The sequence below is a fragment of the Schistocerca nitens genome, chromosome 1 (assembly GCF_023898315.1).
Source record: "Schistocerca nitens isolate TAMUIC-IGC-003100 chromosome 1, iqSchNite1.1, whole genome shotgun sequence".
NCBI classification, from domain to species: domain Eukaryota; kingdom Metazoa; phylum Arthropoda; class Insecta; order Orthoptera; family Acrididae; genus Schistocerca; species Schistocerca nitens.
Window position 1 is genome coordinate 703915780 of NC_064614.1, and position 144179 is coordinate 704059958.

The window sequence follows — 144179 nt, forward strand, 5'->3', positions numbered from 1 at the left end:
ATATATATATATATATATATATATATATATATATATATATATGTGTGTGTGTGTGTGTGTGTGTGTGTGTGTGTGTGTGTGTGTGTGAGTGTGTGTGTGTGTGTGTGTGTGTGTGTGTGTGTGTGTGTGTGTGTGTGTGCATAGTGTGTTCTTTCAGACATGTTCAAAAGAACAGACACCCTGTTTGATCCAGTGGCCATATGACCAAATGTTCAACGGAGGCGAACATTTCCTCCTATGGCCACTGCATTAAACAAGGTGTCTGTTCTTTCAAATATGTCCAAGAGAACACACTGCCATTGTGTTTGCACAAATACTTGTAATGCAAACACAATGCACCTTTTGTGGTGCGTTCCAAGAACATAGTGTTATCAAGTACTGTCAATTTGCTTTTTGCTTTTTATGACAATGAGCATTATGGGAAAACAGAGTGGCTACCTCTTCAACCTCCATTTCTAAACTAAGAGCTTTCGTGTCATGTCTAACTGCATGCAAAAGTTGAGCTAAAAAGTCGTACATGGCAAACCACATGTGACTGGTTGGAGCAGTGTCAACACAGCATTACAATATTAAAATAGTTACGACAAGTACTTTGACTGAAAGATATTCTGTAATTAATTTTGAAAATTACTTTTATCTCATTACTTTTAAGGTTTGATCATTTCTGCTGAAGCACCATAATCTCTAGTCACCTTTCCTTTCATTATACATTGCACAATTTTACATATCTCATCTGACATAATTTCCATCACACGTTTCTTTACATTATTAACAATGTGGTTTACGTATAATCTTCTCAACTATCTAAATATTGAATGAAATTTTCGAATGTCATTATCACTTTCCCTCTGTTGTTAGTTACTTTTTCGTCTACCATCTTAAATGATGATATGTATTGCCTTCCCAACCTAATATTCTGTTTTTCTTTATCTTCACAATTTAGATGTTTAAATTTGTTTGCCATAACAAAAATCCCATTGTAGCTTCTCACATCCTCTTACTGATATTTCTGAATGGTCTTGTTTAATTCAGTGTACTCTGTCATATGCCTGTTATAGTTTTGTTCTGAATCTCGCTTTCTCTTTAACAGATGCTTAGTTACGTTTTTATTTTTCTTCATTTATGTATACCTATGATATCTTTGAGGTCTTTAATATAAATGCTGTTTTTTTCTATGTTCATAAAATTTCATTTTCTCCAAGCTTAATTTTATCTGTTATCACTACCTATTCATAAATAAACTTTCATAAACGTCATCTGTCTTTCTATATAATGAGTCTGTTTCCTTCTGCATTTCCATTATCTTTACTCTGCTTCTAATGAGTCTACGATCATCTGAAATTCTCAAGTGCTCTAGAACGACCACGTGCTATGCAATTTCAGTGATATTTCAAAAAATGTTAGAATTTTCATGTTTATTTCCCATCCTTATTAAGTCCAGTTTCTACTGATTTTCATCTGGAAGAACGTCTTAAAGACAAACATAATATGCAATCCTTTGAAGATTCTAGTAGCTCTACTGTATGACCTCTTATTTCTGATGGGTCAAATGGTTCAAATGGCTCTGAGCACTATGGGACTTAACATCTGTGGTCATCAGTCCCCTAGAACTTAGAACTACTTAAACCTAACTAACCTAAGGACATCACACACATCCATGCGCGAAGCAGGATTCGAACCTGCGACCGCAGCAGCCGCGCGGTTCCAGACTGAGCGCCTAGAACCGCTAGACCACCGCCGCCGGCTCTTATTTCTGATGTCATATGTGGTGAATACAGGATTGGTCAGGTGAATACTGGGTTATAAATACAAAATGAAATATGGATGGTGCAGGAGTAGGCCTAATAATGAATAAAATACTTGGAGCATGGGTAAGATACTACAAACAGCATAGTGAATGCATTATTGCAGCCAAGACAGGCACAAAGCGCATGCCTACCACAGTAGTACAAGTTTATATGCCAACTAGCTCTGCATATAGTGAAGAGATTGGAGAAATGTATGACGAGATAAAAGAAATAATTCAGATAATGAGTGGAGACGATAAATTTAATAGTCATGGGTGACAGGAATTCGATAGTAGGAAAAGGAAGAGAAGGAAAAGTAGTAGGTAAATATGGAATGAGGGTAAGGAATGAAAGAGAATTTTGCACAGAGCACAACTTAATCATCGCTAGGACTTGGGTTAGGAACTATGAAAGAACACTGTATACATGGAAGAGGCCTGGAGACACTGAAAGGTTTCAGATACATTGTATAATGGTAAGGCAGAGATATAGGAACCAGGTTTTAAATTGTAAGTGATTTCCAGGAGCAGATGTGGTCTCTGACCACAATCTATTGGTTATGAACTCCAGACTAAAACTGAAGAAACTGCAAAAAGGCGAGAATTTAAAGAGATGGTACCTGGATAAACTGAAAGAACCAGAAGTTTTAGAGAGTTTCAGAGAGAGCATCAGGGAACGATTGCCAAGAATGGGGCAAAGAAATACAGTAGAAGAAGAATGGGTAGCTTTGAGAGATGAAATAGTGAATGCAGTGGAGGATCAAGTAGGTAAAAGGACGAGGGCTAGTAGAAATCCTTGGGTAACAGAAGAGATATTGAATTTAATTGATGAAAGGAGAAAATATAAAAATGCTGTAAATGAAGCGAGCGAAAAAGAATACAAACATCTAAAAAATGAGATCAGCAGGAAGTGCAAAACGACTAAGCAGGGATGGCTAGAGGACAAATGTAAACATGTAGAGTCATATATTGCTAGGGTTAAGTTAGATACTACCTACAAGAAAATTAAAGAGACCTCTGGAGAAAGGAGAATCACTTGTATAAATATCAAGAGCTCAGTTGGGTAACCAGGTCTAAGCAAAGAAGGGAAAGCAGGAAGGTTGCAGGAGTATATAGAGCGTCTATACAAGGGCGATGTACTGGAGGACAATATTATGGAAATGGGAGAGGATGTAGATGAAGATGAAATGGGAGATATGATACTGCGTGAAGAGTTTGACAGAGCACTGAAAGACCTATGTCGAAACAAGGCCCCAAGAGTAGACAACATTCCATTAGAGCTACTGATAGCCTTATGAGAGCCAACCATGACAAAATCTACCATCTGGTGAGCAAGATGTATGAGACAGGCGAAATACCGTCAGACTTCAAGAAGAATATAGTAATTCCAATCCCAAAGAAAGCAGGTGTTGACAGGTGTGAAAAGTACCAAACTAGCAGTTTAATAAGTCACAGCTGCACATTACTCACACGAATTCTTTACAGACAAATGGAAACCTGATAGAAGCTGATCTTGGGGAAGATCAGTTTGGATTCCATAGATAGCTTAAGGAAAGACAAACGTACGTTTCTAGCATTTGTAGACTTAGAGAAAGCTTTTGACAATGTTGGCTGGAATATTCTCTTTCAAATTATGAAGGTGTCAGAGGTAAAATATAGGGAACGAAAGGCAATTTACAATTTGTACAAAAACCAGATGGCAGTTATAGTAGTTGAGTGGCATGAAAGGGAAGCAGTGATGGGGAAGGGAGTGAGACAGGGTTGTAGCCTATCCCCGATGTTATTCAATCTGTATATTGAGCAAGCAGTGAAGGAAACTAAAGAAAAATTTGAAGTAGGAATTAAAAACCGTGGAGAAGAAATAAAATAATTGAAGTTTGCCGATGACATTGTAATTCTGTCAGAGACAGCAAAGGACCTGGAAGAGCAGTTGGATGGAATGGACAGTGTCTTGAAAGGAAGATATAAGATGAATATCAACAAATGCAAAACGAGGATAATGGAATGTCGTCGAATTAAATCAGGTGATGCCAAGGGAATTAGGTTAGGAAATGAGACACTTACAGTAGTAGATGAGTTTTGCTGTTTGAGGAGCAAAATAACTGATGATGGTCGAAGTAGAGAGGATATAAAATATGTACTGGCAATGGCAAGGAAAGCGTTTCTGAAAAAAGAGAAATTGGTTAACATCGAGTATAAATTTAAGTGTCAGGAAGTCTTTTCTGAAAAGTATTTGTATGGAGTGTAGCCATGTATGGAATTGAAATTTGGGCGATAAATAGTTTAGGCAAGAAGAGAATAGAGGCTTTAGAAATGTAGTGCTACAGTAGAATGCTGAAGTTTGGATGGGTAGATCATGTAACTAATGAGGAGGTACTGAATAGAATTCGGGAGAAGAGGAATTTGTGGCACAACTTGACTAGAAGAAGAGACTGGTTGGTAGGAAATGCTCTGAGGCATCAAGGGATCACTAATTTAGTATTGTAGGGCAGTATGAAGGGTAAAAATTGTAGAGGGAGACCAATCTATGAATACACTAAGCAGATTCAGAAGGATGTAGGTTGCAGTAGACACTTGGAGATGAGGAAGCTTGCACAGTATAGAGTAGCATGGAGAGCTGCATCAAACCAGTCTCTGGTCTGAAGACCGCAACAACATGTGGTGCCAACTGTTTTACATTTTTACAACTATACTGGCAGTTTTCCAACAGTAATGCAAAATTGAAATTCATGAATTATTGTTCGAACATATCAGATCTATACTGTAGCATTTCAACAGACTATAGCTATGCACAGGTAAGTGATCCACGCCGGCTCTTGTGACCGAGCGGTTCTAGGCGCTTCAGCCCGGAACCGCGCTGCTGCTACGGTCGCAGGTTCCAATCCTGCTTCGGGCATGGATGTGTGTGATGTCCTTAGTTTAGTTAAGTTTAATTAGTTTTAAGTCTAGGGGACTGATGACCTCAGATGTTAAGACCCATAGTGCTTAGAGCTATTTGAACCATTTAAGTCAACCACGTTCTCGGACAAATTCGATTTGCAGTGGGTAATGAACTTCGAAGATATTTAAATAACCGACATTCATGGTTGAGAAGTACCAACAAAATAGAAGTAAAATTAGTTTTGACGTTGATCTTCCATAACACACGATTTCCTCGCACGTACGAATTTCTTTATATAGAGCCCGAGCGAATGCAGAGTACGATTTCAGTATAGTCAGAAATTTGTGATCGTCATTCTTCCCATGTTCCGTCGGGGCTGATGCTGGAACAAAACTGTTAGTGAGGGCATAGTTATCATTTTACTCTGTGTTGTAGTTCACGGTCATCTGCGGAGTGTAGTTGCGGATAGTAAATTTTGCCATCTATTATCTCTGAAATAACGCAGTTGCGGCAGATTGCCATCTGTGCGATCGGCATACAATACCGTGGTGCGTCTTTGGTATTCATGTGTACAAGACAATTCTTTGATTACTAGTGTCACCTTCTTGGAGTGAGGTGAACTAAATAGTGAGGTGCAAAGTTTGTGTGGACCCAAAGACTACAGAAATTTATATAATCATTGATTTTACCATCTAATGCAGTTATTAGGTTATTCAGATTCGTCTTTGAGAAGAATGGCGTTTGTGATTGTGTCAAGTTAGTAGGTTACAGTTTGAAATAAGAACTACTTGCGAGGCTCCGGCCGTGTCATGCATTTCTATGTCAAGTTACACAAGGATTCATGTTCATGAAGCCCAGCAGGCCGAGGACCGTGTGAGCCCCAAAAGAAAAAAAACAACAACTGACAGTGATAACATAAGTAAGAAATTGAAACTGGAGGAGGTGGAGGAGGAGGAAAGAACTATGAATGACACAACAATGAATAATCAGAAGAGAGCTAACTTCTCAGCTCTGTCAAATCAGAATGGAGTAAACAAGGCGTCGCTAGTCACAACAAAGCCCGGTGCTGCCAAGAAACTAGTGATTAAAAATTTTAAAGGTAACACTATTAATTTTGAGGTTATGTGTTGCGAATAGTCTAGGAAAAGAACTAGTGTATTATAGCTTCAAAGATCTGTGATCTTCAGCAGTAGCTTGTTACAAGATCTGTACGTGAGGCAACGCATCCATGAACGTATCAGGGGCAAGTTTGGGAAATTTTTAACTTTTTTTTGCAAAAATTATCAAATATTAATGACAAACTATACATCGACGTTCCTGATTTCCGAAGAATAAGAGTTTAGCAACTATATGATAGTAGTATGCGCTGTATTAATGTTTCATTTCTGATTGTGTTGTAATGCATTACGATCAAATCATTCAAGACACATACCTTGACGGCCTTTTAATTTTGTTGAAACACTCAAGGATTATCAGAAATTCGTAAAGCGACATGCTTTTTATGACGTTCTATACGAGCATTTCGCTTGATCTGAAATTCATACGGTACTTGTAATGTTGTTGGACGTCATAAAATCACCCACTAGATATGAAAGTTCGCAATTTTTGCTTAATCATGCTGGAGCGCATCCCGTTTTTAGCGGCCGTAACATGCTGTCGTTGAATAGCTTCCGAATATCTTATTTTCTTTCTGCCTCACTACCTCAGTCGTCAGAAATTGGTAATAATACCGTAGGGCGCCTTGCTTTGATACAGAGCAGTAATATTATTGTGCAGGAACACTTAACACACGAGTGTTGTTACTTGTTGTGTAAACAAAGTTTACGTTTTCGGGTTGCTGATGAGAACAAGATGCCATATGTTGAACATATGTGTTGTTAATAGTGGTTTATTCTTATTGATTGCCAATCTAAAATTACTTTCACTGATGACGAGTTATATACATTCCTTCTGAATTCTAGTGTTCATTCATTTAAAACAATACCACTTACATAACAAAAAATACTTTGCATTGAACACTGCTTATTTTGCTACTGTGATGTTATTAGTGCTCTATTCCCTTATTTCAATGTTTTTGTTGCTGGTGTGGTCTTCAGTTGAAAGACTGGGTTGGTGCAACTCTCCATTCAAGTCTATCTTTTGCAAGTTTTCATTTCTGCATAACACTGCAACATACATCTATTTGAACCTGCATACTATATTCAAGGCTTGGTCTTGCCCTCGTGATTTTTACCGCCCTCCCCTCCCCCACACACTTCTTCCATTACCCAGTTGATACTTTCTTGACACCTCAGGCTGTGTCCTACCAACAAATCCTTTCCCATTGTCAGTTTGTGCCATACATTTGTTTTTTCCCCAGAATTTGATTCAGTTCCTCCTCATTTACTATTTTCTCTATCCATACAATCTCCAGTACTTTTCTGCAGTACCACATTTGAAAAGGTTTGATTCTCTTCTTTTGAACTCCTTGCTGTCCATATTTTAAGTAGGCCTAATTCATATTTATTTAATTATAGTTACCATAAGTCATGATCTTATTTGTTACCCAAATGATAATTTTGTGACCTGTTGAGTGTGGAAAAGAACAATAAGCCAAAAAATGTCTAATACTTTTTTGTTCACTGTTTATCATTTCTGGTGGTGTGCATTGTTCAAGGTAAAAGGCACAAATTAGTTGAACAGATATTCAATATTTTTCCATTCTCCAACTTAAGCAGTTGGAAACATTAAGTTGTCATTAAAAAATACAGTTACTATTTTGTAAGCGTTTACTGAACGTAGTTTGCTCTCTCTCTCTGGAAGGGATGATACTCCTTTGCTTTTGGTGAGCATCTGTTTTCTTTTAGTGTTGCTGTGAAAATAAAAATGAAATGAAGTGGAATAAAGATGTAGTTCGATACCTGCAGATTTTTTCTTTTGGTTTTACATTTGTGACATCGCAGCATGTTGGGAGAGGAATCGAAGGCTTATTAATTAGGAACAAATGACGGCTTGTAACAATGCTATCATGTTCATTTGTTATATTTAGCAACACAGCATCTGGTGATAAGTATCAAGCAACTATAATTTTAATATCATTCATCAGGAGTGTGAAGTAATGGTAGTTATCTTTTGGTTTCAGTCAATCATATTTCTGTCCTACATGCAGCTTAACCACACATTTTGACAGACAGTGCTCTCATTCAGGTTGTAAAAGCTTGAACTCATGAGATTAGAACACTAAGAACTTTATCAGCACAATTGTGGCATTCCTAATAAAATAGAATAAGACAAATTGGACTGTGGGTCCCCTCTTACATTGGAAACATTGACTCCTGTCAGTAGCTGTTCACACTGCACATTACACCAGGCCTTGTCCTGCGGATGTGCTGTGGGATCAAAGAGTGTCAACTTGACACTATTGAAGACCAAAAGAGCTTAGCAGAACATGTGCTGGTGTAATGTGTGATGTGAGTTGGGGCAGCTACTGTGTTGGTAGACTTTTTTGTGTTTTAATCTCATGATTAATTTTTTGCAACCTTACAATGAGAACCCAGTCTATTGAAACACATTCTTAAATTATAAGTAAGACAGAAATAAGTTTGAATGCTACCAGCTATTACTGTAAAAACTATGAATTGTTGCTGCAGAGAATAAATGTTGTCTTACTAAATAACTTGCCTTGAGCTATTATGAATATAAGAACATGATACACAGCAAGGAAACATTCTAAGTAATTGCTCTTCTGTTCATCTGTGATACCTAAACTTTCTAGACTATCAGTATAGCATCATTGTTTAATATAAAACAGTTACCTGCTAATAATATGACAATTGCAATACTGCACTTTGAACCCAGTGTTTCTGAAATTTTGACGATAATGTTTGGTTCTGTTTACTATAATATAAGCTCCACAGTAATCAAATGCATCTTTGCACCCTTTGTATACTAGACACATGCTGTTGCACATCTAAACAGTATTCATTTACTGCATTGAATTGCTCAGAAAGATAATTAGTGTCATTAATTGTTATTTACCATTAGTTGGTGATGGACGTGCTGAGTAAAGCAGTGTGGGTAGATGAGCAAATGGTAGATCAGATGAGGAAGAATCCAGCAGTTGCCAGTGGATCTCTCGACAGGTTAATAAAATGAAAGTAAATGTTTCGTCGTGAAGTGTTAACTACCACGTGATAAAGTATGACACATCCAAGTGGACCACATTCATTGGATGTGTTTTATAGGTTTTGATGTTGAAGTGTAGTTTTGTTTCTGCAGCTGGAATTTTACCTTTTGTCAATATCCAGGAGAAGTTGCTGGCCTAATATGTATCACTTCAGGCAGTCAGTTATCTTCATAATCTTGGATGTTACTGAATTTAGCATATGTTATAATTCAGGAGTAAGTAAGAAACAAGAAACACACTTTTTTGTTTTCTCCAAATAAATTCCTGCCTTGAGATGCATTCCTCCAAAGATGACACTGCAAACACCATTTTGAAGATGCGAATTTTGCAAAAAAAAATTTAAAATGCTGTATCTCTGTAAAAGTTATAGATCTTTTGTTAGAGGTTTTTTACTTGAAAGATAATTGTTTTGTGATTACAATGGTATCCTCCGTTTGCACATACCTGTCAAAGTTCTTTCACTGTCTCCTTTGGATTTTTTATAGTTTATAGATTTTTTTTTTTTTCTTTTCAAAATGCCGATTCATAAAAGTTAGGTTTGTCTACTTTTAAGTTGGACAAGTTTTATTATTACTTTTTTTTTTTAACTTTCAAGGGTGATGTATGACTTAACTAAAGTTGTTTCTTACTAATTTTTTTGCTATAATGTTTATTTCTATTGTCTTCGTTGCAGTTATTTCTTTCACTTCAATTTTTGCAGATATATTTTACTCTTTCTTGTAGTTTATTGTGAATTTCTTTGCTGTGATTGTTCATTGCTGTATTGTAGTTGTTCAGTGCTAGTTTGTTTACTGAAGAGGCTTCTAAGAAATATGAGACCATCTAGTGAGTTCTGTGATTTCGCGAGGAATTTGCCAGTTTACACAGTTGCAGTGTGTTTTGTGAAAAGGACTGTTTGAAATGTCTCCTGACTGGAGCAATAGGAGAGTGAAAATGTGCTGACTATTTGCATATCCATAAAAGAATGATATGTAAGACAAACAAAAAAACAGACTTGTTCAGGCTGGGAATAAGTGGTCTCATTTGAAGACTGTTTCAAAGTGAAGATGTTTCCAGTGACGACTTTTTGTATTCTACATGTTTTGACAGAATAACAACAATGATGCTATCTGAACAAAGTGAGGCCTCCCGTGGTACAAATGATGCAGATTTTGCATCAATGGAGGAAGAATTAAAATAGTGGATCACTCAACGAAATACGTAGGTATCAGTGCTGTTAAGAAACTATGGTCACTGAAGTCGAGTCATAAGCTCTATCTGTCAAGAAAGTGCAGAGAAATTACTAAAGCTATGGTTGAAACAACTACAGCAATACTGACCACTCTCTTCAAAGTAGAAATTCCCTCTTCAGAAGAAAATGAACCAAAGCACACTTGCACATCTTGCCAGGAATTTTTCACAAATATCAATTCAGCTGTTGAATATTGCGCATCCTACAGTGAAAAGGTGCAAGTTTTAACTATTATTCCAGAGACATTTTCAAAGAAAATAATTGTGAACCACATTCCATCAGTATCAAAATACATGGTAGACAAATAAAGAAATATGAGGTCTATAAAAGGAGTCTTTGGAAGACCAGGTCCCTATTACGGTCATTCTGTAGAAGCAGCTCAGGTTCAAATAGTGCAGTCATTTTATCTGGAAGATAAATAGGTTCAAATAGTGCAGTCATTTTATCTGGAAGATAAATGGGACTGTTCTCGCCAGAATGCCAACAAAAAGACACTATAACTGTAACAATGGAAGGTCAAAAAGTTGTGAAAGTAAAGAGGTACATGACTCACAGAATTAAAGAAACTTTTGCAATTTATAAGAGCAACTATACAACTTCACATATTTGAGGATCAAAATTTTATGCACTACAACCTAAGTGGGTCGTTCCACACCCACCTAGAGATGTCTGTCTATGTGTGTTACTGCACGAATTTTGAACTTTGAGTGGTAACTTTGAAGACCTTAGTGGAGCACGTGACATGACACCTTGCTCGGGCATTTGAAGTCATTAGTAGTCTGTGCCATAAAGTGAGAGACAAGTTTGTTTCAAGATTGTGGTGACTGCCCTGGAATGGGAGGACTGTCTTTACAGACACTTGGCCTGGAAGACGTAACAGATAACTCTGCAGGAGTTACATATGTGACATGGGAGGAAAATAAACTAATTAAGAAAACTGTTGCCTTTGACAGTTCCACTTATGAACTTGGTAAATGGTCAGTGAAAGCAGTAACACACCAGCATCTGAAGAAATTGCAACAACAACACATTGCAGAAGTGAAAGGGTGTGTACAGGCCGAAGAACTATGTTTAGTGCTTCACTGCGATTTTGCTGAGAACTGGTTTGTAATTCTCCCACAAGAAGTAAAAGAGCATAATTGGAGTAATGACCAAGTTTCAATTTTTACGGGATTGACATATTTTCAAAACAAAACCACAATGTTGCAGTTATAAGTGATGACACAGGACATGCCTCAATACATGCTTTGCCAGCAATGTGCAAAATTCTTCAACTGCAAGTAGAAGCAGAGAAGATGATCATTATTACTGATGGTGCTCATAGTAATTTTAAAAATTATTACCAGCTGTTTGAATTGAGTCAATCACTTGTGCCATCTGACTGGGTATACAGTGCTACTGGTCACAGGAAGGGCCTTGTGATGGTGTAGGAGACCTGCTAAAGCCCTGTCTACAAAACATAATCTTTCCAGATCAAATACAGCTGCAATTCAGAATACTGAGGATTTTATGAGAGTCGTGGAATCTTTCACATCCACAGCCCTCATTCCTTTGCCCAAAGAGGAAATTGAAGAATTCCATGAGCAGAAAAAAGAAGAAGGGTCCAAACAACTACTCCTGTGAAAGAAATTTAGAAGACACATTTCTGGACTCAATGCGATGGGCGAAGTCATACTGCACGCACTTTAAAGAGCAAGAAAGAAGAAATTTCATTTGTTTGGCCAACACCTCAGAAACAGCAGGATAATATTCAGAGTCACAACCTGAGAAGGTGTGTGTGTGTGTGTGTGTGTGTGTGTGTGTGTGTGTCAAAGGAAGATGCTGAAGCAGCGGAAAAGGTGCTGAAGCAGCGGAATACTTTTAGTTCATTGACTGGCTAATTTCAGTACAAAACAGAGTGCACAGAAGTTGTATAAATTGAAACCTTTAGGTCTTTGGACCTTTCACAAACATGTTGGAACCATTTAAAATGCTTGAAAAATGAGTGTCTTACTCCTCTTTCAAATCTAAAATTATGTTAAATAAGACTAGGTTTTGATTTTTATGAGTCTGTTATGTGACAATGTAGTCAAAAACAAAGGTTTTATGTATGGCAAAAATTTCAATTGTTTATAAAACCTGTTCAATCTAAAAGTAAAAGCTGTCCTTTTCAGGGAATGTAGAACTATATGGTATTAATCAACAGAAAAATTAAAAATTTTATGGCTTGGCATTTTTGAAAAAAAAAAATTCCATAAATTATAAAAAAAGATGAAAATGCTATAGTAAAAGAACATTGACAGATAAGCCCAGATGGAGGATTTCTTTGTAATCATAAAGCAATTATCTTTCAAATAAAAAGAAACCAACAAAATATCTAGAACTGTTATAGAGATACAAAATTTTAAATTTTTATCCTAGATTCGCAGCTTCAACGTGGTATGCACAGGGTTACCTTTGGACGGCTGTATCTCACACCAGAAATTTTTTTGAAGAAAACAAAGAAATATATGTTCCTTACTTAGTCCTTCATTTTGACATACATTCATACATACATTCAATTACATCGAGACAATGGAGGTAAGATTTTTTCCTGGCCTGTCTGTATTGATATGGATTATGCCAATGAATGCCAGTATTAACATTGAGAATATTGTAATTAAGATTCTGTTGTTCTAGATCTTTGTGAAATATACACATTAACTATTTCTTACACTGGCATTTGAAAAATTGCCTAAACTGTTGAAGTTTTAACCCATGCAATAGTTATTTTCTCTTTTTATAATACAGTATTTCAATGATAACTCTTCTCCTGAAGAGTTCTTTTCATTTATTGTTATCATCGTCATCCAGTTCGATCACTTGATGATATGGCCTCATTCGGTCGGCATGCGACATAGTATCTGTGCAGGTTCTTCCATTTCTGCCAATCTTTTTCTTTGCATAGTCAGTTCTTTCCTGGTCTTCCAGTCCACTGCCATTTCTAAGCATTCACTCTCTCTATTATTGCACTGACCTTTGTTGTCTGTCTGATATCGACTGCTTTTTTTCTGTAGCCCAACAATGATCTTTCCTTTACTCTTTAGGTTACTCTTAGTTTTCGAACCATGAATTCATTTACTGACTGTGTCTCACAGCCATAAAATGGGAACTTCATTGGTTTCTTCAACAACATTCACAAACGCTGTGGAGGTTTTGTGTATGTTGTATAAGATTTTAATATAGGCCTGTTCTATTACTTGCTCTGTTAGAGCCTCAAACCCAGCTTGGTGACTGATTAAATTAAATGCATTTTCAAAATCTGTAAAGCAAGGCAAAGAAGTAGATGGTACTCATTTGTTCAAATAATTGTTTTGTGTAGAATGATTATATGATCAGTTGTACTAAATCCTGCTAGGTCAAGTGTAGCACTCAGTTTGGCAGTCAAAATTCTAGTACAAACTTTGTACAGTATGAGCAGGAGGCTGACAGGGCAATAGATCTGTATATCTTTAGTACTACTTTTCTTGTGTGTTAGGATTATTTTGGGTTCATACCAATGTCTTGGTGATATTCCGCTGTGCAAATGCCTTGAAAATAATTTGACTGCTTTATAGATTTCTCATCCATCACCTTTAAAATGTTCACTGAGAGTCCATCACTTCCAGGAACAGTTCCTTTTTTCGTCTTTCCTCTAGCATTTTTGACTTCTGAGGGGAGAATTTCTGGGATTTGGGAAGCAGGGCCATCCAGTTCGTCTAGGATTAAGGTATCATCATTCACATTATCGGCTACTTTAAAAATTCTTAGTACATTCAAGTATTTCTTTCTTACCTGTAATGTGACCTTGATCTGTGTCTAATGCCATTAGCTGATTCTTTCCAATCATAAGCTTCTGCTTGGCCACATTTAAACTAGATTTTTTTTTTTTTTAATGACTGGTTTTTAGTGTATCTTTTTCATACTTTTCAATGTCTTCTTTCATGTTGTTTCTCAGAGCCTTGCACACTTCTGTATATTCTGTCTTATTATCATCTTCAGTTGTTCTATTTTTTTCTATTGGCCATCAAACTTATTGTTTTATTTGTCAGCTTCTTTTTTTGGTTTTAAGATCTGAATAAGTGTCCCACTTCGTCAGCTTTTGTGATTAGCACCTTGTTACTACTTCAGCGTTACTTTTTTTTAATTCTTTCTTGAAATTCCTCATTCCTTTCTTCAAGATTTTTGAAATTTAAAATTTTTCTTCTTCCTTTAATTAGTTTCAAACTTTTATCTTTTGTAGTCAATTCAAATCTTGCTCATAATAATCAGAAACTGTGCAGTGCAGAGACATCTTTAAACTTCTGAGGCCTGTTGGTAAGACTGAAGTCTATTTAATTTTCTGCTTTACAGTTAGGACCTCTCCAAGTCTATTTGCAACTAGGATGTTTCATGTAGAACGTAGTCATAAGAGATGTTTGCATACAGTTTGCAAATTACACCAGTCTCTCACTTCCATCATTCCTTTCATCTCTTCCATATTTGCTAGTGAGTGGATCACCATCCTTTCACATTCAAACTTCAGCACTAAAGTCATCAATTACTAATTTATAAAAGCACTCTCTCCCTTTATCACGTGTTTCTTTCAGGCACTCATAGAGGGATTCTGTTTCCTCATTTGATTGGCTAGAGGTAGGTGCGTGTGCTTGAACTATTTGGATGTTATATCTTTCTGATATTTTGATGACCAAATGTGAATTCTGTTTGAAGTTCCTTCTAATGCCGCTATCTTGTGTACTACGGTTTTGTTTATAAAAACTCGACTCCATCTGGTTTCCAATTGATTCACCACAGTAATTTGAGAGATTACTTGAATGCAGTTAAGCCAACAATGCTCCAGTTAATTTTCATCTGTTTCTGTTAACTTTTCATCTGCTAGCGATGACAACTATAGGTGCAGATTTGAAAGTGGTATCTGAATTTGGGGCTAGTTTAATTCCAGATCATTTTGTCTTGCTGCCACACATCATGAATCAAAGGTAAGAAACATAATCACTTTGTTTGCTTCAGAACAGAATGGCAATCTAATTTTCCCGGCCACCCCTAATGTGGAATTCAAGACTCCTCTGGAGTGCAGACACCCCTTATGATGTTATTTGTGGTCCACCTTTGATATTTCAATTCCCCAGTGTGACCCATATCCAAGAGGCTTTCCCTGATCCGCCACATAGGGAGGTGCCTGATGGGGGACCTGCAACCCCGCAAGGGGTATTACTCACATAAAAAAACACAATTGATTTGTGTACCTATATGTGACCATAATCTGTGACCCAAAGCTACAACTAACAAGCAATTTTATATTAAGTTTTGGTATTGCAGTACACAGTTAACCACATTTCAAAGTTTTGTAAAGTGTAACGTTATCTGTTCTCTCAGTAAATATTTGTGGGCTGTGAAAGAAAGAGCTCTCTACACCACAAGAGGCCAGTGGTGTGTCCTTCATTGACAGAGTTGTTTGTGGCTCTCCAATCCATTCCACCTCCAAACTTATCCTCCTGAATAATGGCGGACACTTTCTTCATATCTGAAATTCCTTATAAAGATATTCCTTAATTTAGTCATATATGCCTGTACCCACTGAACCAGGTATTTCCTCCAGACGTATATGCTCCTATGAGGTAACATCTACAGTACCTTTCAGTGGTAGAGATGTGGATTGTTGACATTGAATTGTAACAAGTAGATGTTGGAAGTGAGCTCTTAAAAATGCCAGGATGCAACATACTTGTCATTCTTAAGGGCCATCTTGGCATTTTCAGTAAAAGCTGAGTCACTAGTTAAATGTGTATACTACCTCTTTGACTTTTTGGTAACGTTTGGCATAATATTAAAGCCACCCATAGTCAGGTGCTTCAACATGTAAGTATGAGTCCAATTGTGAGGAATATTTGGAGCTATTTCCTTGAAGTACTGAGTGTGGGTAGGAGCTTTGCAAAATACTTCTTTAACAGAGGAAATGGTACTGTTAGCTTCAGGAAAATGATTTGCGACTACCTCTGATACACAGTGTAAGCTATGGGTATAAACGAGGTGCACTGGATCATATTGGGATAGAATTCTCTCAGTGTTACTTATTATTTAAATGTTTAGGCAGCACAGTCTGTCACCAACAACAGAAATTGCTCATCTGTATCTTCTCCTGGCCGTAATATGTGTAGGGATTCCCTGACAGAGTGGGCTGCAGTATTGTGATTTTGTCTTCTCTAATTGTTTACACAGGAGTTGGTGGGATTTTCCTGGTGCTGTGGAATGTGATTTCCCTCCCTCCCCATGACATTAGCTATAAATCTGTCACAACTGTCAGTGGTCTTGTCTAGTGAAAACCAAACACAATGGTCACCAATGTCACTTTTAGTATCAGTGGCAGTGTTTTCATATACCTGTTACAAATAATTTTTGTGCAATGTTGACTCATCTGGTAAACTGCTGATACTTTCCAGGAAGCTCTTAAAAGTAGGGTTCTTTAGCATGTTCCATGGCACATTAGTAGACACGAAAGCCTCATACATGTTGAGATTAAAGCTGTCCACTTCACCACTTGTTGTAGAGGAAACTAATGTTTGAATCTTTTGTTCTTCTTCCTAGTAACGCCCATAATACGAGCTGCGGAATGTTTATGTTCAAGGAAATGTGATTTTTTTGTCATGGCTTATCTAACTTTCAGTTAGAGAGAGAGAGAGAGAGAGAGAGAGAGAGAGAGAGAGAGAAGTGTCATTTGGTCAGTGCCAAAGCATTACAGAGGTGCTCCACAAACTCCAGTGACAGATGCTACAGGAGAGGTGTTGTGCATTGCAGAGAGGTTTTCTTTTGAAATTTTGAGAGAGCACTTTCTGGGAAGAGTCCGATAACATATTTCCTCCAGCATACATTTCATGAGATGAACATGACGAGAAATTTCAGGAATTAAGAGCTAATACAGAGGTGGTGTAAAGACAAGTCATTCTTCCCCTGCGCTATTTGAGAGTTGATCAGGGAAGAGGTATCAATTAGTGGTATCAGAAGTACCCTCTGCCACACACAATCAGGTGACTTGCAGTGTATTGGTGTAGATGTAGAAAAGGAACGATTGTCGACATTGACATTACCAGCTTGTGTAAACACTTTTAACCAGAATTCATTACTCAGGCTGTTTATAAAACTTGAAAAATTTTCCACAGGAAATTTCTTCTATAGGTGGGATTTACATCCCCTTTCAACACTGGTATAGTTGGAGCTCACTGTGATCAGATATCCCTAAATTAGTTTTAATAATTTTTATCCCAGTGGCATCCACATTTGAAAATATATTGTCAATAAGTCTCTTTGTTATTCTTGGGGGTCTATTTATAAGAGAAAGCATACTGGTGCTGTGCAGTATGTTGTGCAGTACATTCAGAAATTGATCCTTGGATGCAGTTCCATTCAGAAGATTTATATTGAAACCCCACAGACAATTATTGTGGCTTCTTCAGTAAACGTAATGTCCAGCAGATACTGTGTTAATGGACATGTCTATATTCCCACTACGTGATGCATGTCCTGTTATGGTTATTACTTTAGGCTGCCCTCTACATTGTGTGCTGTAATAGCATAAAATTTGTTGGACTATTGTAAGTAGTATGGAGAGCCTCCATTGGTTTTTAGTCACGATCTATGATGTAGTTGAAAAGAATTTTTTTTCTGTGGTGATTTGTTTTATATCTGTGTGGGCATGAGAGTGGAAAGGTGCCCTACGCAATTACATTTAATGTTTGAAGATTCTCATCCTTCTGTTAGTCATTATTTCAGCAAAGTTACACGTATGGAATAAATTCCTATGAAGATAACAGTTTGCCTTAGTATTCAGCAACATCCGTTCCAAAAGCTCATTTTTTAAAAGAATGCGTGAAATTAATATTCCATCTGTACATTCAGCGACATTGTCACTGAGTTGCTGACTCTCTTGCGACATCATGTAGAGAAAATTTGCACTTGTTATATGCCACATTGTTTAGCTCATATACAGAGGACTCAGTGTCAGCAAATCAGTCAACTGGCATTGTAGAAGAATAATGGCAACATCGTACGCTTATTGTATGGCTTATAATTTTAAACAGCAACTACGCACAAGTGTGGTTTAAAAAATTTTATTTAAATCAAATGATTATCGGTTTTGGATTTATTACAAATCAATCTTCCTTGCTTTCCATAATTTTTGTTACTTATGAGAAACTGGGACACATTTTGTAAATGCTGAGCATGTGTGCTGTCATAAAATGTAGAGTGGTTTGTGTTAAAGCAGCTTGTAGAGAATTTAATGGCGCTCGTGTAGAGAATGTGCAAAAATGTGTTAACTTTGAAATGCATAACACAGTTACGTGACAAACTTATGGTACAGAAATATACACAAGTGCACAAAATCAGCAACAAGTACAAAACGAGGCCCCAGCAGGAAAGCAAGGAAATCTGTAAGAACCATATGAAGGTGGATTAGGAATAAATCCAGAGCAGTTAATAATTTGACTTCAATAAATTTTTAAACCATACTTGTGTATGGTTGCTGTTTAATGTGTAATCATATAATTTTAGTACAAACCACAGTTCTCAAAGTGCCTGCTTCCACAAGACCACAAAGTCAAAGTTAATATTTTGCATTTGGGCAAAAGAATGATGAGGATATTTTTCACAGGAAGTGGATGTATCATTTGAAGGTAAGACACAGTAAATGAAGATTCGTGTGCTGGAGTATCCTTTCATAATCATTTCAAGGAAGTCCAAAAGAAAGAGTGAAAAGTCGGTCGACATAGGATCTTTTGTTCCACCACGGCATGTCTTCTCCTAGTGCTATTAAAACACTAGTCCGTTCCGGAGTTCTGAATTCCAGCACCTTTGCAGCCACTTCATAAAGTGCAGGCCTTGCGCCATATGATTTATTTCTACTTCTAAAAGCAATGAAATGAAACATGGCATGATTTTGAGTACCTTCATACTGTTGTGGCTCCTTGGGACTTGTTCCTGAACAGTTATCTGAAGGACCCCTTATGATACATTCAGTAAATGCTTTCAGGAGAACCTACTGCTGCACACAATGCAGAAGTTAGTGCATTGAGACGATGAGGTGCATTTGGGACAAGCACAGTTTTCATTTGCTTTCTCAAAACTTTCAAAATGACTTATATTAATTTGATGTCTACCATTGGTAAAACTTAGAGCTCAGTTATTCCAGGTTATCTTTTCTTGTTACAGCACATGCATAAATGTGCTGATGACTCTAAGCAGGGGTTACTGTTGAGTTTTATTTTCCAGCTTTGCGTTTTGATTATTTATCAGCAGAATCTGTGTTTATAAAGGCAAATACAGAAGCAACGGTGATGGCTGGCATATAGATGAGATGATACTTTGATAGCCTGTTCGTCCTCTGTTTAAATTCATTTAGTGCTTTAGAAGCAACCAAGTGGATAAAATACTGCACGCAGTGTGAACATATTAGGCTAATCTTGACAGTGACAATCGAGGAGCATTTTTTCCAAAAGTTGGTGAATTCTCTGGTGCTCAAAATTTAGATTTCTGTAGTTACAAATCAAGTTTGTTGCCAGGCATGACCTGTTGAAACAGATTTGTCAAAAGATTATATTGCTGTTTGTATAGGGTGTTGAGACATATGAGTTTTTGCAAAACTTGATACTTGCTTTCAGTCAGTTGAAGCAAAAGTCAATAAATGCAAACTGTGCTTTTCTTCTGAGAGACCTGAAGGGAGAATAGCAATGTAGGACATCATTGTCAGTGAGAATGTCAGAGAGTTTTCTGCAAAAGCACTTGCCACCAGAACCAACAATAGAAATAAGTTAGTAGTTTACACAAAAACATTAACTCCTGATAATTTCTCAGTTTGAGCCAACTTTGTCAGGGAGAAGGAACATCAAAAAAGCAACAAAATGCAGGAATAATGTTTCAGTAACATACAGCATAAGGGAAAAAAGGTGACCAGACATGTACCTGTATGTGGTGCAACATTTCAAGCAACATCCAGGGTGTCCAAAGACAGACTCTCAAAAGGAAGATGTGGAGAAAAAGAATCGGTTAATACAACCACAGATTGTACAAACTTTACACAAAAGAAGTTGCATTCAACAATAAAGGAAGAAAATCCAAATGGGGCTAAAATAAGTTTTGATATACAAGAGAATTGGCCAATACCAAAGCTCTCCATATTGGTTTGTCTGTACAATTTGTGCATAATGATTGATTCCCAAGCCCAGACAAACGAAAGGGTTGCTTTTTATACTTGGCATGAAACAAAGAACAAAAAGGTTGCAGTCAAGTAGCCCTTGCTCTATTGATTTCTCCAGGAGCCAGAAAATAGTGTAAATGAAATTCATTTTCCTAACTCATGTAACAGTCAAAATAAAGATACAGTCATGATGTGCACACAAACCAAGAAAGTGGAAAATTTAATTAGCCAGTAGATAGTTTCCGTATTCATGATCACAGCTATAATCCTGAAAGAACGTTTGATAAAGTGGGTAAAGGCTACCAGGAAAAGGAAGATAGTCTTTCACCAACCAGAATATTGTCAAGTGATCTTTCACAGAACCAAAAGAAATTCTAGTCGCATGTAAAGGCTGTCAGTGGCACCAAAGTTAACGTACAGTCCGTAATGAATGAGACAGGAAACGAAATTGAGGGTGGCGAGGTGTTGAGAAACAGCTGAAATCTTCAAAATTGAACAAAGCTCCAGGGCCTGATGGAATCCCTGTCATTTTCTATGCTGAATTTATTGCTGAGTTAGCCCTTCATCTAACTATAATATTTTGTAGATCCCTTGAACAAAAACTATGCTCAGTTCTTGGAAAAGGGCCCAGGTTATACATGTCTACAAGAATGGTAGTAGAAGTGAGCCACAGAACTACTATTCATTATCCTTGACAATGATTTGTTGTAGAATCTTAGAACATATTATGAGCCCAAACATAATGAGGTATCTTGAACAGGATGACCTCTGTAATGCCCTTTTTTTACATACTGAAAGCTTTGGATCAAGGCAGTCAGGTAGATGCAGTAGTTTTTGATTTCCAAAAAGCTTTTGGCTCAATACTATACCTACTCTTATTGTCAAAAAGTGCTATCTTATGGGATATCAAGTACAATTTTTGACGAGATTGAGGGCTATTTGTTAGGGAGAACGCAGCAGTGTGTTATCTTGGATGGAGACTGATCATCAGGTGTAGAAGCAACTTCAGTACTGCCCCAGGGAAGTATGTGGAGACCCTTGCTGTACATTCTGCATATTAATGACCTTGCAGACAATATTAATAGTAAAATCAGGCTTTTTGCAAATGATACAGGTACATGCAATGAAGTACTATCTGAAAGGAGCTGCATAAACTGTCAGTCAGATCTTGATAAGATTTCAAAGTTGTACAGAAATTGGCAGCTTTGTAAAATTTTGCACTTCACAAAATGAAAACATGTAGGGTCCTATGACTATAATACCAGTGAGTCACTGTTGGAGTCGGCCAACTCATACAAATACGCGAGAGTAACACTTTGTAGGGATATGAAATGGAATGATCGAATAGTTTCAGATAAGAGTAAAGGAGGCTGTAGACCTCAGTTTATTGGAAGTATACTGGGGAAGTGCAACCAATCTACAATGGAGATTGCTTACAAATCACTCATGCAATCAGTTCCAGAATATTGCTCAAGTGTGTGGAACCCATACCAGACAGGCCTAACAGGGTATTATATTGAACATATTCGGAGAAAGGCAGCACGAATGGTTACAGGTTTGTTTGATCCATAGGTGAGTGTCGGAGAGATACTGAAGGAACTGAATTGGAAGACTCTTGAAGATAGACATAAAATATCCTGGGAAAGTCTATTAACAAAGTTTCAAGAACTGGATTTCAATGATTACTGTAGGAATCTACTATAACCTCCTACATATCGCTCAAATAGGGATCGTGAGAACAAGCTAAGAATAATTGCTGGACACACAGAGGCATTCAATCAATCATTCTTCCCACACTCCACATGTGAACAGAACAGGAAGAAACCCCAATAACTGGTACAATGGGTTGTGCCCTCTGCCTTGCACCTGTGGTGGTTTGCAGAGCATAGATGTAGGTGCTAACTTTTAAATCATTTTCTTGAAAGAAAGCCACTTGTGTTTCTTTTTTCCCTTTGGGGGGGGGGGGGGGGGGGGGAGAGATGAGGTGGTCACAGACATTCTGGGTGATCTTCCTTACATATTAAACTTTCTTCAAACTGTTTCCTTTTCTTCTTCAAGGAGGCAGCTAATAATTATGAAACCTAGGGTAGTTTCGTATACCATTATTTGTGACTGTTAGCAGTACTAAGAATTTAGCCTCCTGAGGGTACACCTGACCAGCAATTCGTTCTCGGAAGTATAAGATTTGGTTAAAGAAAGTTACAGTTGGCTCACAGCCCTCATTAAAATGGTGGATAATGTTGCAAAATCCCTGAGATTTTTCACAGATGATTCCTTTGAATGGCCTGTCACTACACTGGACATTACGGGTTCCCGGTTTGATTCCTGGCCAGGCTGGGGATTTTCTCTGCCCAGGGACTGGGTGTTGTCCTTATCATTTTATCACCATCATTCTTGACGGTAGCTAGATTGGACTGTGTAAAAATTGGGACTTAGTATGGGTGCTAATGACCACGCAATTGAGCGCCCCACAAACCAAACATCACCATACTTGACATTCATATAGAAATGCTGAAATAATGCAGAAGATGGACACATGATGCAGGAAGTGACAAGTGACCATCAACATACACAAATGAAACCTATTTTACATACATAGACTGGAGATGTAGCTATCGTTTTATTTTATGTTTGGTGGGCTAATGTTATTAATATTCAAAGTGGAGTCATTTAAAGTGAAATGACTACATAAAAAACTTGTAAGAAAGCCATATCTCCCCTCTAGGAGCCAACATGGGTTCTGAAAAAAATAACTGTGTGAAACCCAACTCCCTCTATTCACCCATGTAATCCAGAAAGAAATATATACAGGTGCCCAGATAACTTCTGTGTTCCTTGACTTCCAGAAGGTATTCAATACAGTTCCGCATTGCCATCTATTAACAAAATACGAGTGTATGGAATAGCAGACCAACTGTGTGATTGGATTGAAGAGTTTCTGGCAAACAGTACATAGCATGTCATTCTGAACAGAGAGAAGTCTTCAGACATAAAACTAACTTCATGTGTGACCCAGGAGAACATTATAGGACCATTATTTTCACAATGTGTATAAATGACCTAGTAGATAACACCTGAAGTTCTGTAAGGCTTCTCACAAATGTTTCTGTTGTATGTAGAGGAGTTCTGACACTAGAAAATTGTAGCGAAATCCAGGAACACCTGCAGATGATTGACGCTTGGTGCAGAGAGTGGCAATTGATCCTCAACATAAACAAATGTAATGTATAGTGAATACATCGGTAGAAAGACCCTTTATTGTATGATTACACAGTTGTAGAACAATCACTGGAAGCATTTACTTCCATAAAATATCCAGGAGTATGCGTATGGAGTAACTGGAAGTGGAGGTACCACATAAAATGAATTGTGAACAAATTAAATGCCAGATTGGGATTCATTGGAAGAATCATAGGAAATGTAGTCCATCAACAGTGGAAGCATCTTACAAAACTTATTTGACCAGTAATTGAAAATTGCTAATATTATGGGATCCGTACCAGATAAGACTGACAGAGGAAATATAGAAGATGCAAAGAAGAGCAGCGTATTTCATTACAGGTTCATTTAGTAAGCACAAAAACGTCACAGAGATTATCAACCAACTCCAATGGCAGGTGCTGCAAGAGAGGCATTCTGTACACTGGTATGGTATATTGTTAAAATTCAAAGACTCAACAGATGAATTGCTTTCTTTGCATCCAGCGAGAAGACCCTGAAGATAAAATTTGAAAGAGCCCAGCCCACTTGGAGGCTTGGAAGCAATCGTTCTTCCCACAAACTATTCGCGACTGGAACAGGAGAATGGGGTCTTAACAGTGGTACATGAAGTAATTTCCACCACACAAGGTGGCTTGTGGATTATAAATGTAGATGTAGGTATTGTACTGAGATTCATTCAGAAAATCAGAAGGGAATTTGTTATTCATTCATGAGAAGATAGCTTAGATAACAACTTGTATGACCATTTTTTGAATACTGTTCATCACTATAGGACATTCTCCTGGTAGGATTTATAGACAGAGCATAGAGAACTCTAAGAAGGGCATTTTGTAACGGATTTGTGTAGTAAGCATAAGAGCATTATGGAGATGCTAAACTAACTTTAGTAGTAGACTGTAGGATAGGCATTGTGTGATATGTAGATATAATTTCGTGACCTCGATTTCCAAAAAGAGCCAAGCAACTTTTTACTCTTCCCTCCTACACGTGTTGTTGTTGTTGATCTTCAGTGTAAAGACTGGTTTGATGCAACTCTCCATGTTACTCTATCCTATACAAGTATCTTCATCTCCAAATAACTACAGCAGCCTGCAGCCCATCTGAACCTGCTTACTGTATTACTCCATCTACTATTTTTACCCTCCGCACTTTCTTCCAGTACTAAAATGATGATTCCTTGATGTCTCAGAATATATCCTACCAACTGATCCCTTCTTTTAGTTAAGTATTGCGACAGATTTATTATGTCCCCCAATTTGATTCAGTATCTCCTCACAAGTTACTCTACCTACCTATCAGATTTTCAACATTCTTCTGTAGCACTACATTTCAAGAGATTCTACCTTTATTATTTTTTTCTTGTGGCATAGTTCATATCAGTTCAGACAGGCCAGGAAAAACTCTTACCTTAATAGTTTTGGATGTTAGCATATATTAAAGTGAAGAACTAAGTAAGGAACACGTGTATTTCTGTTTTCTCGAAAAAAATTTCTGCTCCAAGATACAGCCGTCCAAAGATAACCCTGTGCATACCACTTTGAAGATGCGAATTTAGGAAACAGTTCTAGATATTTTGTTGGTTTTTTTTAATTGGAAAGATAATTGCTTTATGATTACAAAGAAATCCTCCATTTAGGCTTATCTGTCAAATTTCTTTTACTGTAGCATTCTGAACCTTTCTATAATTTACTATTTTTTTTTTTTTTTTTTTTTCAAAAATGCCAAGCCATAAAATTTGGATTTTTTTTCTCTTGATTAGTACCATATAGTTCTACATTCCCTGAGAAGGAGAGCTTTTACATTTAGATTGAACAGGTTTTATAAACAATTGAAATTTTTGCCATACATAAAACCTTTGTTTTTGACTACATTGTCACATAACAGACTCATAAAAATCAAAACCTAGTCTTATTTAACATAATTTTAGATTTGAAAGAGGAGTAAGACACTCATTTTTCAAGCATTTTAAATGGTTCCAACATGTTTGTGAAAGGTCCAAAGACCTAAAGGTTTCAATTTATACAACTTCTGTGCACTCTGTTTTGTACTGAAATTAGCCAGTCAATGAACTAAAAGTATTCCGCTGCTTCAGCACCTTTTCCGCTGCTTCAGCATCTTCCTTTGACACACACACACACACACACACACACACACACACACACACACACACACACACCTTCTCAGGTTGTGACTCTGAATATTATCCTGCTGTTTCTGAGGTGTTGGCCAAACAAACGAAATTTCTTCTTTCTTGCTCTTTAAAGTGCGTGCAGTATGACTTCGCCCATCACATTGAGTCCAGAAATGTGTCTTCTAAATTTCTTTCACAGGAGTTGTTGTTTGGACCCTTCTTCTTTTTTCTGCTCATGGAATTCTTCAATTTCCTCTTTGGGCAAAGGAATGAGGGCTGTGGATGTGAAAGATTCCACGACTCTCATAAAATCCTCAGTATTCTGAATTGCAGCTGTATTTGATCTGGAAAGATTATGTTTTGTAGACAGGGCTTTAGCAGGTCTCCTACACCATCACAAGGCCCTTCCTGTGACCAGTAGCACTGTATACCCAGTCAGATGGCACAAGTGATTGACTCAATTCAAACAGCTGGTAATAATTTTTAAAATTACTATGAGCACCATCAGTAATAATGATCATCTTCTCTGCTCCTACTTGCAGTTGAAGAATTTTGCACATTGCTGGCAAAGCATGTATTGAGGCATGTCCTGTGTCATCACTTATAACTGCAACATTGTGGTTTTGTTTTGAAAATATGTCAATCCCGTAAAAATTGAAACTTGGTCATTACTCCAATTATGCTCTTTTACTTCTTGTGGGAGAATTACAAACCAGTTCTCAGCAAAATCGCAGTGAAGCACTAAACATAGTTCTTCGGCCTGTACACACCCTTTCACTTCTGCAATGTGTTGTTGTTGCAATTTCTTCAGATGCTGGTGTGTTACTGCTTTCACTGACCATTTACCAAGTTCATAAGTGGAACTGTCAAAGGCAACAGTTTTCTTAATTAGTTTATTTTCCTCCCATGTCACATATGTAACTCCTGCAGAGTTATCTGTTACGTCTTCCAGGCCAAGTGTCTGTAAAGACAGTCCTCCCATTCCAGGGCAGTCACCACAATCTTGAAACAAACTTGAAACTTCCTGGCAGATTAAAACTGTGTGCCCGAGCAGGAGAGCTTCTGTAAAGTTTGGAAGGTAGGAGACGAGGTACTGGCAGAAGTAAAGCTGTGAGTACCGGCCGTGAGTCGTGCTACGGTAGCTCAGTTGGTAGAGCACTTGCCCGCGAAAGGCAAAGGTCCCGAGTTCGAGTCTCGGTCGGGCACACAGTTTTAATCTGCCAGGAAGTTTCATATCAGCGCACACTCCGCTGCAGAGTGAAAATCTGATTCTTGAAACAAACTTGTCTCTCACTTTATGGCACAGACTACTAATGACTTCAAACGTCCGAGCAAGGTGTCATATGTCACGTGCTCCACTAAGGTCTTCAAAGTTACCACTCAAAGTTCAAAATTCGTGCATTAACACACATAGACAGACATCTCTAGGTGGGTGTGGAACGACCCACTTAGGTTGTAGTGCATAAAATTTTGATCCTCAAATATGTGAAGTTGTATAGTTGCTCTTATAAATTGCAAAAGTTTCTTTAATTCTGCGAGTCATGTACCTCTTTACTTTCACAACTTTTTGACCTTCAACTGTTACAGGATGACCATAATAGGGATGTGGTCATCCAAAGACTCCTTTTACAGACCTCACATTTCTTGACTTGTCTGCCATGTACTTCGATACTGATTGAATGTGGTTCAAAATTATTTTCTTTGAAAATGTCTCTGGAATAATAGTTAAAACTTGCACCTTTTCACTGTGGGATGCACAATATTCAACAGTTGAATTGATATTTGTGAAAAATTCCTGGCAAGAGGTCCAAGAGTGCTTTGGTTCATTTTCTTCTGAAGAGGGAGTTCCTATTTTGAAGGGTGTGGTCAGTTTTGCTGTAGTGTATTCATCCATAGCGTTAGTAATTTCCGTGCGCTTTCTTGATGCATAGAGCTTATGACTTGATTTCGCTGACCACAGTTTCTTAAAAGCACTAATACTTACCTCTTTAGTTGAGGGATTCACGGTATTTAATTTTTCCTCTGTTGATACAAAATCTGCACCATGGGAGGCCTCACCTTGTTCAGATACTATCGTTGTTATTCTGTCGAAACATGTAGAACACAAAAAAGTCGTCACTGGAAACATCTTCACTTTGAAACAGAGTCTTCAAATGAGAACACTTATTCTCAACTTGAACAAAGTCTGCCCCTTTTTTTCCCCGTTCTCGCTTATATATCATTCTTTTATGGATACACAAATAGTCAGCACATTTCACTCTCCTGTGGGCTCAGTCAGAAGACATTTCAAACAGTTCTTTTCACAAAACACATCGCAACTGTGTCAACTGGCAAACACAGAACTCACTGGATAGTCTCAGATTTCTTAGAAGCCTCTTCAATAAACAAATTAACACTGAACAACTAAAATACAGAAACCTGCAATGAACAACCACAAAAAAAAGTTGACAAGAAACTGCAACAAAGTTTAAGAAATAAATGCAACAAAGACAATAGAAATAAACATTATAACAGAGAAATTAGTAAGAAACAACTTCAGTGAAGACATACCTTGAACTTGAAAGTTAAAAAAAAATATTTTTTAAAATAAACCTGTTTAACTTAAAAGTGGGAGCTTTCCTTTACAGGGAATGTAGAACTATATGGTACTCATCAACAGAAAAACAATGTTATATAAGTCCAAATGGAGGATTTCTTTGTAATCATAAAGCGATTATCTTTTTTTTTTTTTAAATACTCCAACGAAATATCTAAAACTGTTCCAGAGATGTTTTAGAAATTTTTTCCGTAATTCGCATATTCAAAATGGTGTTGACAGTGTCATTTGTGAGGCCTGTATCTCGGGGCAGGATTTTTTTTTAAATTTATTTGCTCCTGAATTTTAACATATGCTAAATTCAATAACATCCGAGACTATGAAGGTAACCAGACTACCTGAAATGATACGGATTATGCCTTGTATGAAATGCTAAACGTCCACATTTTCACTTCACTATATGTCAGATAAATATTTTCAGAAGAGTCATAACTCTTAAATTTATATTTTTCTTCTTCAGAAACATGTTTCTTGCCTTTCCCAGTCTGCGGATTATATTATCTCTGCTTTGGTCGTCATCAGGTATTTTATTGCCCAAATACAATAGCTCATCTACTGTTTTTAGTGTTAATACCTCATTTCATAATCTAATCCCCTCAGCATCACCTGATATAGTTCGGCTACATTCCTTTACTCTTGTTTCACTGTTGTTCATATTTATCTTAATCCTCTTTTTAAGGCACTGTCTGTTCTATTGAGCTGTTCTTCCAAGTCCTTTTCTGTCTCTTAACAGAATGACAGTGTCACCAGCAAACATTAAAGTTCTTATTTCGTCTCCCAGACCTTTAATTCCTTCTCCTATTTTTTCTTGGTTTCTCTTCACTGCTACTTCAATGTAGAGACTGAATAACATCATAAATAGATTGCAACTGTGTCTCACTCTCTTCTCAACCACTGATTTCCTTTCATGCCCTTCGACTCTTATAACTGCTGTCTGGTTTCTGTTGTGCGTAACCTTTCGCACCCCGTATTTTAACCTTGCTGCTTTTAGAATTTCAAAAAGTGCTTTCCAGTCAACACTGTCCAAAGCTTTCTCTAAATCTACAAAAGTTACTGACTTAAGTTTGCCTTTCCTTAACTAATCTTCTAAGATACATTGTAAGGACAGTATTGTTTTGTATGTTCCTAAGTTTCTCTGGAACCCAAACTTATCTTCCTTGAGGGTTTTGTTTTTCTGTAAATAATTTCAGTATTTTGCAAATGTGACTTATTAAACTGATGGTATGGTAATATTCACGCCTATCAGCACCTGCTGTCTTTGGACTTGGAATTGTTACATTCTTCTTGAAATCTGAGGGTATTTCATGTGTATCATACATGTTGCACACCAGGCAGATTAGTCTTGTTGAGGATGGTTCTCCCAAGGACATCAGTTGTTTTGACGGAATGTCGTCTAGTCCAGGGGCTTTTTTTTTTTTTGGGGGGGGGGGGGGGCTGGCTTTCAATGCTCTGTCCAATTCTTCTCGCAGTGCCATATCTCCCACCTTGTCTTCCATCTACTCCCTCTTCCTTTCTATAAGAATGCCATCAGGTTGCTCTCCCTTGTATAGCACCCCTGTGTATTTCTTCCACTTTTCAGCTACCCCTTCTGTGCATAGTACTGGTTTTACATCTGAGCTTTTGATAGTCATACAGTTGGCTCTCTTTTCTCCAACGGCCTCTTTAATTTTCTTGTAGGCAGTACCTATATGAGTGTTATTGACAGTGGATGTCAAATTGATTCCATATTTTTAGGTTTCCAGAAGGCTATTGAGACTGTTCCTCACAAGCAGCTTCTGATTAATTACTTGCCTATGGAGTGTCATCTCAGTTGTGCAACTGGATTTGTAGTTTCCTGTTGGGAGGGTGACAGTTTGTAGTAATTGACAGAAAGTCATTGAGTAAAATGGAAGTAATGCCAGATGTTCCCCAAAAAAGTATTATAGGCTATTTGCTGTTCCTAATCTATATATAAATGATTTAGGAGACATTCTGAACAGTCCTCTTAGATTGTTTGCTTATGATCAGAATAAATTGCAAAACAATTTAGACAAGATATCTGTATAGCACAAAAAGGGCAGATGATGATTATAAGTAATAAGTGTGAATGTCATCCACATGAATATTAAAAAGATTCCTCTAAATTTCTGTTACAGTGTAAAACACACAAATCTGAAGGCTATAAATTCAACTAAATACTTGAGGATTACAATTACAAATAACTTAAATTGAAATGATCACATAGATAATGTTATGGGGAAAGCAAACCAAAGGCTGCAATTTATTAACAGAACATGTAGAAAATGCAGTGAAGTATTGCTGTGCAATGTGGGACCCACATATAGAATTGATAGAGGACACTGAAAAAGTTCCTTGTTTTGTATTATTGGGAAATAGGGGGGAGAGTGCTGTGGATATGATACACAAATTGGGATATCAGTCATTAAAACAAAGATGATTTTCGTCATGGCAGGATCTTCTCATGAAATTCCAGTCACCAAATTTGTTCTAAGAGTGTAAAAATATTTTGTTGGCACCCACCTTCATAGGACAGAATGATCATCATAATAAAAAAAGAAATATCAGAAATCGCATGGAAAGACATAAGTGTTTGTTTTTCTCTTGTGCTGTTTGAGAGTGAAATGGTAGAGGAAAAACCTGGAGGTCTTTGATGAACCCTCTGCCAGGCACTTAATTGTGGATTGCAGAGCAATGATGTAGATGTAGATCTGTCTTTCTCATAGCTATACATGCTTCTGTAGCCTTGCATTTGTCTTCTGGCCATTCCTGCTTAGCTAGTTTGCACTATCTGTCACTAATTTTTGGATGGATGTATTCTTTTTCGCGTACATCATTTGCTACATTTTTATATTTTCTCTTTTCATTAGTTAAGTTTAATATATCCCATGATATCCAAGGGTTTCTACTAGACCTTGTATTTTTACTTACTTGCTCCTCTGCTGTGTTCACTCCGTGAGCTTCCCATTCATCTTCTACTGTATTTATTTCCCTTGTTTCAGTTGTTCCTTAATGCCTCATTTGAAACTCTCAACAACTGCTGGTTCTTTCTACTTATTCAGGTCCTGTCTGCTTAATTCCCTATCTTTTTGTAAATTCTTCAGTTTTAATCTACAGTTCATAACTATTAAATTATAGTCAGAGTTCACATCTTGTACTACTGTGGAGGGTGTTGGCTTCACATGTATCTTGGCTACAACAATGCTGATGACATTCTCCTGCGTTACCACTGTTTGATTTTCTGTTTATAACCCTGTATTCACCTAACCATAAGTCTTGTTCCTCCTGCCACTGAACTTCACTAATTCCCATTATATCTAACTTCAGTCTATTCATCTGTATTTTTGAGTGGAGAGATATACAGATTACTATCAATTTTAAGAGGTTGTTTGGTACAAAACAGCTTTCATGTGCATGCAGACAAGAGGCAGTTAACACTTGCCCGTATACAAATGCTCCAGTTAAATAAATTTATATGAGAGACTTGAGTTGATTCAGTTGTGATTGTTTGCTAGTCAAAGATAAATGGTAGATTTGCTAGTCAAAGATAAATGGTAGATGTCTCACTGGAAGTACAAGGCTGAAATGTTTGTGGTGTACTGCCTACAAGCATAGCAATAATATGTGCTTTGTTTGTTATTTAATGCTTAATTATACCAAGACTCTCTTAATAATTATTGTATCCACCAAAGTAGCCTCTGAGGCAAAAAAATTATCAACAAATCTGTGCTTGTGTCCACTAATTGTGAATTCAATTATACATGAATTTGGGTAAAAGATGAAGGGATAGTTCTGGCGATGTGTCCCAGAATAGTAGGCCTACAGTGTGTTGAACTGCTTGGTTTCTTATCTGAAAAAAGTGAAATTGGAAATACAGAACATTTCAGATTCTCTGGCTTGGATTAATATGGTTTACAGCAGATATAATCAGAGTGACAGAAGGTAATGCTGGAATAGTTTCCAGCCGTCATGTCAATGAAATGCAAGTAATGTGATGTTAAAGTAGGGAAGATGTTTTTATGCTTCACTAGCAGGACTTTCCTTATACAATTCCTGTGTCATGGTAGCCAGTCATATAAATGTATGCCTATAGTAAGTAGACACTATATTTTGTTATTAACTCAAATAAAAAGAAACTGGCAAGAAACAGGGACAATTAAGATATTAAATTTTACTGTTCTGTTTATATTTTAGTAGTAAAAGACTTTCTGTTTATAAGACCTTTTTTCTCAATTATTATGATCATTCTGTAAAACAGTAGAAGTAGGGAAAACTTGGCGAAATAATATTCTATGATGTTAGACATTCATTTCATTGTTATTTGTTTTCAGAAAAACCAAAACTTCCAGATAATTATCAAGAAAGAACATGGGAAAAACTGAAAGAAGCTGTTATAGCAATTCAAACATCAAAATCCATACGCTATAGTCTTGAAGAGCTGTATCAGGCAGTTGAAAATATGTGCAATCACAAAATGGCATCTACTTTGTATGTTAATCTTACAGGTATGTTCTTGGATTTGTACCTATATATGTGTGTAATCTTGTACATTCATGTACATTTATTGTTAAGTTGGAAACTATTCTTACTATACAGCTCTCACAGAACAGCACGTGAAGGCAAACATCGAACAGTTCATGGCAGAATCTATGGACAGACAAATATTTTTAAAGAAGATGAATGAATGTTGGCAGTCCCATTGTCAGCAGATGATAATGGTTAGAAGTATATTCTTATACCTCGATAGGACTTATGTTTTACAGAATCCCACAATCCATTCTATATGGTAAGTGAAATTTAGAAATTGAAATTAGATTTTTAGTGATTCTTAAAAGTTAGAATTAAGGAACCCCACTCTTAAATTACAAATTAAAATAGAATAAAACTTCCAAAGTTCAGGAAACATAGGAAGAGAGTGATGCAGCTCTCCACGCTAGTCTGTCTGTGCAAGTCTTTGTGTCTCTGCATAACTACTGCAGCCTGCACCCACTAGAATCTGATTACTTTAGTGGAGCCTTGATCACTCTGTATAGTGTTTATCCCCATATTTCCCTTGATTACTGAATGAACTATTGCTCAATACCTCAGGATATGTCCTATCAACTCATCACTTCTTTTAGTGAAATTGTACCAAAAAGCTTTTTTTCTCCCAGTTCAATTTAGTCTCATTATTATTATCTCAATCTTTCTATTTGATCTTCAACATTCTTCTATAACTCCACTTTTCAAAAGCTTCTATTGTTCTCTCTTCAGCACTATTTATCATCCATATTTCACTTCCAAGTAATACTAAACACCACACAGATATTTTCAGAAAAGCTTTTCTTGCAATTTTCTGTCTTCTTTACTTTTGTCGTCATCAGACATTTGGCTGCCCAAATAGTAAAACTCATTGAGTGCTTTTAGTGTATCATTTCTTAACACAATTCCCTGAGCATCACCTGATTTATGTCGCACTCCGTAAACCTTGATTATTTTATTCATATTTATCTTATAACCCCTTTTGAAGACGCTGTCCATCCTGTACCGTAGATGTTCCTAGTTCCTTTCTCTCTCTTGACAGCATTACATTGTACTCAACAACATAGGGTATAGCCTGCAACTGTGTCTCATTATTTTCTAAATTACTGTCTCCCTTTTATGACCTTCAATTGTTAAAATTGCAGTCTGGTTTTTGCACTGGTTGCAAATATATCTCTGTGGTGGTGACAGGAAGGGCATTCAACAACTGTCTACCACTGATATTGCCAAATCTAGATTAATATGCTGACCCCATGAAGGTAAGAGACAAGGCCAGGAGAAAGTAGGAAAGATTTACAGAATGTATTTCAGGTGAAAGAACCCCACACAATCCATGGTAAATGCCTTACATTCACCACTGACTCAATGATGGATTGGCTTTCATTTTCAATGTTTATTTCTCTCTTTCATTAATATTCCTCTTTTTTTATATTGATTCCATTGGAATTATGGTGTGGCAAACTTTCTGTGTTACCCTCATGAAACCAAATTGATTACTGTGCTAAAAATATGAATTGTTCTTGACTGTGTTACATACCCCATTACAGATATTTATTTAGGTAAAATGGAAGTCAAGATGTTCACCTTTATCTTAATGCTGTGTTTTATTTAGTCAGTCAGTTGCATCATCTAGCTTCTGGTTTAGACTGCAAGAGACCTCCATCCGTTCATGTCTGCAATCATAGCTGCTACCTTTTCCAGTGACAGCTGACCAGTGTTCCCATATCATTTTTGGCGCTTGTCATCCTTTGTTACTGTTCACCTGTATCTGCTTTGTTGTATCAGCAACTGATCTTTGACACTCTCTGGCCAAGTCTCATCCACTTCAGGTGTTGCTTTTGGATAATCTTCTCAATTGGCTTTGCAGTTTGCATGAGTGACTGTGCTTCCCATCCGTCTCACTTTATCTGTTTCTCACAGTATTATGAAAAGGAAAGTTGCTTCTCACCGTATAGCAAAGATGCCAAGTCACAGACAGGCACAACAAAAAGACTGTCACAAATAAAGCTTTCGGCCAGTAAGGCCTTCGTCAAAAATACACACACACACACACACACACACACACACACACACACACACACACACACACACACACACACACACGGAAATGCAACTCAACACTCAACTGCAGTCTCAGACAACTGAAACCACGCTGCCAATGTCATTTTGTTGTGCATATCTGCGACTCAGCATCTCCGCTATATGGTGCGCAGCAACTTTCCTTTTCATAATATTGTTCCTTTCCATCCTGAATTTTCCATTGCTTGATTTTATCTGTTCCTCTATGTTCCATATATGTACATTAACTTTACAGCTGGACTCCAATGTAATTGCTCTCACTCACAATAAAAAATCCCAGATTTGGAGCAACCTATAACAACAGTACGAAAAGACTTGATTGCTACTTACACATGGAGGCACAAAAAAAAGAATTCTAGAAATATTTCAGTTTTCTGGCTGGGATGGGTAGTGGGATTAAAGAGGCGGCAAGAGGTGGGGAAGGGAGGGATAGCAGGGCAGGGGTGGGGGTAAAATCCTAATGCTGCCAGTGGCTGTCTAGAAGCTGCTATCGGTGGGAAGAATCCAGATGACACAGGCTGTGAAGCATTTGATAAAGTGAAGCACATAGTGTTTGCCAGCATGTTCAGCAACAGGCTGGTCCAGCTGTTTCATGGCCACAGTTTGCCAGTGGCCACTCCTGTATATAGACAGCTTGTTACTAGTCGTGTCCACATAGAATGCGTCACAGTGATTGAAGCTGAGTTGGTAAATGACATGGCTGCTTTCACAGGTAACCCTGCCTTTGGAGTATGAGATACCAGTGACAGGACTGGAGTAGTGGGGAAAATGTTGTGCATCTAGGTCTATTGTAGGGATATGAACCATGAGGCAAGAGGTGTGAGCGAGGATGGATTAGGGACAGACAACAGTATTGTGTAGGTTGGTGGTGGAATACCTCTATGAGAGAACGCGGAGGATATTTCTCATTTCAGGGCATATTGGAAGATAGTAGAAACCCTGGTGGAGAATGTGATCTGTTGCTAGAATCTTGGATAGTACTGAGTTAAGAGAGAAGTGCTGCTTTGCGACCAGGCAGTGGGTATGTGGAGGTTGGTAGGTGACTGATGAGGCAGGGCACAGGAAATCTGTCTGAACAAAGTTGGGAAGGTAATTTCAGTCTGCGAAGGCCTCAGTGATACCTTTGGCATAGTATTTGGGAAAGGACTGCTTGCCACTACAGATGTGATAATCAGGGGTGGCTATGCTGTATAGTAGGGACTTCTTCATGTGGAATGGGTCGCAGCTGTGGAAGTAGATGTATTGTTAGTGGTTGGTAGATCTTATGTGGGCAGAGGTACTGATGTAACATTCCTTAAGGTGGAGGTTGACATCGTGGTAGATGGCTTGTTGAGCTGAAGAAGACCAAGCAAAGTGAAAATGGAAGAAGTTGTCGAGACCTGGAGTAATTCGAATAGGGTGTCCTCACCCTCACTCCATATCATGAAGATGAAGATGTCAGTGAATCTAAACCATGTAAGGGGTTTAGCATTTGAGTTGCCATGCCGGTGCCCATTGCAACCACTGATTTGTTTGTTGGTGATGCCTTCAAAGGAGAAGTAATTGTGGGTGAGGCTTTAGTTAGTCATGGTGACCAGGGAGGAGATTGTAGGTTTGGAGTCAGGTGGACATTGGGAAAGATAGTGTTCAATAGCAGCAAGACCTTGGACATTGAGGATGTCAGTGTAGAGGAAGGTGGCATTGAAAGTGATGAGCAGGGCACCAAGTAGTGAAGAAACAGGAAGTGCAGAGTGTTGGTGGAGGAAGTGATTGACGTCTTTTGTATTGGATGATAGGTTACAGATTACAGGCTGAAGATGTTGGTCCACAAGGGCATAGATTCTCTCTTTGGCAGCAGGGTAACCAACCACAATGGGGCATCATGGGCAGTTGGGTTTGTGAGCTTAAGGAAACATGTAGAAGGTAGGAGGTTGGACTTTCCATTGTTACATTTGGAGCAACATTGAGCTTTTTTTCTTCTTCAGTGTCTCTCTTCTGTTAAGGAAGTGTTCTGTCTAATGTCATTAAACAGATTCTATACATTCTGATGAGGCTTTCCAAGATTATTCTTCCATCTTTCCATTCAAATTTAAGACAGATGAAGTACTTAAATTTGGCTAGCCGTGGTAACGGTTTTCTATTCACTGTGATGCAGTGGCTTTCACCTCATGGTGCTATATAAAATAATGTTAACCATTCATAATCATTACATGCTCTGCATACTTACTATTAGCTTCAGTTGGTGAATGTTTTGCACATGATCGTTAGCAAGTATCAATAAGCTAATCTTATAACTACATCCTGATGACTGTAAGTAAAATATTTTAGTTTGTATTTATGACAATTTACTAATATTCTGTGTTCAGCACTGTAATGAGGATGATACAGGTACACGGGAAAAGAATGAAATAAGAAAATAACAGATTGCAGTGTAGACATCTGGAGAAATAGGTGGCTGTTGCAGTTGATAAGAAACAAAGTAAACTGAGTGCTTGACCTCTTATTCACATCAAATCTATTTGAGACAGAATGCTATCTCAGTTGTGAGGGCAGGAATCAACCATGATCTGTTGAAATTGCAGTCTCAGCATTTGTCCAAGGTGATCTTGGGGGACTAAAGAATCGTTAATACAGGGCGTTCTGTTGGTGATCTGGGCCACACCATTCCAAAGCACATGTCAGATTTCTTAACAATTCTAATTCAGCAGAACAACATAAAAAAATCACAAAGTCAAGTATGGTTGTCACATCAAGGAACGTATACTGATCTGCTGGACCCTAATTCCAGTGTTTTCCTCCTGTCTTGATTGTTTTACTGAGTAAAAAATGCAAAGAAGTAAACTACATAAATCTGGATTACTTGTAGACATTAAAATGTACAAAAAAGAAGAGACTTAATAATCTCTTTTGTCACTTTTGACAAGATCTTAAAACATTGAATGCACTTTCTAAGAAAACCTATGCATACTGCAGAGTGGTTGCAAAAGTTTTTTTTTTAATGAGATATATTTATTTTTAACTGTGAAACTTTGGAGTGAGCAAATACACTTTGACAGATTCTGTTTTAACTTGGAACTGCTATGCATTTTATTTTATTTTTATTTATTTTTTTTTTAAAGAAATCATATGATGCAAGTAGTTATGTCTAAAAAAAATCCTTGGAGATTGAAGTGAGATATCTCAGAATAGAGCAATCATAAAATACATAACATTCTACAGAGTTGATTGTACACATGCTCTTCATTTTAAGGTAGCAGCTGCTTCTGGGGTCATCTAATATTCCTCTTCTCCTCCGTTCTGTATTCGAAATACATCTCATTCATTGTATGCAAATGATAGCTCAGTTCTAATCTAGACGACTTCAAGAATTTGATATAATATGTCTTGTAATTGAATGTAATTGAATGACAGAGCTCTTAGTGGTATTTTATAATGCCGTAATCATTTGCAGACCTCTATCTTAAGCCAATCATCAAAAGAAGCTGAAGTTTTACAGTTCTTGAAACAATGTAACACAAAGTATTTTTGGTGTAAATTCAAGAATTAACTGTAGAAGTCTCTTTAAGAACAGGTTATGCACTGCTGCTTCTCAGTATATTTATTAATTGATAAAATTAACCATGAGAGATATAGCTCTCTTTCAGACTAGTAGCTCAATTCACAGAATAAAACCAGGAATAAAAACAATCGTAATAAAAACTTAGTCACTCTTGCATGAACAAACATTTTTCAGTAGTTTACCAGCAACTTTAAAAAGTTTTGTTAGGAATAATGTCCAGCTTAAGAGGATGTTAAGGATTAAATGGTGACCATTGTCTACTCCATTGCCGAATTTAAAATGAGTCCTACATAATACCTAATGTCTATGTAACTTCATTGTAGTAAAGCGTTCTGTTTTACCAAGCCTTGTTAACTGTTTTCATTTTAAAGATAATTGGTTACTGTAGCTTAGGAATTAAAAGCTCACCATACAAAATATTAGATACTCTCTTAAAAGAGCACACTGGTTGCTTTGGAATGGTGCAGATGGTGCATAACAGATATCAGACTGTCACGTGACCCTACCCCATGAATGTGATTTGTGACAGTGAGGTGGTGTGTAAAGAGGTACTGTGTTCAGACATGTTGGTAGCTACACTGTTAATGAAATTAGCCCACTTGTTGGTGCATCAGTAGACTGTGCAACGTATCCACGAGAAATGGTGCACCCCTTGCTGGGGTGGGAGAAAGAGTTCAAAATGGTTCAAATGGCTCTGAGCACTATGGGACTCAACTGCGGAGGTCATTAGTCCCCTAGAACTTAGAACTAGTTAAACCTAACTAACCTAAGGACATCACAAACATCCATGCCCGAGGCAGGATTTGAACCTGCGACCGTAGCGGTCTTGCGGTTCCAGACTGCAGTGCCTTTAACCGCACGGCCACTTTGGCCGGCGGGAGAAAGAGTATCACGCCTTGTCAGTGACAAGCGATTTCAGGCCCACTGGAATTTCTGTTCATGTGGGTCCATCACAACTTGTTTCCCAGTGAACATTGCAAAGCTAAGCACATGCAGTGGACATTTGGAGTTGGGCACCTCTCAAAATATCATTGCTCTTGGTGGCATATAAAGCTGCAAGTCTTCAGTAGACCAAACAGCACAGAAACTAGACAATAGTGGACTTGAGGCATGTAGTTTGGTCCACCAAGTTGTTTTTGCCTCTTTTGAAATGATAAAAGTTATAGCCGAATGAGACCTATGACTTGCATTATGTAGAGTATATTGTTAATTCAAGGTCCATGATATTTAAAGAATATTTTTCATACTGTGGCTTGGTGTCACTCATTGAGGTTAGCGTGGAGACAAACCAGGATGTTTCTCGGTGACCAACTTTTGTCCTTTCTTCTGGATCTTCATTATGTGTCTGTTGTGGACTGTCCCATTTTCCAAAATGACAACTGACTTGTTTATGGGGCTGCAACTGTATGTTCCTGGTTTGACAGATACTTAGGCACACTATTGCATATCGAGCAGCTTGATCTTAATCCCACGTAGAATGTCTGCGACTATTTGAAGCAGCGGATGAAACATGGAAATAAACATCACCACAGTTTAATAACTTTAGAGAATCTAACCATTAATGAGTGTCTTCAGCTGGATACAGGATACCAAAAGAAACTTCCTGGCTGTTAAAAAATGTGTGCAGGGTTCGTGCTAGAACCTGGTACCTTTGCCTTTCTTGGGGAAGGCTTGTATTGACTGAGCTGTCCAAGCACAACTTGTGATCTTTTCTCACAGCTTAATGTCTTCCAGTGGCTCTTTCTACCTTCCAAACTTCACAGGATTCTGGAGAAATGGCTTAACTGTAACGTAGAGGATTTTTTTTTTTTTTTTTTTCGCAAGTGTGCTAGTCCTGCAAGGTATGCAGGAGAACATCTGTAAAGTTGGGAAGGTAGGAGAAGAGGTACTGGCAGAAGTAAAGTTGTGAGGGTGAACCTTGTGAGTCTGGACACCTGAAGAAACTAGAAGGCACTCTTCCTTGCTGAATTGACACAAGTGTCAAGGCTAAAGGCAGTGTTAAACGGTGTTAGCGTGATTCCTTCTTTGAGTGAATTGTTTATCTGGTATGCTTATTATGTACCTTAGAGTGAATACATTTAAATGTTTGTGGGAATATTTTTAATTTCTGTGTAGTTCCTGACTTAGGAGCTGTGTGAAAACCATTTGCATATCAGAATTATTTTATTTTCGAAAATAATCTGTATGCCTTGATATGTGTGTTGTCCTGTGGCCACTTGGTCAATAAAATTATTTTATTGTATTTTTTCCATCTGAAGCTCTAATGCAATATGCCTAGTTTATATCAGCATATCAATTCTTTTGTAAATATGTATTATGTATTTTAATTTTATCTGACATGTTCCTCATTTTTGAAAGTCTACTCCCTATGGATCCACAAAAAGAGTATCTGATCTGACCTATGTTAATAGTCTGTAATAATTATCTTCTATTTCTGTCCTCAGTTTAATAAAAAGTAACATGTGATGGGAAAACTTTGAATAAATTGTGTATGTGAAAATTGCATGTGGTTTCGGATACTAACAGATTGGCTGATCATTCTGTATTTTCCGAAGTAGTACATATTTGTTTTTACAGTGCCTGTCATCTAGTTACCAGCAGTTTTCATATGGTTTGACATTCTTCCTATGGCTGCTGTACGTAATACTGATAGCATTCTTCTTTTTTTTCTTTACTAGGGATATGGGCCTAGACTTGTTCCGTCAGCACATAGTCTTAAACACTCTTGTGCAAACAAGAACTGTGGAGGGCCTTCTTATGTTAATTGAGAAGGAGAGGCAAGGAGATACTGTTGATAGGACATTATTAAAATCATTGCTAAGAATGTTATCAGATCTCCAGATATATCAAGATGCTTTTGAGAGCAAGTAAGTTTCTGAATTACTAAAACATTTGCATCTCTTATACCTACTAGAATACTCTTTACTTGATGTGGGTTGTGTTTAGAAAAAAGAAATGTTGCAAGTTCAGTGGAATTAGTAACAAAGTACCAAAGTGATTGCTGGATTAGGAAATAATTTATAAAACACTTGTAGGTTCCTAGCTGCGACAGACAGATTGTATGCTGCTGAAGGGCAGAGATTAATGCAAGAGCATGATGTTCCTGAATACTTAGCTCATGTTGATCAGAGACTCAAGGAGGAGATGGAAAGACTTATACACTACCTGGACCCATCAACAAAGTAAGTTTATTAAATAACATGGTGGTACTTCAATTGGTGTGATTTTTCTTGCACGTGTTGTTTGTTTGAATACATTAATAATTTAATAAGGAAGATAAGAAGTGTTTGAAGTAGCATTTTTAATTTATTTATCAAATCCTTAGGTGGCAGCTTATACATACAGTAGAAAAGCAGTTATTATCGGAGCACTTAAGCAGTATTTTACACAAAGGACTGGATAACTTGTTAGAAGAAAACAGAGTTTCTGATTTGACATTGCTGTACAGTTTGTTTACAAGAGTGAAAAATGGTTTAGTGGAACTATGTCTGAATTTCAATACATATATCAAGGTTAGTATTAATATTTATTTTAGTTCCTAGATATTGTCACTCTCTTTCATGTGTGCTTCACGTGTTGTTAAGTAATATTTTAATGTATTATTTAATGAAACTAAAAGAAAGTATAAACTTGTCTTTGTACAGACATATTTGTATTGTACAATCTAAATCAGCTGGTTCAGTTACAATGGCAATGCCATGTAAAACAAGAGAGATATACATATTTTTTAACATATTGAAAGATAAAACATTTTTTTTTATTGTTTGCTCTTGAGGTTTGATGTAATATGTAGAGCTAAATTCTCTCAGTTAGAGCACAAAGTTGTTCTAAGGATCGTGCTCATTCTTTTTAAATTGTCTGTCATTCCATGTTGTAATCTTGTGACATCAGTATTCTGAACTTTCTATTCCTCCAAGGGGTTCAGGTTTTCGCCACTGGAATGCATCATTATCCTGTTTAAAACGAGGGAAAAATACTCTGGTTGGAGCACAAAAAAAGGTGAACGTGTTCCTCTTTAAATGATTCTGACAGGAAAGTGGGGGACGAGCTACCCAATCCTCACTCCACCTTCCTAACCAAAAATTTTGTTATGCGAACATATCTACGCTCTTTTAATGCAGAACGTTCTAAATCCCCCCAGTCTGTATTTGTAGTCCAGCCTTCATACTCAGTGTCTGCTTCTCACTGCCACTGTCTGTGTATATTGTCTACCACACTGTCTCCTCCTCCTCCTCCCCCCCCCCCTTGCCCCCCCCCCCATCCCCCCATGCCCGCCTTAGATTTGCAATACATCCCACTGCCACTGTCACCCTTCTTATTTTCTTTTTTTTTCCATTCACACTGTCACTGTCTCCACTATGCCTCAGCAGCTTAAAAATTCTGGGGTCTTAACTTATGTTTCTCCTATAACAACGTTTAAAATTTTGCTCCAAAATGCACCTTCTTGTATACCTGTGTTTTGTTTAGCTTGGTGATCTTGGAACCATAGCACTGACCGTAGAACCCTTATCATGTGTTCATTATATCAGTTAAAACTACACTTATGCCTCAGGCCAGATATTACGTGCATGATTTATTTCCATGAGTATGGTGCATGATTTATTTCCATGAGTATGGTAACTTTGAACATATGGATCTCTGTCATGGATACTGAGCTCAAAAAATGTATAAGGTTATCTGAGATCATCATCGTTTGAACACATGGTAAAAATTTCGACAATCTGCCATGAATAGAAATTATAGCAGTGGCCATTCCCACAATTTGTACTTTTTGTGCCTAAAAATCTTGATTTTTCAGGGTTTTCTCAGGAACTAATCATGTCAAAATGGTGCTTTTATAAGGTACCTAAGTTTTAATTTTACCCCTGTACTGCAGTACAGCCACAGTACGCCCATTCTTCTGATAGATATTCAAACAGTCTCTAGACCAAGGGCTATCCAAAACACTTGACCCCGTATCTCTGTGATTGATAAAACCCGAGATTTGACTGTGTGAAGAACTGCATTTTCACATGCATCTTTTTAGAACATATTGGTACTGATTTCAGAGCAAGTGCATACAAATCTTCTCATAATGAACAAGTTTGATGTGAATTGCCAATAGGCATTGTTGTCTCTTCCTGCAAAGTTCAGTGGAATGAAATTAAAAACTAATAAGTAAGCAGTTGCAGGTGACCAACCGTATTGGTCACTGCTGACTGTAGTTCCTCAGTTCTGAGACTATAATTCCTCAGGTTTGAGAGAGGATGTGCAATGTTTGAGAGAGCATGTGGATCTTCGTGATGGTAAATCAATAGGTTTTTTAAATCAAAAAAAAATTTTTTTGAGCTTGGAAAAGTTCCTAAACACGTATTCAGTATTTTCCCCCCTTCTTTCTGCTTAAACTACCATATAAAAAATTCTTTTCACTTTTCCCAGATTTTTTTGAGAATGGTTACAGAAACAAAATGTTTCATTCACTACAAAATAATAGGGGAGAGATGTATCATTCCACCATTTATAAATTAATCTCAGTGTGTATGCAATATCAAAACCTGTGTGTCCTATGTAGTGTTTGCTGATGTGTGAAATATTCCTCCCACTATTCTTCCCAGCAGGACCAATCTTGATAACAGTAATTAATTCATGAGAACTGAAAGTAATTAATTCATCAGAATTGCAGCATGCTTATATGACTTCTATTCTGTTAATACTACCAAGTCACTACACTGCTCAGTAGACAACCATTCATGTTAAATGCTAATATATTTTCTTCTATAACATTAACCAAGGAGGAAAAACACTATGTGTAAAATAACCTTACAAGACTCCTTCCAGTATGTTTAGTGAGCAAGGTTTATGAGTCCATTCACTTTTTGGCCATACAGGGGCATGTATCACGTTTTAAGGTTAGCAATGTTAAGTATGTAAATACAATTGACTTCAGATGTAGTTTCACAGTGTATAAGAAGGTTGTAACTTGGTTTTAGGTGTAATTTCTGATGTAAACAAATGCAAAGGAGTTCAAAGAGACAGAATAACAGTTATGTGCACCTAACTATTAACTAAACATAAGTGTACAACCAGAGAAACATAGTGGGTAAACGAATTTTAATTTTTGTGGGGCAGCTGCAGCATTCAAAATGCAGTCAACAAAAATGTCTTGATAAGATATTTGTATTAAGCCAGCTGAAGGTAAGTAAAAGTCTGGAATGTCTTGGCATAAATAAAGCTAAATAAAAAGTGGCTAGTTGCTTTATTTCTTCAAGTAATTTAATCTACAGTCATGAAGTTAAACCACCATTATTTTGGATAAATCAGTGTCACTTCAGTCATTCAATAAAAATCTATGTATTTGGAATCTGTGCACAACTGCTTCACTACTACGAATAGTGTGAAGATTAAGTTTTTCTGAATGTACGTATAAACTCAAAATTGCGTACACAAACCTCTATAATTAGTACTACTTTCAGATTACGTGCAATCTGAATCGTCATCAAATACTACGCTTTCACCATCTCAGACTCGCCAAGGACTTTGTAAATCATTTGCTCCAAACATTTCTCCCATTCATTGCACATTTTGAACACGAAATCAACACAAAAGCACACAAAACACATGAAAAGGAGAAAAATCGGACATCAATTAACACCTGTGAAGCAAGCGACAGTAACGAAGGTTTCATAAAACAATTTTTGTGGTGTTTCTGCTACTGCCACCTAGTGGTCATCGTAGAAACTACAAAGTCTGCCAACTTTACAGATCTTTGCAGGAATTGTAAATATATATATTCGATACAAAAAAAAAAAAAAATCGTAAACAGCATGACATAGTATGTCTGCTGCACATCCCCGTTTCCCACAGTCACTATAACATTACTTCAGCTGCACGTTAAGTGTAAATAATATTCCACATTTATGTACCCTCTAAGACACACCACAAAGGAATCATTGGAATGGGATGAAAATCAGTAGATGTGATGTACATGTACAGACAAACAAAAGATTACAGTTCCAGAAAAATTCGATAATTTGTTCAAGGGAAAGAGCTTCACAAATTGAGCCTGTCGATAACATGTTGGTCCACTTCTGGCCTTTACACAAGCAGTTATTAGGCTTGGTACTGACTAACAGTTTTTGCATGTTTCATGAGGGATATCATGTCACATTCTGTTCAATTGGTGCGTTAAGGTTGTCAGAATCCCGAGCTGGTAGGAGGGCCTTGTTCATAATGTTCTCAATTGGGGAGAAATTTGGTGACATTGCTGACTAAGGTAGGGATGACAACCAAAGGGTCCCGCTATTGAATGAAATGGCATTCCAACCATCACTTGTGGTTGTCGGGCTGTATTGTGAGCGACAGTCAGGTTGGTATCCCACTGCTGTCTGCACGTCTTCAGCCTGCAATCTCATTGATTGGAGTAGAATTGACTTCAGTTGATGAGTCCAGCTTTGAATTAAGCCCCGATGACTTGCAAATATGTGTCTGGAGGTGCACAGACAGTGGTGGGATACCAACCTGACTGTCGCCTGCCAGAGGGATGGTCTGGGATGCCACTTTTTTCATAGCAGGACCCTTTTGGTTGTCATCTGCAGCACCCTTATGGCACAGCAGTAAGTTGGCGAATTCTACATCCCATTTTGCTCCCCGTCATGGCAAGCCATCCTGCGCTTACACTTCAGCAAGATAATGCCTGTCCACACACAGTCAGGTTAGGTTGCTGGGCCTCTCGCCAGTTGAGAACATTGGGAGCATTATGAGCAAGACACCCCCCCCCCCCCCAATCCATTTCAGGATTCTGATGATCTGATGTGCCAGTTGGATAGAATTTTACAAGATATGCCCCAGGAGAACATCTAACAACTCTATCAATCAATGCCAAGTCCAATAATTGTTTACATAAGGGCAAGAGGGGGACACCAACACGTTATTGACTTGCTCAGTTTGTGAAGCTCTTTCTCTTGAATAAAGCATCAATTTTTTCTGAAATTGTAATCATTTGCTTGTCTATGTATGTACATCACATCTACAGATTTCCGTCCTATTCAGATAATTCCTTCATGGTGTGTCATTTTTTATTGATTTTAGAAAATATGGATATGAATATGACCAAAGTTGGCTAAAAGTAGCTAATTCTCTGAACTATCTTGTTATTGTACCAGTAAATAAAGGTTTTTGAAAAGCCTCTGTTAATGTTAAGTTTTCTGAGATAGGGTAAGGATTTTTTGACAATTCAAAATTCTTACATGTTGGTGAACAAAGAACCATCTCAGCTGGCAGCTACAGTTTTCTAGGAATTAATGCATTTTTTCCTTTTGTGGTTTTATTTACAATTCGTCTCAATTTTTTGTTCAAGTGACATCGGGCTGTGGTCTTGCTGTGTAACAAATTACAGGTGATGATTACTGACAAATTTACGAGATACTGAAATATAAACATCTCACTGAAATTAGCATCCCACATAGTTTCAGCTGTTAACATGCTTTTAATTTGGTTAATCCGTCCTATGTTACCACATTTTTGTCCTTTCAATGTATTCTTGTATCATGATGGCCATTAAAATAAATAAATTATTTGTCTCGATACACTGTTGAATGCAGGAGCAGGATTGGGTAAATTCACATCATATTGTTCATTCCACAAAATAAAGAGCATTTTTCCACCAGCTCCTTGTGCTTGAAAGCTTCTGTTAATCTGTTAATTGAAACACACCCCTCCTGCCCCCCCCCCCCCCCCCCGCCACCCCACCCAATACACACACAAGAAAGAAAAAAGGAACTTACAGGAAGGAGTGTACAAAGAAAACCTGAGCCAAAAGTTGATTTTAACTCTTGATTTTCTTTTAGAATTGTTTAATTAGGTAAATGTTGAACTATTGAAAGGTTTTCCAAAATGCAACGTTTTTGGTGGTGAAGACTGGTTTGATCAGCTCAGTACACTTTTGGACAAGTTGTGCAATAATCTCCCCCCCCCCCCTACCCCCACCCCAGTTTAATTCAGTACCACCTCCTCCTCTTTTATTGATCTACGTACCTAACCTTAAGCATTCTTCTCTGTCACCACATTTTAAAAGCTTTTATTCTCTTGAACTGCTTATTGTCCACATTTCACGTCCAAACAGGGCTATACTTGAGACAAATGTCTTCAGGAAAAGACTTCCTTACAGTTAAATTTCTTTTAGATATTATCAAATTCATCTTTTTCAGAAATTCTACTTTTGTTGTCATTAGTTATTTTGCTGCACAAACAGCAAAACTCATTGTCTACTTTTAGTGTCATTTCTGGATCTTAATTCTCTCATCGTGGCCTCATTTTATTAGAATACATTCCAATACCTTTGTTTTGCTTTTGTTGATGTTCATCTGACAATCACTCTTTTTTTTGCTATCTTTGCATTCAACTGATCTTCCGAGTCCTTTGCTGTCTCTGACAGAATTGCAATAGCATTGGCAAACCTCACAGGATATGCCTAAACTCAAATTTGCTTTTTAAATTTCTGATTGATTTCCTTTATTGCTTGATGTACAGACTGAATAACACAAGGGATTCGTCACTATCTTATCTCACTCTCTTCTCAACCAAAGTGTCCTTTTCATGATCCCTTTAGAATCTGAGTGTATTGTGGTCAGCATTGTCAAAAGTTTTCTCTAAATCTACAAAGGCTATGGATGTAGATTTGACTTTCTTTAACATATGTCCTAAGACAAGTCACTGGGTCAGTATTGCCTTGAATGTTGCTACATTTCTCTCAAACCCAAACTGATCTTCTCTGAGGTTGGTTTCTAGCAGTTTTCCATTCTTCTGTAAACAGTTAATATCAGTATTTTGCAATCATCACATTCTAAACTGACAGTTTACCAATATTCACATCGTTTAGTACCTGCCTTCTGTGGAATTTTAATTATTACATTTTTCTTGAAGTCTGATGGTATTGTTGATACAGCCATGTTTACATAATACTTTTCAAGATTTTTTGGTGATCACTCAATTGTATGTACAATTCTCTACTTTCTTCATTGTGTCCTAATATTCATGTTGATGTCTCAGCGGTTAATCCAGGATGGAAAAGTGATTTCCGTAATGATAGCAAATATAATCAGAAGCATGTGAGGTAATAAGCATAGTGAAATGTGGTGAAGGACTCTCTCTCTCTCTCTCTCTCTCTCTCTCTCTCTCTCTCTCTCTTTTCTTTTTCCTTCTGTTATGATTGAAGTTAAATGTGGAATAACATAGATGGCCTTCTGTAAGTGCATTACCAGTTGCAGAGGGCTTTTTAGATACTTCACAGATACGTTTAGAATTGGACAGCAGCATTGGGACAATGCAAAGATATTGAAAGCATAGTGACCATACCAGTTTTGTTTTTATGCCTGTCAACCGCTCAGCACAGTTATACAGAGTGTAATAACCTTTTTGCCTTCCATTATTTAAATTCCTTCTGTTAGGACTTCCCAGTATTGTACACAAACTTCTCAAATAAGGTAAAGTGAATAAATAAATCCACTGGTCTTGTAAATTAATCAATATGTATTATGTAGATGAAATAGTTTGAGAATGAGTAGCTTTTGCTAATGTTTATAAATATCTCTTTTTAAAAAAAGTAAAAGACTGGAAGAGATGGCGTAGATAATACTGGAAAGCCAGCAGTGGATCAGGAGAGATGCATTATCAGCAGCTGAGAAAGAGAAGAGGGCTTTGTGGTCCAATACTTCTTGATGGCCTACCCTAATGTTAGTCACCTCCCCATGCTTTCACTGTAAGCTCAAAAATGATTTTTATTTCCAAGTGTGGCTATTGAACTTGTCATGACATTTGTTGCTTGTCCTCAGCACGGAATCTTTATTTTTTGTAACTCATACTTTCAACATGTATGTTTGATAATTTTTTGGATTAAATGTGAAAATTTTGTTGCAGAAAAAGGGAAGAACAATTGTCATTGATCCAGAGAAGGACAAAACAATGGTGCAAGAACTACTCGATTTTAAGGATAAAATGGACAACATTGTGAATTATTGCTTCCAGAAAAATGAAAAGTTTGCCAACAGTCTTAAGGAAGCATTTGAACACTTCATTAATCAACGAGCAAATAAACCAGCAGAACTTATAGGTATTTACATCATGAATTGCTTAATGGCTTGTCTGTCAATTATTCATGTATTGATAAGTTAAATAGTTCATGAGGAAGCTTCTTTTTTTGTGATCAGCTAGTTGTAGCAATCTGTTAATAGTTATAATTTCTTAGTATTTATTGTTCTTTTTGATCAATTGCTCTGCTTCACCAAGCAAACTTAATTGTCCAGCAATATTGAGATATTGAAACAAAACAAATCAGATCGGGGGGGGGGGGGGGGGGGGTTAGCGGAAAAGGAAAGAAGTTAAAAGACTGGATGTGTTAGTGGAACAAAGGGCTATGTAGTGCTGGAACGAGAACAGTGAATGGGCTAGATGGGTGAGGACAATGGCTATTAAAAGTTGAGGCCAGGAGGGTTACAGGAACATAGGGTATATTTCAGGAAGAGTTCCCACCTGTGCTAAACAGAAAAGCAGCTGTTGCTGGGAAAGATCCTTATGGCACAGGCTGTGAAGCTATCATTGAAATGAAGAATGTCGTGTTGGGTGATGGGCTTAGCAACAGGGTGGTCTACTTGTTTCTTGGCCACAGTTTGTCAGTGGTCCTTCATGTGGATAGACAGCTTTTTGGTTGTCATGCCCACATAGAATGCAGTACAGTGGTTGCAGCTTAACTTGTAGATTACATGACTTGTTTCATAGGTAGCCCTGCCTTTAATAGATAGATGTTTGTGACCGGATTGGAGTAGCTGGTGGTGGGATGATGTATGGGACAGGTCTTGCATCTAAGTGTATTACAGGGATGTGAGCCATGAGGTAAGGTGTTGGGAACAGGGGATGTGTAGGGATTGGTGAGTATATTATGTAGGTTCGGTGTATGGCAGAATACCATGGGGGAATATTGTGGGAGGGATGGGAAGGATAGTGAGCAGGACATTTCTGATTGCAGGGCACGATGAGAGGCAGTAGAAACTCTGGTGGAGAATGTAATTCAGTTGCTCCAGTCCTGGATGGCATTGAGTTATGAGGGGAAAACTGCTCTGTGGCCAGACGATGAGACTGGAAAAATAAGGCATGGGAGATTTGTTTTTCTACAAGGTTGGGAGGATAATTACGATCCGTAAAGGTCTCGGTGAGACCCTCTGTGTATGTTGGAGGGACCGTTCGTCAAAGTGGAAGTATTGCTGGTGGTTAGTAGATTGGATATGGACAGAGGTACTGATATTGCCATCTTTGAGGTGGAGGTCAACATCTTGGAAGGTAGCATAATGGTTTGAGTAGGACCAGATGAAGCGAATGGGGGAGAAGGTGTTGAGATTCTGGAGGAACATGGATAGGGTGTCCACACTGTCGATCCATATCACAAAGGTGTCATCAATGAATGTGAACCAGGTGAGGGGTTTAGGATTCTGAGTGTTTAGGAAGGATTCTTCTAGATGGCCCTTAAATAGATTGGCATAGGATGGTGTCACGCAGGTGCCCATAGCCGTACCCTGGATTTGTTTATAGGTAATGCCTTCAAAGGAGAAGTAATTGCGGGTGAGGATATAGTAGGTCATGGCGACTAGGAAGGAGGTTGTTGATTTGGAATCCATCGGGCATTGGAAAGGGAGTGTTTAGTAGCGATAAGGGCATGGGCATTATGGATGTTAGTGTAAAGGGAGGTGACATCAATAGTGATGAGTAGGGCACCATGTGTTAAAGGAACAAAAATTTTGAGAGATGATGGAGGAAATGATTGGTACCATTATGCAGGAAGGTAGGTTCCAGGTAATAGACTGAAGGTGTTTGTCTATGAGAGCAGAGATTATCTGAGTGGGGATACAGTAACCAGCCACAATTGAGGTTAGTTTGCATGTTGGTGGATCTGGGGAATGATTGTGGGGCTAGGATCATGGTTATGAAACTCTGGAAAGTTAACGCAGTGATTTGGGGTCAGTGGGGGTGGTCACAGTTGAATGGAAGAGTGAACTGATTCAGGCAGGGCTCAGCATTGATCTGTACTTGAGTCTCTTTGGTAGGGTTGGTGGCAAAAAAGTGTTTCCACTGCAGAGGCTGGGAGAAGGAGAGAAGTCCTGCATCACTGAATTTGGGAGTAGGACAAAAGGTGAGGCCCTTGGAAAGGACTGATTTTTCTGTGGGGCTATGGCTTTTGGAGGAAAGGTTCATGACTGTGTTCCAGGTCCGTTTAGTTGATTTGATTTGGTTTTAACAGGGGAGCTAAAACAGCATAGGTCTAACCCGCTACTGCCCACACCGAAACTAAGTTTATTGTGTGGTATCGCTCCCTGTATATCTAGTAAAGCCAGCCAGTGCCCTCAAATAATGCAGAGTGTCCCTCTACCAGTTTTTTGTTAGACACAATTTCTTCAGGTCTAATTGTCCCGAAGATTATGTATCTTTTACTCTTCAGTGCCGTGCATTCGAAGATTAGGTGTGATGCAGTTTCTTCACCCTCATCACGATCCTACACTAAGGGTCCTCTACCGTTACACCCATTGTGTGTAGGTGTTTTTTGAAATTTCCATGGCCGGTCGTCAGTCCAGTCATGAGTTTGATCTCTTTCCTGTTCGATCCCAGGATTACAGACAGAGCTTCTTTTAAAACATGGCTTGGGCTTCATTAACCTTACCATGTTTTTGTTTATGGACCTTATTCCAATATCCTATTTGCTGTTTGGTAAGCCAGTTCTGTAGTTCTAGTTTGATCACAGCCTGGGTGATTGTCAGGACAGGTTCCAGTCCAATAATTGGAGTTGTTGCCCCCATCCTAGCCAGTCTGTCATCTTGTTCATTGCCACAGATCCCCGAGTGGCCAGGGATTCACACTAGGATTACCCTATTGTTTCCCTCTAGGTCCACCAGAGCCATGTGGCATTCTACAACAATCTTAGATCTTGTTGCAGGAGCTGCCAAAGATTTCAGGGCTGCCTGGCTGTCTGAATAGATGTAGATGCTATGATCCTTGTAGCACCTACGCATATTCTTCTCCACAAATGCCTTGATTGCAGTAATTTCGGCTTGGAATATGGAGGCCAGTTTTCCTAGAGAGATGATGCCCTGCAGTCTTGGCTGAACCCTGTACACCCCTGCCCCAATGCCTTAGTCTATTTTCGACCCATCAGTGAACCAAACGGAACCGGTCATTCAGGTTCGAATCCTGCCTCGGGCATGGGTGTGTGTGATGTCCTTAGGTTAGTTAGGTTTAAGTAGTTCTACGTTCTAGGGGACTGATGACCTCAGAAGTTAAGTCCCATAGTGCTTAGAGCCATTTTTTAGTGAACCAAACGATGTCCCCCGTACAGTGTCGAACTGTTTTTTCTCACTACTCCCTGCTTCCAATTCTTATATTGTAAGGCTTGTCGAAGCAGTTGGGAGCTATTATATAGTCAGTAGGCATTCCCCCAGCCATTCCTATATTTACCTCACTCACTATCTTAGTGTGTGATTCTGGATATCCGAATGAAAACAAGTTTTTGCCAGTTTTAAGTCTGTGTGCCCCAGCTGCTGCCTCCACCTTGACCCAAAGGTGTAGTGGAGCATGCCCAGCATGGCTTCCATTACAGCAGTTGGTGTGCTGCTAATTCCGCCTGTTACGCCTAAGGAGGCCAATCTCTGCACCTTAGCAAACTCCTTAGCTGCAACCTGCTGTTCTACCTTCTTCCACCACACTACGGCCCCGTAGGAAATCCTAGGTCTGACCACTGTGGTGTAGTACCAGTGCATACCTCTGGGGCTTAGGCCCCAGTTTTTGCCACAAGCACTTCTAATACTCACTAGAGTACTTTTTGCTTTGGAGCAGATACTCTTAATGTGAGGGGTCCCTGTTAGCTTCTCAACTAAGGTTACCTCTAGATATTTCACTATTCCCTTCACAAGTAGAATTTCATCGAAGAGCTTTAGATTCCAACTTAAGTGTTGAAAATGTCTCTTCGTAAATAGCACCACAAGAGTCTTCTTAGGATTAACCCTTAGATCCTGTTTAATGCACCGGTCTTGCACAATATCCAATCCTCCTTGTGCCATATTTATAACTTTGTCAGTAAATTTGCCAAGTATTACTATGACAAGGTCATCTGCATATCCTTGGCAGAAGCATTGTCTGGAATTTAATTCCTCAATGAGCTCGTTCACCACTAGATTCTACAATAGAGGGGACAAAACTCCTTGTGGGCAGCCTCTAGTGGTGTTAATTACCATCTTTTCATTCATCATGGTAGCTCTACCTTCCTTCTACTAAGCATGGCCCTGGTCCACCTGCATATAGTGGTCCCCAAGTGATGCACCTTTACTGCCCTTCCCATGGAATCAAAGGTCGTGTTACTGAAGGCCCCCTCGATATTCAGGAAGATGCAGAGGGCTATTTCTTGATAGTGAAGTGCTTTCTCCACCTTCCCGATGAGTTGGTGGAGAGTTGTCTCACATGATTTACCTGGTTGATATACATGTTGGTTTGAATGTTTTCTTAGCAGTTTTTCCATTGCTCTGAAAATGAAGGAGAGCAGACTGATGGGTTTCATAACCTTAGCCTTCATATGATCAGTTCTCCCTGGCTTTTGAATGAAAGCAACCTTCACTGCCCTCCAAGCATTGGGAATGATTCCTACTGCTGGCTAGCCATGAGTAACCTGTGTAGGACTCTTATGAGATTCTCTCCAGCCTGTTGCAGGAGAGCTGGAAAAATTCCATCAAGGTCAGGTGAATTGAACAGTTGGAATGTTCCCACTGCCCGTTGGATTTTATTAAAGTTCACACACTCCTTGGCCGATTCCCAGTCTCTCTTCGAGTGCCTGGGAGAACCATTGTCTCTCCAGGATCACATTCTAGTCTGTGTTGTCCGGCAGAGCATGTTGAGGAAAGCGAATTTTGAGGAGCAGTTCCAGTGTCTTATGTGCTATCTTTGTATATTCCCCATCCTCCTTCCTCAGCATACCTCCTGGATTGGTTGGTACTCTAATGAGGGTTCTGTGAAGTCTGGCTTAGCAGCTGTGCTCTCCACTTCCTCACAGAGTGACTTCCAGGATCCCTCCTCTGCTTGTCTGATTGCAAGGTTGTAGTTGACAAGGGCCCCACAATATTTTTCCCGTTGTCCTTTACGTCTCGCAATATTAAACAGTCTCTGTACCTGTTTTCTTGGCATTTCCAAGTTGTTATTCCACCAGGGCACACTCCTATTTGTGCACTTCTTGGTGATTGTGCAGTTGTCCTGATATGAGGTCATTATGGCAGAGGTAACAGCTTCTGCTACTTCCTCAAATTCTATTGTATTCCTTATCAAGGTTTTAATTTCTGATAAGCCTAAATCAAGGTCCCTGCTATATGTCTCCCAGTCTGTTTTCCCGGGATTCCTATAGGTCATGGTCTGTCTGATTCCCATTTCAATCTTGAATTTAATGTGCATGTGGTCTGATGAGGATGGCTCCAACACCACATGCCATTGTTTGACATAGCTGTCCATCATCTTGGAACTAAAGGTTATGTCAGTTACTTCTTTCCTTCTACTATACCTGAATGTAGGTTCATTGCCCCTATTCAGGACCTCCAAGTTGTTAGCTAAAAGAAATTCAAGAAGGTACTCACTCTACTGCTGGTGTCCTTGCTGCCCCAAACTAAGTTAAGGGCATTGGTGTTGCATCCCACCAGCAGTTGATCACCTTGCCGATGGCAAGTCTCTACCAGTCTCCTCACCTCCAAGGGAGGAGGAGAGCTGTCTTTGTAAGGAAGGTATGCTGAAGCCAAAACAATTTCCCTCCTGATACCTTCCTCCCATTGCTGCATTTTAATGGTTACTAAGTCCCTAGAGCAGAAATCCGTCATTGGCATGAAAGAGATGCCATTTCTTACATAGATGCATGTTCTGGAGTTTCTTATATTTCTAGCATAAATCAGCGTGCCTCCAGTGCCACCGAAGCCCAATACACCCCCTTTATATAAATAGGGTTCTTGTATCAGGGCCATATCCACATCCTGCCTCCCCAGGCAGCGACTCAGGGCAGCAGAGGCCCCTTTACTGTGCTGCAGATTAATCTGGATCTTTGGTACCCATATTGATATCTTTGCAGCCTTAAGAAGCTCCACCACTGCTGTCTTAACCAGCAGCTTCGCATCTTACCACATGGATGTCATGGAAACCTTGTCCTTGAGCCATTCCACCATGTTGGGCCCTGGGCCAGCATCCCCCCCCCCCTTCCCCCCCCCCCTCAAAAAGTCTCTTCAAAGAGGGCCATCTGTACCAATTCCTCATGCTGCGAGTTGATGGCCACCAGTGGAAAGCCTTCCTGGATAACTACCATCCTGAAAACAGAGATTGCAATGCTATTGGTCTGTTTCCCTATTTCTTGCCTCATTTTTTTTCTGGACTCGCTTATCCAGGAAGGAGGGTGTTTTTGATTCCTCCCTTCTCCGCTTGCTACCTGTCTTTGATGTAGTGGGGGTCTGTGTATCCTCTTCAACCTGAGACAGTTTCTTCCTGTGGGTCTTAGGTTCAAGTCCCTTTAATTCCCTCCACTTGTCTTTTGGATGCCATTCTTTCCCTTCCTTTTTCCTCTGTTCCCTGAGTAGTTTCCTCCTCTGGTCACCAGACAAGCCTTTGATCTAGGTCCCACTTCTGACTCAGGTCCAGACCCTGATTCAGTAGTGGAAATGCCTTCCATCGGTACTGACCCCGATGTTTGGATAACTGATGCCTCAATTTGCCCCTCAGTTTTTTTTTTCTATATTTTCTTTAGTCATGTCTATATTGGTCCCACGAGATTTGTAGAAGGTCCACACCACGAGTACCCCACGCGGTGTAATGCTACTTACTCAGGGAGGTCGCCCAGTATCCCTGAAGCTCCATTTGCAACTCATCGTCCCACCTGCCACGCACCCCTCGGCGTGGATTGCATCATACCTTGGGTTGGGTCAGGGAGTTGGGTAGGACTAGGAGTGGATAGGGAAGATGGGACATTGTGGGACACTCTTAGTTTGATCCATTGGCTGAGGCCTTTCCTGCAGTAGGTCCTCTACCTTCAGCATAGCCCTCAGCTTCACAGGGATATACAAGCCTCTCCACCCACACAGACAGTGCTTTGTCAAGGTGCTGTTCCCCGGTGAGGTCTGTTTAGTTTCTGGTTTCTTTGTGGTGATGGGAGTTTTGTGGGGTGGGGTAAATGTAGTAGGTCTGCGAGATAGGGTTTGCCAGTTACGAGGGTATGTGGGGGGAGGTTTGGAGTTTGTCGTAGAGGTGATGGACAATGGTACTCCAAGGCAGGAATAGGAAGTAAGCAGGGTGAAGAGTTTTTTGAGTTGGCGTTGTGCATGTTGCTCTAGTTCATGGAGGGAAGGTGTTTCAATGTATGTTGTGGGTCCAGGGATTTGGGATTGCATAGCAGGAGAATCTTATGGATGAAGGTTGGGACTTGATTGATATGGTTTTGCAGGACTATGTTGGCGAGGGCTAACGATTGGCAGAATCTGAACAGATGGAGGTCATTGTGGAAGGAAGGTTGGCACCCAGAGATGGTTAATTTGATGGTAAGACTATTTGGGAAGTTGGGAGGGAATTCCTTGAGCCAAGCAACAATGCAGGAAAAGTATGTGGGACTGGATTCTGGCTAGGGATAAGGAAACATTCCTGTATTGACGCAGATGGAAGGAGCAAGGATCCATTTTAGCGGAAAAAACGCAAAAATAAGTTATGAAAATAACATAAATTACATCCGAAAAAAAATTGGCAAAAATACATCAAAATACAAGAGCAAAATCATGAAAAGTTTGAAACGGTTGAAATAAGGGGAAACAAGATGAAATCACAGGGAGTACAAAGGCAAAAAGCCACTAAAATTGGCTTTAAGTCTCAGTGAGATCAAAGAAAAAATATAAATAGAAAAACATTTTTCTGTGGGTTGCAGGTCTGAGGGTGGATAAGTGTGAAGAAGAGGGATGGCAGATGTGACTGGATGAGGTGAAATTTGTAGGTGTGAACTGATGGGATAGAACATAGAAAGGGGGGGGGGGGGGTTCGTATGATGAGATAAAAGATTGTGTGACATCAGTACTACTCAACCCAACAAACCACCTTCCTAGACCTCCACATCAAAGATGGCTACATCAGTACCTCTTTCCATATCAAACCTACTAACCATCAGCAATACTTCCACTTCAACAGCTGCTGCCCGTTCCATACCATGAAGTCCCTTCCATATAACCTAGCCGCCAATGACCGCCGCGTCTGCAGTGACAAGCAGTCCCTCTCAAAATATACTGAGGGTCTCGCTGAAGCCTTTACAGACCATCATTATCCTCTCAACATTGTACAAAACAAATCTACCATGCCTTATCTTTCCAGTCGCCAACCACCACCACCACCACCACCACCACCACCACCACAAGTCTCACTGTCCAGCAACAGAGCATCATTTGCCTCATAACTCAATACCACCCAGGACTGGAGCAACTGAGTTACATTCTCCACCAGGCTTTGACTATCTCTTGGTGTGCCCCAATATGAGAAGTGTCTAGCCCACTATCCCTCCCACACCTCCCACAGTGGTATTCCGCCGTCCACTGAACCTACACAATGTACTCATCCAACCCTACACAATTCCTGCTCTCAACCCCTTACCTCATGGCTCATATCCCTGTAATAGACTTAAATGCAAAACCTGTCCCATACATCATCCCACCACCAGCTGCTCCAGTCCAGTCTGAATCATCATCTATCCATTAAAGGCAGGGCTACCTGTGAAATGAGTCATGTGATCTATGAGCTAAGCTGCAACCATTGCGCTGCATTCTATGAGGGCATGACAACCAACAAGCTGTCTATCCACATGAATGGCCACATGGACCACCATGTTGCTGAGCACGCCACCCAACACGACATTCTTCATTTCAATGACTGCTTCACAGCCTGTGGCACATGGATCCTTCCCACCAACACCAGCTTTCCTGTATTGCACAGGTGGGAACTCTCCCTGCAATATACCATAATTTCCTGTAACCCTCTTGGCCTCAACTTTTATTAGTCATTGTCGTCACTCATCTAGCCCGTTTCCATCCCAGCACTACACAGCATCTTATTCCACCAACGCACCCAGTCTTTTTACTTCTCTCTTTTTCCGTAACCTCTCCTTTCCCCTCGTCCTCCATCTAACCTCCCAACTCCACCTAGCTGCCCTAGCTCCACCTCCATCCCTGCACGTTCTCCGGCAGCACTTCACCATCCCCCACCCCTACTCTGCTGTCCCTCCCTCTCCCCCCTGCAGCCACCTCCTTACCCCCTCCCAGTTGTTCACCCTTCATGCACTGCTCCTGCTCGTAGCTTGGCTTAAGCGTCCAGAGACTGTGCTTGTGTGTGTGCGCACACGTGCGTGTGTCGTCTGTTTCTGACAAAGGGCTTGTTGGCTGAAAGCTTATTTTGTGACGGTGTTTTTGTTGTGCTTATCTGTGCATCTCCACTATATGGTGAGTAGCAACTATCTGTTTCATAATATTATCAGATTCCATCCTGTAGTTTCCATTGGTTGGCTTTATTTTTCCATTGCTCCATTGTTCAGAGAAAGAATACAAAAATATTAACTGAAAATGCTCATTACACAGCACATTGCTGTTCTCACTCAGGCATTGAGTTAACATCCACATCACAAGCTCTATATAACAGTTTATTGTTAATTTTGGATTGCCGCAAGTCCATAGATGTTTCACAGCGTCAGTTCTCCATCCATTCTGTACTGTGTACATTGCAACTTGCACAAGTAACTGTGATCGTCACTTCATCTGAAGTCAGTGTGTGGTCTCCTTCTGAGGAACCATGCTGCCTTATTGACTGTCCCCATTTCTAATTGAATTTATTTGGTTAATAATGTAAGTTGTTGCTATCACACATTATCAACACATCTATGCTTTCCAGCTGGTAGCTGCAGCTTCCACTATGTGTATATTTACCCAATGTGCTAGTTAAATGTTGAAAAACCTAAACTGGCCAATTATAACAATAATGGTGCTCTTTAACTAGCAAAAGTGTACACACACACACACACACACACATACAGATTTTCCACAATGCTGCCTCCCTCCGCAACTGCAGAAGTGTACATTTAGGGTGTGGCCACTCTTTTTATCGAAGATTTTGAGGAGTGAGCACTCGATTCAGCCGCTTTTAAGGGAACCACACCCTGCCTATCTAACCCATGTTAATTTAGGCAAGTATTTGACCCATTTCTGAAAAAACTATTTGATGCAGGACCTTAATATTTTTACTGTGTGTTACATGATGCTAATAGAGTCAACTGTACTAAAATGTACTTTATCAATTTTATAGTTTTTAAGAAATACTTTTTTAATTTATTAACATAAAATATTAAGTTTTTCTGCAGAAAATATTTTTTGTGAACTTCCTAATGGGGGAATATTAATGAATGTAGTACCAGAGGTGGCTTTTTATGTTATGAAGAGTCTCTGAATATTTCTTTCATTTATCTATGATAGTTTCTGATATAATGGGGCATATGTACCGAAAATTGTAGTTTGCGGGAAATTGACTTTAAAGAAAAAAAAACTTTTGAAATTTGTTACTTACAGTTAATTAAAACTGTCCTGCTGCATATGATGGCCCTTCTTTGGCTTCTAGCGGGTCTTCCAGCTTCTTTTTCACCTTCCTGGATGTTTGTCTTGCTTTCTTGGCCATATTAGATGCAGACCTGTCTGCATCGGCTATCCTCATTTTATCGCAATGTTGCAGGCCAGTGATCATATTTTCACCAGGATTAATTCCCAGCTTTTTCAGTACCCAACACATTCCAATATTACCACAATTGAATGTAATAACAGCATCATGAACTCCTAGTTTCATTGTATGCATGGATAAAAATACAGTTTTCGGAAGGCGGTTCCAAATTATGCTGTTGAGACATTCATTTGGGTTCTGTGTCTGCCGATGCAGACATTTCCTTACGTCAGGATGAGCCAAGTCTCTGAAAATAGGTTTAATTGCTGTGATAACAGCAGCAGGAAGATAATGCTGGTGAGAATAAGATTCTCCAGTTGACTGAGCCCTATTGTATTTGCATCACGAATTTTTTCCTGATGGACATAATCCATGACATGGCTTATCAGTAGAGGACTTAAGGAAGAATATGGCCCAAACATCTCTCTTCTTTGTTTCTCCTAATTGCCTGCCCATAGTATACCTGCAAGTTTTCTATTTCAGTTTTAGTTAACCGACCCTGTCCGGTCAACAATTTTCCATCTTCTAATAATTTTCCTCTCATATCAACAGTTAGTTTTCTCAGGCTTGTTTCCAAACGTTTTTGAACATGGCCTACACATTCTATTTCGCTAATAATGGCATCTCCATATGGCTTAGAGTTCACCACATTGTTGTATGCCTTACTGTCACCATCACCCAAATATACCGTACGCATCTTGTTCCTATGGAGCAATGAAATATTTATTGTACTCCATGAACTTCCAGACCACCACTTGTTCCTCTAAAATTAGCCACATGGTTGTGTTCTTTATGTTCATTGACTTTACAACAATTTGCAATATTTAGACATTATCTCCACATCTAACACTTTACCAGTGTCTAGACTCGTGGCAGTCACTACTCGATTCAGAGAAGTATGTCCTCTTTTCTGCCAACTTCCATCAAGTGCAACTGCAATATCCGAACATCCATCATTTTCTTCCACTGCTTCCCTAGCAGCCAGTTTCATGCTTTCCTCGCTGACCTCACATACAGATTTCTCTAATATTGCCGTCAGTTTTTCAAATTTATTTGGTGGTTGATGTAAGTTCATCACTGAACAAAATGTTCTCCCTGCAGCCATGCCCTTGCCAATGGACCGTAAGGCATAAACTAATCTAATATTGATTTCATAAGGGCCACTTGCATCTGGTTTTGAAGAACTCAATGAAATCACAACTGAGCATTTAGTTGAAATTAAATCCAAAGCAATTGCTAGGCCTTTTCTCCCACTGTCACTCTCACAAATTTTCACACTCTGTGACTCACCCCACTGTCTACAATGTACAAATTTAGAAATTACATCTGATAATATTCTCAAATTTATAATAATGTTACTGCACCCCTTGTGACCTATAGTAAATTTGTTGTAACTGTCTTGAAATGGTGAGAGCTTCTTTGTATGACATAACCTCTTGTACAGAAAGCTTTCTAAACTTGTTTCCTCTAAATTGTCTTAAAAATGCCTTTGCATTTTGTCATCTTCAATAAACACAATAAAACACACATAAACAAGCGCTGCAAACGTAAGTATAACAACTACTCGCAATCACACTGGGACAAAACTAACCGTGTTTGAAAGTGTGTTGTTTTTGAACAGCAGAAACAAAAGAATACCAACCGTTCCATTCCAAGGATAGCCAACACACTCGGGAGTAAAAAAAAGAAAAATCCCTAACGTGCAATGTAGGGACTATAAAGATCTAAAATATATGCAGAAAAGTGGGCGTGGCACATAAACACGCGTGGTAGGAAAATGCTCTTTAAATGCTTGAAAACATTTTTTTCAGCAAAATCCTTTTCAGAGTGCTTAAATAAAACCTTAATCTCTTGAAATATGATGAAAATTGATGATCGATTTTTTTCGACCTGAACCACGGTGTGGTCTCCTTAAACCAACTGTATTTTGGCAATATGTTGACAATACTTTTATAGTTTGGCCTCATGGTTTGGATTGTCTGCAAGAGTTCCTACAACATCTGAACTCCATACATGAAAACATGAAATTTACTATGGAGTTGGAGAAGAAGGGTTGCTTGTTGTTTTTAGACATCTTAGTGCAATGTAAGAGCAATGACACACTTGGTCATTCAGTATATAGAAAGCCCACTCATACAGACCTTCATTTGCAAGCTGCTAGTTGCTGCCATCCGGCACAAACAGTGGGTGTTCTGAAGATCTTGATTCACCGAGCTCATATTATCCCTTATGCCGATAGTTTGCAAATAGAACTGCAGTGCCTGTAAACTGTATTTCTGAAGAATAGGTATTCGTTCCAGCAAGTGGAGAGAGTGCTGCAGACCTATAAGTGACAGAGCAAATAAGAGGAAGAGGCCTGTAAAACGACTGCGTATTTACCATATATTTGTAGTATTTCAGCGCAAATAGGCAGAATTTAAAAAATATATAAATTAGGAGCACTCTTTCACCCTCCTGCAAAAATTCTGTCGCTGTTGAGATCTGTCAAAGTCGATCTAGAGCTGCACAAGGCAGGTGTTTACAGGATTCCGTGCAAATGTGGCAAATCTTATATAGGGGAAATGACGCATACTGTGCAGTTTCACACTGTAGAACATCAGCCGTATACACGCCTCCTTCAGCCTTGTAAGTCTGCCATCGGCGAACATTGTATTTCCACGGGTCATGTAATGAATTACAGTGAGACAAAAATTGTGGCCCACATGTCTAACTTTTGGAGCTCTGTTATTAATGAATCCGTGGAAATAGCACTGTCTGACAGTGAGTCTCTTATTAACTCTGATGGCGGTTTTCAGTTGAATTCGGCATGGAATCCAGTCATTGAAAAACTTTGTGTCCTCCCTAGCCAGCGTAGTTCTGTGATGGAACCGTGGAAAGACAATCGAATTAACATTGATGCGGTGAACTTTCAACACGGAGAGTGTGCGGCACAGCAGAATCAAATGTGCTCAAGAAGTGCAGGTGCAACACCAAGTGAATCCACCACACATGTGCTGGCAGGACCTAGAATCACCAAAATATTGTGGCATGAAGTAACAGATATCCAACAGTTCTCCCGAAATTTTGTGGAACTACGTTTAGGATGTCTGTGTGGCCTTATGTATGAGTGTGTGTACTTAACAGTGGAAAGAGCAAGAGCTTGAAAGCTAGTTTGAGTATGTTTCTGTGCACCAAGCATTTGGTCCGCTATACGTGAGGAATTTCCTTTCCCTTATTTTACATAAATTGGCAGATTGTTGAAGAGAGAGACAAATTGTTCTTTGAAGCCTGCACCAAATTTCAAGAGCCACTATTAAGGGAGAATCTAAGGGTAGTATTCGGCCCACTTCTTCCACTCTTGTAGGGACCATGAAGAGAAAAACTAGACTAATTTCAGCACTCACAGAGGCATTTAAGCAGCTCTTTGTCTGTCAATCCATTTGCGATTGGAATTAGTAGTAACCCTACTATGTGGTACCACACTAAGCACCCTCTGTCATACACTTTCCAGTGGTTTGCAGAGATTGTCTGTAAATGTAAGTAACACACAGACGTTACATGAAATAAATTGTAGTCCTTGCTTACAGCACACGTGTAGAAGTATTGTCTTTCACTTTTTGCACATTCGTTCTTACACCTTTCATTTCATGTGTGTGTATTTCGGCGGGTACCATCTTATCCAGTCCTACAAGTAATCGTGATTATGTCTTCAATACTTATCTGCTCATCAATAATGTACTTTAATCTTAAATTTCTGTAAGACTAGTGTCAACAAATAACTGGTAATATGTTATGTAGCCATTGGTCCATACACATTCACTTTCTTTCCTGGCAAGCGTAGCACTGCAAACACCGAAGGGCACGCACGTTGACAGTGCTGCCTTCTGAGCTATTGAATGTGCCCCCACGCCCTCCCCAATCTTTGATAATAAGCTGCTTGCAAAACTGTTGATGTGCGTCTCCCTTTTCCAATTTACTTCAGAAAGTTCTGAAAGTTTGCACTCCATAACCATGGAGTATATTTCTTTGTTCTGTTATTCATGGCTGGTCCATCAGTTACCTGAGTTTTCACAATTTTGCAATAAAAACTACACGAGCCAGAGAAAGGAAGTATTCACCAGACTTTTTGTTTGCTGGCTTCGGAAATATCTTTATAGCATTTCATTTTCTGTGTACAATCCCATCCACTGTTGTTATGAATCCAGAATTACCTCTCCTTTATCACATTTTAGACTTTTCTAACTGTTAGTAGTAGTACATGTTTCTCAAGCTTTGGTCAAAATACTGCTGTTCTCTTTCAATCTCTTAGCAACCATCAAAATATCAACGACATAGAAGATAATATTCTTCTGTACTTTCTCTCAGTAATATGTCAGCATTTACCTAAAATTGTCACGTGTTTTGAAGGAAAATGGAACACTTTGAATTTATAACTTTACCCCCATATATGATGGCAGTGTGTTATTGACATTTTTTGTTTAATGGTACTTAACTCACTGCTCTCAAGCTAAATATTTCCTTTAGTCTCATTTTTCTGTAGCATTAATGTCCCTGAGTGTGTCTTCTTTGTATCTTGTTGAATCTGTTTTACTTCTGCATTTTGTGCACATCCTCCTCCTCTTCATATTCTCATTCCATTCTCCCTTTGCTCTTGCAGGGCATCTTCAAAACCAGTTATTGCTGAATTAATTGTGTGCTTCCAGGTGTTCTGCTGAGTTGTTCCACTTTTATGCACAGTATTTCGATGATCAACCCAGCCGTGCAGCATGTTTCGCTGTTATTTGTAGTCACTGCCCGAACTCCAATTTGTTGTGTGGAACATGATACTGGTCTCCTCGTATTTCATTTCATGATGATGTTCAATGCAGCACTCTGTGGCAACCAGGTTGCTTGGTTATTTCAGACAGTATGTTGCTTGCCCCTCTCTTCGATTGTTGTGGTAATCTGATCCAAGTAATACATGCTACATTTGCATTCAAGTTTTTCTGATCCACGTGGCCACACTGCAAACAAACGGCCATGTGCCGATAGAAACTTGTTGGTTTCAATTTGACTGATTCTAGTGTCTTTGAAGCAAAGTTATTCACATACAGATTCTCCACAACAGCCGATAACAGACTATTGTCATGCCATCGGTTTATTCATAATATTTTATGTTGAACAGGAAATGGGTTGACATCAGAACAGCTCTCAAAAATTCTGTGAAATAATCATTAAACTTTTCTCCAAATAGTTCCAAGAAATCGGAAAGTGAAACTCTCGTGATGAGAGAGAAGCCATAATGTACCTTAGGAAGACCATATAGTTGTGGTGGCACCGCTATTCTAAGACTCGTAGGATCAACATCTGCCTATCTGTGCGCAGTGTCATTCAAAATATTGAAAATCTTATTGCAGCCCACAAACGACATTAGGACCGTAGTGTTGTGCTTGTAGGCTGGCAGAATTAGGTTCCTTGTCCTCCCACAGAGTTCTCAGTGTTACTTGTTCTTGCTTGCAGAGATTGGACATCAGCATTAGCACCTAGGTAAGTGCTCTACAGTTTTCATGACAAACCTCATCTGCTGCTTCTGGCAGGAAAGAAGATGTGACATACTCGACATAGCTGATGTAATCTGCTATTTGCAACATTTTTGGAGTTGGCATGAAGTTTAGCTCTTCATCAAGGATCGTCCCTGTATCTACATCCAAATGTGTGTTAGTGAGCTCAATGCTGAGAAAACCTGAGAGATACTGTTGCTACATCCTTATCAATCAATCCTTACTTAGTTAGTGTCACACTTGTATATAAACATGGGACACCTGCTACTACACGAAACTGTACTCCTTATACTAATATATCAAATAACTGCTTCTCAACTATAGTAACTTGGACTCATTCATTTTTTGCACTGGCAACTTCAGAAGCTTTTGATCTTCGTCTTCCTCTTCCACTTTTTTTAACTTCATATAATGATCAAGATAAAGTACATACCTCTATACTGAAATCATCACTTGCCATGACATTCTGGTTGTTTAGATTGCCTTGTACTGTTGACTGATAATTTCTGCTTATTCTTGTCAAGTAAAGACTTTCTCACTTGCTCTATATTTCTGTTCCTCAAAATATTGAGTGTGACCCAAAATTTTACCAGTTCACATGCACATCGTACCCAAACTAATTATTCATGTCTCTCCTTCCCTTTTCCCCCCACCTCCTACCCCCCTTCTCCTTTTCCACCCTCCTCTCTCCCACCCCACACCACAGCACACCCATCTGCAATATGTCCATTACGCTCTCACTAGCAGCCAGCACATGTGGTTGCATCTTAAAATTTGAGGACAACAAACTGTACAAGCCATCAAGCAACACGCTGCTGAGCAAAGAGTGGCCGTAATTTATATTTTATAAATATGTTTACCAGAAGAAAAATGCAATGCTTGTTGATTACTAGCATTGGAACACTTACTGGCATAGGTAAACAGCAAAAACTGTTCCAGATAGGTATTCCAGGCTTCCTCTCGTCAAAAGCTAGAAACATAGATGATGTCAACACAAGTGTAGCAACTGGTGATGTCACTGTTACAGCCGAATATTGTCCCATTTACCTATGTACTTCATTGGCTTTTTCTGCAGGTCAGAAACGTGTTTCTCCTGATTGTGCTGCTGTTGCTGCAGATTCAGCTGGTACTGCCATAGGTCCATGAACATTGCATCATCAATGCACTGATAAACATGCTAGGATTTCAATCCTTATCACAACAGTACTCCAAATCTCATACCTTACACTGAATATGTTCTTTGTCCATGGGAAACTCTTAAAATCAGTCACATTGTTTTTACTGGCCAAACTGTGGCATTTGAAGCTCCTAGTATTTGGTTACCTCAGATAATAAAAAGTTACTTTTGTGCTAATTACATATATGTCTCCAAAAAAATTATTGCTACAGTTCCATCTTACATTTTTCAGCCAAATTTGTGGATTCAAAGCTTCGTGCTGGCAACAAAGAATCAACTGAAGAAGAGCTGGAAAGACTGTTGGATAAAATCATGGTGTTGTTTCGTTTCATTCATGGAAAAGATGTATTTGAAGCCTTTTATAAAAAGGTGAGTGTGTTTGTGTGATTCCTGGATTTAGCAAGATAATCCAGCTTTATATAATTTTTTTTCCCTGTTAGAATCAATTATAGTCTTGCACCTCCAATAATAATGTTGAATAGAATAGAATAGAATTTATTTAGATGTTTAACATGTCTTCAATTTTGTGAAATGACTGGAGGACAAAAATTTTGAAAAAAAATGTTACTAGGTAACCTTTACAGTGCAGTGAGACATTCTTTCATGTGGAGATAAATTGGCCTTTGCATCTAATTGCGAGTTTTTACTAGAAATTGTTTGCGTGTTGGTTTATGATTGTTCTCATCAGGCCATGTTATTCAAATGTTGTCGGAAACCACAGAGATAAATTTAATCCAAAGACACATTTCAGAAATCTGAGGTCTCTCAGCTATAGAAAAAAGTATCATTGTTTTAAGTATGAAACTTGCAAGTCAACATGTATTCCCACACCCATTACAGTCTAGAAGACTTTAACCTTCACAGAGAATTGTAACAATTTTCTTCAGGACCAATGAGAGTTTTGAAGTGTGTTATACTGAGAAATTGACATTTACTGTTAGATGGTACCCGTGTAACCACTCATTTGTTGGGGCTGTCAAAAATGTCTACCAAGTTTGAAAGGTAAATTTGTAGTTGTTCCTCCACCACTGTGTTCTCGTGCATCTCTCAAGTAGTCCAACAATGAAAACAATCAATTATTGATAAAATTATTTAATTGTATAGATAAAAAATCTACTCACCAAGCAGTGGCAGAACACACACACACATAAGACTGTTTTGATAGGCAAGCTTTCGGAGCCAGTGGCTTTTTCTTCAGGCAGAAGGGTTGAAGGGGAGGGAAGAAGGGTGGAGGAAAATGACTGGAGAGATCTAGGAAAAGGGGTAGATTTTGGGAAAGTCACCCAGAATTGCGGGTCAGTGGAGACTTACCTTACAGGATGAGAAGGAAAGACTGTACGGTAAGTCTCCCATGACCCACGGTTCTCAAGTAATCCAGCTTGAATTATGTACCAAGTACCCCTTTCTCCAGACTGCACACCATATGATTATGTGCTGTTGGCATACATGAGGTGTAGTTTTCGAAAACAGGTTAGATAAATGCATTTGATGATGAATTCAGAGACCCCCTGAGGAAATATGGAATAATTGGTTCAATAGGCACGGTAGAAGAATGTTTAAATATTTTATAGAATGAGTCTAGTTACCTTCACGGTGAAACAATATATATTTTTTTTTCTTCAGTTATATTACATGACAAATAGCTTTATATTACAGTTTATGATATATGGTATAAATAAAAATGTTTTGCCCTGCAGGATTTGGCTAAACGATTACTAGTTGGGAAGTCAGCTAGTGTGGATGCGGAGAAGAGCATGCTTTCTAAACTGAAACAGGAATGCGGTGGTGGTTTTACTTCTAAACTGGAAGGAATGTTCAAAGACATGGAGCTCAGTAAGGATATCAATGTTGCTTTCAAGCAGGTATGCTTCTTTGGAAGGTTTGTGTTCTTGAATTACTCTCTCACATTAATGATGTGCCTAAATGTGCTCTTATTTGCTTGATATAAAGCAATCAAAAATTTTCTGCACACCAGTGCATAACAGCTCAATTTATATTGGCATCATTAAACTTGTAAGTTTCATCTCAGTGAGCAAAAAAGGAGATAAATTTTGTTGTTAAGTATAATTATTAAATACCTCAGTTTATTGTATAGCATATTGTGAATATATGGTGAGTGATGACTGTTCGGCAGTCAAAAACCAACACTTGACAAATTATGTTCTGTAATATATGGGATTTTTTATTAGAATTGCAAGAATTTCATTTACATTGTTTACTGAATGCTATACTAAGACAGTACTATTGAGCAAACATTTAGAATGCCAGCGTCCTGTATAGAGAACCTTTAATAGGTATTAATACTAAATTAATAATAAATTAACTACTCAGCTGTACCAAGGATATGGGAAGATATACTGTATTTACTCGAATCTAAGCTGCACTTTTTTCCTGTTTTTGTAATCCAAAAAACCGCCTGCGGCTTAGAATCGAGTGCAAAGCAAGCGGGAGTTCTGAAAAATGTTGGTAGGTGCCGCCACAACGAACTTCTGCCGTCGAATATATGTAGCGCTACACAGGCATGGTTTGTAGGCACAAAGATAAATACTGGCGCCAGAACCTCTGCGTCAGTAAATAAATTAAAAAAAAAAGGGAGGAAGATGAGCTTTTTTTCTCCGTCCCGAGTTTCGACCACTGCATTTTCATACATTATCCAACGAAGTAAATACAAACTCCGTATTGTTCATCTTCGACTGGCAAGACTGTTTGGGATGTTTGTTAATATGGCCAAGTCTACGTTCTGAAATTTTTCCTACCTGTGACAAGAGATGGTTGCTAATAGGAACTTTTATGAATTGTGAATCACATGCAGTATTGTCTTCACCATAAGAATTATATGAATATAAACATTTTGCTATGTTTTCTTTCGTGTGTGCTGCTATCTCATTTAAATCCTGCCTGCCCAATAAACTACGAAACTAGAGTGAGACAACAGCAAACGCGGAAGAATATACATATCGTGTCATGTTTATATTCGTATTAAGTGATACAGTCAAAAATGAAGCACGGCAACTGACTTGATTTTCAAATCTAAGATGACTCTAATTTCTGTGCAGAATTTGATGTACTAAAGAAGCGGCCGCAAAGATTTTCAAACGGAGAAAAATTTTCGCCTAACTCTCGTTCAGAACATGTTTATCATACGCAGTCTATTATTTGGTTCTTGTTGATCATTATCAAAGAAAGCAGCAGTGTAAGTAACAACAAATAGCAGTCTCTTGCCATTGTTTCGCTAATGAGACGATTCCTCTCTTTTTTTTTTATTGTTAGCGGCAGTAGCGCGCACAAAAGCAAGCCATGCCGCGAGCGGCGACAGTCCGTAAACACGCACTATCAGAATGCGACAAACAATGCATGACACAGTACAGTAATGCATTTTCAGCTTAGAGTGACGTAAACACCTATAACAAAGAAAACTGCACTTATCAGATCGAAGCAAAATAAGCAATAGATTCAAACCAGACGAAGCATGTAAAAAAGGAAGGCTACCCATATAAATACGGACAGAGCGCCTGACGCATAGCAATGGCTACCTGGTAAAGCTTAACTTCTAAGCTTACGACTCGAACCAAACTACTGCAGCTGTATCGTCATTCATTCGACCTAAATTGTGTCTCATATTACAATGGACCAACTTTGATTCGATTTGGAGGTGCGGCCTAAAACTTTTCTCTCCCCTTGAATTTCGAGTCTCAAATTTCAGGTGCGGCTCAGATTCGGGAAATTTTTTTTCCTTTATTTAGAGTCTCATTTTTCAGGTGCGGCTTAGATTCGAGTGCGGCTTCGATTCGAGTAAATACGGTACCCCTGCACAGGGCACCAGTTAGCAGCAGAAGCCCAAAATATGATTATCGATGGTGGGAGGTGGGGGTTGCAGTTTGACTGTTCTCTGAGGAGAGGGAGCATGCTCACTTTGAGGCCGTTCAAAGCTAATCTGAAAATTAGGGGTTGGTTAATCAACCACCATTCATCAGAGAGTTTTAGTATATTGTGTATTGTAAATAAATATGGATCATTATGTACATGTATTATGGACAAAGTCTAGATACAAATATACAAGGTCTGTTAGAAAAGTATCCCACCTTTGGCGGAGGAGGGGGGAGGGCGGGGGGAGGACTGGCTTACCTGGAGTGTTGGACACCTAATCATCCTCATAGAAGTTCCCTTGGGACTCCATACACTTTTCCCAGCAGTGCCGCCATTGTTGGAAGCATGACAAAAAAGCCTCTATTGGAATGGAGTTTAGCACAGCTGTCGTTGCTGCCATGATGTCTCCTCTTGTCTGAATTCATGTTCCTTTCAATGGCATCTTGTGTTTTGTGAACAGCTAGAAGTCACAGGCGGCCAAATCAGGAGAGTAAGAAGCCTGTTGAAGCACATGAATCTGGTTTTGTAGTACTCTTTGGTGACTGTTTGATCCTGTGGTGCATACTCATTGTGTACCACACCACAGGAGTCAGAGAAAGCAGTCAGCATCACTCTGATATCATTGCGTGCTTGGCAGGCTTTCTTTGGTCTTGGTGACGAGGAATGCTTCCACTGTGATGACTAGGATTTGGTTTCTGGGTCATACTCGTACTACAGGACTAGTCGCCAGTGATCATGGTGTTAACAAAGTCAGGGTCACTGTTTGTGGAGACCAGCATGTCCTGTGAGACTTTAACACGAAGTTGCTTTTGCTCCGCCATCAGCAGCTTTGGCAAGAATTTCACTGACAATCTCTTCATAGCCAAATATTGGGCATCAATGGAAAGTGCCAATACCCATCTCTTCCACAACTTCTCTTATAGTCACATGGCAGTCCCATACCACCACAATGTACATTTTGGCAGTGACCCGGTCATTTCGGCACATTTGTGGCAGACTGGAGCGTGGCTCGCTCTCCACCAACCAGTTGTACCACTCCGTAATCTGTGTAATGCTCATAGCACTGTCACCGAAAGGCATCTCAATCTTCGGAATGGTTTCCACCCGGCTGTTGCCCAGTTTCTAGAAAAATTTTATGCAGTAGCACTGCTCTGGGCATTCTGTCATTTTCCTTGCAGTGAAAAACACCAACGCAAGCACAACATACTATCTCACTCAACCTCTGCTTGCTAGCAACTGATGCTATTGACAGGCAGGTAAAAATTCACTTATGTGCAGGAATGTTAAAGATCAGCACATGCAAGCACACCATATTCAAGTCTGTCGCAAAAAAAAAATAAGGTCAGCTACTTTTCTAACAGATCTTGTAGTGTTTAAAAATAGATCTGTAATGATGTGCATATTATTTTCAGCATATGGGGAATTTACGTTATCCTCAACTAGCCAATATTGATTTGACTGTGAATATTCTGACTATGGGTTATTGGCCGACATACCCAGTGTTGGATGTTAACTTGCCGGTAGAGATGATACAATATCAGAATATTTTTAACAAATTTTATCTCGGTAAGCACAGTGGGCGCAAGCTACAGTGGCAGCCTACTTTAGGACACTGCGTTCTGAAAGCTTCATTCACACAGGTTTGTATATTTATCTTCAGCACTTTAACTGTCCCAGAACAATGTATGAGCTTGTTCTCTTGTAAATACTTTTTTTCCAGGGCAAGAAAGAACTGATGGTATCACTTTTCCAAGCCTTAGTCTTACTTCTCTTCAATGAATCAGATGAGCTTTCATTTGATGAGCTGAAAGTGGCAACTGGTATCGAGGTGAGATGTTCCATCTAAGTTTTTAAACTCTACTATGAAAAAAATCATATTTGTATTCTACATTACACACTACTGTACACCGTGAGAAAAAATTTCCTTGGAAGAAAAGTCCTTTACATTAACAGAAGTAATATTACTTGAAAGTTTGTATACTTTGAGCACGGTTTGTAGATATAGGCTATGAGTATGGAGCTGTCCAAAAGAATAAGTCATAGTCTGCAAATACAAACACAGATACTTTATAGAAGAATGGAGAAACTGGTAGAAGCCAAGCTCTGGGAAGATTAGTGTAGATTCCAGAGAAATGTAGGAACCCAAGAGACAATACTGACCCTATGACTTAGATTATAGGTTAAGAAAAAGCAAATGTATGTTTATAGCTTTTGTAAACTTGAAGAAAGTTTTAGACAATGTTGACTCGAATATTCTCTTTGAAATTCTGAAATGGGTAAAATACAGGGAGTGAAAGGATATTTACAACACCCAGAGAGCAGTTGTACAAGTTAAGGAGCACGAAAGGGAAGCAGTGGTTGAGAAGGGACTGTAACTGAGCAACCAGTAAAGGAAACAAAATTAAAATTTGGAGTAGGGATTAACCCTTTCACAGCTACGGGCATACATATATGCCCAGTAGGTTGAGTGCTAGACAGCTACAGTGTACATGTATGCCCAGCATGTATAATGGCCAGATGGCCAAGGGCATTCATTTAAACTTGGTATGCAGGAAGGCCTAACGGTTGGGCACGGAGGCAGGTAAACATGCACAATAGAACGACGACTTGCTGACGTCCACATTTCAACATTCCTGCCAATGCCATTGTTACCTGCTCTCCTTTGTAACGCCGGAAAGTGCTACAGCTTTCATCTGCAACTCGCTGCCATGTGGAACAGAAAACTATCTGAATTTTGCGTATCTTTGCTAGTAACTATTCATTTTAAAATTTTATATCTAGAAACTTATTGGTCCAATATTAATGAGTTTTTATAGGTTACCAGCACTTATATTTCTATTGTAAATCTCACAGTACAGAATTGTTGAATCACAAGTAAAAAGCGTTCTTATTGTTTCTCCAAACTAACTTTTTCTCAGACTAGGATAAACTTCTAACAGAAAGATCAGTTTGATTTGAAGTTCTCTTTCGTGGTTATAAAATACAGCAATCACTGTGACTCTACAGTGTGATACCATTTTTATAAAGAATATTATCGAAGAGTGGTTCTATGCGCACTGGAAAGAGTGATTAGCCGACAGTGGCTCAAACATGTAACAGTCGTAGGGCTGAGTCAGTGGTCCGCTAGCAAGGCGCACAGTACATAGTCTCCCTCAGCTGGTAGGGCAGGCTGGACGCTCAACCTTAGCAGTGCAAAAGGATTAAAGTTCAGGGAGAAGAAATAAAAACTTCAGATTTGCTGATGACGTTTTTATTCTGTCGGAGACAGCAAAGGACATGGACAGTTTCTTGAAAGGAGGATATAAGATGAACATCAACAAAAGCAAAACAAGGATAATGAAATTAGTTGAATTAAATCAGATTATGCTGAGAGAATTTGATTAGAAAGCAAAACATTTAAAGTAGTAGAAGAGAGAAGAGTTTTGCTATTTGGGCAGCAAAATAACAATGTGTTAACATCAAATATAGATTTATGTGTCAGGAAGACTTTTCTGAAAGTATTTGTATGGAGTGTAGCCATGCATGGAAGCAAAACATGGATGATGACCAGTTCAGACAAGAAGTTTTTAAACAGGTAGTAGACTTAGGGCTGTGGCTTGTAATGCTAGTTAACTATGCAGCAAAGGTTGGGGTTATGGCTCCTGTGGAGTACAGCTCTTTATGGGCTTCAAGATAACTAAATGCTGAGTGAGTGTAAGGGAGCTGTTTTGACATCCACCTGATTTTCGTATTCTGCTCCTTACAAAGAAGGGGAACTAACAGAGTGGCTGAACTTCGAAGATTTTGTTGGAAATTCAAAGCATGAGATCACTAGTTGTAGTGAATCTTTTGTACATAGTTTTAGATCAGTCTGATTTTGAAAAAGAAGTGTTACTAAAAGGACACATTCAGCAGTCCAACACATCTGCAGTTTCCGATAATGCCCATAATCTGTCTGTATGGTTAGTTGTTACCTGTGTTATAGGTTTGTCTTCAAGAAATGATTGGAAGTTTCAGGCATGTACGGAAAGAGCAATTTCTGAACAGATGACCTGGTGGTAGATTCATCGGAGTCTGGGAAATGGAAACATTACATTTTTCGTGTATCAGACTTTTCTTTCACTTGGTGGAAACAAATTCCTTCTCTGTGTAGACTCTTCATTAGATCAAAAAGATTCTGTATCATTATCAATCCCAAAGAAAAATTTTATGGACAACTCACTGCAGTTTCCTGTCTTCCATTGTGACCATATTCTCAGTTTGCAAACACTAGTATGTGTTCGTGATGCACGAATAATTGTGTTTGAAATATTACACATTTTTACAGTAGTTACACGGAATAAAATTAATTTTGAAATGTCGGAAACCTTGTATTTATTTATATGTTCCCCTTACAAATTGAGAAGGAACACTGTGAATAAAAGATAAGTTTTTCTCTTTATGGATACATAGTTAGTTTTAATAGCTATTAGTCATTGATTCAACACTCACCTCTTAAGCCATTGGAAGCAATGATAAGAGAGTACCATGTAGTGCAATGTGAGATTTCAGGGCTGTGTGCCAGACAGTTTCAGATGCAGAAACCATGCGAAAAATGTCATATTTCTAATTTTTTGAGTAACTTCAGGTCATGTGACAGCTAAAATTTTGCATACAGACATTTTTGCAGTTTTGTAACAGTGGAAAAAATACAGCATATTTCAGCATGATGGTTTCGTTGTGAGTCTTAAAAAAGAATAGGAATATACCCGAGGAAAATGGAAGCCCTCTCTACAAACAAACACTATGCACTGATACCGTACAGCAGTGTTGAATAGTGACAGGGTCTTTTTTTTTATATAATGTTACTTTGGTGTTCGCCATAGTGGAAGTGATTCTGTGGTAGCAGCATGTTTTTACAATCGAAGATGGAACAAAATGCTTCTAAATGGCAGTTTAAAACAAAAGAACATGACCAGTTGCAGAATTGACATTATGCTCCTAGCCAGTACTTTCAATCTGCTATACTTTTACCTATTTTTTGATGTTCAGCTATTTGAGGTAGTGGATAGGCCTCCATTGTTGTGATGTACATAGAATTCAGTTGCTGTCAGCCTATAGAAGTGGAACGTAAAAATTTCCATGTGATGATTGTTTTGCCAATTTCAAAGTGGGGACTCTATCTTCACTATAGTCTCTTACTGGTTTGTCAAATTTTCTTCACGATGGAAGTTGGTCTGTGTCTCCAACAGCGTCCACTTTTAAGGATTTGGGTTTCATGTCTTGTACAGTTGAATAGATGTGTGTTGTATCTGCTAGCATATTCAGTGTACTCTTGGAAATAGACCAGCAGCCATCTTTAATATCTTACACGAGAGGGAAAGTTTTGCAGTTCAGGTACACCATACTATCTAAACTGGGAATAAGACATTCAACATTTGAAGTAAGGTGAGTGTGGTGTCTTGTCCTACAACAAAACAACAATTCATTGGTTTGGGTCATTGAAGGAGACGGTATCTACGTAATGTTTGTAATGCAGTCCTCACTAAATTGTTTGAGAGAAGGAACTGGTGTAGACAACTGAAAGATATATATAAAAGTAAGTGTTCAGGAAGGTAGAAATTTTGATTATTCTGCAAATCTTTGATTGGCCTTTTTATTTTCCTCACAGTATTTTCTGTCTTAAAATAACTTTGAGTATATCTTGAACAACTCATACTGACTAGCTGCAGATAATGTGAAACAAATGTATTTCTCTCAGACTAATGCTCCTTAAGTTGACCTCAAACAATGGAAAGAAAGTCCAGGTTTTTATTAATTTCACATGAGGTTACTAACAAATGTCACTCTTACATTATTTAAGTGTTATGGTTTAGCATCAAGGCTCTGTTCTGTATACTATAATTCAGAGTAACTTTTATTTTCTTAATTTTCTTTCTCTCAGTTTACTTATTACGGATAATGATAAAATTAAAATTAGTTTAATTCACAATTGCATTTATTTGACAGATAAATGTGATGTTTAAAGGGTCCCAACTTCAATTTGTTTGTTCAGGATATTGAGCTGCGTCGGACGTTGCAGTCCCTGGCATGTGGTAAAGCACGAGTACTGCAGAAACAACCAAGAGGACGAGATGTGGAAGACACTGATAAGTTCCAGTTCAACAAGGATTTCTCCAACAAACTTTTCCGAATAAAAATCAATCAGATTCAGATGAAGGAAACTGTAAGTGAATCAGATTGTATCCATTAAATCGTTATATGTAGACCGATTATAACTATGAGTATACAAATCTTGATGATAATGCTTGTAGTGTGGGAGGGGCCTTAAAGAGGAATCACAGAAGAAAGTGTAGTAGTTTAATTTTTTACAGTATTACTACTTCAACTATTAAAGTTCTTATCTCGCCAACATAATGCGACACCATCACTTATAGATACGCACTCTTGAATTTGAAGCAGTTGGGTATAGTACACCCAAGTTTTATCTGTTACACCCTTTGTTTCTTCTAATATTCATTATTAATGTTTTATTTGCCTTGTCACAATATGCAAATTTGCTTTCAGATGAGCCAGTATAGGAAAAATGGTAAAAGTGCAGTCCTCATTGTCAAATATTTGAAAGTATCGAATAATGGATTGTGATTAAAATCTTAACACAGTTGGTACACTTCTCATAGAACATCAGAACCTATAGAACTTATTGCAGTAATCTATTCAAATATTAAGTGTAAGACAGATATTGTGGTTAGTTAGGAACAAGGGGAACCCTAATAGGCAGCCCAGAACTGAGGCAACACCATTACGAGTGTGTTGGGATAGTCATTTGAGCCAGGGTAACTTCTAAAAAATACCACAAAGTCCAGTGACAATGTTGTGACATGTTGAATAAGTGATACTATCAAAGTGCTGTCCCATACTGCCTTGTATAGACAGTTACCTGCTCACATGCGAGGAGAAGGAACTTAAAGAATAAACAAGTGATAGGTCAGGCTCCCAGCCTGTTGACAGCAACTGATACAGGAGATTAAAACTCTTGAACACAAATATATACCCTACATGATGATACCAATTTTATACTAGGACCTATGAGTTTAGAATGTAATGTAGAATACAAACACAAGTAATGTGATGGACAGCCATCTAGGTTGTAGTCAGAAACCTAAAGCGTAAGAAACTTCCACCAATCGGAGTTTTTCTGATATAGCATGATATATAAAAAAATCTACTCTCTAGTGACAACAGGACACACAAAGTTAAGAAAACGTGCAAGCTTCCAGAGCCAGTGGCTCCTTCTTCTGACAGAGGGGTTGAAGCGGAAGCAAGAGAGATGAAGGAAAAGGCCTGATGAGGTTTAGGAAATGGGGCAAATTATGGAAAATACCTCTCCAGTCCTTTTACTTCATCTCTCTTCCTTCCCCTATTGCCAGGAGGAGGAAGAATTGGCTCTGGAAGCTTGCACATTTCCATAACTTACGAGGGTCATGCAATAGGTATTGTCCCTTATTTTTTAAAAAAATCCATTAATATGTGATGCTGCAGTTGATGGGAGTACAGTTGGGCGATAGGTAAATAAAGTTACAGCCCCAGGAAATGCAGAAACAGAGCTCCATGATCAGCCACGCTCGGGATGTCCTGTCACAGCCACTGCTCCAGACGTGCTGAATCATGCGGATGCCGTTATTCATGCCGACCAGCACATCACAACCCAACAATTGGCTCTACAGTTGTCTGTCAGCATTGGAAGTGTGTGTGCAATGACAAAGACTTTCGGATATTCAAAGAGGTGCTCACGATGGGTTTCATGAATGCTCACAGCAGACCACAAGACTCAAAGAAAGGCCTTTTCATCTGAATTGTTGGAACATTTTGAGACCAATGGAGACTCCTTTCTATCACGGATCATTACAGGGGATGAAAACTGGGTGCACCACTTTGCGCTGGAAACAAAAAGGCAGTCCATGGAGTGGCATCGTCCTCATTTAACACAAAAGAAGAAATTCAAGACAACCCCTTCTGCCAAAAAAGTCGTGATGCTAGTCTCCTGGGATTGTGATGGTGTCATTCTCATTGATGTGATGCCATGAGAGTCAACCATCAATTCAGAGGCATACATGAAGACTCTAAATAAACTGAAGAACCATTTCCAACGTGTTCAATTGGATAAGAATCGAGCAGAAATCTTGCTCCAACATGATAATGCACGCCCACACACAAGTCTGAGAACCCGGGAACACATTGCCAAATTGGGTTGGACATCATTGCCTCATCCACTCTACTGCCCAGACCTGGTACCCTCAGACATCCATCTTTTTGGGCCGCTTAAAGATTCTCTATGGGGAACACACTTTGAAGAGAGTGTCAGTCATGCAATTAAAACATTGCTACGCCTACATGATGAGCTTTTACCAGCAGGGAATACGTGCTCTTCCACAACATTGACAAATGACCATAGAACATGATGGGGACTACATTGAAAAATAGGACATGGAGAAGACATGTTGATGTATATTGTCACCAAATTCTGACTCTTTAACAATAAATATCCTCATATAGATGTGGTTTTTTTCCCCATCACTTGATGAGTAGAGTTTTTTTCATCTATCCAGTTGTGTTGTATTTTCATGAGTTGAATATCTTTGTTGATAGATCAGAGCATTAGTGAGTTTGACAAGAGAAGTTGATAAATATGTGGTAGCTCTATAGTTGTGTGCACTGTGTACCACATGATGTTCCAGTCAGTAGCATCACTCTGCCACATCCTCCCATAGCGAGCACTTTGGGTTGCATGTACAACATATAGCATTGATTTTCACATTCGTTTAGGTACGCTGAGGTTGCTTAACCACTGTAGTGTTTATTATGGGGGGCATAAAGTAAACACAAGAAGTATTATGTTAAGAAGGGTCATCTACAGTTTTCCGAGCATATAAATTCTACATGAGAGAGTCAGATGCAGAAACAGTGGCCCAGTGTAGCAGTCGCCCTAGTGTTGCCATTTATCAGGGTAGGCAATGGCGCTGAACTATTGGGGTATGAGACAGAGAGCGTGCCATCTGTCTCTGCACAGAATGCATCACATAGCCACCTTCTTACATGCACACTACTATAGTGATAAGGTGATCTCAAATGGATTTAGTAGAAATAGAAAACTCAGCTTTGTTTCATGGATCATCATCAGAAAATCGCATGTGGGAAATAAATATTGGATTTTAGATCTATAAATACTAGAATGCCGTGGTGTTTTTTTTATCTGGGTAAACAAAAATTGTTATGTTTCTACTCAAGAAAGCAACGGCATTATTAAAGACAGTTTTTATTACAAGGTAATAATAATAAGAGTAACGGGAGATGTGTGTGCAAAAATTGGTGATGAGAACCTATTTTCATAGGTACAGTCAGAAAAGAAGGAAAGACGAAACTAATGAGAGTGGTATAAGTTAAATTTATTTTGGCACATCAAAAAGCATGTTATCATTGGTACAGTATAGCTGTGATAGGATAATATTCTGCAAATAAACATGAATCTCTCCAGATGGGAGAACAATTAATCAGATTGATCACATTGCCATTGAATAACAAAACAAAAACTGGTTACAAAATGTAAAGTCAGCATCAGAAAGAGGTGTGGAATGTAGCTCTGATTTTCTAGTCACCATATATTTGAGTGTTCAGTGGGAACTGAAGGTGGTTCAGAAGTTACGAATTTAACTGTGATAAGTTATTGTACAAGAAGATATAAGGCACATTTAGAATAAATTAGGCGAATCATTTTGATACCTAAATGAGCTACAGTACAAATTATGAAAACCTAAAAATATCTGGAAAGTTGCTATTCACTAAATAGCTGAGATTCTGAGTCACAGATAGGCACAATAAAAAGACTGTAACAAATGTAGCTTTTGGCCAGAAAGGCCTTTGTCAAAATTATACGACAGACGCACACATACACACCACACAAACACAACACAACACATACACATACACACGACTGCAGTCTCAGGCAACTGAGGCCACACTGCGAGCAGCATCGTACTCCGGTGCTGCTACTCCCAATGTGGCCCCAGTTGCCTGAGACTGCAGTCGTGTGTATGTGTTGTGTTTGTGTAGTGTATGTGTCTATCATCTAATTTTGACAAATGCCTTACTGGCCGAAAGCTATATTTGTTGTGCCTGTCTGCGATTTAGCATCTCTGCTGTATGGCAAGTAGCAACTTCCTTTTCATAATATTACATTCCATCCTGGATTTTCCATTGTTTGATTTAAAAAATATCTGGACTCTTACGAAGATATATTACAAAAATTACATTAAAACAAGTAAACCTAAATCGAATGTGGTTCAGTAAAGTAAGGTAAAGATAAAAAAGGAAACGCAGAAGGTGGAAGGCAAAAGGACAGAAACACAGTTGCAGTGAGAAGAGCTCTAGCTACTTTGAGAAGAGAAAAATGAGGTTTGTTAAAGCTCTAGTTGAAGAAGGACAAGAGGACTTTCATGAGCCTGTGCACCTCCTTCCCACTCTTACCAATATGACAGCTAAAGAATGTCTATTGAGGATGAAAAATTATCTGAACATCTAAAGGCCACGGATAGACCTCTTGCCTAAAATACCCACAGACTAGTACCTTGATAATCCAGAGTTTCTCGTAAGTTGAGTGAACTTCTGTGTGTCAGATACAGAAGCGAAGATTAAACCAACAAGGAAGCCTTGCGGGCTTTTCTGCCCCCTTCCGTTCCCTACATTCTTACATGATTTGGAGGTCAGTGCCCATATGTGAATTTCCTAAAATAGTAAAACGTATTTCTAAAAAAAGGAACATACATGAATATTTTGGAATACATTCTAAGCAGAGAAAATTTTGACCTCATTGACGTAATTGCCAGTAGCTTACTGAATGCATAACGAATGGGTCTGGTAATTGTGAAGTCAGTCAGCTTCTTGTTATTAACAACTTCTTTGTTACTGTTATTTAAATTACATATTAATTATAAAATGGAAATGTTAATCAATAGATATTAAATTGTAATTTTTAATAAAACATCTTTTAATTTTTAATTACTGGTTGTATGAAAGTTAATTAAAATTTGGTACAGACATGCAAAGTGCCATATTGTTAGATGAAAAAGATTTTGTACAGTAATAATACTGTTCAGTATTTATAAATAAAACCTTATTTCACTTTCTGTTCGATGTTCCTCATTCTTATAAAAAATTTGAATTAATTGTGAACACACACATTTTTCATGCGATTAATAATTAAAAATAAAAAGATATTGTCTTTATTAAAGAACTGTGATTAAATTTTCCATTTTTTAATATATATGAAATTTAAATGGATTAAAAAAAGTTGCTACTAGTGAGATTTGAACCAGTTACTTAACAATATTTTTTTTTCCCCCTGAATTTTTGGAGGGTTCTTTTTTGAAAATTAATGTCTGAGCACTTCGCTTTAAATGCTATGAGTATAAAGAAAACAGCAGATTGTCAATCTGTAAGTCCCCTTGTAAGTAATTACGTTTTTCCAGGCTTCCAAGTTTTTGCACACTCATTAGCTTATGCTGATGATATTTTAGTGATATTGTCCACTGATCTATCAACAGCAGTAGCAAGACTGAGTTAAAAGTTAATACTTTAAAAGCACAGTACATGGTGATAGAGTGAGAATTTAGAAACTATGCCTCACTCCTTAAATAATCTTTTGCACTGCTGTTGATAACCAAGGAAGCTGTGTGTTTTTATTCTGTAAAATTGTATTGCGCAAAAGTTCATGTAACAGTTTTTAGCGTGTAAATATGCGTGTAACCAATCTTATCGTTCATCAGATAGTGCCAGCAAATTAATCTGCTAACAGATGGGAAGAAATTTATGAGCAATGCAATGACAAAAAATACATGACGATAAATATAAATGGGCCAATAATTTCAAATATGAGGAACCATACTGTCAGAAACAGATCAAGTGAAGCAGAGATTAAAATTGGAATCCTGCTTGATAATACACTCCTGGAAATGGAAAAAAGAACACATTGACACCGGTGTGTCAGACCCACCATACTTGCTCCGGACACTGCGAGAGGGCTGTACAAGCAATGATCACACGCACGGCACAGCGGACACACCAGGAACCGCAGTGTTGGCCGTCGAATGGCGCTAGCTGCGCAGCATTTGTGCACCGCCGCCGTCAGTGTCAGCCAGTTTGCCGTGGCATACGGAGCTCCATCGCAGTCTTTAACACTGGTAGCATGCCGCGACAGCGTGGACGTGAACCGTATGTGCAGTTGACGGACTTTGAGCGAGGGCGTATAGTGGGCATGCGGGAGGCCGGGTGGACGTACCGCCGAATTGCTCAACACGTGGGGCGTGAGGTCTCCACAGTACATCAATGTTGTCGCCAGTGGTCGGCGGAAGGTGCACGTGCCCGTCGACCCGGGACCGGACCGCAGCGACGCACGGATGCACGCCAAGACTGTAGGATCCTACGCAGTGCCGTAGGGGACCGCACCGCCACTTCCCAGCAAATTAGGGACACTGTTGCTCCTGGGGTATCGGCGAGGACCATTCGCAACCGTCTCCATGAAGCTGGGCTACGGTCCCGCACACCGTTAGGCCGTCTTCCGCTCACGCCCCAACGTCATGCAGCCCGCCTCCAGTGGTGTCGCGACAGGCGTGAATGGAGGGACGAATGGAGACGTGTCGTCTTCAGCGATGAGAGTCGCTTCTGCCTTGGTGCCAATGATGGTCGTATGCGTGTTTGGCGCCGTGCAGGTGAGCGCCACAATCAGGACTGCATACGACCGAGGCACACAGGGCCAACACCCGGCATCATGGTGTGGGGAGCGATCTCCTACACTGGCCGTACACCACTGGTGATCGTCGAGGGGGACACTGAATAGTGCACGGTACATCCAAACCGTCATCGAACCCATCGTTCTACCATTCCTAGACCGGCAAGGGAACTTGCTGTTCCAACAGGACAATGCACGTCCGCATGTATCCCGTGCCACCCAACGTGCTCTAGAAGGTGTAAGTCAACTACCCTGGCCAGCAAGATCTCCGGATCTGTCCCCCTTTGAGCATGTTTGGGACTGGATGAAGCGTCGTCTCACGCGGTCTGCACGTCCAGCACGAACGCTGGTCCAACTGAGGCGCCAGGTGGAAATGGCATGGCAAGCCGTTCCACAGGACTACATCCAGCATCTCTACGATCGTCTCCATGGGAGAATAGCAGCCTGCATTGCTGCGAAAGGTGGATATACACTGTACTAGTGCCGACATTGTGCATGCTCTGTTGCCTGTGTCTATGTGCCTGTGGTTCTGTCAGTGTGATCATGTGATGTATCTGACCCCAGGAATGTGTCAATAAAGTTTCCCCTTCCTGGGACAATGAATTCACGGTGTTCTTATTTCAATTTCCAGGAGTGTAGATGCATGTGTTTTCTTGGCTAACTACTGAACTCTTCCTGGAGTGTGTCAACAGTGCTCAAGTTGAGAATCTAGAAGACTTGCATACTCTCTGTTGTTCTGTATCAATGTCACACTTGAGAAACATAAGAACTAAAACAGCTCTTCACTTTTGAGAGGTGGATCCTCAAGAAAACCTATGGTCTTATTAGAGACAGTGAATCTGAAGAGTGGACAGTTTTCCACCATGAAGCCGCCCAACATAGTAGAGATGGTTAAAGCAGTACCATAGAGCTGGGTTGACCAAATGGCTAGAACGAAAAAAAACTAATGGTCAAAGTTTTCTCTGGATGTGGACCAGATGGCGTAAGACGTATATGAAGATTTAGGAAGAGAGGATGGTGAAAAAGGCCTTTCAACTGCTGAATTCTGTGACAACTGGAAGAGGATTGCAGGAAATTAACTGGGGTGGAGAACCTTAATCATTGACTCATGTGGCCCCATGAGTCTGACCACTTAAGAAGAAGAAGATTTTGCTGGAACCACAGTCATGGTAAATTTTTTAATGGTGCTGCTGCCATTTGATTAATAACTATTATTTTATTGTTATATGATCAAGATTTCAACCTTAGGCCATTTTCGAGTATAAAAGCTTATTAATATGTCAAAAGATGTCAGACTGGTATGAAATAAGTCCTTGTTGAAAAAGCATATTTGGTCATATAGGCCAGATCTGTCATTAGTAAAGTGGGAATATCTCTAAAACACCTAAGTATATTGCAGATTCTCATTTCTGCTCTCTATAGCTCAGATGTGATATGAGAACACTAAACAAGTATTATTGGTTAGCAGTTTCATGTAACAGATGTGCTATGGGGTCCAGAAATGAAAGTCTTCAATATATTTATGCATTTTAGTGATGTTCTCACTTCTAATAATGTCAAATCTGGCCCATATGACCAGATATGCTGTTTTGACAAGGACTTGTACCTCATACCAGTCTGATGTATTATGACATACAAATAAGTTTTTATACTTGAAAATGGCCTAAGGCCAAAATCCAGATCATATAAGAATAAAATAAAAATTATTACTGTCAAATGGCGGCAGCATCATTCAAAAAATAATTGGCATATGTCATAGTAGCACTAAAAGTTCAGGAACTAGTTAAATGTGTATAGGCGTTCAATAGTAGTCAAATAATATGGAAAGGGATGTAGTAAGGTAATTAGAGAGACAGTGGAATAATGAAGTCCAAATGGAATAAAGTAAGGACATACATTTCATTACAGACTAAAGAGGAAAATCAGGTATAGGCTTAATTATAGAGACCTCCCTCCCTCCCCCCCCCCCTCCCAAAAAAAAAACCTATATATATATATATAGTCTCGACTCATCTCTCTCTTCCATTTTCAGTTTTCTCTTTCTTTTGCTTCTACTTCTACCTCTATCCATCCCTCTTTTTTCATGCCACTCTCTCTCACTGACCATCAGTATCTCCTCTCTCTTTGTCTCCCACTGCCATTTTCTCATTTTATTAGGCCAACTCTCTTCCTCTCCCCCCTCTCCTGTCACTGTTTCACTGCTACTATCTTTCAGCACAACATGAAGATTTAGACAACTGGTTCCTCACTTTTTTCCATCAGTGTTTTAAAGAGGAACACATTTGCCTGTTTGTTGCTCCGACAGGAGCATATTTTGGCTGGTTCCCTTCTTTTCCAAGTTACAGCAGTGTGTGCTGCTTGTATATAACGAATTTTGTTCATCAGTAAAGTTTTGACAACTAATTTATTTACTTCAGTTTTTTGGGGTTTTCGAAGGAACTGCCCAAGAACAGTTGGTTCTTTCATAAACCACTTGAGGTCTGCTGTAGACCACATCTAGTGCAAAATATCCATCCGATTTGCTCAACAAGCCTGTGATGGAGGAAGTGTGTAATATTTAAATGTTGACCCTGTACTGTACGGTTCTTACAGTAAGCCCGTTCTTCTGACAGGTACACAAGTGATCGCCAGGTCAAAAACTGTCCAAAAGACTTGACCCTTTATCTCTGTGATCAGTAGAACCCGTGATATAAGCCCTGAAAAAATGGTAATTTTTAGTGGTACCGTGTACTGTCATGCACAGACAGATATTGAGATTTGGTGATTTAGTGGGCCAGTGAAAGTGCAATAGGATACCTGAGTGTTCTTCAAACTGGAACATATGCTTGCAGCCCTTTGAACACAGTTGTTGTCTTGGAAGATAGGAGTGTGCACAGCATACTCATGATGAGGATGTAGGAGAAAGTTCAACACTTTGTGACAAAGAATGTTAAAATAAACTTCCAACTTCATGTTTATGGTAACATGAATGATTGGGACAAAGTACAGGTATGATACATGTCCCACAAAACATCACAGAACCATCTTTGGCCTGAAGTATAACCTCCATGCACAGCAGATTAAATGTTTCATTCAGCCATTGCCTTGCATCATTTGTAAAGAGGAAAAATTGTGGCTCATCAGGCCAAACTACACATCTCCAGACTGCTATTGTCCATTTTTTATGTTGTTTGGCCTGTTGATGATGTGCAGTTTTATTAACCACTGTGAGTAATGGCCATTTGTAAGGTGCCAGTCTCCAAATGTTCATTGCAGGCAGTTCCATTCACGCTGTTCTCTAAGAATCTCCTTGAGGTGGACCAGCTTTCCACTGACAGAACCAATTGCTGTTGGGTCTGAAATTGTCATTGAAAAGGTGTGAAACTTTGTCATCCCCAGTCAGTTAGGATCTTTTAACGACTTTGTTACATGGCTTGTGTGTGAATGATACACAAACAAATTGGGCAGCTTCATTCATGATCTGATCATGGGCACATCCAAATACACCATCACCTTTCTGCCATTCTGTTATGTCTCTATGTTGACCCACTATACTGCACTAATTCTATCCACCCAACTGACTCGCACATAACTCATCTGTCCTGTGACTAAGGTAAGTGAGAGTGTCATACGATTGCCTCCACTTCTACACAATCTACACCACTACAAAGTCACCAGTGTGCTGTTTCAGCCTAGCACTTTTTTTTTACATTAGTGGAATTGCTGAGACATGATACTTATCTGTAACACTTTATTCTGGAACGAAATAGAAACTTCTTTTGTCTAGGAGGCAATGGACTAAATTTTATATTTTATCAGACAGCAATGTAATTGCACAGGAAATGATGATCGTAAGCCCCTTTCAGACTCCAAGTGATCGTAGACTTGTAACATGGATAGTAAAAGTGGGTACTAACCTTAAAACAAAAAGTCTTATTATACAGGAAGTAAGTCAGAAATCTAAATTATGAGCACTTATTGAAGAATTGGGATATACATGGGATGAAATTAAACAAAATCCTCAGTATTTTAGAAAATGAAGATGATGTGGCTATACGGAAAAAGGGCAATTATTGAAGAAAGATTATTAGGCAAACACCAATAGTTGCAGGTGTGAAAAGTGAAAAGTAAATGAACATCTGAAACAGACTGAGACAACTGTTAAAAAATAGGGGAAAATTTCAAGCAAATGATAAATGTTAAATGAATTAAATAGACGGAATTGTAATGACTGAATCAATTGTAGTCAAATCATCAAAATATATAGTGACATGAAACAGCATCAGTGCTAACCATTCAGATATTCTGAACCTGCAGTGTAAGGTATATGAGAACTGAAAACCTGTGCCAGACTGAGACTCAAACCCAACAGTCTGCTTTCCACAAGCAGTAGATTTAACCATTGCGCTATCAGTGCCTGCCTCCAAACCTAATGCTAACTTTCTTTATTAATGATATTTCTACTTACGATTTCTGAACCCAACTACCAGAGGTTCTGATACAAATTATGTGACAATAGTACCACTGGGGTACAGAATCGATGGAGGACTGTATCCTACCCTGCCACAGGCGGTGTATATAAAATGAATTAAATACACCAAAATGAAATAAATGGATCATTGGGGATGAAATCAGTTGAGTTGCAATGACATGAAAGTATGTTGTTGTTGTTGTTATTGTGGTCTTCAGTCCTGAGACTGGTGTGATGCAGCTCACCATGCTAATCTATCCTGTGCAAGCTTCTTCATTTCCCAGTACCTACTGCAACCTACATCCTTCTGAATCTGCTTAGTGTATTCATCTCTTGGTCTCCCTCTACGATTTTTACCCTCCACGCTGCCCTCCAAAGCTAAATTTGTGATCCCTTGATGCCTCAGAACATGTCCTACCAACTGATCCCTTCTTCTAGTCAAGTTGTGCCACAAACTTATCTTCTCCCCAATCCTATTCAATACCTCCTCATTAGTTATGTGATCTACCCATCTAATCTTCAGCATTCTTCTGTAGCACCACATTTCGAAAGCTTCTATTGTTTTGACTTAGGACTTTCAATGTTTTGTCAAATTCTTCATGCAGTATCATATGTCCCATCTTACCTTCATCTGTGCCCTCTTTCATTGCTATAATATTGCCTTCAAGTACATTTCCCCTGTATAGATCCTCTGTATACTCCTTCCACCTTTCAGCTTTCCCTTCTTTGTGTAGTACTGGTTCTCCATCTGAGCTCTTGATATTCATACAGGTGGTTCTCTTATCTCCAGAAGCCTCTTAAACACTCCTGTAGGCAGTATCTTTCTTTCCCCTAGTGATATGTGCTTTGAAATCCCTACATTTGTCTCTTACCCATCCCTGCTTAGCCATTTTGCACTTCCTGTCCCTCTCATTTTTTAAACGTTTATATTCTCTTTCACCTGCTTCATTCACTGCGGTTTTATATTTTCTCCTTTCATCAATTAAATTCAGTATCTCCGTGTTACCCAAGTATTTCTAATAGTCCTCATCTTTTTATCTACTTGATCCTCTGCTGCCTTCACTATTTCATCTCTCAAAACTAACCATTCTACTTCTACCGTATTCCTTTCCCCTGTTCTTGTCAATCATTCTGTAATGCTGCTCCTGAAACACTCTACAACCCTCTGTTCTTTCAGTTTATTCAGTTCCCATATCCTTAAATTCCTACCATTTTGCAAATTCTTCAGTTTTAATCTACAGCTCATAACCAGTAAACTGGTCAGAGTCCACATCTGCCCCTGGAAATGTCTTACAGTTTAAAATCTGGTTCCAAAATCTCTGTCTTACGATTATATAATCAGTCTGAAACCTTCCAGTGTTTCCAGGTCTCTGTCACATGTACTACCTTCGTTCATTACTCTTAAACCAAGTGTTAGTGATGATTAAATTATGCTCTGTTCAAAATTCTACCAGGCGGCTTCATCTTTCATTCCTTTCCCCCAGTCCATATTCACCTATTTTTCCTTCTGTCCCTTTTCCTACTGTTACTGTGGTGAGTGTGGGCTTTGTGTCTGTCTTGGTTACAGTAATACATTCAGTATGCTGTTCATAGTAGATTCTTCACATTCCTATTTTCTTATTCAACATTAAACATACTCCTGCATTACCCCTGTATTATTTTGTATTTATTACCCTTTATTCAGCTGACCTGAGGTCCTGTTCCTCCTACCACTGAAACTCATTAACTCCCACTGTATCTAACTTTAACCTATCCATCTCCATTTTTAAATTTTCTAATCTACCTGCTTGATTAAGAGCTCTGACATTCCATGCTCTGATCCATAGAATGCTACTTTTGTTTCTCATAACAACATCCTCCTGGGTAGTCTCTGCTCGGGGAACTATTTTACCTCAGGAATATTTTACCCAAGAGGATGCCATCATCATTTGACCGTACAGCAGTGCTGCATTCCCTCAGGAAAAATTAAGGCTGTAGTTCCTCCCTTGCTTTCAGCTTGTGGTTGCACCTAGAAGAGGCATGCAAACCTCTCCGCCGACTGCAAGGCCCATGGTTTGTGGGGGGCATTATATAAGTACCTCTCTTAATTGCTACCTTTTTTATACATAAAATTCATTTTCTAAGATTCTAAGCTTTTTTTTCTTAATTTAATCTGGTATATCCTCCTCCTTGTATACAGTAATAAGCCAAAGAATTGTGACCACTATCTACCACTAGAATGAGTACCACTTGGTGACATTGCAAACACGTGACATGGAAAGCAAAGTATGTAAGTTGAGCAGAGAAAAATGGGAAATCATTCCAGTGATATTATGGGTTGCAAATGGGAAAATCCACTGACATACAAGAGACTTGGACGGAGGACAAATTTTTATAGCTCAGTCCCGGTAATGATATTTCTCAGAAACAGCAAAGCTAGTCAGTTGTTCCTGAGCTAATGTTGTGAGCACCTATGGAATGTGGTTGAAATCAAACAGTGGAAAATCCAGGATGGAATGTAACAATATTGTGAAAAGGGAAGTTGCTACTCACCATATAGCGGAGACACTGAGTCGCAGATAGCCACAACAAAAAGACTGTCACTAATATAGATTTCAGCCCATAAGACCTTCGTTATAATTAGACGGCAAACACACGCATACACACTCACGTAAATGCAACTCACACTCACGACTGCGGTCTCAGGCAACTGAGGCAACACTGCAAGCACAGCACCAGTGCATGATGGGAGTGGTGACTAGGTGGAGGTAAGGAGAATGCAGGGGAGGGGAGGGGGAGGGATAGTAGGGTAGGTGTGGCAGACAGTGTCATGCTGTTGGGGAGGGTGGAAGGATGAGGTGGAAAGATGGCAAGGCAGCTGTGTGCAGTCTGGAGATTAGACAGAGTGGCAGGGGGGGAGGGGGGGGGAATAGCAGAATAAGAGAGAAGTAAAAAGACTGTGTGCAATGGAGGATGGTGGCTGTGTAGTGTTGGAATGGGAACAGGGAAGGGGCTGGATGGGAGAGGACAATGACTAATGAAGGTTAAGGCCAGGAGGGTTACGGGAAAGTAGGATATATTGCAGGGAAAGTTCCCACCTGTGCAATTCAGAAAAGGTGGTGTTGGTGGGAAGGATCAATGTGGCACAGGCTGTGAAGCAGCAGCTCGGACTGTGGTTGAAAGATGATGAAACCACAAATAGACAGCAAGGTGTTGGACATCCATGAGTCATGACAAGATGTGGATGTCGGAGGTTTGTCCACTCTGTAAAGCAAGATAGGCAGCAATCAGGGCGCATCTGACAACATAGTTCATTACTGGTGTCGGCACAAGGGTTGCGGAGCATATTGGTCAGCACACATTATTGAATGTGGGGCTCCTCAGCTGACAACCCATACATGTTTTTATGTTCATCTGATGACATTGTCAGTTATGATTGCAGTGGGCACAGGATCATCAAATTTGGATTGTGTATCAGTGAAAACGCATCTTCTGGTCAAGTAAACAACGTTTATTGTTATGTTAGATTGATGATTGCTCCTAGATATGCCACCATACAAGCATATGCTAGCTCAAAACATACACTATGTGGAAGATCAGCATATTGTACATTAGTGTCCTGAGCACTTATTTTCGTACCTATGTTTTTATAATACTGTTGACTGTCTGATTTTATAGTTACATAAATAAACACTCTTTTGAAGTGATGAGCTTGCACTTCTTACTTTTTCAACTCAAAAGTGCCACAGGTTCAGGCCAGTGCAAGCAGTATTATAATAAGTGTGACTTTCACCTGGACCTCCACTTGAGCTGGGATAGTAATTGAAGGCACCACGACATCTGTGGACTATGTGAACATTACTGCAGAACACCTACCTCCCTTCAAACTGATGACTTTCGTAAAGGCAAATGGCATATTCCTGTAGGATAAATGTCCTTGTCACAAGACAAAAGACTTGCTACATTTGTTTGAGGAACTTGATAGTGAACTCGTGCTGATGTCTTAGCCACCAGATTTTCTTAATCTGAATCCAGTGTAGCGCATCTGGCATGCTGTTGAGTGCCAGCTCCATTGCTGCAAACCACTGGCCTGTAATTTACAGAAATTGTATGACATATTGTAGAGATGTGGCGCCACAAATCTCCAGAAACCTACCATTAACTAATCAGATACATGTCACATACAATGGTTGCTGTATTGGGTTTCAGAGGTGGGCCAACATGTTATTAAGCTGGTTGTTGTTTTTTGCTCACCAGCATGTACAAATTCTCATAATGTACAATTTGTACTTCATGTCTAGTGAGATCATTTCCGTGTCCATTCTCTCTTTGGTTTCTTCTGGATAATGTTTATAGAATATATTGTCCTTCTTGGCGAAAATTACTGACTTAAGATTGCTGTCATTTCTAGTGTAAAATCTGAGGTTCCTCACTAAATAATAATTTGTAGTTTTTGTGTTACTTTCGTATTAAAATCTACCATATTATTTTGTATTGGAACTTGCTGTCATTTATCAGCCTCTTTAACTCTGTGTATTGGTTATAATGATATTGAGAGAAAAGGAACTACTCAGGAAAAAATAGTAAGATTGCTCTTGACACGGAGTCATGGAAGACAGTAGAATGTGCAAGTAAAATATTTGATGATATTTTCATTAGTTACTTTTCTCAGATCTTGTCCTGTTGTCTCTTTCTGACCATGAAATCTGGGTGACTTTTATGTTTGTACCTTGAACAGCATCACTTCCTTCAACCTTACTTTCATCTCCTTCTCTCACTAAAAAGAATTGTGACAACAGTAACATGGTTGAGTTGTTTGTACATCCTACAGGGAAAAAAAAAGGTATCATCACCAGTTTGTTTCAGTATATATTCTAAGATTGGCACTATTCACAAATAATTCTAATATCCACTCAAATATTCTGAAATTGTTTACTGGAATTTTTTGAGAGGGTAGCCATCTTAGTGTAATTACTAGTGATTTAATGATAAAGGTAATGGTTTGAATAAAGGTGGTGATGGAAGTTGGAGGGTACCTAGCTGAAACTTGCTTCCAAATTTTTGGTGAAGGCTTCTTGAGAGCAATAGGCATTTATTGAGATAAGGAAAAAGAGAGCTAAGACTTACATTGATTTCCCTGCCTTGACCCTGAAAAGTCACATTTCCTCCTTCAGGCCAGAAGCCTGCAGTGGTGAGGCCGGTATTACACTATCAAATTTCTTTGTCAAAGAAATTTGATGGTGTAATAGGGAACTTTGTCAAATAACATCAAATATTTTATCAAATCTAGGACCTCGCTGTAGATTTGTTCAAAGAAGTCGCTTGTCTTCCGTTCACTGCAATGTGACATATTACCACGTGGAGCGCTAGCATCACTGCAGCGTTCTGTCATCTGTAGTGTTTTTAAGTGATGACTGGGTGTTGTGTGATGTCTTTAGGTTAGTTAGGTTTAAGTAGTTCTAAGTTCTAGGGGACTGATGACCATAGATGTTAAGTCCCATAGTGCTCAGAGCCATTTTTTGTAGTGTTTTTATAAACATTGCCAGTAAATACAATTGGTGTGTACCTACAACTACAAAATTAATAGAGATGTACGAAACTGATGAGGCGCATTACAATGTGAGGCACCCTGAATACAAAATTAATGATTGGAGATCTGACCTGACCTAGCCTAGCCTAGCCTAGCCTAGCCTAACCTAACCTAACCTAACCTAACTCTCTCCTGTAGCAAGGAATCGGAGTGTTACAGTGAGAGCCTGTCTTCTGCAGATATAGCAGTTCTTAAATGAGTATTGTGCTTTGTGATATGAGGATACACTTCACTGAGCACATCCAGAAATGTGTGCTCATCCATTCTTAAGTAATTGGTGTACGACTTGACATCCTCCACTATAAGCTCGCGTAACAAGTTTGTTGAATGATTTTATCATGTTGTTGTAAAACCCACGGCTTCACCCAGGTGTCTTCTCTTCCGCATGTGCCCACAGTGCAATTGTGGTACATGCAACTGCTGTGGTCAATAACGAGTTGTTGTTGTCAGCTATCTTGAACTTTGACGAAAAATATGATCACAGAGTAATACCCCTTTTTAGCACTACGTCAAAGATCTTTGTCAAATATATTTGACTAATATTTGATCACATCTTTGATAAAATCTTTGACAAAGAAATTTGATAGTGTAATACCAGCCTGACCTGTGTGTTGCCACCAACTAGCTGTCCTCAAAAAGACTTTCTTCACATCTCTGTAATTGATATTACTTATAATTCCTGTAATAAAATAGAATGTGGGTAATTTGCATGAGAAAGATAAAACTGTGCTGATGGAAATTGGTATTTCTGTTTTAGTACTAATGCTAAAATTTGCTGTAAATAAATGGTGAATAATATCATAAATGTAGCTTGTGTGTGATATTTACTATTTGGTAAGAAGAAACTGATCTTAAATGTTACCTTTTGCAGACTGAAGAACAGAAGGCCACAGAAGAACGTGTTTTCCAGGACAGACAATATCAGATTGATGCTGCTATTGTTAGGATAATGAAGATGCGAAAAACACTCAGCCATAATTTGCTCATCAGTGAGTTATACAATCAGCTAAAGTTCCCAGTGAAGGTAAATGCTGCCAAATAAATTACATATGTATTTTTCATAAACATGTTAAATTTTAGTTGACTGTTTACACATCAGTTTTGTAATGTGTTGCTCCCAGCTTAAAAAACTAGTAGTCTAATTATGCTGGGTTCATTGTAAGTATAAAAAAATTGCTGCAGACTCGCAATGTTTGTTTATCTAAATTATCTAGTACATAATGTGTTTTGGCAAATAATTGCAATTTTAAAGTGTGTTTTTACTGAGTAACCATTTCACAAATGTGCCACTGCTACATTCTTCAGGTAACTGTAGAAAAATTGATCAACTTGTTATACTTCGCCCAATCTCATAAAGAGTGGTTTCTTCAAACTGTGAGCATAACTATGATTTTCAATTGTACTAATATTCTTGTTCGTGAGAAAATTTATTTTAATGAGTTGCTGTCCTCTCTCTTCGTAACAGTAGATGCTGGCTGTAGAATGGAAGCACAGGTATCCCAGTTTGTAATGAAAATTTGGCACACAAATGACACGTAAACTACGCAGTATTGTTCCAAATGCTATATTTTCCTATGACCAGATTATTTAGGGTGAAGAAGAGACAGTTACCAAACACTATCATTATTACTGAAAGTATGAGACAAGCCAAGATATGAAAGATATATCAAACATAAATATGTCTTGAATGTTTCACCAGAATATGGGCAGGCTTTTAGAATAAAGAGGAGGATACTTAACGTCCACACGTAGAGACAAGAAAGCATTGGGAATTTGTATGGATAAGCTCCACTTATTAAAATATTCTCTGGATATTACAGAATCTAAAAGGAAGTGCCTCAGTTACAGACTTAGTTCAAACAACTGCACAAATTACCCAGAGATCCTAATATTTTGCACACAGTGTTCAGGCATTAAGTATTAGAGTATTTTGTGCTATTCAGTGTTTTAAGGTCTTTTTAATTTAAGAACAACACACAAATTAAATGGGCCTTATATGAATTAACAAAATTAGTACACAAAAATAGCAAATTAGGGAAATTTTGATCAAGCAGAAATTCGCTTTCCTTCCGTATAGTGAATTAATAATCTCTGGAAACTCAGAGAATAGATAAAGTTTTTAATAGGACAAAAGCAGGCAGTGGGAATGTTTTGCATGGTTAATGAAAGGACATTTTACACAAATATTTATCATAACCTCTGCAAGCCATTTTACAGTGTTTGGTTACTTTGGAAACCACTATAATTTCTTTAATTTCCTGTTCGGTTATGACTGGTGCGTGGAAATACAGTTGGTAACTCTGTATGATCTGAAATTTCTCTCTCTCTCTCTCTCTCTCTCTCTCTCTCTCTCTCTCTCTCTCTCTCTCTCTTTTCATGGTTCATGTCGTAAGTTGTATGCGGGATGAAATAGGTTGTCCTATTGTTTTTGGAACGTATGTGCTTAGAATGAAACTTCTCTTGTAGCATTTCTGTCTGGATTTTGATGAGCATCTCTGCAATTCTCTCACACTTGCTAAACAAATCTGTAACAACACATGCAGCTTGTAATTGAATTTTCTGTATTAATCCACCTGCTAAAGGCCTCAGACTATGAGCAATGCTCAAGAATTGCTCAAGTGCAATTTTATTAGCTACTTTTTTCTTGGATGATCACTTGTGAATACTTACACCCAAGGATTTTTATAGCAACCAACAGAAATCTGTGTAGTGATACCTGATAAAGAATATGAACATAATTTTCATTCTATCAGATATGTACTTGTAGGAAAATATGTACTTTTAGGACATCTCTGGGGGGTAACACACCCTGGAACAAGGTTCTTTTATCAGCTATCACTCAGGATCTGCAAGATTTTTAATGTCTTGTTCAGAAACAGCTTCAAATCTTTCTTTTTTTTTTTTTTTTTTTTTTTTTTTTTTTTTTTTTTTTTTTACAAAGTAAATTGATTTATAGACATATTATCTTTAAAAATGCCTTGTAATCAGAGTAATTGAAAAACAATACTTCTTGTCAAGAGGCCATTATCAATACACATTCATGGATCTGTTTAATTAAATTTTTCTTTCTTTCCTGTAAGTATACTGTGGTAAACAAAGATCTCACATCTTGCTGTTTCTTTTCAGCCTGCTGATCTGAAGAAACGTATTGAATCTTTAATTGATAGAGACTACATGGAGCGTGATAAGGACAATCCTAATCAGTACAATTATGTTGCATAAAATACAAAAGACTGTTTGAAACAGTAACTTGCAAGTGGATTCTCAAAAACCTGAAAACTAACTCTTAGAATGCAGTTTGTGTAAAATAAATTATGATTGCAATGGAAGTAATTCAGGTTTACAAAACTGTACATTTGCAGGAAACACGAATGTGGTTGTGTGTGTAAAAATGTGAAGATTTAAATGTATTTACTTTTTATTTTAGAAGGCCACACTTGTGGCCTGTGTGTGTGTGTGTGTGTGTGTGTGTGTGTGTGTGTGTGTACACACACATGTGAGACTTTAAATGAAGGGAAGTCGTAATGCATAAGATTTGAATAAAAACCACTGAAGAAGCTGTTTTTAAAACTTTGTTATTATTTATACAATAACACTGTATCACGGTATTCTATAATATGAGAGTTACCTTTTGTTAATTGATTGTACATTGAACTGAAACTCGTCCATATTATGTAGAGGAAGGAAAGAATGTTTCACAGATGAGTAATTGTGTGTGCTGATGGAGTATATATTTGTAGATAATGTAAAATTCCCATACACTGACACATATTTTACATTCGAATGACTGTAGCTGATAGATACCTAGGAATGTAATAATATGATTTTCACCTTTCGAAAACAAAATAAAGTCTTGTAAAATATATAACTGTAAGTGAGATTTTGTCACGTACATACATGGTCCATCTTGTTCTCAGACACAAATATAATTTGCAAAAACATTAGAGAAATATTAATCTTTATAATATATTACACAAAAAAGATACAGATATGGGTGTACACAGTTTTATCTATTTTCTCTGCTATATTTCTAACACTCCCATTGAAATTAGAAGAAGAAAAAGAACTTCAAAAATTTTTTTCTCAGATGGAAGACTTATTGAAACTGAATTATAATTTAGTGTGCAATACTTCAGCACATGTAAACATTTATTAACATTTTGCTATCACAAATCAGGATGGTCAAATAATTAACATAACTCCTGATCAATGAACTAGAGTCAAGCCATCAATTAATGGAAGGAAAAAAGGTAAACAGCTTTGGCCATATTGGGTATTTGCAAAAGTTCTATTGTATACATTTACGTACACACACGTTCTTGACATAACATCTTGCAGACCACTTACAACGTTATAGTCTTGTTCCTGCAAATTTTCTGTCATCTGCTTGCTTTCAGTTAGGTTGCCACCTTCGGTCTTTACATCATGGGAGCCAGCGAAGTTCTTCGTTGGTTCATGCAAGAGAACCATACAAACATGCAGTCATTTGACCATAGGAGTACAATAAACTTTCTTGAGGCTGAGAAGCTTATATGCACAAATCAACGTGGTTTTAGAAAGCATCGCTCGTTCGAAACTTGGCTTGCCCTTTTCTCACATTATATACTGAGAACTATGGATGTTGGGCAAAAGGCAGAGTCCATATTTCTATATTTCTGGAAAGCATTTGTCATGGTACCCCATTGCAGGCTGTTAATGAAGGTATGAGCATATGGAATAAGTTCAGGCAGATATGTGAGTGGTTTGAAGACTTCTTAAATAATGGAACCCAGTATGTTGTCCTCAATAGCGAGTGTTCATCAGAGACAAGGGTAACATTAGGAGTGCCTCAGGGAACTGTGATAGGACCACTGTTCTCTATATACATAAATGATTTGGCGGGAAGGATGGACGGCAGTCTATAGTTGTTTGTTGATGATGCTGTGGTGTACTGTAAGTTGTCAAAGTTGAGTGACTGTAGGAAGATTCGAGACAACTTGGACAAAATTTCCATTTGGTGTGATGAATGGCAGCTAGCCCTAAATGTGGAAAAATGTAAGTCAATGTGGATGATTAAATGTTTGAATACAGTATTACTAGTTTCCAGCTTGACTCAGTCAAGTCATTTAAATATCTGAGCATATCATCGCTAAGCGATAAGAGGTGGAACAAGCATGTGAAAACTGTGGTAGGGAAGACAAATAGTTGACTTCAGTTTATTGGGGAAATTTTAGGAAAGAGTGGTTCACCTGTAAAGGAGACTGCATGAAGCACGCTGGTGGGACTTATTCTGGAGTAGTCCTCGAGTGTTTGGGATCCATACCAGGTCGGATTGAAGCAAGACATCAAAGCAGTTCAGAGGAGGGCTACTAGATTTGTTACCAGTAGGTTCGAACAAAACATAAGTTTGCTTGGTGAACTCAAATGGGAATGCCTGGAGGGAAGGTGGCATTCTTTTTGGGAAACACTATTGTGAAAATTTAGAGAACCGGCATTTGAAACTGACTGCCAAATGATTCTGTTGCTGCCAACATATGTCATGCATAAGGACCACAAAGGTAAGATATGAGAAATGAGGGCTCATTTGGAAGCATGCTGACAGTTGTTTTTCCCTCGCTCTATTTGCGAGTGGAACAGGAAAGGAAGTGTCAAGTAGTGATACAGGGTACCCACTGCTATGTACTTTAAGGTGGCTTGCAGAGTATCCATCTAGATGTAGATGTAGATCTACCGTCAGTTCACTTGGCTAAATGTTGTGCCCAACTACAATTGATTTTCATTATAGTGAAAGTAAAGAAAGTTTACAAAACTAAGCTTTGGATGCAAAATAAAAGTTTACAATCTGTATGTACTGGCAGTTTTTATATATGATATGGACTTTTACTGTGGGAACTGTTTAAAAATTGAGAAATACTGAATGAGCAGTTGAGGGAGAAGTTTGGAATTACTAACAGAGACAGGAAAACAAACATATGCATCAGGGAATGGACTGTAATGGTAGATGTAATGATTATGACAGATTAAATTGAAAGGCAGCATAAATGGGCAAAGTTCTGTGATTGATTCCAAGAGATAAGAAAAGATTTGGGTGCATATAAATGTAGAATATAAAGAAGTCTGTCAGAGACTTTGAAATGTCAGTCTGATGATTATATTTTTCATAACTAAGTTCTTACAGTGTATTACCATTCAATAAGGTATACAACTTTGATTTCTTTTTACATCCCAGAGATTCCTGTCCATGGGGTCCTATAGAATATAAATAATGTACCATAGAACTGGTTCCAGACTTTGAGAGCTGAATGAATTTTGCTGTGATAAAGTCTAAGTGCATTATATTGACTGATGTTCTGTATTCCCAACGGTAACTTGTTCAGATGAGCTGCACTTGTAAAGTTTCCACCATCTCTCACAATATTTTGACCATGAGTAGCAGTCCAAATTCAATTTGGTTGGGAGTGAAATAGTGTTACAGATGGACAAGGGAAGGTTAAGTGCTGTGGTCATATGTCTTGTACCAACCCTATGTCCGTGTTTCAGTTTTAACACAACCTGATTACAATTTAATTTCACGGTTGGTGGGATGCATGTGGTTTGTATTTTCTGATGACACTTGTAGTTGTGATTACTCTTTATTAAGACAACAGCTAAAAACTAGTAATGCTACAGGTAGCACTTGCACTAGTCGTTACTTTGCATTACTATTTCACTTGTGTTCGTGCAATTCCAGAAATCGCATGCTGAAAATTACTAATATTTATACGACATTTTGTAGGTCAGTTACTGTTTCTCATCACTTGCATGTCCGCCCCCAGTAGCTGAGTGGTCAGCGCGATAGACTGTCAATCCTAAGCGCCCGGGTTCGATTCCCGGCTGGGTCGGAGATTTTCTCCGCTCAGGGACTGGGTGTTGTGTTGTCCTAATCATCATCATCATCATTATTATTTCATCCCCATCGACGCGCAAGTCGCCGAAGTGGCGTCAAATCGAAAGACTTGCACCAGGCGAGCGGTCTACCCGATGCCATTAATTAATATATCACTTGCATGCCATTGGTAATCTTGAACACTTGCGTAATTTAAATCCAATGCAGCTTCTCTGATGACTTCTTATTATTGTCTTTCCCTTGAATTCCTTAATTAGTAGTCTGCACGTTGCACTTGCAGATCTCCAGTTTTTCTCTCACATCAACATTTATCTCACTTGTAATATTCACTGTATTCAAGACCACTATGTCTCGCGTAAGGTTCTGCCTATCTCCCTCACAATGGGAATTACTAGCTCTCTTACCCATCCTTAACTCTGTATTGCCTTGAAAAATTCGTACCTACACAAATAGTAAAATATTTTTTGTGCACTACACATGTCCGCCTCTCAAAGAACTTCGTCTCCAGTAGATATAGTACCTTCACCAATTTAAGGACATGCAAATATTCATTGATTCTCTGTAACTGGTCAGTCAATTAACTTATAAAAGGGTTCATTCAGTTTTGTACAAGGTAAGATATATCACCAATAACAATACAACAAAGGGGGAAAGGAAATACATAAATGACAGTCAAATGAGAACAAGATAGGTGGAAAAAGTTAGTAAACTGCTTATTATTTCAAAACTAATCACCAAAACTGTTAATACATTCATCCCACTGTGAGACAAGACAATCAGTGCCTTCATGGAAAAATTTTGTGTTGCCTACAGAACCATGATAGTACCCAGGCATGCACCTCTTTATTTGAAGCAAATAGACAGCCATGAATACCTTTCCTCAGGGCCCCAAAACTACAGACATCGCATTAGGGGAGATCGGGGCTGCATGGAAAATTTGTAAGGGGTACCCAACGAAACTTTTGCATCAGAGTCGAAACAACCTTCGCCTGCCCACATGTGCCAAGGTTGTTTAGAGTATTATACAGAAATTTAACTGGAAGGCCCTTACACACCCTCCATATGGTCCTGATCTCTCCACATATTTTTGAAGCCCTGAAGGAAGACATTCGTGGCCCTCAGTTTGCTTCGGATGAAGAATTTGCCTTAGAGTACAGCTCTGTAGGCAACCACCAGCATTTCTTCATGAATGTGTTGGCAGCCTTGCCTCACAGTGGGATAAATGTATTAACAACAATGGCGACCTTTTTTTTTTTTAAGAAAAATAATAAAGAGTTTACTTTTTTCCATCTGTTTCATTTTCATTTGCGTCCCCCCTATCCAATACGGGTTTTTCAAAGTTCCTTGGTGTGCAAATTGATCAAAACTTGAAATGGATATCATGTATAATAGATTCTCAAACACTAGAGTTCAGCAATATTTCTTGTATGTGTAATAGCTGATTTTGTTGATGAAAGCATTCAGAAATTAGCTTACTTTGAGCACTTAGGCACTGATGTTGTATGGATTTTTTCTCCGAGGCTATTGCAGCTATAGACACAAAGTATTCATTGCTCATGATCATGTTGTATGAATATACAGTGTGCATCACAAAATATCTTGCCTGCAACTGTTTAAAAAATTGGGCGTACTAACAGCCTCACAATACATGTGCTGTATTATGAACTTATTTGTGAAGAACGAGGCAAACCTGAAAATAACACAGTATTCATAAATATAACACTAGGAATAAAAATCACCTTTGCTAGCCACAACTCAGCTGTTGCAAAGAAAGGAGAAAAGTATGCAGTCATGAAATTATTTGAGCACCTTCCGTGTGAACTAAAGATGCTGGCAAATAAAGTTTTTTTTAAAGCTGAAATAATTTCTAATTGATGACTGTTACTCCATAGCTGAATTTCTGAGAAAATAGTACCTCTGAGGGTCGCTTACATTAATGAAACTATGATGTAGAGTAAGATATAAAAAAAAATCAGTTGTGTAAATGGCCAGCATGCACCTGTTCTCACAGCGAAAGTGCATCTTACTTGTAAATCTACAGAGACATCATGGTGAGTTGTAGCTAAAAGTATCCACAGAACATGCAAAAAACTAAACTGTTAACAGCTTGGTAGGTTACACATTGGATATGTGACAATTTACAGTGGTCTGAGTAAAATTATCTCCTAAAGGAAACTCAAATCATCTGATGGCAATTAGTGCATATTTTACCAGTATTTCACATGGACTTGTTACTGCAAAAACTGAGCGACACTCAGCAAGCAAAGGAAAAATTAATGACCTGAATTGCTAGGAGAAATTGGAAAACAAACGTACGGATCAGTGAACATTAGTAGAAGACATGATTATAACTGTGATGTAAACAGAATGGAGGCGAATGTCAACATAAATTCTGACTTGTCCTAACTTTAAATTAACAATATAGGAAAAGATAGACTGCTACTTACCGTAAACAAGATGTGAAAAAAATTAAACTATATTACAATTGCATTATTAGAAACGTTGTGTTTGTATGATTTTTGGCTAATCGGACTCCCTCACTTACATTTCAATTGTAGGTGCAGGCAGCAGACATCAAGGACACCAGTGTGTGTCAAAAATAAGAAAATCCTCCTTACTTGGTTCCACTTCAGTTCAATAAAAAATACTTCATACTGATATCAAATCTTCTCTTATTTCGCAACATTTACGATACAAAACATTCGTAACCCCTCATACTCCGAACCGCACATCTTAACAGAAACTTCTACATACTAGAGAGTGAGGAACAAAGTTATGTATAAAGAAAAATGAATGAGGGTTCCTTTTTTTCGTTTGTCTGTGCCTTACTGTGCATTCATAATTAACGTCTTTGCCAATACTTTTGGTCGATCGGTGTTACATTTTTGTTTCTAATAAATTTTAACTTTACTGTATCTGGGGGGGGGGGGGGGGGGGGGGTTCACCGTGTACCTACACAATTGCCCACACACTGTACGTTGACATGGTATGGAGACGTACAGTGTTTTTTGATTGTACACGTTTACATTTGCCGATAGGGGTCGATGCACTTTATTTGAAGACTTCTCTTTTATTTAACACTTTCGCTGCGGCTGACGCTTATGAGCGTCACAACAAGCCACGAGCCAGTGCGGCTGATGCTTATAAGTGTCCGCGCTCACTGTATGATTGCTCAGTCTAGTTGCAGCGTCTAAGCTAGCATCAAAGCGTGTAAACTTTTGTTTTGTGTGGTCAGTTATCGAGCGTATATTGTTCATAATGTCAGCTAGTGAACCGACACGTGGTCCTTCCAATGTGAAAAGGAGCAGGAAAAATGTTAAATTGACAGAGGAACAGTTACTTAGTGTACTAAATGACAGTGATTTTCTGTGTAGTGAGGACAAGGCAAACCAAGGAGATCGTCATTTAGAGGCTGCAGAAGAATTGCAGAATGATGATAGCGTGGAAGCACAGCTTTCGAATCTGTTTCGTGACAGTTCCACTACTAAATTGACGACCTCTATCAGTCAATCTTAAAAATGCGCATTTGAAGCAGATATAATTTCAAATGAATCCAGTTTCCTTTTTCCTTTTTTTCCTTCATTAGAATTTGCGTTTTGGAATCCAAATTTTTCCTGAATGCAGTGGATTTGTTGCTTGTTTGAATTGTATTTTTTGTTACATCATCAACAAATCACGAACATTTGAATGACGCCTGTGACCCCTATAGGTGTCAGCCAGCAAACAGACTTTAAAACATGACCACAATTCAGTCGAAGCTTGTTTGAAGTAAAGCATCTAAGGTGTCATCATTAAGTTAGTATAGAACATGATCCTACAGATCTTAGAAGGTCCTGACGTCAGCCTGTAGCTCAGGTGTGCTTAGGAGCGTCGGCTCTGAGCAGTACCTGCCGTTTCAGTGTGTTACCGGCCTGCACTCGAGCATTATCGGCCCGCACTGGAGAGTTGCGCGCCTGCACCGATGCCGCAGCGAAAGTGTTAATGGAATGGATATGTCAGCTTACCCTATGTATGTTAGAGTTCTACAAGAAATTAAAAGATTATATACATAATATTATATATATTATTATATATATTTTTAGATATATTTTTTCCACGTGGAATGTTTCCCTCTGTTATATTCATATCATTAATATTATAGTCCATTACATATTTGAATATAGCACATGGATAATAATGCTGTTTGCTTCGGCCTCGCTGCAGGGTTTTGCACTTGTGCTCTGGCAGATTTGGCGGCTAAGAACCAGTCGCTAATGGTCAACATGTTAGTTGCTACCATCACACGTGCATGCACTCCTTTTCTTAGTGTTGGTTTCATATTTCACCTGAGTACCACGTTTTAAAGAATTGCCGTGGCATTTGTCTTCATTCTGGGTGCAGTGGGTGGGTGTTTATTGTTCAAAATCTGACGCTGTGGCAGAAGATCTCCCTTTTTATGGCCCGGGCATCATTATTAACCGTCATACTTGTATTTTCAGCAGAGAGAACCCTGACCAATGCATCCATCGACGAGGTAAGTACTGGCTCGAACAACTATAGTTCACTTATTAATGTATCAAGCATTGTGAGCCATGATATTCAGAAATTATTTCGCTGCACACGCATGTCAACGTCACCACACTTGATCATCCACTTGTTGAAAGACACACATAGCCATCCAAAACATTGTATAAATTGCTTGTCTTTAAAGTTCATTTCTCCACATGGGTTTTCGTTTACAATGCAAATTCATACAAGGATTGAGTTACATCAATATAGCTTATACCTATGGCTGACATTCCATCCATTGCTTATACAATGAACATAAATTTCTTAAGTTTTAAAATGTCACAAAATTTTCATTAAGTGGGTTCTGTTATTACAGTTTGTTTGTTTGTTCTAACTTATCCTAGTTCACATCACATATACAAATTAATTACATACACATTATTATGATACAATGCAAGAATATGATGCTTCATTTTATAGATAGGCTTTTATCACATATGGGAGCCCATTTCTTCCTTAGGTAGAGGAGGGAGAATACCATTGGAAATAGGACTAAAACAGTACGCATTTCTGGCCTAACTACGCTTGGCATCATCCCCTTTGTTTGGGAGGAAAGAAAGGCAATACTCATCTACTGGTTCAAGGATTTATGAGGAAATGATACTCGTACAGTCATGGACTAGTTTTCAAGGAACTTTTATTTCATGGAAATAATGTGTACTGACTAATCATTCATGTAGTATCGCACTGTTTCTTCTTGTGCTAGTGCTGTTTACTTCAATTCAGGTGTAGCTTAGTGTGAAATATGATATTTTAACCATCGTAGACTTATCTTTCTCGAATATCTGGAAATGTCATTATTCAAGTTTTCGTGTGACATGATAAAAATCAATTGATTTTTGTAAAATCACATGCTTAAATGTTTACGTGTACTCTGTAGCCAATAGGTACCGGTAAATGTCACGGAGATATATTGCAACAATGCATATTTTTATTTCTCATTGCCTTATGACCTTTTTATAAGTATCCTTATAACTATAAAGAGGGAAACATTCCACGTGGGAAAAACATATCTAAAAACAAAGATGATGTGACTTACCAAACGAAAGTGCTGGCAGGTCGATGGACACACAAACAACCACAAACGTACACACAAAATTCAAGCTTTCGCAACCAACGGTTGCTTCATCAGGAAAGAGGGAAAGACGAAAGGATGTGGGTTTTAAGGGAGAGGGTAAGGAGTCATTCCAATCCCGGGAGCGGAAAGACTTACCTTAGGTGGAAAAAAGGACACACACACACACACACACACACACACACACACACACAAGCTTGTGTCTACGCTTGTGTCTGTGTATGTGCGGATGGATATGTGTGTGTGTGCAAGTGTATATCTGTCCTTTTTTCCCCCTAAGGTAAGTCTTTCCGCTCCCGGGATTGGAATGACTCCTTACCCTCTTCCGTAAAACCCACATCCTTTCGTCTTTCCCTCTCCTTCCCTCTTTCGTGATGAAGCAACCGTTGGTTTGCGAAAGCTTGAATTTTGTGTGTATGTTTGTGTGTCTATCGACCTGCCAGCACTTTCGTTTGGTAAGTCACATCATCTTTGTTTTGAGATATCCTTATAACTAAATTGTTTACTCAAGGTGCAGTCCGTTTCTTCATTTGGTACCTGCTACTCCTAACATAATTCTTTTCTTCTGCGCTGTGATGATGCACTGGTCACTGAAAGAAAAAAACTTTAAACCAATTGCATTACGTAGCTTGGTGGCCACTGATATATTTGGTCATTACATCTGTCTACAGATATTTCCATACTTTGTTTAAATTCATAGACATTAGTTTATTCTGTTATCCTTTATGATTATTTACACTGCGAAGGAAATTACTTGACATTTCTTACAGTATTTTGTTGTTTCTCCTTAGCTTACATGTCTCGTGTAATTTTTCATAATGCTTCCTTTTGCTTGTAAATATGTTGTATATAGTATTTAATTAAATCTCTACGTACATATATCAATAGGTTCCTTAGTTCTTAGATAGTAGATGCAATTGCTTAGTATTTCCGTGTACTTCGTATTTAAGTTAAAGATTTGTATATATTGCATTCCTATTTGGTTGCACCTTCTGCCAGTCTGTCGTGCATGCGCGCAGGTCAATGCCTCCTCTCCTACTGACATCAGCGAGTATTGTTGAGCACAGACAGCTGTGCCAAAAGCTAATTTTGTTTATACTTTTATTTCGCATGAAGCACTGTATTACTTCTCATTCCGGTTAATTTTATGCGTACGTGTAAAAATCAAAAAAATTACTTATGGCTATAGACATTACTTTATCTTAAAATACACTCCAGAAGAAAAATTACACTTAGAATTTTGAGAACTATGTACAATTATCTTGTGATAGAAAGAAAAAAATGATACCTAGCTTCATCATTCTATAAAAGCTTTTATATCTTTGTGAGGGGGAGGACCTTGTCTCTCCCTGTTTTCTCATAGACTTATCTGTATGTCCCAGGATATGGTATTTTGGAAATTACATATGGTCCTCAACAGAATAATTGCCACTTCTTATTAAGTTTGCCAAATTTTGTTGATTTAGGGTGTGTCTGTAAGAGGACTCGTTGTCCTTCAAAAAATTGTGTAACACATTTCAGTTTCTTATTATTAATTTTCTTTCTATACTCGGCCCTCTTTTTTAGTGTAACCATGGCTTGTTTGGTTTTGTCTTGTAGTGTCATTTCTGTAGTGGATACCTTTAGTATGGGCGACTCCCACTCATTCAATTGTTTTGGCCAGAACATCAGTTCGTTTGGTGCGGAACTGGTTGAAGAATGTGGAAGGTTATTGACAACTTGCATGAGAGGAGTTACGTATTCTATCTATTGGGTGTGTTTGTGAGGGGTGTATGTCCTTGTAAACCGGTTAAACTCTTTAAAGACTCACTCTACTGGGCTTGCTTCTGGATGATAAAAGCTTACTAATATGTGCTTTATTCCCTATTAGGTCATAAATTGTTTCCACGTTTGCCCAACGAAATATGAAGCATTGTCAGTTAGTGGTAGTTTTGGTTTACCTACTCTTCTCAAATAGTCTCCCTCAATTCTTCCCTGATGTTTGTCCTGTTGCATTTTTAATGGAATACATTTTGATATGTTTTGAGAAAATACAGTGTAGTGCTACTACGTATCTTAACCTCCTTTACTTCTTGGATATGGACCAGCTTTGTCCAGGGATACTATTTCTTTGTGAGTATTGGGTGTAGCTCAGTATATTTTGACACATTAGACTGTTTTGATTTTTGACATATTGCACATTTTGTTAATACCTGTAGGACTTGCCTTCTCAAATTTGGAAAATAACAGTGTTGCAATTTTTCGATTCATTTGCCTACTCCATAATGTCCCCATACTTCACATGTGTGTCTTATAAATTTGTTGATATAATCTTCAGGAATACACACAAACACCATTGATCAGATTTTTCATGTTTCCTATGAAACAAAACGCCCTTGTACTCCTGATACCATTTACTTACCTTTCCACCTTCATCCTGCTTAAGGTTTTGTATCACTTTACTCCATCTGCAATTTTGCTGTTGTATAATTTTCATTTGCTTACAAAACTTATGGTAATCACACCGTTGTTTTGTACCTTTCATTAATGACATTCAGAGTTCTGCATCTTGCTCTGTTAATTCACCAAACTCCTGTAATCCTTGTGGTAACCTGGACAAGGCATCTAAAATAACATTCTGATTTCCTTTAACATAAATGATCTCGAAACAACTCTTGTAAATATAGACACCACCTAGCTAATCTACGGTGCAATAGCTTACATGTTAAAAGAAATTACAGTGACTGATGGTCACAATAAACTTTGATATTCTTGCCCCCACAAAAAATATTCAAACTTTTTAAATGCCCATGTTGTTGTTGTTGTTGTTGTTGTTGTAGTAGTTGTTGTGGTCTTCAGTCCTGAGACTGGTTTGATGCAGCTCTCCATACTACTCTATCCTGTGCAAGCTTCTTCATCTCCCAATACCTACTGCAGCCTACATCCTTCTGAATCTGCTTAGTGTATTCATCTCTTGGTCTCCCTCTACAATTTTTGCCCTTCACGATGCCATCCAATACTAAATTTGTGATCCCTTAATGCCTCAGAACATGTCCTACCAACTGATCCCTTCTTCTAGTCAAGTTTTGCCACAAACTTCTCTTCTCCCCAATCCTATTCAGTACTTCCTCATTAGTTATGTGATCTACCCATTGAATCTTCAGCATTCTTCTGTAGCACCACATTTTGAAAGCTTCTATTCTCTTCTTGTCCAAACTAGTTATCGTCCATGTTTCACTTCCACACATGGCTACACTCCATACATATACTTTCAGAAACAACTTCCTGACACTGAAATCTATACTCGATGTTAACAAATTTCTCTTCTTCAGAAATGTTTTCCTTGCCATTGCCAATCTACATTTTATATCCTCTCTACTTCGACCATCATCAGTTATTTTGCTCCCCAAATAGCAAAACTCCTTTACTACTTTAAGTGTCTCATTTCCTAACCTAATTCCCTCAGCATCACCTGATTTGATTCAACTACATTCCATTATCCTCATTTTGCTTTAGTTGATGTTCATCTTATATCCTCCTTTTACGACACTGTCCATTCCGTTCAACTGCTCTTCCAAGTCCTTTGCTGTCTCTGACAGAATTACAATGTCATCGGCGAACCTTAAAGTTTTTATTTCTTCTCCATGGATTTTAATACCTACTCCAAATTTTTCTTTTGTTTCCTTTACTGCTTGCTCAATATACAGATTGAACAACATCGTGGAGAGGCTACAACCCTGTCCCACTCCTTTCCCAACCACTGCTTCCCTTTCATGTCCCTCAACTCTTATAACTGCCATCTGGTTTCTGTACAAATTGTAAATAGCCTTTCGCTCCCTGTATTTTACTTCTGCCACCTTCACAATTTGAAAGAGAGTATTCCAGTCAACATTGTCAAAAGCTTTCTCTAAGTCTACAAATGCTAGAAACGTAGGTTTGCCTTTTCTTAATCTAGCTTTTAAAATAAGTCGTAGAGTCAGTATTGCCTCACGTGTTCCCATATTTCTACGGAACCCAAACTGATCTTCCCCAAGGTCAGCTTCTACCAGTTTTTCCATTCGTCTGTAAAGAATTCGCGTTAGTATTTTGCAGCCGTGACTTATTAAACTGATAGTTCGGTAATTTTCACATCTGTCAACGCCTGCTTTCTTTGGGATTGGAATTATTATATTCTTCTTGAAGTCTGTGGGTATTTCTCCTGTCTCATACATCTTGCTCACCAGATGGTAGAGTTTTGTCAGGACTGGCTCTCCCAAAGCCGTCAGTAGTTATAATGGAATGTTGTCTACTCCCGGGGCCTTGTTTCGACTCAGGTCTCTCAGTGCTCCGTCAAACTCTTCACGCAGTATCTTATCTCCCATTTCATCTTCATCTTCATCTACATCCTCTTCCATTTCCATAATATTGTCCTCAAGTACATCGCCCTTGTATAGAACCTCTATATACTCCTTCCACCTTTCCGCTTCCCCTTCTTTGCTTAGAACTGGATTTCCATCTGAGCTCTTGATATTCATACAAGTCGTTCTCTTTTCTCCAAAGGTCTCTTTAATTTTTCTGTAGACAGTATCTATCTTACCTCTAGTGAGATAAGCCTCTACATCCTTACATTTGTCCTCTAGCCATGCCTGCTTAGCCATTTTGCACTTCCTGTTGATCTCATTTTTGAGACTTTTGTATTCCTTTTTGCCTGCTTCATTTACTGCATTTTTATATTTTCTCCTTTCGTCAATTAAATTCAATATTTCTTTTGTCACTCAAGGATTTCTATTAGCTCTCATCTTTTTACGTACTTGATCCTCTGCTGCCTTCACTACTTCATCCCTCAAAGCTACCCATTCTTCTGCTACTGTATTTCTTTCCCCCATTCTTGTCAATTGTTCCCTTATGCTCTCCCTGAAACACTGTACAACCTCTGGTTTAGTCAGTTTATCCAGGTCCCATCTCCTTAAATTACCACCTTTTTGCAGTTTCTTCAGTTTACAGTTCATAACCAACAGATTGTGGTCGGAGTCAACATCTGCCCCTGGAAATGTCTTACAATTTAAAACCTGGTTCCTAAATCTCTGTCTTACCATTATATAATCTATCTGAAACCTGTCAGTATCTCCAGGCTTCTTCCATGTATACAACCTTCTTTCATGATTCTTGAACCAAGTGTTAGCTATGATTAAGTTGTGCTCTGTGCAAAATCCCACCAGTCAGCTTCCTCTTTCATTTCTTACCCCCAATCCATATTCACCTACTACATTTCCTTCTCTCCCTTTTCCTACTGCTGAATTCCAGTCACCCATGACTATTAAATTTTCGTCTCCCTTCACTGTCTGAATAATATCTCTGAGGCACGCAAGCCTCCCCACCGATGGCAAGGTCTGTGGTTCATAAATGCCCATATTACAGCTAAACTTTCCAAGTGTGACACAGAGTAAGATCTTTCTGCTTCTGATAATGTGTGACTAGCAAAACTGATGACCTTGGGCACTTCTTTACCTTCTTCTTCTCGCATCTGGAACAAGCATGTCCCCACCCTTGAGATGAGGCATCTGTGCGTAGACATGTCAGTTTGGCAATGTTTGCACTTACTAATGCCTAATTAATGTTATTAAAGTCCTCCTGACACTTATCATCCTATAACCAAGGCTTTTTTTAAAAACAAGTTGAGTAACGCATCACTGTTCATCAGTTGCTGTGGTACGAAATTACGAAAAAAGATGCTAGTCCTAAAAAAGCTTTTAGTTGTTTTTTATTCCTCGGAGCTGGACAATTGCTAATGGCATCTAGTTCTTTCGGACCAGGTAATATACCTTTTTCTAACACAAATGTCCTAAAAAATTGACTCATTTCCTACCAAAACTAGGCATTTTTTAAAAATTGGCTGTTACTCTGTAATCTGCAAATCTTTGAAGCACCTTTTCAATGAGCCTGGTATGTTCTAACCAAATGGGTGTGGCTGTCAGCATGTCATCTACATAAACAGTGACTTTGCTTAGCAATTCTGGTCCTAAAACCCTGTCCAATGGAGATATAAACACTCCTGCTCTAATGTTCAGTCCAAAAAGTAGAACACAGAATTTGTAACTTCTGCCACCACAGACAAAATTCTGTTTATTTTTGACGTTCTTTGTTGAGCTTTATTTGCCAGTAGGGCATCTTGAGATCAAGTATACTGAGATATTTTGTGCTGTAAAACTTCAGAAGCTGTTCGTCCAAGTTGTCTGGTTTTATGCATACTGGTACTATAATCTTGTTGATACCTGTAGCATCGAGAACTAATCTTACAGAACCGTCTGGTTTACTTAATGTAGGACTACAATATGGTGAAAATGAAGGTTGTATAATTCCCCATTTAATCATATGATTGATCTCTTCCCTTACTGCCTCTCATTTTGCCCATGGAATAGGATATGACATTACACAAAATGTTACATGTGAATGGACTTCAAATTTATATTCATAGTCTTTGATTACACCTGGCTCCTTATTGAAAACATTTGCATACTTAAATAACAAGTTAGAAAGTTCTTGTTGTTGCATGTCATTTAGTATCTGTGGTTCACTTAGTTTCTGCTCTACCATTTCGTAACTCACCTCAGTGTTTGCTTCTTGTTCAGTATCAAATTTGTTTGTGAAATATACAGTTGGAAAGGAATATTGTACTACTACATTTGACTCTTCATTTCGTTACTTTCATCAGGTGTTTTGACTGAATCAGTAGAAAAAATCTGATCCTTTACATAAAAGTGGCATTTACTATTACCTTTGTCAATCTGTGTTTTGTATGTTCTTAACGTGTCCATGCCAATAAGACAATTAACTATAAGTTTGTCAATTATAAGAAAATTGCACTTCATTGTAAAATGTTCAGTTTGTAATGGAATAAGTGCCTGATGTTTAACCAATTTAGTCTTACTGCCTGTAGCAGTTTGCACCTTGCAATTTTGGACAGGAAATGTTGGGAATTTGCCTATCTTGTTCAATTCACAGAAAAATGCATTTGACATTAGGTTGGTAGTTGAACTTGTATCTAAAATTAACTGTGTGTCAATATTAAATATTTTCACCTTAATGATTGCTTGTATTTGTTCTTCCTGTATATTATTTGTTGTATCTAACTCATGCTGATACAGATCATCCTTGATGTCACCTTGTTTGTCAGACCTAATGAAACCTGTTTGTAGTTTTGCTTTGCCCCCACTCCTAGAGAGGTCAATAGCCTGGGGCTTAACTATGACCGGTTGGTGTTTTCCGATGGCGTACTGTGACTGAATTCATTACCTGGAGTAATTTCAGTTAGTTGCACTGTGTGGGTACTTCGCCAGTTTGTGTCGTTGGCTGCTGTGCCGCTATTTTGCTTTCCAAGGGTTGGCTGCAGTGCAGCATAAGGCATGCATTGTTCCCACGTGTTGGCCACTGATGCGACTGACTGTTTCTGTTTTTATATATATATATATATATAAGACAGAAACATTCCACATGGGAAAAATATATTAAAAAAAGATGCTGTGACGTACCAAATGGGAAAGCGCTGGTAGATAGACACAATAAAAAACAAAAAACACACACACAAATATCAAGCTTTCGCAACCCATGGTTGCTTCATCAGGAAAGAGGGAAGGAGAGGGAAAGACGAAAGGATGTGGGTTTTAAGGGAGAGGGTAAGGAGTCATTCCAATCCCGGGAGTGGAAAGACTTACCTTAGGGGGTAAAAAGGGACAGGTATACACTCGCACACACACACATATCCATCAGCACATATACAGATACAAACAGACATATGTAAATATATATAATGTTCTAATTTACATAAAAAATAATTTATCTAGCCAGGTTGTAAAGGAAGACTTCATTGTTATAATATCAGAAATAGCAAGAAAATAGATGTGCCATTCTATAGTTTGTCAAAATCATTAGAAAAATGATCCTAATCCTACTCCTAATGATCCAACTCCCCAAGACACTATCCAAATTGAACCCTGCCTGGAACAGTTCCGTCCTCCGTCACAGTGGGACCCACCTCCTCTTCCTCAAAATCACCCTCTCCCAACCTTACAGGAATTTCTGACTTCCAGCCTTGCCTCTCAATCCTTCTTAAACACCTTAATCCTACTCCCAACATCACCACTGCTGAAGCCCAGGCTATCCGTGATCTGAAGGCTGACCGATCCATCGTCATTCTTCCGGCGGACAAGGGTTCCACGACCGTGGTACTTGATCGTCGGGAGTATGTGGCTGAGGGACTGCGTCAGCTTTCAGACAGCACCACATACAAAGTTTGCCAAGGTAATCCCATTCATGATGTCCAGGTGGAGCTTCAAGGAATCCTCAGAACCTTAGGCCCCCTGCAAAACCTTTCACCTGACTCCATCAACCTCCTGTCCCCACCGACACCCCACACCCCTACCTTCTACCTTCTTCCTAAAATTCACAAACCCAATCATCCCGGCCGCCCCATTGTAGCTGGTTACCAAGCCCCCACAGAACGGATCTCTGCCTACGTAGATCAACACCTTCAACCCATTACATGCAGTCTCCCATCCTTCAGAAAGACACCAACCAATTTCTCGAACGCCTGGAATCCTTACCCAATCTGTTACCCCCGGAAACCATCCTTGTAACCATTGATGCCACTTCCTTATACACAAATATTCCGCACATCCAGGGCCTCGCTGGGATAGAGCACTTCCTTTCACGCCAATCACCTGCCACCCTACCTAAAACCTCTTTCCTCATTACCTTAGCCAGCTTCATCCTGACCCACAACTTCTTCACTTTTGAAGGCCAGACATACCAACAATTAAAGGGAACAGCCATGGGTACCAGGATGGCCCCCTCGTACGCCAACCTATTCATGGGTCGCTTAGAGGAAGCCTTCTTGGTTACCCAGGCCTGCCAACCCAAAGTTTGGTACAGATTTATTGATGACATCTTCATGATCTGGACTCACAGTGAAGAAGAACTCCAGAATTTCCTCTCCAACCTCATCTCCTTTGGTTCCATCAGATTCACCTGTTCCTACTCCAAATCCCACACCACTTTCCTAGACGTTGACCTCCATCTGTCCAATGGCCAGCTTCACACGTCCGTCCACATCAAACCCACGAACAAGCAACAGTACCTCCATTATGACGGCTGCCACCCATTCCACATCAAACGGTCCCTTCCCTACAGCCTAGGTCTTCGTAGCAAACGAATCTGCTCCAGTCCGGAATCCCTGAACCATTACACCAACAACCTGACAACAGCTTTTGCATCCCGCAACTACCCTCCCAACCTGGTACAGAAGCAAATAACCAGAGCCACTTCCTCATCCCCTCAAACCAAGATCCTCCCACAGAAGAACCACAAAAGTGCCCCACTTGTGACAGGATACTTTCCGGGACTGGATCAGACTCTGAATGTGGCTCTCCAGCAGGGATACGACTTCCTCAAATCCTGCCCTGAAATGAGATCCATCCTTCATGAAATCCTCCCCACTCCACCAAGAGTGTCTTTCCGCCGTCCACCTAACCTCTGGCTCCTACCCTCGTAATCGCCCCCGGTGTAAAACCTGTCCCATGCACCCTCCCACCACCACCTACTCCAGTCCTGTAACCCGGAGGGTGTACACGATCAAAGGCAGAGCCACGTGTGAAAGCACCCACATGATTTACCAACTGACCTGCCTACACTGTGATGCATTCTATGTGGGAATGACCAGCAACAAACTGTCCATTCGCATGAATGGACACAGGCAGACAGTGTTGGTAGGTAATGAGAATCACCCTGTGGCTAAACATGCCTTGGTGCACGGCCAGCACATCTTGGCACAGTGTTACACCGTCCGGGTTATTTGGATACTTCCCACTAACACCAACCTATCCGAGCTCCGGGGATGGGAACTTGCTCTTCAATATATCCTCTCTTCCAGTTACCCACCAGGCCTCAATCTCCGCTAATTTCAAGTTGCCGCCACTCATACCTCACCTGTCATTCAACAACATCTTTGCCTCCGCACTTCCACCTCGACTGACATCTCTGCCCAAACTCTTTGTCTTTGAATATGTCTGCTTGTGTCTGTATATGTGTGGATGGATATGTGTGTGTGTGCGCGCGCGAGTGTATACCCGTCCTTTTTTCCCCCTAAGGTAAGTCTTTCCGCTCCCGGGATTGGAATGACTCGTTACCCTCTCCCTTAAAACCCACATCCTTTTGTCTTTCCCTCTCCTCCCCTCTTTCCTGACGAAGCAACCGTTGGATGCGAAAGCTAGAATTTTGTGTGTATGTTTGTGTTTGTTTGTGTGTCTATCGACCTGCCAGTGCTTTCGTTTGGTAAGTCACATCATCTTTGTTTTTAGATATATTTTTCCCACGTGGAATGTTATCCTCTATTATATTCATTAGATAGTTATAATGTTTTAGGCTTAAAAATGTATAATAAGTTATGCTTAGAAATAAGTAATTTACCATTAAATTTATTTAAATGCAAGTTGTATAACACATTAGCTGGTTTACCTTTTTATTCTGTTACTGAATTTTTTGAATACAGTTTTATGGGAAATTGCAGTATGAAGCATGAATGAGGAGATATCTGTCGATATATTAAGAAAGTCTATCCAGCACAACTTAGTGTATAAACTTATATATGCAGTCTTTTACTTATTATTATTGACTTTGTCTATTGCTTGTAAAAGTTCAATGACAGTAAAATTTATATTATTATTATTATTATTATTATTATTATTATTACTATTACTATTACTACTACTACTACCACCACCATCATTGCTGTGTGCTTAGATCACATTTTACTTATTGATTTACATAACTATGTTGTTGTGCCTGAGTTTCTGTTGCTCTTATTCGGCACAGGTCTTTCCTCATAGTTTAAGTCGATAGAATCAAGCACCGACAGAAAATATTCAGTGTCATTCTCTGACGTTGTGACTAACTTTTCTCTAATGTGCAATGGTAACCAGCTTTTCAAAACTTTTGACACATCTACCTGTGATATTGGGTACGTCCAGTAGTATGTCTTGTTCAAGAATTTTTCAAACTATGCACGTAGACTACCGTATTTACCACTGAAAACTTCGTGTCTGAGACTTTCTTGCTGTGCCTCAGACCAGTATTTGTCAAGGAAAGCTCGTAGAAATTGGATATAAGTGGTGCAACGTTCGGCCACCTCAGTTGCCCATAAAAGAACGTCACCTTGCGTATATCCCACAACAAATCTGATTAAAAGCACTGATAAATTCTAGTGGATTCATTCTTTTACCTTCGGTAGTGAATGTAGGAAACTGTTGTCTCAGCCCTTTGTCTGCAATAATAGTTGATAGGCATGTGGCATTTTCGGTCGTATTTATGTTATTTTTGTAGTTACCTGTAATTCCGGTTGGTTATCGTTCAGGTACCAGAGTTACGGGTATGTTTACGTTTTCCGGACTACAACTGTCACTGGTACGTGCTATGGTGCTCGTGATAATCTATGGATAAATACTGACAGGTTGTGGTTTGTTCACTGTAGCCTGTGTATTATTTACCTGCATATTTAGAGATCTGGTTTTATTTATTTAATCGTATGGCTAGGACCCCCCATCGGGCAGACTTTTCGCCGGTCTTTCAATTTGACACCACTTTGGTGACCTGCAGTCGATGAGGATGATGGGATGATGATGAGGACAGCACAACACCCAGTCCCTGGGCGGAGAAAATTCCCTGACCCAGCCAGGAATCGAACTCAGGCCCAGAGGATTGACAGTCTGTCACGCTGACAATTTTTGTAAAATCTTGTTTTGTTCTAAATCGTTCGCTGAATTTGTTCGTAGCGGACGTACGATGACACCCATTCAGATTGTTCGTTGATCCGTTCACTCAGTTTTTTTATTACAGAGGGTAGCTAAACCCTCTGACCAAACATGCTGAGCTACTGTATCGGCGACCATTCAGCTACCGGGGGCGGACAAGAGATCCGGTGATATTTTCTTCTAAAAAACTGCAGATTTTATTTTAGGTTAATGTTTACCTTGTTCACTATTTCATTTTATTTTTTTTTTCTGAATAGCCTTTTCTACTACATCTTTGTACAACTTACAATCGGTTACTAACACCTGTGCGAGTGTATTACTCTTGTCTAACATACCTGCTTCAGCTTGACCAAAGATATCACTTAGATTTACATTGATCTTCTCTCTCTCCTCCTTTATGTCAACTTCTAATGTTGTTACACTTAAAGTAAGCTCTTCTGCAGCTAGAGGTACACCTTCATAGTCGTTATTTAGTTTGTTTATGACAGTGGTTACCTTTTACTGTCTAACACAACTGGTTTTGTGTGGCTTCAATATTTGTGTTTGCGTCTGTGATGTTCTTTATCTGTTGCCCTACAAGATCATTATGGTCATCAAAAGAATCTACCTTCTGTTTTAACTCTGTAATGTTACTGTTAACTTCAGAAAGTACATCATGGTTTACTTGTTTTCTCATATCATTCAATTTTTCGTCGATTTCAGTGCGAAAATTTTTGGCTAAGTCATCTAACTTCTGTGAGACCTTGTCTTGTAAATCTTTGAATACTTGCTTTTGCTCTTGTTTCATTGTATTTAGATCTTGTGCAGTGGTGTTCAGATTGCATGTCAAATTATCAATTTTGGTATTCATATCTTGCTTTATATTACTGAAATTGGTGTTCATATTGTGTTTCTTATCATCAAATTTTGTGTTTATGTTAGATAATAACTGCCATAACAGCGCTTCATTTGTACTGCTGTGGTTGCTGTCAGCTGTACTTTCCAAGTTAATGTTTGTGTTGTGACAAAGTGGTGTTTGTAAAGTGTTGTCAAGATTCATATTGGAATCGCTCTCCAATGTTTCATCCATGGGTGGTATGTCACTCTCAGAGATGCGTGACATTGTCTCATCAATTGTAAACATTGTGTTGTCAAGGCTATTCTGCTGTAGGCATGCATGGCTCCTGAACTTCAATTGTTTGATCTCGCAGTTCTATGCTATCTTGGCTGATTGTGTTTTCACTGTTGTTATCAACAATGGACATGTAATTTTCTGCCATGCAGTATTAGTACAAAAAAATAAAAAAATCCACAAAAAACGTTAAAATTTCATTTGCTAATTATTACACTTGATAATTGTAATTTATGCAAAGTCAACAGCTGTTTTACGTCTATTGTGGTGAGCAAACTATTGGTCGCAATTCTTTATGTTTAACTGATCACGTGTACCACACTACAAAATTGCTATAAATTTTCCACCATCAAATTCAAGGAAGGGAATAATGGGAAAAGATTTCTACCTACAGCAAAACAGGTGCTACCAAGTGTAACCTTGCAAGCAACTTGCATAGCCATCCTAGCTTTCTGCACCAAACAAAACAGCTTACTATAAAAAATTTTACGTAACCAGTATCCAATTCTTATTCCTTTCCAAAATTTTCTCCTCAGTTTTTGCCTTTTTGCTACCCTTGCTACCTGTGGTGATTCATGTAAACAGAAAATAAGATTTTATGACTCAAACAATCTCATAGAAATTTCTTACTATAACAATAGTTAACAAACCCTTCTCACAACCGGTGTCCTGAAGTCCTGCCACTCAGGTCACCAGTTGTGTTACAATAATAAAAAATAACAAATATACATATGAATGGAAAGAAAAAAATTTAAAGTATATTACAATTGTGTTATTAGAAATGTGCTTGTACGATTTTTGGCTAATCGGACTTCCTCTCTAACATTTCAATTGTAGATGCATGCACCATACTTCAAGGACACCAGTGCGTGTCAAAAATAAGAAAATCATCTTTACTTGGTTCTTCCTCACTTCAATAAAAAAAAATACTTAATACTGATATCAAATCTTCTCTTATTTCACAACATGTATGATACTAAACACTCGTGGCCCGTCATACTCCGAACTGCACATCTTAGCAGAAACTTCTACATAACAGAGAGTGAGAAACAAAACATGTATAAAGAAAAATGATTTTTTTCCCTCCCTGCGCTTTACCGTGAATTCATAATTAACGTTTTTGCCAACAATTTTGGCCGATCTGTGTTTCATTTTTTGTTTTTAATAAATTTTAACTGTACCATATCTGGGGGGGGGAGGTTGTATCCACCATGTACCTACACAGAGGGAAAGGATAGTAGTGTACAGGTGGGGAGAAAGATAGTTGCTATGCAGCATCAGGAGATTGTTGGGCAAGGAGGTGGGGAAAAAAGGAGAGGAGCAGGGAAAGATGGGTGGATGCATCGTTAGAGGTCTGCAAATAAACAGAGTGGGAGACAAGTAAGGGGAGGAGAAGACAGAACAGAGGGGGTGGAAACTGATGGGTGGAGTGTGCGGGGACAGTATGTTACCATAGATTGAGAGCAGGATAATTACAGGAGTGGTAGAGGGAAGGCTCCATATGGCTCGGGTAGTGAAGCAGCCATTGAAATCAAGTGTGTTTTATTTAGCTGCGTATTGTGCCACAGGGTGGTCTACTTAGCTCTTGGTTACAGTTTTCTGGTGGTCGTTCATCTGGTGGAAAGCTCTTTGGTAGTCATACGAATATAAAAAGCTGTGCAGTGATTGCAGGAGAGCTGGTAGATGACATGGCTGCTTCCACAGGTGGCCTGGCCTCTGATGAGGTAGGATAAACCTGTGACAGGACTGGAAAAGGAAGTGCTGGGTGGATGGATTAGGCAGGTTTTGCACCTAGGTCTTCCACAGGGATATGATCTATGTGGGGAGAGGTTGTAATTGGGAGTGGCATAGGGGTGGACTAGAATATTGTGAAGGTTGGGTGGGTGACAGAATACCACTTTAGGATGGATGGGAAGTATCTTGGGTAGATGTCCCTCATTTCAGGGCACAATGCTAGGTAATCAAAGCCCTGGTGAAGGATGTGATTCAGTTGTTGCAGTTCTGGGTGGTTCTGGGTGATGAAGGGGAAACTCCTTTGTGTCTGATTTTTGGGGGGTGATTGGCATATTGGGGTTTTGAGGGGAAATGACATGGGAGATCAGTTTGCAGACTAGGTCTGATGGATAGTACCTGTCTGTGAAGGCCGTGGTGAGACCCTCAGCATACTGAGCAATGGAGTGTTTGTCACTGGAGTTACACCATCCCCAGGTAGCCAGGCTATATGGGAGGGATTTTTTGTTGCAAAAGGGATGACAGCTGTCAAAATGCAGGAACTGTTGGTGGTTGGTGGGTTTAATGTGGACAGGGGTGCAGATGGAGCCATCAGAGAGGAGGAGGTCAACATCTAGGAATGTGGCATACTGGGTTGAGGAGGACCACATAAAGTGGATGGAAGAGAAGGTGTTGAGGTTGTGAAGGAACAAATTTATGGTGTCTTGACCCTGGGTCAAGATCATGAAGATATCATCAATGAACCTGAACCAGTCTAGGGTTTTGGTGTTTTGAGAGGCTAGAGAGGTCTCCTCTAGATGGGCCATAAAAAAAGTTGGCTTCCGAGGGTGCTATGCGAGTGCCCATGGCTGTGCCGCAGATTTATTTCTATATCTTCCCTTCAAATGAGAAGTATTTGTGTATTAGGATAAAGTTAGTAAGGTGTATGATGAAAGAGGTAGTGGGTTTGGTGTCTGAAGGACGTTGGGAAAGGTAGTGTGTGCAGGGTGTCATAGGGATGAAGAGGGAAATGGATTCAGGGGAGATGTTCTGGGAAGAGTCTAAGGCTTTCAGCAGATACTATAGTTCTTGTTGCACTTGTGGGATGGGATCACTCTGGCAAAATTTATAGGTGCAGGAGTCAATTTTGGTGGAGGTCTTTTGTCAGATAGCCAGGTGACAGGGCAGGGGGGGGGGGGGGGGGGACTTGAGGTGGTATGAAGTGGAAGAGGCAAATTCAATTTTGAAATTAGGATGGTTTTGGCTGGAGGGATTGGTGGCAAAGAAGTGCTTCCATTGCATAGATCGGGAGGAGGAGAGCAGGTCTTTGATAGGTCCAGCATCATAGACCTGGCAAAAACCTACTCTCCTCCTCCCGATCTCTGCAATGGAAGCATATCTTTGCCACTAGTCCCTCCAACCGAAACCACCCTAATTTCAACCCTGAATCCTGCCTCTTCCAGTTCGTACCACCATCCAACCGTGATCCTCCCACCCCCTCCCATCTAACCACCCACTGGTCACCTTCCAGGAATTACTTACCTCCAACTTAGCCTCACCATCCTTCCCGAGGCCCCTTCCTCAGAACACCAACCTTTTAGTAGAAGAAAGACCACACACACAGACCCTCAAAACAAGTCCTGACCTAATCATCGTACCTGCAAACAAAGGTTCCACCACTGTTGTTATGAATTTCAGTGACTACCTGGCGGTAGGTCTCCACCAATTGTCTGACTCCTCCAACTATAAACTTTGCCAGTGTGATCCCATACCAGAAGTCCAACACAAACTCCAATCCTTGCTTAAAGCCTTAGGCCCTCCCAGAACATCTCCCCTGAATCCATTTCCCTCCTCACTCCTATTCAGCACTCATTGACCAACACTTTCAATCAGTTGCCTGTAATCTAGACTCCCACATTAAAGACACCAACCACTTCCATCACCATCCCTTTACCTCCTGGATCTGTACTCACTGCTGTTGACGCCACCTCCCTAAACATTAATATTCTTCACACCTATGCCCACAAACCCACTGCCTCATTCCTCATACACCTTACTAACTTATCCTAACCCACAAGTACTTCTCATTTGAAGGGAAGATATACAAACAAATCTGTGGCACAACCGTGGGCGCTCACATGGCATCCTCTGAAGCCAATCTTTTTATGGGACATCCAGAGGAGACCTGCTTGACCTCCCAAAACACCGAACCTCTGATCTAGTTCAGCTTCATTGATGATATCTTCATGATTTGGTCTCAGGACAAAACACCCTATTTTCATTCCTTCACAACCTCAACACCTTCTCTCCCATCCACTTGACATGGTCCTCCTCTACCAAGTCCGCCACCTTCCTAGATGTTGACCACCTCCTCTCTGATGGCTTCATGCACACCTCTGTCCACATTAAACCCATGAACCACCTACAGGACTTGCATTTTGACAGTTGTCAACTCTTTCACAACAAAAAATCCCTCCCATGTAGCCTGGCTACCCCAGGGACAGCGTGTCTGCAGTGACAAAAACTCCCACGCTCAGTCTGCTGTGGTTCTCACCAAGACCTTTACAGAGCAGCACTATCCACCAGTCCTTATCCGCAAACATATCTCCATGCCATTTCCTCTCATAACCCCAATCCTCCCACCACCCCCCAAAAACCAGCCACAAAGGAGTGTCCCCGTTGTCACTCAGAACCACCCTGGACTGGAACAACTGAATCTCATCCTTTGCCAGGGCTTTAATTACCTATCATGGGGCCCTGAAATGAACATCCTACCCGAGATACTTCCCACCCCTCCTAAAGTGGTGTTCCATCATCCACCCAACCTCCACAACATCCAAGTCCATCTCTATGCCACTCCCAATCCAAACCACTTGCCACAAGGATCACATCCCTGTGGAAGACCCAGGTGCAAAACCTGCCCAATCCATCCACCCAGCACTTCCTATTCCAGTGCTGTCACAGGTTTATCCTACCTCATCAGAGGCCAGGCTACCTGTGAAAGCAGCCATGTCATTTACCAGCTCTGCTGCAATCACTGCACAGCTTTTTATATTTTTATGACTACCAACCAGCTTTCCACCAGGATGAACGGCCACCGGAAAACTGTGGCCAAGAGCAAAGTAGACCACCCTGTGGCACAATACACAGCTGAACAAAACACACTTGATTTCAATGGCTGCTTCACTACCCAAGCCATCTGGAGCCTTCCCTCCACCACCAGCTTTTGTTAACTGTGCAGATGGGAATTTTTCTATAACCCATTCTCCGCTCCCATAATTATCCCAGCCTCAACCTACAGTAACATACTGTCTCCACATTCTTCACCCAACAGTTTCCAGCCCCTCTGTCCTATCATCTCCTCCCCATTCTTGTCTCCCACCCTGTTAATTTGCAGCCCTCTGACAATGCATCTGCTCACGTTTCCCCACTCCTCTCCTTTTTTATTCTTTTTTCCCCCACACCTCCCTGCCCCGCAATCTCCTGATGTTGCACCTGTTGGCAGACTGTTCCCTGCACACTCCATTCATTTTTCTTTCCATCTGTACACTACTATGCTTTATGTGAGTGTCTGACTTCACATGTCTTCTTTACAGTAAGTAGCACTCTATCTTTTCCTGCATTATTGATATTCCTACATGGAGTTCCCATTGTTTGATTTGAACTTTAAATTAAGTTATACAGTGCACAAACAGTTTGGATCCTACTTCTGGTCCTTTGGCTCCTACATTTTGTACATTGTTTTTCTGTATATCCTTGCATGTATGTTATTGATCGAGGCATTTCTTACCAGTGTAAAAATGTAAGATTGCTATTTTATGGAGCAACACTAGTTAAGCAACCAGAGTATTAGGTGGAAGCTGATGGCCTGCAATGAAACAAGCAGTCTCTTCTCGTCCACTGGAAAGATTGTGTACCGTGTTTTCTGGGATGCAAGAGAAATTCTTGCTATTAATTACCTTTCAAATAGTGAAATAATTACTGGCAAAGAGTATGCAAGTCTCTTATAACAAGCAAGCTGAAGGAGAAGAGGGAAAAAATAATTTCTTGATGACAGTGCACTGCCACTGGCTTTTGAATGGGCTTAGGAAAACAGAAGAATTCAAAGTAGTTATTGGATCATCTCTATTCGCCGTCTTTGGCACCCACCTGCTGTTATGGTTGGAAATCATTTTGAGTCAAGAGGTAATGGTAGCTGCTTCCATGATATTTTTGATAAAAGCCACACATGTTTCCTGGGTCATACTAAACGGTGCGCAACTCTGGGAGCTCAGCCATCGTAGGCTGGTTCGGGTTTGGTGTGCCTAGTATTTCTGAGTTGGGGAGTGGTTAGTGCCACCTGTCTGTTTGTTGGGTGTTTCTGCAGACACTAGCAGCTCAGCTGTAGCAGTTGAAGGAATCAAAACAGCTTGTGGGCACTAAGGTATCTTCATGCTACTTGTAACAACCGGGCTGTTTATGCATTACAAAGTGACACAGATTAGGCACCCCAATCCTGCCAATGCAGCGTTAATATGGGGCTCTTGCAGGACATTCCAAGCAATTTCTGTGTTGCCTGGCCACAGATTTATTGTTCCAAACGTGGATGGATGTAGTGCATCAGCACATTACATGAGTTCCTAATACACATAAATAATGGTCAATTTTAGCAGTGGTATCAGATGTCAAGCAGCACCTACTACAGTGAGAATGTCACCATGATATTGGGCCTCCACCTTCCCACTATCTTCTAGCACCAAGTCGTACTTCATGGACTTTGTCTATTTCTGTTGGTGAGCCACCTGCAGGCTCAGCCTAGCAACATCCAGTCTCCTGTCCTCTAGGGCATCAGGTTGAGATAGGGGCAGTACAACAGCTCACCCTTCTGCACTTATGTGAGTGATCTCCCACCATGCACCCCATCACTCAAAGGAGCGAGATCCAACACTGGAGGTTCTCATCCCCTGAAAGTATACCAGCAGCCGTACCGTGCCTAGCTGGAGTGCACGTCACTGAGCAAGCTTCTGATCGCATTCCTGGGCACACGTGTCATGGCCTATAGGCTGATAGTGGGCCATGCACCATGAACCATCCTAAGCATGTGCTGAGGGGGCATGGCCACCACACCAAGACACTGCAAATGTAGCTGCATGAGTTTTATTAAAATATTTGATTTTTAATGTTTGCTATCTGAGCTGCCACCGGCCTCCGTCCTTGCCGTGACACACCACCTGAACTTGACTGTCTACATAAGTGGCCATTCACCGCAGTTCCACTTCACCTCCCTAAAATGTAAGTTATAGGCATCCTTCAGCAGCCTCGATGCAGTGCGACAGTGGAATGTTGTGTGTTACAGGGAGCGAGGATCTTGGGTTAACTGTTCCGATTATGAGGGGTGGTATAAACTTGTACAAAAAGCCTCAGTCTCAAGGTATGCTGTGCACCAATGAGGCATGTGGCAGTTGAAGTGAACAGTCATTAGGGTCATCTCTGTGGAACCTATCACACCTCAGTTGTACATAGCTTACACTGGCAAGCATGGTTCTGTCTGAATGGACCCTTATTTCCTTGCTGCTCATGGAACCATCACACTTTATCCAGCCAACTTATAGTAGCATTGGAGTACCACTGGTGGGTTTCAATTCCCAGTCCATATAGCCCAACTTATGTAGCCAGTCCTCCTGTAACAGGCATCATTCCAATTTCTTCAGTTAATAGTAACAGAACACATTAGATCACATACTACTAGACAGAACATGTTTTTAATAGTTAGCAGAAAAAGGGGCAACTTTGAGAAAGTTTGTCATTTCTACAGTCAAAAGGTTTTAGAGTGATATGCTGGCACCTTAAAATTTATAGAGTAATTGAGAAATGGGACACTATTGGTGAGGCATCTAGTTCCCAACAACCAACAAACCTCCAGGCAGATAAATGCCTTGGAAAATCAGCCATTGAAACACAGATACACAATATCTTGTACTATAGGAAAGTAGTTGTGTCATGAAACTGTCAGGTTCAGCTAAACTGGTGGCTGTCCGACCTTTGCTTAATGTAATTCAGAAGAATAAAGACCTTCAGTTCAGCAAAAATAACTTTACTGCGAGTGCATATCTGACGACGCCCGGCATGCATGGTCTGATCAGAGTTACAAAATTTGCTTCCGGCCTCTACAGAAGGATCCTTAATCCTGGGAAAACTTCCGTAGTTATTGGAGAGAAAACAGTACTCGTCCACACTAGCCAGGAGGCATGAAACTACCAATTAACTCAAAAAACAAGGAATAATAATAATAAACAGAACGTATATAAAAGCTAGAAAACACAGCACCTCTAGAGGTTGGCGCAGAATTACACAGACATCGTGTACAGTAATTACAACAGCACAGCACTGCACTGACACACACGCGCGTGCGTGCACACACACACACACACACACACACACACACACACACACACACACACACACACACACACACACACACACACAGGCGAACTTGAATTAGCGCGCGGCAGCGTCGCTACATCAGCCCCCCAGCTGGAAGTGGAGCGTTGGCATCGAGATACCACGTCGGAAAGTGCGCCTGATGTCCAGAACAGGTCGTCCGTGTCGGAGGAGGAGGAACAGCATCAGGAGGCGGATTTTGTGTTGCATTGGGCGGCAGATGTTGAAGAGCCGGCGCCGGAGATGTGGCGTCAGTGTCTGGAACAGCGGTAGGTGGATGCCTACACAGAGGTGCTGCTAGTGGGGTGTCAGGAAAAACATACACGGGTTTAACCCAATTCAACACAACAGTCGTTTTGCCGTTCACTAGGATCTCCATTGTTTGGGCACTGCACCATAGCACTTCATATGGACGATAATCAGGAGCTTGTAGAGGCGGTTTAACGCCCTAAGTGCGGAGCATCATGTGATGACATTGTTCCAGGTCCTGTTGCCCCGAAAGTGGGCAGCTTGCCATGACGTGAGGCTTTCGGAGGGTGAAACTTTGATACATGGTTCCTCAAGCGTCGCAAGAAATACAGCTGGCCAGTAGCAACTGTCTCTATGGCATCAGCGTCTACAAAGTCACCAGGAAGGTGCAGTGTTTCTCCATAAACCAGTTCTGCCGCTGACGACCCCAGGTCTGGTTTGAAAGCTGTCCGTAAGCCTAACAAGACCACTGGTAGTGCGATTGTCCAGGTTTCTTTGTGGCACATCAGCACGGCCTTCAAACAATGGTGCCAGCATTCAATCATTCCATTGCTTGCTGGGTGATAACTTGTGGTCTTATGGTGGGTGTAACCACGAAACTTGGCCAGCTGTGAGAACAGGTCTGATTCAAATTGCCGTCCGCGATCAGTGGTAATATGTAGTAGAAGCTAATGTGTCTGCTGTGATATTATCCACCGGCACTGCCTCCAGCCAACGTGTAAAACAGTCGATCATTGTAAACAGATATCTTTGTCCATTTGAAGGGGGAAGTGGTCTGACTACATCCAAATGAACATGGGCAAAGCGGGCGGTGGTATCAGGAAAATCGCCGATCGGTGCGTGTACATGGCGGTTAATCTTGCAGCGTTGGCACTGAAGAAAAGATCAGACCCATTTGCTGCAGTCTTTTTGTATGCCTGGCCACACAAAATGTTGCAATACTAGGCAGAATGTTGGGGGTACTCCCTGGATGGTACAATCCATGTACTGTATCAAAGGATTGTCTTCTAAAAGTCAGCGTGAGAAAGGGACAAGGTCGGCCGCAAGAAACGTCACAGTATATCTGTGTAACTTCCCCCAGAACATCAACGAGTTTCAGTTGCAGTGTGGAAGCCGTATCTTTGACATATGCAAGGAGTTCTTCGTCGTCTCTATGTGCCTGTGCCAGTGCAGGAAAGTCTATGGTACTGGAAACACTGCTTATCCATGATAGGCAATCCGCAACAATGTTGTCGATCCCAGAAATATGTCTAACATCGGTAGTAAACTGGGCCACGAACTCAAGGTGATGAAATTGATGGGGGGGAGCAGTTGACACTATTCCAACGGAAGGCAAACGTGAGTGGCTTGTGGCCTGTATATATCGTGAAAGTTCACGCTTCCACTTGGGGGCAGAAATATTTCACTGCTTGCTATACCGCCAGGAGCTCACGGTCATATGTGCTCTATTTTCTCTGTGCAGTCGAAAGGTTGTGGGAATAATATGCCAGTGACTGCCATGCGTTGGCCGACCATTGTTGTAACGTGGCTCCGATCGCCGTCTTGCTCACGTCTACGACAATTGCTAATGGCGCGTCGAGCTGTGGGTGTGTGAGAAGCGCCGCGACGGCCATGCTCTTCTTTGTTGCCTCGAACGCAGAACACATGTCGTCTGTCCACTGTATCAGAGACTTGCTATTTACTTTAGGGCCTGATAATGCCGCCGTCAAAGGTTCCTGCAGCTCTGCAGCGTGGGGAAGGTGTCATCGACAAAAATTGAGCATCCCCAAAAAATGACGTAAATCTTTGATCGTAGTTGGTCGGGGTAGCTGCAAGATAGCGTCCACCTTCTCGGACAGAGGAAGAGAGCGTTCAGCAGAAATCTTATGGCCAAGAAATGTCACCTCTGACTGCCCAAAAACACACTTGTCCACGTTCAAGACGACACCATAACGCTCCAATTGCTCGAAAATCTCTCGCAGATGTTGTCGGTGTTGTTCGTGGTCAGCAGAGAACACTAACACATCGTCCAGGTAGGCGAAACATAACGGCAGCCCCTGGAGAACCGAGTCTATAAACCTTTGCCAGGTCTGAGCGGCATTGCGTAAACCGAAAGTCATAAATTTGCTTTAAAATAAACCGAAAGGCGTTATTATTGCAGTCTTTGGAATGTCGTCATTGACCACTGGAATCTGTGTATACGCTTTAGCGCAGTCCAGAACTGTGAACACCATGGCACCATGTAAAGCGTGATTATAATCCCTCAGTAACGGAACGGGATATCTGCCCGGCACAGTTCGCACGTTAAGCGCACGGTAGTCACCACATGGGCGCCAAGCTCCACCCTTCTTTGGAACAAGATGTAATGTGGAGGACCACGGGCTCTTAGATGGCCGCATTATGTCCTCACCAATCATGGCGTCAAATTCTGCCTTCGCTATCAACAATCGGTCCTGAGCGAGACGCCTAGGTCGGCATGCTACTGGGGGACCATCAGTCATTTGAATGTTATGCACTGTGTCATGTGGTATGAATCTGGAAGTGCCGGGCAGCCTGGTCAAGTTTGGATAGTTAAGCAGTAATTCAGTATACTCACCCTCCGTAGCATGGACCAACTTGGCACTGTGCATTGCAGTGTTGCGATGGAAACCCGTGACTGCTAAGCCAGTGACGCTGTCTACTAAGCATGCGTTCACGATGTCCGGCAGCAGGTGGTAGTGCGCCATGAGGTCAGCCCCGACGATCGCCTCCGTGACGTCAGCCACTGTAAAATTCCACTCATACGGACGACGTAGGCCAAGATTAAGCTCCATCGTCTGTGTGCCATATGTTGCAATGGAAGAATTGTTGGCAGCCGTCAGACGGAAGGCAGTTGGCGGCCGGCAACGATGTATGGCTGTTCGTGGTATGATACTCAGGTCCGACCCAGTGTCAATTAAAAACTTTACGCCGGAACTCCTATCGGTAACGAACAGGCACTTGGAGGATAACTGGCAGTCAGTTGCGCCTATTGTCGACCGCCAGTGGTGTTTGGGAGCAAGCATGGCGATGTGCACTTCCTTGCCTGATCGCCGAATCGTCGGTGGTACCAGCACAACGGTACCTCGCCTTGCAGAGTGGAAGTACTGCCGGAAGATCTGCTTCCCAAACGCCGCCGTCTGTATCAGCTTCTTCTATTGTTGTCGTCGTCATGTGCCAGCAGTGCACTGACCTGGGCGCACAAAAGCTCAACCTTGGCTGCGAGTGAATCACGGTCGGCCCATGCTACAGACGCGGTACTGTTTGTACTGTTGTCCAACGCCGTGACTGCACTGACCTGAGCCTGTGTTACCGCGTCCTGAATCTGGTCTGCTAGCTGCGCCACATCATCCAGTGGCATATCTGTTTGTGAGGCGATTATGGCTTTTATTTGCGGCAGCAACCTACTGCTCCATAGCGTTCTGAGCAGACTGTCTGGCACAGTAATGGTGTCAACTTTGCTGCGTAGATGTCTCGGGTATTGAGAAGGCTTCCTGTCACCAGTCCTCTTATGACACGGCCACCCGTTGAATCAACTCTGATTTTAGCCTGGCATAAGCTCCAGTCTTGGGTGGTGCTGTGATTATGTCCTGCACCTCGGCTGCATAACGTTGGTCGAGCTGGTTCACAATCAGCGCAAATTTAGTTGCTTCGACCGTTATTCCAGCGCAGCCAAAACTTACCTCTGCCTGCGTGAACCGGAGTACCGGGTTGCCGGGCCAGAATGGCGGCAAACGGACTGCAATCCTGGAGACGGCCTGCTGTTCGGTCATTATGTGCTCGTTACTTACGTAGTTCAAGCCTGCTTCGTCTTAATCACATCAGTTTCTGCTTGGATCACGTCGGGGTCACCACTTGTCGGGTTCAGCTAAACTGGTGGCTGTCCGACCTTTGCTTAATGTGATTCAGAAGAATAAAGACCTTCAGTTCAGCAACAATAACTTTATTGCGAGCGCACATCTGACGACGCCCAGCCTGCATGGACTGATCAGAGTTACAAAATTTGCTTCCGGCCTCTACAGAAGGATCCTTAATCCTGGGAAAACTTCCGTAGTTATTGGAGAGAAAACAGTACTCGTCCACACAAGCCAGGAGGCACGGAACTACCAATTAACTCAAAAAACAAGGAATAACAATAATAAAAAACAGAACGTATATAAAAGCTCGCATGGCAGTGTCGCTACAAAACAATATTAAAGATATTCTCAAAGAAATGAAAGATGAGTGGACTCAAGAAAGTGTGTTCAATGTCCAAAATATGATTAAGAAGGATAGATGGTGAACTGGTAAAATCAGATACCATTATTCTTAAGTTCAGTAGCACAATTCTGCCTAAACTTGAGGCCCTACATACCCAGCACAATGTGCTTTTTTAAATGTCAGCCTTCCAGGCATACCACATAAGCTTTAAGGGAGAGGACATTTGCAATGGTAAGGCTGCTCACGTTCATCTCCTCCAAACTGTGTTAACTGCTGAGGGAGTATACAAATACTGCAGTGTATACTTTGAAGAAACATAGATACAAGACCTTTGAGCTACATTGCGTGTCTCATATGATGATGCAAACAAAGATATGTAAATCGATGCAGCCTTCCACTTTCACTACTTCATTTGTCTCAGCTGCCAAGGAGCATATTCAGAAATCTGATGCCTCCGTGGAAATAGAGGTTAATAGTGTTAGAACTACTATGCATATTTGTAAGTGCAGTTGCAACAGTGGTGTTGTTACGAAGCCTATATCTTCCCCCAGAACATCAGAAAAGCTTGGTTGTAGATCTCAAATACTTCACTAGGCAGACTCCGGCAACAGGCCAGTGCTGTCACAGGCACAAATATTTCTCCGAAGTCTCCTCTGACGAACAAACCAAAGGAGAAGCATCACCTCAGAGTATGACAGACTGTAAACTGTCAGACTTTGCAGATCTCATTCCATCTGATGGTTGTGATGATTACACTTTGAAGACAATAAAATATGAAATTTGCCTGAGGCAACCATTTAGGCCCTGACAAGTACCCCCACTTGTACTGAACCTCCAGAAATGTCTCAGTTTAGCCAGTGAGTCAGCAGAGCATGGTATAAGAGGTGTACAGTATGACTGGCCATGCTTTTCCACCCAAATTTTGTGGAGACTAAGACAGCCCATCCTTGGACTACCTTAGTGAATTGTCTTGTAGGAATCTTTCTATCTTTTTTGCCAAGAAGCTCTCGAAGTACATGCCCCTCACAGAAGCAGTATCAGCACTGTTGGGTTTTCTGTAAATTGTAATTCCACTTCCTGTGATCCTAAGTGTTGAATCAGGAAGCTGTATTAATTGAAATATCATCCAAAAGGTATGCTACTATGATGTATTTATTTCCTAAATACCATTTATTAATTAATTAATGTTGTAATATAGTTGTGAGAAAGTGCTTATGACCTGTAGGCTTCTCCTAATATCAGTACTGGAATAAGTGAATTTTATTAACAAATATTTATTAAACAAGATTACTTGCTTCATGCCAGAATAACAGTGCTTTCCCTACATACCTCACTGCTGATGTAACAGGCGTTCTCACATCTAGCCGCAGTGCCTCTCACTGTCATCCATATGGTCCACCAGCTTCTTCAACCAGCATGGGGACTGAAATCTTACTCCCAACTGTGTGTGTTCTGTAGTATTGCTTTACTCACTGAATGCTCCGTGATATCTGCAGACATGATACAAAATTGTAAAACTGAGAAATCAGGAAATAAAATGTGGCTTGAACAGGAGGTGTTCCTTCCATCCTCAATTAAGCCTCCAATAGTCGCAATCAAGATAAACTTCATCAATAAAATGCCTCCCATACTTCAGTCAAACATCAGTGGGTTCAGGGCACATGAGGAACTGAAACTCCTTATGCAAGAACATCCCATGTGCTTGTGTTACAGGAAACACATTTTAAATTTACTTAGGCCCCTGTGCTAAAATATTATGTCCTTCACTGATGGCCTGACGAGGAAGAGCCGGGGAATGGTAGTTGTGTTTGTCAACAATACTTACCACTCCTCTGCTCTGGCCTTGGTTACTGACCTGCAACCAGCTGCAGTTGAAATCCATGTAGGTCAAATGATTGCTATATTCGCTGTGGACTTAGCACCACAAGATGCAATATATTCTGAGACCCTCACAGATCTTACAAACCAACTCTCTCGACCATTTCCCCTACTCAGAGACTTCAGTGACCATGATTTATTATGGGTCCCTAAAACCTGTTTGTCCCAGGGGTCAAGTTTTAGAGAGCTTCATGATGTCTCAGATTCTGTGTATCCTCAACATTGGCAATCCCACTCATTTCAATGCTGCTAGTGGGTCATCCTCAGTCATAGGTCTCTCAGCTCTCCAGCCCACATATATTCCTCAGTGTGAAGTTACTGATGACATTCATTCCAATGATCACCTCCCGCTCTGGATCAACCTATTAGATGGACCAATCCTTGACAGGAAGCCACCAAGATGGATGCTCAGCAGAGTAAACTGAACACTATTCAAGGTGGCTGTATCTGACACAGTGTCCAGGAATGAGTTGACCACACATGTGATCCACCATGCCACCGACTTAACCATCCACAAGTCCTCAGATCATCTTAGAAGGCAGCTTGGTGGACAGATGAGTGACGCTCAGTAATCAAGGTCAGGCATTCAGCTCTGTAATGATTTCAGTGTCACCTAATAGTAGGAAACAATCTTTTGAGCTCAATGCATAATCAAGGGGAGCAGGAAAAAGTCATGGCAAGCATTCCTGGGCTCATATCAGCTGCTCTATTTTTGCTACGAAAGTATGCGACTCATCAGGAGGATTTCCATTAAAGGTCATTGATTACCTATAGCAGCAGTCCTGAAGTGGGAGTCTCTCCAAACAATGCTTGGTCACTTTGCCCAAACAATGGCAAAACATTTCATGATGAATACTGTCTCTGCCAGCCAGTGTTCTACCACTACAGTGTGACCATGGAGAGTGCTCCAACAATTCTGAGTCATACAACTGCCCTTTGTCCATGCGGAGGCTGGATTTGGCACTGTCCGAGTCTCTTCATACTGTTTCCAGTGCAACAAATTCAGTATAGGATGCTGTAAAACTTCCTGATCTATCTAGAATGTTTTCATTAAATATGGCAGACAAGAAAATTTCCCATCTCATTGAGGGAGGTACTTTTGATACCTGTCCTCAAACCAGGTCAGGATCAAGAATGTCCCAGTAGTTAGTGGAGTATTACCTTAATGAGCTTTATATGAAAGACGGTCAACCATTGTTTCATCTGGATATTAAAGACAAAGCATCTTCTTAGCCAATCTCAGTGTGAATTCTGGAGACATCAATCCACTGTCACAACCTGACCCTGCTAAGGGCAGCTATCCTATACAGGCTTTTGTAAATGTGTTATGTGGTATAGGAATATTTTTTGACACCAATATGGCATTTGACAGTACTTGGAGGCACAATATTCTATGACAGATCCACAAATAGCGTTTCTGTGGCCATATTTTTTGATCATTCTTATCAAAATGCTCTTATAGGTATTGAGTTGGTCATGTTCTGTCAAACTGTTTTGAGCAGGAGAATGGCATTCCCAAAGAAAATGTTATGAGTGTCATCCTCTTTGCCATAGCCATAAACTGTAAACGTATATGGTAAGGAGACTGTGCATTTCTCATTTGCGGATGATTTTGCCTTTTTTGTTGCTCCTCCAACACTGCAGCAGCAAGCAACTCTTCAGTTAATACTTGCAGTGAAGTGGTTGGAACAGTGGACTGCAAAGACAGGCTCTAAATGTCCCGCAAATAAAGAGTGTGTGAGTTAATTTTAATTTGTATCATCATATTTTTAATTTATCAGACTTGCACATGAGGGAAGCCATTCTACATTTCAGACACTCTGTGAAGTTTCTGGACCTCATTTTTTTTATTCAAAACTGTTATGGTTATCATACATAAAGGACATGAAGGCAAGGACCAAGAGAGCACTGAATATCTTAAAGTGCTTTAGCCACAGCTCTCAGAGAGCTTTGGGACAGCTCAGAGAGCTTTTATGAGATTGCAGCCTACAGCTGCACAGCATGTGGATCAGCAACCTGACGATCATTGACTCTATCTGCCACGAGGGGATAAGGCTGTCAATGAGTGCTTACAGGATGAGCCCCATACTCATTCTCTGTGCTGAGGCTGAAGAACCAGTGTTCACCACCAGGCAAAACACTTCATGGTGTGTCAAGCATACAAGTTCTTTGCTGCTCCCAATTCACCAGCATACCACATTGTTGCTGGTCCAGCTATGAAACACCTTTCTTCAAATCATCCCCAGTCAACAAGGGGACCTGTGTGAAGCATGAGCTGGAGTCATCTGGTGTGGGGCAAGTACAAATGCAAATCCAGGACTAGAGTCAACTTGCCACCCATGTTACTGAGAGGCCAAGAAATGGATCTAAATAGGGGGCTCCCTTGGCTGCTCTGTTTTTCCTGATAGTGTCCTCAAGATCCAGTTACCTCAAGTATTCACTGTCTTCAATGCAGTATTATAATCAATTCTGAGGGTACTGGAGCAACTGAGATGGGTTGTTATTGTTATATTCCTCAACTGTCCCAACTGCCTGCTTGCCCACACCTCTCTACAACAGCTGCACCCAGCAGATATATTATTCCAGAATGTCCAGGACACCCTTCTCCACTTACAAAGTGTAGAGAAGGAGGTCTCTCTCTTCTGGGTACCACAGCATATGGGTATTAAGGGAAACAAAATGACAGATGTAGAAGCCAAGGAGAAGTGTTACAATAATCAGATAGTTCAGCATGTCATCTCCCTATATGCTATCACTTCACTGTTGAGGCACAGTCATGTGTGGGTGGGACCAAGACTGGCTATAAGTGACAGACGATAAGTTGCACATACTTAAGTCAAGAACTCAGCTGTGGTGTACCTCCTTTCAGCCACACAGCCACATAAATGGGGTGAGATCCTTCTCACTCAGCTTCACATAGGACATAGCCCTGTGATGTAGTGCTTCTTGCTCCATCAAGATGTCTCAACAATGTGTAGTGCTTGTGGCTTGTGGACACAGTGCACATCATTTTAGTTGACTGTGTTTTATATTCAGACAAGAGAGCAGCAGCTAATTAACCTACAGATTTGCCCCCAATTTTAACTTATGACAATATGCATGTGAATGACTTAAGATTCTGTGAAATGTCCAATTTGTTTCCTATAATTTTAGGGACAAGCTTTTGTGTGTTATCAGGGCAGCTGGTTCACACACATCTGTAAGTGATCAGCCAGCCAAATATCTGTATGTAATTCTTTTAGCTTTGCTCTCATGTTACTTGTTTTTTAATTATCAGTTTTACACCACCTGACTACATTCATGCTCTCTTCAAGAATGCAATTGTGTGTATAATGACCACGAGTGCTATTGGAAGAGAGAGAGAGCAATTTTATGACACATGATTGTCAGCTTTTTATAACATATTAAACAAGGTAACTACATTCATTTCCACAAATGTTTGTATGGGTGTTGATGACCTCACCATTGTGCATCCATAAACTTCCCTTTGGGGGAGGGGGGTTGCGGTTTTCTCAGCATGATTAATAGTGGCGTGCTTCTGAGTGGTCTTCTTAGTCATTGTTTTCATTTTATGTGCAATATTTTGATCACTAAAGCAGTGGTCTTGTTCAGGTTCTGCAAGTTTTGTTCTTACGTGTACTTGCTGCCTTATCTCCAACCAGACTGTGAATTTTTTTGGTCTGTTCCTGTTATTAACGCCGAGTTCCATTCCTGGCAACCACTACACCCTTTGATACTCTTTTGTTTCTCAGAGCCCACACTGATATTCTGTGAACCGCACATTCCCTCAACATTTTTTGGCTATGATGGAGTGACAGCCGGCATGATCTTAATAAACTGAGTGTCAGACCCAAAGCCTAGTTTAATTGAAGTCTCTGTCCCTGTTTGGCCGGCCGAAGTGGCCGTGCGGTTAAAGGTACTGCAGTCTGGAACCGCAAGACCGCTACGGTCGCAGGTTCGAATCCTGCCTCGGGCATGGATGTTTGTGATGTCCTTAGGTTACTTAGGTTTAACTAGTTCTAAGTTCTAGGGGACTAATGACCTCAGCAGTTGAGTCCCATAGTGCTCAGAGCCATTTGAGCCATTTGCCCCTGTTTATTAGGTTTTCTGAAATCTTTATGTAGTGGTGTGAGGCCAACAATAGTTCACAGTCTGTTTGGAGTCCAGGCAGTGAGTACACATAACAGCAAAACTCACAGCACCTGAAGAAGATGTCTGGATCGGTCATTGAAATATTTTGCACAAAATGGAAGCAACAACTTAGCAGAACACCTGGAAGGACATAATTAAGAACTGAAAAATTAATGAATATTTTAACTAGAAAACTGTATTCTTTCACTGCTGGGCCAAGAAGTTTTCACCTTCTGCTATACATTTTGAACACCACAGCATGTATTTGTTTTTGTGCTGCTAATTGCACAGCATTTGTGTACAAGCTTATTATAATTATAATGTACAAAAGTGGTGTCCGATGAAAATCTGCTGGTTCTGGAATCTACTGAGCAACTATAGATACAACATATATTTTCATTTAATACACACAGACACATCATACCACACATTCTTTTGTCTTGTATGCTTCAACATTATCTTGTGGAGCCATGCAATTAACTTCAGAAACAGGGATAATATTGGCCCAACAGCTGTGTTATGTACATTTCAGTAAACTTTCTGGTAGTCTGTTTCTGGATTAGTATCTAGTTTTGCTCTGCGCCCTACAGATCTATGATCAGTTGAAAAATCAAAGTGACTTGGGACTCTCACATCCTATACAGTTTCTTTATGATTTGATGGCACTTGTAATTCCATTTGGTTGTGGAATATTGTTTTAAGCACAAAAATGCAAATAATATATCCTACTAATGTATGATCTCCACCATTTCTACTATTCTTCAGCTTCAACATTTCATTGACAGGGAACAGCAACTTTATTTAACCCTTCAGTGGGTGCCCCTGTGGCAGATAGCCGCAAGATTTAATTTTCTGTTAGTATCACAGATATCATTACAGTTGCGTCCATGTCCAGATATGTATTTGTTGTTCTCAATGGATGTCACCACTTACGACATTTGCGCTATTCATGCTTTCAGCAGTTTGGTCGCTATTGTTGTTTGAAATGTGAGTGTTGCATTTGCGGTGTGTTTGCCACTACACGCCTTGTGATGTAAGTATTTTCTATACTTGTTTTTTCTTTCGCCTCAAGGCAATCTTTCTTTTATATTAGTATACAATGAATACTGAAATTGAATCAAAGTTCCCATATGCAATTTTCATTACTTTTTAAGTCTTGGATATTGATTTGCTGCAATATATTACTTTTACAAAAACATGTTTCATTAGGTCTCACAAAAGTGTGGAAATGGAGAAAAAGAAGGCATTTGACAGGCACCGTCTAATTGTACATCTTGAAGACTATGAGGAAGTACTGCAAGAATTGTCAGAAGAAGAATTACAAGAATTGTTAGATTCATGTGAATCTGAGTTGGAAGAGGAAGTTATTGAAGAAGAAAACCACAGCAGTGACTCTGAAAAATCAACAAAGGAAACAGATGACCACATGGTTGAAGAGGGGAGACAAAAAACAGAGGATTACCGATTTTACGTAGGAAAAGATAAAGAAACTATTTGGATAAGTAAACCGCTTCCTTCTTCTCCTAAAACCAAGACCAAGAACATCCTAAAAATTTTGCCAGGTCCAAAAGCAAGTGCTGAAATTACGGAAAAAGAAATTGATGCATTTTACCTATTTATTACTGATGGGATGATTATTTTTCCTTAGGTTAAAAATGTAAAACTAATTGTGGTGCAAAAGCCGCAACGTACCCACTCATGGAAGTATGAAAGCCACGCCCACCAAAGAGTTAATTCCTTAAAGCATTTATTTATGGTTCTGTCAACAGTTGCACTAATTTACGAGATGACTATTTTCGAACCCTTACAGGTTCATTCTCAAGCCTGGTCTACTGAGGCTGCACTGACAGTGCTTGATGTTAATAATAAAGTGAAATGACAACACATACTCTATAAATGTCAGCAGGATGAACGTCACAATCCTCACTTGCCTGTTACCAACTAAAACTGTTGACAGAACCGTTAATAAACACTTTAAAGGATTTCTACTATACTGTGAGCAACATATATGTTGCGAGAGAATTCAGCCAACTGTGTTGAAACTTAAATTTAAAAAAAATTATTTATTTTTCCATCTTAGTTGCACATTTTATTTAATAGCATGATTAATTTTAGTCAACACTGATCATCTTCAGATTATGCACTTATGTTAACAACCCATCATGTCTATACAGTAACTCACTATGAGACTACTGTAAAGTATTCTGTTGAGTTCCTGAATTGACAAGACAGGTTTCTCACACAACAAAATAGATCATAAGATGATCATCTCTGTTTGAAACTAGTCATACTGTAAAAAATGTGTGACTGAGATGAGAAAATAATTAGTTACTAACTTTCCAATGCTTGTCTTTGGCCCAGCTGTCTCATCCACAAATGAAACAGGGCATTTTTGTATAGTCGGATTGTTGACCATTTAATATGCCAGTTACTTTTAAATTCCTACATATTGTTCCAGAATGTTTCTTATGGTTTACATATTTCAATACAGATTTGAGGTTTTCAGGATCTTCTCGTGGTGTACTGAACGTATGAGTACCGTGTGTTGTATGTGGCTTTTGTAATGATCACCAAGCTCTGTACCAAAGTATGCATAGCAGACATTATTCATGAAACTATTAATGTCCTGTCTTTGCTTAGTAATTATCACAAATGCAACAGCATCTGTTTCACTTATTTAAACACTTGCAGGAACTCATTCCTAAGAAACTGAAAAACTATAACCTCCTGACACTTCAGGATGTCAACAATCAACTAAAGTTTCCTACCTAACAGAGAGATGGTGTGAGAAGTGAGGCCAACTAATCCATCTTACTACAGTAAAATTTCCCTTACTTGCACCAAAATTCCTCTTGTTGACCTTCAGTTTAAATGAAAAATGTGTTTACTTGATTTGTGAAAATAAAATACACAGTAGAAGAAAAACCTAAAACAGATCTGACATTAGCACAAAAGTACTTCAGAAACAATCAAAATTATGCAGACATCAAAAATTACATTGCTTGGTGTTATTTGTTAGTTTTAGGCTTTTTTTCCTTAATATCCCCATTACCATCTTGTATTCTTTGAAGAGACCTGCCTCATCATAAGAATGTGAGCACTTTGGTGGATAACTGTAGATGATGTCCATGTAACATGTTTTGTTTATTTTCTAAATAACTCTTGACTTTATCTAAGATTCCTTCAATGCCTGTAATATTACTTTTAATGTTATTTTTTACAATAAAGTCTACATTGAATTTCCATCTCAATCCATTGCTGTGTAATAAACTATGCATGTTTTTGCCATACTTTTGATACCCCACTATTCCATTTCGTCTTATATAACTCCTCTTCTAACTTCACTATCCTGTTTTCAGGGCTTGAAGTTCTTCAATTACCAAGTGGTAGAAGCAGTTGGGATTCTAAGGTCTACATTGTTATTTATTTTGCCAAACTCCTTGTAACAAGGTGTGGATGCAGAAATAGTTGGTCAAGCCTCTGGCCTAAAGCCATTGACTGAGTTCCCTCTGTACACAACTTTGCACACCAGTCAGAATACTGACATCACACAAACTGACATATAGCAGTTGGGCATGTGACTACTACTACCAGAGGAAATCCAGTTAAAAATAGTGGCCCCCATTACATTATGATATAGAGCCTTAACATGTTAGTATTATTGCTGGATTCAAAGTTCTCAATAATATCATTGCCATGCCCTCAAAAATTCTATGGTTTAATGTACCACACTATACTTCTCACCATGCCTGGGCTGTACACTGATTTTTCTGCATGGTTATATTTGGGGGGTAACTACTCACTATATAGTTGAGCAGTCAACAAGCACACAAACAAGACTAAAAACATTGATGAGCTTTCATACAGTGCCGTGCGTGTGCACATGCATGGTCACATTGCCCCAGTGCTGCAGTTCAACTGGTCTGAGTAAATATGTTGAATGGAATGGGTGAGAGGAGTAAGGTAATAGGGAAGGGAGACAGACTGCTGATAGAAGAGGTAGGAATGAAATGTGATAGAAATGTGGCACTACTATGCCTGCTCTTGTGCAGGCATAGAAGGTTCCACATTCTATATAAAAACAAAGATAATGTGACTTACCGAACGAAAGTGCTGGCAGGTCGATAGACACACAAACAAACACAAACACACACACAAAATTCAAGCTTTCGCAACAAACTGTTGCCTCAACAGGAAAGAGGGGAAGGAGAGGGAAAGACGAAAGGATGTGGGTTTTAAGGGAGAGGGTAAGGAGTCATTCCAATCCCAGGAGCGGAAAGACTTACCTTAGGGGGAAAAAAGGACAGGTATACACTCGCACACCTGCACATATCCATCCACACATATACAGACACAAGCAGACATATATTGGTCTTTAAATATTTTTCAGAAAAATATGTCTGCTTGTGTCTGTATGTGTGGATGGATATGTGTGTGTGTGCACATATCCATCCACACATATACAGACACAAGCAGACATATATTGGTCTTTAAATATTTTTCAGAAAAATATGTCTGCTTGTGTCTGTATGTGTGGATGGATATGTGTGTGTGTGCGAGTGTATACCTGTCCTTTTTTCCCCCTAAGGTAAGTCTTTCCACTCCCGGGATTGGAATGATTCCTTACCCTCTCCCTTAAAACCCACATCCTTTCGTCTTTCCGTCTCCTTCCCTCTTTCCTGATGAGGCAACAGTTTGTTGCGAAAGCTTGAATTTTGTGTGTATGTTTGTGTTTGTTTGTGTGTCTATCGACGTGTCAGCGCTTTCATTTGGTAAGTCACATCATCTTTGTTTTTATATACATCCTTGTAACCATTGATGCCACTTCCTTATACACAAATATCCCGCACGTCCAGGGCCTCGCTGCGATGGAGCACTTCCTTTCACGCCGATCACGTGCCACCCTACCTAAAACCTCTTTCCTCATTACCTTAGCCAGCTTCATCCTGACCCACAACTTCTTCACTTTTGAAGACCAGACATACCAACAATTAAAGGGAACAGCCATGGGTACCAGGATGGCCCCTTCGTACGCCAACCTATTCTTGGGTCACTTAGAGGAAGCCTTCTTGGTTACCCAGGCCTGCCAACCCAAAGTTTGGTACAGATTTATTGATGACATCTTCATGATCTGGACTCACAGTGAAGAACAACTCCAGAATTTCCTCTCCAACCTCAACTCCTTTGGTTCCATCAGATTCACCTGTTCCTACTCCAAATCCCATGCCACTTTCCTTGATGTTGACCTCCACCTGTCCAATGGCCAGCTTCACATGTCCGTCCACATCAAACCCACGAACAAGCAACAGTACCTCCATTACGACAGTTGCCACCCATTCCACATCAAACGGTCCCTTCCCTACAGCCTAGGTCTTCATGGCAAACGAATCTGCTCCAGTCCGGAATCCCTGAAGCATTACACTAACAACCTGACAACAGCTTTCGCATCCCGCAACTACCCTCCCGACCTGGTACAGAAGCAAATAACCAGAGCCACTTCCTCATCCTCTCAAACCCAGAGCCTCCCACAGAAGAACCACAAAAGTGCCCCACTTGTGACAGGATACTTTCCGGGACTGGATCAGACTCTGAATGTGGCTCTCCAGCAGGGATACAACTTCCTCAAATCCTGCCCTGAAATGAGATCCATCCTTCATGAAATCCTCCCCACTCCACCAAGAGTGTCTTTCCACCGTCCACCTAACCTTTGTAACCTGTTAGTTCATCCCTATGAAATCCCCAAACCACCTTCCCTACCCTCTGGCTCCTACCCTTGTTACCGCCCCCGGTGTAAAACCTGTCCCATGCACCCTCCCACCACCACCTACTCCAGTCCTGTAACCCGTAAGGTGTACATGATCAAAGCACCCACGTGATCTACCAACTGACCTGCTTACACTGTGATGCATTCTATGTGGGAATGACCAGCAACAAACTGTCCATTCGCATGAATGGACACAGGCAGACAGTGTTTGTTGGTAATGAGTATTACCCTGTGGCTAAACATGCCTTGGTGCACGGCCAGCACATCTTGGCACAGTGTTACACCGTCCGGGTTATCTGGATACTTCCCACCAACACCAACCTATCCAAACTCCGGAGATGGGAACTTGCTCTTCAATATATCCTCTCTTCCCATTACCCACCAGGCCTCAATCTCTGCTAATTTCAAGTTGCCGCCACTCATACCTCAAAACTAAATTGGTGATCCCTTGATGCCTCAGAACATGTCCTACCAACTGATCCCTTCTTCTGGTCAAGTTGTGCCACAAACTTCTCTTCTCCCCAACCCTATTCAATACTTCCTCATTAGTTATGTGATCTACCCATCTAATCTTCAGCATTCTTCTGTAGCACCACATTTTGAAAGCTTCTATTCTCTTCTTGTCCAAACTATTTATCGTCCATGTTTCACTTCCATACATGGCTACACTCCATACAAATACTTTCAGAAATGACTTCCTGACACTTAAATCTATACTCGGCTTAACAAATTTCTCTTCTTCAGAAACGCTTTCCTTGCCATTGCCAGTCTACATTTTATATCCTCTCTACTTCGACCATCATCAGTTACTTTGCTCCCCAAATAGCAAAACTCCTTTACTACTTTAAGTGTCTCATTTTCTAATCTAATTCCCTCAGCATCGCCCGACTTAATTCGACTACATTCCATTATCCTTGTTTTTCTTTTGTTGATGTTCATCTTATATCCTCCTTTCAAGACACTGTCCATTCCATTCAACTGCTCTTCCAAGTCCTTTGCTGTCCCTGACAGAATTACAATGTTATCGGCGAACCTCAAAGTTTTTATTTCTTCTCCATG

General features: G+C 39.6%; 1 protein-coding gene across 1 annotated transcript; it reads left to right on the forward strand.

Annotated features, from left to right (window-relative positions):
* The first annotated feature begins 5225 nt into the window (after nucleotides 1–5225).
* On the forward strand, nucleotides 5226–96983 carry LOC126259657 (cullin-4A). Its single transcript, XM_049956593.1, has 14 exons — nucleotides 5226–5766; nucleotides 32527–32700; nucleotides 32792–32981; nucleotides 41012–41200; nucleotides 41369–41515; nucleotides 41659–41845; nucleotides 49227–49419; nucleotides 67018–67154; nucleotides 68483–68647; nucleotides 72065–72292; nucleotides 72373–72480; nucleotides 76666–76836; nucleotides 94285–94437; nucleotides 96540–96983. The coding sequence occupies exons 1-14, from the start codon at nucleotides 5487–5489 to the stop codon at nucleotides 96633–96635; spliced, it is 2418 nt and encodes an 805-aa protein (XP_049812550.1). The 5' UTR covers nucleotides 5226–5486; the 3' UTR covers nucleotides 96636–96983.
* The last annotated feature ends 47196 nt before the right edge of the window (nucleotides 96984–144179 follow it).

Excerpts from the sequence above, each read along its gene's own strand:
- LOC126259657 (XM_049956593.1), top strand. The coding sequence starts at position 5,487 with ATGTCAAGTTACACAAGGATTCATGTTCATGAAGCCCAGCAGGCCGAG. Across the intron at positions 67,155-68,482 it reads TTGAAGCCTTTTATAAAAAG|GATTTGGCTAAACGATTACT; the intron begins GTGAGTGTGTTT and ends TTTGCCCTGCAG. Across the intron at positions 68,648-72,064 it reads TCAATGTTGCTTTCAAGCAG|CATATGGGGAATTTACGTTA; the intron begins GTATGCTTCTTT and ends TATTATTTTCAG.